This window comes from Emys orbicularis, chromosome 1, assembly GCF_028017835.1.
Source record: "Emys orbicularis isolate rEmyOrb1 chromosome 1, rEmyOrb1.hap1, whole genome shotgun sequence".
Classification (NCBI taxonomy): Eukaryota; Metazoa; Chordata; order Testudines; family Emydidae; genus Emys; species Emys orbicularis.
In genome coordinates this window covers 311718435-311862613 of record NC_088683.1, presented here as the reverse complement: position 1 = coordinate 311862613, position 144179 = coordinate 311718435, and the positions used below count along the sequence as shown (strand labels likewise).

At 44.0% G+C, this 144179-nt stretch overlaps 3 protein-coding genes across 3 annotated transcripts; 2 read left to right on the top strand and 1 right to left on the bottom strand.

Moving 5' to 3' along the window:
- The first annotated feature begins 23965 nt into the window (after positions 1-23965).
- On the top strand, positions 23966-108674 carry KPNA3 (karyopherin subunit alpha 3). The gene is made up of 17 exons (XM_065417402.1): positions 23966-24076; positions 46592-46636; positions 75402-75491; positions 75764-75793; positions 75884-75936; positions 76027-76122; positions 80159-80244; positions 85631-85717; positions 86104-86273; positions 87634-87678; positions 89556-89687; positions 93686-93814; positions 98601-98705; positions 98825-98896; positions 98989-99151; positions 100738-100832; positions 105886-108674. Exons 1-17 carry the CDS (start codon positions 23996-23998, stop codon positions 105982-105984), a joined length of 1578 nt encoding a protein of 525 aa, XP_065273474.1. The 5' UTR covers positions 23966-23995; the 3' UTR covers positions 105985-108674.
- Positions 108675-117045: 8371 nt separating this feature from the next.
- Positions 117046-132075, top strand: EBPL (EBP like). The gene is made up of 5 exons (XM_065397531.1): positions 117046-117231; positions 117823-117873; positions 127012-127081; positions 129600-129738; positions 131734-132075. Exons 1-5 carry the CDS (start codon positions 117046-117048, stop codon positions 131972-131974), a joined length of 687 nt encoding a protein of 228 aa, XP_065253603.1. The 3' UTR covers positions 131975-132075.
- Positions 132076-143159: 11084 nt separating this feature from the next.
- On the bottom strand, positions 143160-143732 carry ARL11 (ADP ribosylation factor like GTPase 11). The gene has a single exon (XM_065423337.1). It carries the CDS (start codon positions 143730-143732, stop codon positions 143160-143162), a length of 573 nt encoding a protein of 190 aa, XP_065279409.1.
- Positions 143733-144179: the final 447 nt, after the last annotated feature.

Sequence of the window (144179 nt, the reverse complement as noted above, 5' to 3'; positions counted from 1 at the left end):
CAAGCAGTTAAGTTTCCAGTAGGACAACCTGAATCTCTCACAAGCTACATCAGTGCCCGCTCTGTACCACAGATTCTAACATATGCAAAGTAACAAAAACATACCAGCAAACCACAATGGCTCTAGTACTTCTAACTGCCATCTTCTCCTGTTGCCCTCTCTAGTGTTCTCAAATATGTATAGCACCTACTTCGGCTCAGTAGCAGAGAAGGTCAAGAATTCTTTGATTAAACATTTTTTTGTCAGGAAATGCCAGTTTGTGACAACTGAAACTTTTTGCGTCAAAGGGTCTGTTTTAACGAAACTTTCATCCGGAAGGATTTCTCAGGTCCAGGAGAGAAGTTCTACTCAAATCAGGAGTGAGTGGGTGAGAGCACCCGCCAGCAGTTAAGGCGCACACCTGGGATGTGGGAGACCCAGGTTCAGGTCCCTGCTCCAAACCAGGTAGAGCGGAGACTTGGATCTCTGTCTCCCACATCCCAGGTGAGTGCCCTAACCACTGGGCTATTTGCTCTTCTGCGGTGTCTGTCTGTCTCACTCACATACACACTTTTCATTTTAAAAAATCTATTTCATTCCAATGTGCAAAGGGAAAGAATTCAAAAATTTTCCAGGGATAGGAAAACTGTTTTCCACCCAGCTCTACTCATTAGTTGGCATTAGGAATGATAGCGGCTGACCCACCTCCCTGGTACCATCAACTCCCCAAACCCCCCTGCACACATAGGCACAGCAGAGCCTCGTGTGTGAGGTCCATGCTAGAGGGAGCAGTGGGCAAGCCAAGGCCCTGTGGAATTTAGCGAGTTTTGTCAGCAGCCCCCCTAGAGTCTCAGGGCTCCTACAGTCAGGAGGGAGTCCCTAGTAGTTCAGCTCCAAAGGAGCAGCACTGACAGGGCCCGAGCCAGTGTGGGGTAGAGGGCCTTTGTGCAGTTGGCCCCCCTGGTCTCCCAGAGATCCTCCAGCATCTCCCAGTTTGGGAGCAGGCCCTGGACCCTTTTCCATGGGAGGGACTTGGGCAGGACAACATGAGGGAAATATTGCTGAGGTTTCTTCCCCAAAAGCTCTGTCCTGTGGTTTTTTACATGGTAGGGAGAGATCTGGCCCCTTGTCTTATTAGAACAGCTGGTGCACCATGGCATTCCTTTCCCTCTCTTCTGTAAGTTATCATTACCGCTGGAGCACCACCAGCATTCATGGCATCCTCTCATCCAGGGGTTCTCAAACTTCATTGCACCGTGACTCCCTTCTGATAACAAAAATTACTACATGATCCCAGAAGGGGGGAACCAAAGCCAAAGCCCAAAGGCTTCAGCCCCAGGTGGGAGGCCTGTAACCTGAGTCCCACCACCCAGGGCTGAAGCCCTCAGGCTTTGACTTCAGTTCTGGGCGGTGGGGCTCAGGCTTTGGCCCTGGGTGGTGCAGCTCAGGCTTCAGCTTCATCCCCAGCATGTTTAATGCCAGCCCTGGTGACCCCATTAAAACAGGGTCACAATCCACTTTGGGGGCCCGACCCACAGTTTGAAAACAGCTGATCTAACCGGTGAGGTGTGGCAAATACAAAGCAGGTCCCTGCCCAAGGAGCTGACATGCTAAAGACTCCAATAATATCTCTCCCCCACTTATATTTTTTAAATAAACCACTTTGTGCCTCAGAGTAAAAGAATGTACATTGCATGGAGCCCTCCAGCCGGCCACGCATACCCAAACCTGTCAAGTCTGAGGTTCATTGACTGTTAGAATATGTGGCAAAACCTTCTACTTCTCCTGCTGTGTTAGTCTCATCCGCACCCCTAAACTCCTCTGCAACTTTTGCCGCTGAAACCTCCACACAACATTTGCAAGAGGCATTGAAAGCTTCCCTCAAGGTGGATTAAAATGATGCAAGTCAGATCTTGCTTTCCCTTCCCCACACTGTGGGTTCTAAAAACTGTCAAACCCTTTTCACCCCAAACAAAAGGTGTGTTGTAGCACTTTGAAATGTATTAATAATCTAGACTGATAATTTAAAAAAAAATTAAAATATTTGAGTCACTCTTTTTAGCACAAATAAGATGTATTCCAGCCTGCCTCTTTGTGGCATAAGTGATGTGGTCTAGAATGTTCCTTAGAGTTCTGTTTTCTTTTCTCTAAAATAAGTTCTTTGGACCAGATCCCCTCAGCTACTGTAAACTGGTGTGGTGCCATTGACTTCAATGTAACGACACCAGTTTACAGCCTCTGAGCATCTGCCCCTCCAATTTTATTTTGGTTTCAGGTAAAGTTATCCATCCCCATCCTTACCTTGGCATGAAAACAGTGACTGCGTGATGTATTTTATCCCATATGTTAAAATAATTGTATTTATGTATAGGGCTATTGGCATGCATGCTGCATTTCAAAGAAGGTGGGAAGACAAATGACCACTTTCAGAATGGAGTCTAAGCCTGTCTACACTGCCACTTTCAGTGCTAAAACTTTAGTTGTTCGGGGGTGTGAAAAAACACACCCCTGTGCGACAAAAGTTTTAGCGCTGAAAAGCACCAGTATAGACAGCGCTTTATCACCGGGAGCTAAAGCTACCACCGCTTGTTTGGGGTGGGTTTTTTTTTTTTTAAATCGCCGGGACAGATCTCCCCGGCGATAAAGCGTGTCTACACTGCCCATGTCACAGTGCCACCACGACCGCGCTGTAACATAGGCCGTGTAGACATACCCTAAGATGGGGTAATTTAGATCTTCTTCTGACCTCTCAGCATCTAATTAACTCCTGTTTAGATTCCCTTAAACTCACAGCCACTTACCAACATAGAATTTATACCCCCTTCGCATCACTTCCAAATTTGGCCTATTAAGCTAGTGTAATTCACATGCTGAGGGGCCAGAAGAAAGAGGTGAAGCTGAAAAGCAAGCAACGGGACAGTAAAAAGGTACATATTAAAGTAGGCACAAATTACTTTTATGTACATCTTCTTCTGGGTCCTTAGCATGTCAAAATCAGAAAAGCTAAGGCACAAGATGGGTTACGCCTAGCAAAGGCAATAAGAAGAGGTTCTATAAATACATTAGATGCAAGAGAAAGACAAAGGGAAAAGTAAGGCCTCTACTTAGCGAGAAAGGAGAGCTAATAACAGATAACATCAGGAAAGCTGAGGTGTTCAACGCCTATTTTGCTTCAGTCTTCACTAAAAGGGTAAATTGTGACCAAATACTTACCACAATTAATATTAGCGAGGGGGTGGAGGGGGAGAGGAATGCAAGCCAACATAGGGGAAAAAACAGGTTAAAGAATATTTAGGTAAGTTAGATGTATTCAAGTCGGCAGGGCCTGATGAAATTCATCCTAGGGTACTTAAGGAACTAGCTGAAGCAATCTCATAATTGTTAGCAATTATCTTTGAGGACTCATGGAGGATGGGTAAGGTCCCAGAGGACTGGAGAAGTGAAAACATAGTACCTATCTTTAAAAAGGGGAACAAAGAGGACCTGGGGAATTATAGATTAATCAGCCTAACTTCAATACTGGGAAAGATACTGGAACAAATTATTATGAGATCAGTTTGTAAGCACCTAGAGGATAATAGGGTTATAAGGAATAGCTAGCATGTCTCAAGAACAAATCCATGCCAAACCAACCTAATTTCCTTCTTTGATAAGGTTACTGGCCTAGTGGATGGAGGAGGGGAACTGTACAAGTGAAATATCTTGATTTTAGGAAGGCTTTGGGGACAGAGCCAGATGACATTCTCATAAGCAAACTAAGAAAATGTGGCCTAGATGAAATTACTATACGGTGGATGCAAGACTGGTTGAAAGACTACTCAAAGAATAGTTATCAATGGTTTACTGTCAAACAGAGGATGTATCTAGTGGGGTTCCACAGGGGGTCTGTTCTGGGTCCAGTACTATGCAATATTTTCATTTAGGCCTTGGATAAATGGAATGGGGAGTATTTACATAAAGCTGGGAGGGGTTGCAAGTACTTTGGGGGACAAGATTAGCATTCAAAAGGACCTTTATAAATTGGAAGATTGGGCTGAATTCAACAAGATGAAATTCGGTAAAGACAAGTGCAAAATACCACCCTTAGGAAAGAAAAAAATCATATACTCAAATACAAAATGGAGAATAACTGGCTAGGCAGTAATACTACTGAAAAGGATCTGGGATTATAGTGAACCACTGATTCAATATAAGTCAACAATGTGATGCAGTTGCAAAAAAGACTAATATCATTTGGGGGATATTAATAGTGTCTTATGTATGACATGGCAGGTAATTGTTCTGCTCTACTCAATACTGTGAGGCCTCAGCTGGAGTAATATCCAAATCTGGGTGCCACTCTTTAAGAAAGATATGAACACACTGGAGAGAGTCCACAGGAGAGCAACAAAAGTGGACAAAGTTTTAGAAAACCTGACCTATTAAGAAAGGTTAAAAAACTGGGCATGTTTAGACTTGAGAAAAGAAGACTGATGGGTGGACCTGATAACAGTCTTCAAATACATTAAGGGCTGTTTTAAAGAGAACAGTGATCAATTGTTCTTCATGTCCACTGAAAGTAGGACAAGAAGTAATGGGTTTAATCTGCAGCAAGAGAGATTTAGGTTAGATATTAGGAAAAACTTTCTAACTATAAAGGTAGTTAAGGTCTGGAATAGGCTTTCAAGGGAGGTTGTGGAATCCCTATCTCTGGAGGTTTTTAAGAACACGTTGGACAAACGCCTGTCAGGGATGGTCTAGGTATACTTGCTCCTGCCTCAGCGCAAGGGACTGGACAAGATAACGTCTGCCGGCTGGAGCTGAGCCCTCGCCAGCTTCAGGACAGAGGAGGAGTGAGTCCGGGGCCTCAGGGTGGAGAGTGGGCCAGGCCATGGCCTGGGATAGGGGATGCGTAGCCTCCCCTGACCTTTGATACCCGCTGCCCATGTTAATAACATAGTAAAAGTGCCCTGACTGGTTAATAACTTAGATTCGTTATTAAATCACATGTTTTAATATGTGCTGCAAAGAGCTGCAGGAGACACATTAAAGAGCCAGGTGCATCTCAGGATCCTTAGTCTGAGTATCACTGATCTAGTCCAATAGCCTGCCTCTGACATTCATCAGAAGCATCTGGTGCTAACCAAAGTGCAAGACACCCTGCAATAGGCAGATGTGGGATAACTTACCTCTAGGGAATTTTCCTCCTAGTCCCCAATAATTAGTGCTTATGCCCTGAGGCAGGAGAATTTATTTCCGTTTCAAAACTCTTGTTGTTTTTAAATATATTACTGTTTTATCTGGGTATTCTTGTTATTCATAGAAATGTCGGATCCTTTTCTAAAATCTGCTAAGCTCTTGGTTTTAATGGCACATCTATTTGCATGTGTCAAGGTGGGCTTTTGAGGGGGGAATCAGATTTTGGTTAGAGCTGGAGTTTTGTGTTCTGCTGGCAGTTTAATTTAATGTAATTTATGGCAGGGGCACTTAGAGCCTTTGATAGATGTCCACTTCCACCACCACCCCTTTTTTAAAAAAGTCTAAATAAATCAATTTCCAGTGGCAATTAGTGTCACAGACTCCTTGTGTGTTGTGTGAAAGTGTATTTCTTTTCATCAGTTTTGAACTTGCCAGTTTCACTGAGTGTCCCCTTGTTATTGGATGATGAGACAGGATGAACAGAAGATCTGTCTACCTTGTCCAAAATGCAAGTGGCCACCTGGACCCTTCTCCATACTGGGCTCCAAGAGTAGCTACCACTTCTGCAGCTGGACCAATGAGTTTTTGAGCAAAAAGTCTAATGTAGATACCCTCTAAGCATCAGAGCCAGGACATAGAGCCATGAATTCCTGCTTCACAACACACTCATCCCATACCTCTCTGGTACCCCGGTGAGATAGACAAGATCCAAGGGCTCACTGGGGGAAAACTCTCACGCCAGAAGTACCTGCTTCAGTTTCTATACTAGAGCAAGCCCATATTGTACATGTAAATAATGGAGGTATATTTACAAGCCACTGGCAGTTGCACAGGAAGCCAGCTGTTTCTCCCAGGGGGTTTGCCAAGATCCCTATTGAATTCTAATTCTGATCAAGGTCCTAAATCTAGTATCGTGAATCCCAGGGACAGGAATACCTGAATGTGATTGGGCAGAAATTCCTTTCTCTCAGCTTCTTTGGACTGAGGGAAAGCAGCTGAACCATAATGGTGGCTCAGCAACTAAAGCCAGGTGGTTTCTTTAACCTTAAAATAAAACCCATGATGGGAATGCATAAGAGGTCTAGCTAGGTCAGAGAGGGAGTTGGTATGTCATGTTACAAAAGGTAACTGCTAATGAGAAGCAAAGACTGAGTGCTAGAAAAAATAGACTTTGCTATGGAACATGGGTTTGTTTAACTGCATGAGAGAAAACAGAGCTGGGGATCGTAGACTATATTTTAATTTTAAAAATGCTGCATCATGAAAAACTAAAAATAAAACCAGGAACATGAAAGGCTTTTTTAGCCTTGAACTTCTGCCAAATGAGTCTAGCCAGCTAGGCTGACCCCTGTCTTTCCTCCCAAACCTGCTAGTGTTAAGACAAACATTAGAACACCCAATAGTCAGAGAGGGAGGAAAACATAAGAAACAAAATAGCTGTCTTTTGCAGTTTCTGTTTTCTGAAGCATAAAGATATATTAACTAGAATGTCCTAAGTCTATACTTCCTCCCAAAGAGAGAAGCAATAAAGAAATGCTAACAAGTGTGTTGTAACTCCACTGAACATAGATTTGCCCTTTTCCAATTTCCCCCCATCTTTAACACCCATTGAGTTCTAAGTAGCTTCATATTTTCTGAAATTTCTGTGCACAGTCTGCAATTATGACTTGTCTGGCAATTAACTTCCCTTTACAGCTCATCATTAGTGGTGGTGAAGATTTGAATTCTCATACTGATTCATGTGGCATAAACTTAGATAAAAGAGTTTGGAATGATAAGCTGCCACTAATGGAAAGTACTAATACTGGCCCAAATAGAGGTAGGAGGCAACAGTAATTAATTGTCCCCTCAGGATTGCCCTACCTTGCACCCCATTTGCCATGGGCCCTTGCAGCAGCTGGATCCTAGGAAATCCTTGGCCAGACCTTCTCCCTCCACAGCACACCCTGAACATGTCCCTTGCACCGGGGCTTCTGTGAAGGGAGGGAAATTTAGAGCATGCAGCTCTCACTCTGTACCTGATGGAAACGGTTCTCTATCGGGAACTATAGAAGGAGCACTGTTGCTTCCCAACCACCCTCTTGAGTGTGGTGCTACTGTGGCTTGCCTCAGTTTCCCCCTCAACAAGGTAACAATGAGGTCACTTAAACAGCTGAGTCATGGAGAAGCAAGACATTTGACAGCAGTATATCTCCCTTTAGTTAAGCCTCCTGAAAAGAGCACTTATGCGTTGGTGGTTTAAAGGCTCTTATCTTAGAGCCCAGATAAAACAAATTCCAACAACAAAAGTCTCTGGGTTCCAACTTCAGCTTCTGCTGCTGTTAAGGCCTCAGGCTTCTCCACTGCCTGGAGAGCTCTGCAGTCTTCCCACTGCTTGTTCAGGATCATTCTCAGGCCTCCCTACCGATAGACCTTTGCAGTCCACTCAATATCCCTGCCCTAGAGCACAGCTTCTATCTACCTAGTTCAACCTTCCTGGCGCTCCCCTAGGGTGACCAGATAGCAAGTGTGAAAAATCGGGACGGGGTGGGGGGGGGGTAATAGGCGCCTATATAAGAAAAAGCCCCAAATATCAGGACTGTCCCTATAAAATCGGGACATCTGGTCACCCTACGCTCCCCTCCTCTAGAACTTCCTTTCTCCTCAGGAGCTTTTCCAACTGAGCTCTCCTAAGGGCAAGTTACACGTAAAACGCTGAATCATAGAAGATTAGGGTTGGAAGAGACCTCAGGACATAGGCACCAACTTCCCCTCTGCCCCATGGGTGCTCAACCCCCACCCCACCCCACCCCTGGCCCTGCCCCACCCCGCCCCAATTCCATCCCCTTCCCCCAAGTCCCCGCCCCTACCCCACCTCTTTACTACCTCCTCCCCAGAGTGTGCCATGTCCCCACTCCTCTCCCTCCCTCCCTGAAAGTCCTAAGCGCCACCAAACAGCTGTTAGGCAGTGGGCGGGAAGCGTTGGGAGGGGGAGGAGTGGGGACGCAGCATGCTCGGGGGCGGAGGGAGCTTGGCTGCCAGTGGATGCAGAGCACCTGCTAATTTTTCCCCATGGGTGCTCCAGCTCCGCAGCACGCATGGAGTTGGCGCCTCTGCCTTAGGAGGTCATCTAGTCCAACCCCCTGCTCAAAACAGGACCAACACTACCTAAATCATCCCAGCCAGGGCTTTGTCAAGCCGGGCCTTAAAAACCTCTAAGGATGGAGATTCCATCACCCCCCAGGTAACCCATTCCAGTGCTTCACCACCTTCCTAGTGAAATAGTGTTTCCTAATATCCAACCTAAACCTCCCCCACTGCAACTTTCATAGATTCATAGATACTAGGACTGGAAGGGACCTCGAGAGGTCATCGAGTCCAGTCCCCGGCCCTCATGGCAGGACCAAATACTGTCTAGACCAGGGGTAGGCAACCTACTGCACGCGTGCCGAAGGCGGCACGTGAGCTGATTTTCAGTGGCACTCTCACTGCCCGGGTGCTGACCGCCGGTCTGGGGGGCTCTGCATTTTAATTTAATTTTAAATGAAGCTTCTTAAACATTTTAATAACCTTATTTACTTTACATACAACAATAGTTTAGTTATATATTATAGACTTATAGAAAGAGACCTCCTAAAAACATTAAAATGTATTACTGGCACGCGAAACCTTAAATTGGAGTGAATAAATGAAGACTCGGCACACCACTTCTGAAAGGTTGCTGACCCCTGGTCTACACCATTCCTGATAGACATTTAGACTCATAGACTCATAGACTTTAAGGTCAGAAGGGACCAATATGGTCATCTAGTCTGACCCCCCGCATGATGCAGGCCACAAAAGCTGACCCACCCACAACAGAATCTTCCAGCCTGCGACCCCTGCCCTATGCTGCGGAGGAAGGCGAAAAACCTCCAGGGCCTCTGCCAATCTACCCTGGAGGAAAATTCCTTCCCGACCCCAAATATGGCGATCAGCAGAACCCCGAGCATACAGGCAAGATTCTACAGCCGGACCCTCATTTTACCCGCGATGGCACGTTAATGCCTAATTGACTAAAATCACGTTATCCCTTCAAACCATTCCCTCCATAAACTTATCAAGCCTAATCTTGAAGCCAGAAAGGTCTTTCGCCCCCACCATTTCCCTCGGAAGGCTGTTCCAAAATTTCACCCCTCTGACGGTTAGAAACCTTCTTCTAATTTCAAGCTTAAACTTCCCCACGGCCAGTTTATATCCATTCGTTCTCGTGTCCACATTACTACTGAGCTGAAATAATTCCTCTCCCTCCTTGGTATTAATCCCTTTGATATATTTAAAGAGAGCAATCATATCCCCCCTCAGCCTTCTTTTGGTTAGGCTAAACAAACCGAGCTCCTCGAGTCTCCTTTCATAGGAAAGGTTTTCCATTCCTCGGATCATCCTAGTGGCCCTTCTCTGTACCCGTTCCAGTTTGAGTTCATCCTTTTTAAACATAGGAGACCAGAACTGCACACAGTACTCCAAATGAGGTCTCACCAGCGCCTTGTATAACGGAAGCAGCACCTCCCTGTCCCTACTAGAAATACCTCGCCTAACGCATCCCAAAATCGCATTAGCTTTTTTCACAGCCACGTCACATTGCCGACTCATAGTCATCCTGCGATCAACCAGGACTCCGAGGTCCTTCTCCTCCTCCGTCACTTCCAACCTATGCGTCCCTAACTTATAACTAAAATTTTTATTAGTCATCCCTAAATGCATCACCTTACACTTCTCACTATTAAATCTCATCCTATTTATCTAACCTACTTTTAAATATCTCCAGAGATGGAAATTCCACAACCTCCCTAAGCAATTTATTCCAGTGTTTAACCACCCTGACAGTTAGGAACTTTTTCCTAATGTCCAACCGAAACCTCCCTTGCTGCAGTTTAAGCCTATTGCTTCTTGTTCTATCCTTAGAGGCTAAGGTGAACAAGTTTTCTCCCTCCTCCTTATGACACCCTTTTAGATACCTGAAAACTGCTATCATGTCCCCTCTCAGTCTTCTCTTTTCCAAACTAAATAAACCCAATTCTTTCAGCCTTCCTTCATAGGTCATGTTCTCAAGACCTTTAATCATTCTTGTTGCTCTTCTCTGGACCCTCTCCAATTTCTCCACATCGTTCTTGAAATGCGGTGCCCAGAACTGGACACAATACTCCAGTTGAGGCCTAACCAGCGCAGAGTAGAGTGGAAGAATGACTTCTCGTGTCTTGCGCACAACACACCTGTTAATGCATCACAGAATCATGTTTGCTTTCTTTGCAACAGCATCACACTGTTGATTCATATTTAGCTTGTGGTCCACTATAACCCCTAGATCTCTTTCTGCCGTACTCCTTCCTAGACAGTCTCTTCCCATTCTGTATGTGTGAAACTGATTGTTCCTTCCTAAGTGGAGCACTTTGCATTTGTCTTTGTTAAACTTCATTCTGTTTACCTCAGACCATTTCTCCAATTTGTCCAGATCATTTTGAATTATGACCCTATCCTCCAAAGCAGTTGCAGTCCCTCCCAGTTTGGTATCATCTGCAAACTTAATAAGCGTACTTTCTATGCCAATCCTTGTTCTGTTATTTGCTGCAACTGAGAACAGCCGAGCTCTATCCTCTATGGAACCCCCCCCTCCCCCTTCAGGCAGTTGAAGGCTGCTATCAAATCCCCCTCACTCTTCTCTTCTGCAGACTAAACAAGCCCAGTTCCCTCAGCCTCTCCTCGTAAGTCATGTGCCCCAGCCCCCTCATCATTTTCATTGCCCTCCGCTGGACTCTCTCCAATATGTCCACATCCTGTCTGTAGTGGGGGGCCCAAAACTGGACGCAATATTCCAGGTGTGGCCTCACCAGTGTCGAATAGAGAGGAATAATCACTTCCCTCGATCTGCTGCCAATGCTCCTACTAATGCAGCCTATAGCGGGGCAGTTGCCCGGCTCCTGAAAAAGGTAGGCTGATCGGTGTGGCTGCAGCTGTGGCCACTTTGCCAATCAGGCCACAGCTGATCTGATAAAAGGGCTGAGGGTGGTGCTGGGTCAGCATCTCTTTCTCTCTCTGGAGAGAGAAGGACCTAGCTGTCTGGGAGTACAGGAGGCTGGGGAAGGGCAAAGGAGCTGGGGAGCTCTAGCCTGGCAACTCCCAAGGCTTGGTTAAGCCTAAGAAGGTACTGGGGCTGCAGAGGGGCAGCCTAGGGATAGGCAGAGACAGCTGGTCCAACCCCCTTGCCAATTATGAGTGGCCATTATGGACTGCAGTTTGCCCCAGTGAGAGGGGGCTAGATGACAACTGGCAGTAGCCACTGAGGCAAGGTGGGGATAGAGGGTTGGGGTTTCCCAGGGAGGGGAGACCCAGAGTGGGGGTACTGCAGAGGGCAGAACCTTGAGGTAAAGGGCACCGGGGTCTGGGAGGGACATGGGGGTCCTAAGGGAGGTGAGATACTGGCCTGCAGAGGGCGCTCCGGGCTGGACAAGAGCTAATTCCCAAGACGACCAGCAGGTGCTGCACTGTTGAGTCTCGCTTTGCTACACAGCCCAATATGCCATTAGCCTTCTTGGTAACAAGGGCACACTGCTGACTCATATCCAGCTTCTCATCCGCTGTAATCCCCAGGTCCTTTTCTGCAGAACTGCTGCTTGGCCAGTCAGTCCCCAGCCTGTAGCGGTGCATGGAATTCTTCCGTCCTAAGTGCAGGACTCTGCACTTGTCCTTGTTGAATCTCATCAGATTTCTTTTGGCCCAATCCTCCAATTTGTCTAGGTCACTCTGGACCCTATCCCCACCCTCCAGTGTATCTACCTCTCCCCCCAGCTTAGTGTCATCTGCAAACTTGCTGAGCGTGCAATCCATCCCCTCATCCAGATCATTAATAAAGATGTTGAACAAAACCGGCCCCAGGACTGACCCTTGGGGCACTCTGCTTGATACCACTGCCAACTAGATATTGAGCCGTTGATCAATACCTGTTGAGCCAATGATCTAGCCAGCTTTCTATCCACTTTATAGTCCATTGATCCAATCCATACTTTAACTTGCTGGCAAGAATACTGTGGGAGACTGTATCAAAAGCTTTGCTAAAGTCAAGATATATCACATCCACTGCTTTCCCCATAGCCACAGAGCCAGTTATCTCATCATAGAAGGCAATCAGGTTAGTCAGGCATGACTTGCCCTTGGTGAAGCCATGTTGACTGTTCCTGATCACCTTCCTCTCCTCCAAGCACTTCAAAATGGATTCCTTGAGGACCTGCTCCATGATTTTTCCAGGGACTGAGGTGAGGCTGACCAGTCTGTAGTTCCCTGGGTTCTCCTTCCCTGCAGCTGTGCCGCAGTAAGCTTAAGCGAAGATGCTCCTATGCCAATGGGAGAGCTCTCCCGTCAAAATAGTTAATCCACCTCCATGAGCAGTAGTTATGTCAACAGGAGAAGCTCTCCTATCAATGTAGCACTGTCTACATGGGGAATTTTTCCACCCCCAGCAACACAGTATACCAATATAGGCCTGTAGTGTAGACCTGGCCTCAGCCTTTCATCAGGCCCAGCTGCTCCTTACTTAATTAGCTGCCTTCCAGCTAGTTAGGGAGTTAACTAGTAGGTCAGTGTTGGTTCATTCTCTTCAATGGAGCCTGTCTCCAGTAGACTGGGCATCTGATTCCCTGTAAAGGGCCAGCCCTGTGACAGACACAAATGAACTGGGGCCCATTATGGGTGGTCTTCTGAACTGAGTAGGTTGCAGAAGGTTCTGGATACTGGCTACGCAGCTGGGCAATCTGTTTATGAAACACACTGTCTTGCTGCAGAAAGGTATTCTAGCGAGTTGAAGAACTGCCAGGGTGGGAGAGGGTAAAGAGAACAGCTCATGCAAAAGAACTCCCTATGCCACCTACACCCCAGAACCTATATCTTGGACCTGTTTTACCCTCCCTCCCCAGCTACGTTGCCTTTAAGACTCCCACAATCCTAGGGATAAAGCAATCCCCTTGCACAGCCTACATTTTAACGCCCCATATTTCTGTATTTTTCTTGTAGCCAGAAAAGTGAGTTGAATATATTCTGGGTATCCATTAAGGTAAACCTCACATGGTTAACAGTGTATAACATAAAGACCAATGTATAACAATGGATTGTTTTAATTTCAGAATTTTCCCTCATTCTGCCTTATTTTCACTCCCAATATTTACTTTATTCCTGAAGATGTCAATATTGAGAGAGCCAAATAAAAGATCAAAATATGAATTAATAAATGCAAAACGACTGTAATTGCAAATACGATGAAAAAGGGAATAAATAGTGTTCTAGAAAATTATTTATAATAAAATGTATTTTGTAGGAAATAGGCAATTAAATTGATCGTTCTAATGGCAAAGAGATTATGTTGGTTGAAATTAGTATATCCAGATTCGAAAATATTTTCTTATCAAGTGAAATAAACTCACAATTTGCTGAGCAATGTGATGTTATCCAAACAGAGTTTGGCCGGAACAATGGTTTGACGATAACTATTTTCACACAAACAGTGCCATAAGAGTCTGAATTGGAACTTTTTGAATGAGTTATGTCATCCCTATTTTTAGTGATTTCTGTACTTAAAGTTCTTTTCACAAATCGAGAGGCGTTCTAACAAGATTTGACTGTGACATTATTTAAGCTTATGTTTTCAGATCATACACTGAGTCTTAGGCCAGGTCTACATACCAAATTACTGATGTAACCAAAAGCGTGTTTTGAACTCAGTTATACTGGTACTAAGTCCAGTGTGGACGCTCATAATTTGATTTAATCATGGCTTATATTGGTTTAGTTGAGGGCAATTCCTTACGGACATAAACTAAATACACACAATAGATATAAATGGAATTAAGGGGGCCCTCACAAGACTTTGCACCAGTTTAAATAAATTTAAAAACACTCCTTTAGTTAAACCACTGCAATGTCTACGTGAAGACCAGGCCTCCAGCCCCAGTCCTACAAACCGTTCAAGCAGCCAGGCCTTTTTGCCTGCATGGAGCAAGTGTAGGATCAAGGCCTTATTGAGGTGCACAAGGCTGTGTGGATGCTCTAATTTCAATTTAAATCAGTTTTATTTCTGTTTTGCTATGCTTACGCTACTGAGCCTATGTCGTCATAGCCCCTTAGTGTAGATGCATAGTACGCGGAGAGAAGGAGTTTTTCTGCAAGCTTAAGAGGAACATTTCGCTGAATGATGTTAGCTACGTTGACAGAAGTGCTCTTCTGTTAACATAACTGTGCCTACACTGGGGTTTTTGTCACCATAGCTGTGTTACTCGGGGGTGTCCTTTTTCATACCCATCACCCTGGGCGGCAGGTGAAGCTTCCCCTTGGGGAGACTAGCCCCTGCCCTGTCTCTTCTGACTGAAGCCCCACCCACTGCTCTCTGCCCCCCTCCCCATGGTCCTGGAGGGTGCGGACGCTGAGAGCTCAGCTCCAGCCAGGGTCAAGCTCTCAGCCCTGGGCCAGGACCATGGCAGAGCTCTCAGCCCTGGCCAGAGCTTCAAGCCCGGAGCCCCTCCCCAGTTCCACCCATGGCCCTGCCCCCATTCTGCCACCACTCCACCTCTTTCCCCTGAGGCCCTGCCCCCCATTTTCTCCTTTCTGCCCCCCACCCCCGCTGAGGCCCTGTAGTGAAGCAAGACTCAGTGGCATGGTGCCTCCTGCTGGTTGTCTTGAGAATTAGCTCTCCAGCATACAGAGCGCCTTTTTTCTAGGAACAGGGTAACTGCCCTGCTACAGGCCCCAGCACTGGAAAAGCTCTGGGCTACAGCGGAGAGTTAAAGCTCCTTCAGCCCCGGGGCCCCCAAATTGGCCAGGGCCCATGCAGTAATCTGCCACTGCACCCCCCCGCTTCCCCAGCAGCACAAGATTTGGGGGTCTTAGTCTCCCCCAGCCTCCATTATGCGCCGCCCATGCCCATCACCAACATAGCTATGCTAATATAAGTTTTAAATATGGACCGAGCCATAAGAACTGGTTTAAGCTAAACTGCAATAAGTCATTCCTAAACCAAAACTAGTGTCCACATAGGGGTTTGCTCTTATTTAAAATCATACTTTTGGTTAAAACAGTGCAAAGTTTTCATATAGGCAAGCTCTTAGTGCCTTATCCAGCCCTACTCTCTCCTGTCTGCTCCCACCCAGGGACATACCCCTCAATTAAAATGATCATAAGACTTTAGTTTATTTAAATTTATCAAAACACAATAAAGGTGCCTGTCCTAAGGTCCGGCCACATTTGACAATTAAACATAAAAATCTGCCAAGTAACCAATGACGAAACCTGCAGCAACTGACCAGCCCTTACAGCAAAGGGAAAAAATGTAGGGGGAAAATATCTCACCCTCCCAAAAAATTAACTCGCAAGCAACATCTTCCCAAATGACTACAGGTGTCAGATTGCCTTGGGATCCCTTGGCGATTTTATGAGATTACTAGTCAAGGATATATACACACTACAAAACTCTGAGCTAATAATAGATATATATGGGTGACTGCCAGATATGCAGACTCAGAGTTACAGAAAAGACAAGAGCTCCCAGATAAAACTGGGGATGTTTCAGAAGAATTTGGGACATACTCTAAGGTCCCAATCATGCATTGGGCTCCGTGTGGGCAGAGAGTTCTACCCATGCTGAGCTCATTGCAGGATTGGGCCTAAATGACTGACAGATGGCTTGAGATTGGACCAAGTGTGGCTACCTCATTTAGGATTTGAGAAAAGAGATAATTCAGATTCAACACAGAGACCAAAAGAACATACATTTCTCCTTATTATCGGTAAAGTCCAATTCTCAGTGTATACTAAAGATAAAAAATGACTTATTTAAGTTCAGTGGCTGGAATGTACTTACTTATGTACTACTTTTGTCTGTGATGATACTCTCTATACGGAAAAATTTAGAAGTATAATTCTTGATGATTTTGTATAACTTTGTCACTAACCAACCTAAAATAAACAAAAAAAAAATGCTTTTAGAAAGCTTATACCATTTCCTGTTCTTGTTACAACCATTTGCCACTTTTTGTCCGAGATCCACTGATGTTTTCTATGCACCAGAAGAGGTCATCATACTGCAATTTATTCCTTGGTAAATTCATCTAAACACAAACATTGTCAATAGTTCCCTACATCAGCCTCTAGGGGGAACTCAGTCTCCAAAGCCAGGCAAAATTGTGAAAGGATTTTGTCATGTAATTTAACAACTGCTATTGCATGCCTGTTCATTTAACCCTTATGTCCTATACTGCAGGAAGAAGGATGAACAAATTTAAGACATTGGCATTATGTACACTACAGCAATCTTCAAAGACACCCTCATCTCTTTACAAAAATTGAATAGATGATTCATGTCCAATAACGCTAAACCTTATATATGCTACTTTGTTCATTGAATCTACAACATATAAAAATTCATGGGCACTGACGTGTGTGCATATATATTAAAACATTAAAGTTAACAGGAGTACAATGAACCTATGTTCATTGCTCAAGGAGGATGACTTACAATGGTTAGGGGAAGCATACCTTTGAATTTCCTGCCTTTTCTGAGATTAAAAATCTCAGTTGTAGAGTTGCATAGTAGTCACTTACCTTGGACACCAGTCCTGAGCTTAAAGTAAAAATCTATTCAACTTTGTAGCATATCAAGAGCCTGCTAATTCTCTTGATGGTTGAAAGAAGGAAACGCTGCTGGTGGTGTCTGGAGTATCTTCACGCCTGTAAATGTGGCTTCTACTGTTTGGTAGCAAGGGAAGGCAACACTTGAGTCAAAAGGCAGAAGAAATCAACAATCAGAAGACTCCTGCTATAGAGAGCAGAGACCCCGTGTTACCCAAGGCCCACAGACAGCCAGGAGGAGGAAGGGAGACAAAGGCCTTCTCTACATGGGAAAATGCACCAGTTTAACTTAAATCAGTTTTTAAATATAGTTAAGCCAGTGCAAAAGATTGAGTAGACACTCTTTGAAGCCTTCCACTCACTGGCTTCTCCTTCTCTATAGCATCAAACATTCACTTTCAAGACTCTTCACAGTCAACCCCCACCCTACCTATCATCTTTTATTCTCTCTAGAGCTGTCGATACCCGCCTCCAACTGGCCTGTGATGCCAGTCTCAACTGCTCACTTGTTACATTTTCAAACATCTTCATGCTTTCTCCCAGGCTGCCCTTCACACCTGGGCGGTGCTCCCTGTAAAAATCTGCAAAGCTACTCACCTTCAAATCCCTCCTCAAAACTCTCCTCTGCCGGGATGCCTACCAAAAACTTGACAATGGTTAGGCTGCCAGTGTGCAAAGAACACTGGCTGTCACACTAAGCAGTGCTGTCTCATTGTTTCTTTGTAGTCTTCCGTCTGTCTGTACCCATCTGCTATCTCTTGTCTTATACTTAGATTGTAAGCTCCTTCGGGCAGGGACCTTCTTTGGGATGTGTTTGTACAGCACCTAGAACTATGGGGTCCTGGTCCATGATAATACAAATTATAAATAATAGCCATAATTTTTCAGTTTAATTTAAACCTGTTCCTGGTCAATGTAAGCTAAACCACTCTTATGCTGAAATAAGTTTCCACACAGGGGTTTCCACCTATTCTGCTCTATTGGTTTAAATTCACATCTTAGGTTATACCAGTGCAAATTTCCTGCTTAGATAAGACCACAGAAAAATCACTCTTCTGACCCCCAATAAGATCTGTATGAGTGATCTTAAAAAAATTCACAACTGATCTCACTGCGAAGAATCTAACTGTAATGAAATTGACAATATGTGCACTCCTAATATCTGGGCCAGTTATATCTTCTAAAATCCAGTAATCCAAATATGCCTTTTAAAATCTAACTACACAGACTTTAATTGGATTGTTTGTTTAGCTATCCTTCAATCTGTTAACTCCCTGCTGTCCAGAGAGCAGTTGGCAGGATTAGGGCCTAAATTAGATTTAAAACAGCATGGATGACAATATAAAAAGGACATGGTAAAACAAGGTAAACATGGAAGATCATGACATACTATTGTGTTTGGATGTATTCTGTTACGAGCACTTAAGTTTTAATTTAAAAAATTAATGCCTGGGACAGTGTCCAGAAAGAGGGCTGAGGTGGATTTAGCAATTATTTTGAAGGACAGATAAAAGACAATGCTTCATAAATGAGAAGACAGTAAAGACAGTTCAGCAGCTGACCTAGGTCTGAGAAAATCCCACCGCTGGCTCTTGGTTTTTTTAGCCTTAGGCATTTATTATTGTATCACTTCACACTAGATAGTGCTTTTCATGGGGGATCTCAGTGCATTCTTTTGCCATGTACCACACTGGCGTACCGAGTAGTTTTTGGTGCTGTGGACTAGTTCAAACCTACCATTCTGACAATTATTCAGATTGCTGTGTTGTTACATATGCCTACCACCATGGTATCTGTCACAGCTGTGAATGACCTTTGTGAAGCTTTCTTACCATTTAATCTTCTCTTTTACACATCTATGAGAAATACAACTGTATTTAGAATCCCCTTGGATTGTAATTCAGGAATTAAGGAGAGCCTGTGCCACGCATCTGCCATATAATTAATTGTTCCACAGCCTCTTGCATTCTTTTTGGGCATAAACTGAAATCCAGATACTAAACAATGTTACTACTATAAATGATTCTATACATATTTTTAATAATAATTAACTAATGAAATTACAAGCCCAAGGAGTGGAGGTATATGGAGGAAATAAATTAAATCTCAGATATTGACTTTTACTTATAAATATAACAATTAGAGCTCTATCAAATCTACAAAAAAAAAAGTTTGTATTTCACCAATTCCCTCTCTCTTGGGTATTTCTAAGGCACTGTGGTTTCTAATCACCTACATGGAGATGATTAATACTTTTGACATAGATGTCAAAGGTTAGATCTAAGAGGGGAATATGTCTTGAATAACATGTGGCCAGCCTTTAACTTCTAATAATCTAGGAGGAGTTCACTCCGACTTCAGTATCCCCAAATTATAGTTATGGTGATCTATACTAAAGTAGCAATATTGATACCGAAGGAAACCTACTAGAGTCTGAGACTAGAAATAAAAATCTTAGCTATCAAATATGAGACCTTTGTTGAAATTAAGTCTCAATCTTTTGAATATTTATAGTAAACAGAGGTGTTTTATAATGTAATTTTTTTTCTAGCAACCCATCAGGTTTATAGCCATCAGTCAACTCAGATTGTGCATACTGAGAGTAGAAAGATCTCCTGCATGACTGTCACAAATATAACCTTGCTGTTATCTTTTGAAGCCTAGATCATTGTTATCTCTTCAAATACAAGGAAGTCTTTTTCTCTTTACACTGATTGAACTGTACCAAAGATTTACCAGGTATTCTCTATACAGCTTTTAGATAAACATTTTTTTTATCTGTAGCATCCACACTATTTAACAAACTGTTACTTATTATCAGAGACAACAGAAAGGCTAATGGAATGTTGGCAAAGCCTGTGACAACTTTGTGCCAAATATGTGAAATTTATTTAAGTGGGGAGGCTGGATTTTCATTTTCTATTCTACTTGGCCTTACTCTTATTTTGAATTTCTGAATGCTGAAAATGTACCTGGTGCTGGACAGCCCAGAAGAGAGAAAGGAAGTTTAATATTTAAATGGACAAACAAAACGATACTCAAAAACAGTGGAGCAGGGTGAAAGTATAATGGTACCAGAATGTTTTTCTTAAAGGTGACCTGCAAAGGAATTTTTAAAGATGGAGCTTGTACCTCTGTTTGCTTCTTTCATGATATATAAAAATGGTATGAAAGATTTTTTTTTTTTACTGTTTTCCCTCCTCTGCTTGTTTTGTACTTTTGGAAATATCAGGAATATCAAATTTGGTCTTCTGTAGCTTTGCTGGACGACATCCCTGGGAAGTCTCGGGTGCATATTGTGATCTCTAACACCTTAGTTTATTGGGGTGAAGGTACTGAATCTTTGTGCAAAATGTTAGTCACTGAAGTTAAAAAGATGTTAACAAAAACAAACTTTAAAGACTCTAAGGGCTCTTCTACACATAGTTTTGTAATAGTTTAACTAAATTTGTATTTTAAAAAAACAATTTGAGTTAAATCAGTACAATCACCTATTGGGGACACTTTACAGTGGGGGTGGGTCACACCCAATTTAAATCAGTTGTTAATGCCAATTTTGTTAAGTAGAAAACTATGTGTAGATAAGACCTGAGGGGAGGGGGGAACCTCCTACCCCTACCCCCTCTCAGTTGCTCCATTCACACACTTGATTCTTGTAATGTCATAATTTCATTAGTTCTATGGACATAGTTTTCCAGCCTTGACACTGTGTTTCCTATTCTCATTATATTTGATCTTTTACTTAAAGCCCCAGCAGCTAGTGACAAGTCATGAAGTGAGAATCACAGCTTTCATTAAAAAAAAAAAGTTTCTAGCCTTCATGGTTGTGGAGAAAAGCTTAAAAATACAATCTGAGTGCACTCCAGAGGTACTAAAACAGGCAAGTTCTTATAATAAAAAGCAAATAGGGGACTCCCTTGAGCTGCTCAGGGCCCTATGCAATTGCTTAGTCTGCTTATGGTTAGCGCTGTCTGTGACTGCATCCTCACTGGTGCTGCACTTCCCAAGGGGTGTTGCTAGTATTACTAGGGGCATTACCCACAGTTCTTTGTACTGCAGTGAGATAAGCCACTTTATGATTCTTCCTCAGTGAATTGTGGGATAACTTGTCTGTCCTTCTGGGCACGTCGGAGGAATTGTGGGAAGGTGTAGCAGGATAACCAACAGGAAGTGGTTTAGCCTGCATCCTCACTGCAAAGGTTTTAGCCTGCAGCCTCAGATGATCCAGCTAGCCTGGGTTAAAAGCACCACTAAACTTGGGTTAGAGGTTGTGTGTGTGAATGGGAGGGGTTTGGAGCAACACCCAGTAAGACCCCGAGTTAACGCCACAGTGAAAATCTACTCTTAGATTACACTTTGCTAAGAAAACTAACATTTATAGAATTCATGGGGAAAGTGTATGAACCTAATAGCAGATATCATTAGAGAGTCGTTCAAAAGTATTAGTGCAGTCCTACTCCAAAAAGTGACTATGTACAATGGTATCACCTTGCTCAACAGATCGGACAATGTAGAACAGATCCCTGTGTGTGTTTAAAGAATAGCTGCATACCTTAGTGACTGAAATAAAACCCTGGTATTATAAGGACTTATGTATGTGCTTAACTCTATGCAAATGAGTACAGCCATTGTGTTCAGTCAGAATACCTATGTAGATAGGTGTTTGCGGATAAGGGCCTAAGATTTGACTCCTTTTGGAACTGCAGAACCAACACAGTTCATAAATTCAAATTACAATAGGTTTGAAAGTGAAGTGTCTTTTCTGCTGCTGGACCACATTTTGTGTGAACCCCACAAAACCCTGTGATTTGTGACTTCAGAATCCAACCCTTTTTGTCTGTCCAACTTTTTATAAACTGAAGTTGCTGAGACTAGGAAATGTTGTCCTCTATTAACAAACAAACAAAATCAGATGGAATATTTGATTATTTGCAAGTTTTAAATAGGCAGCATTGTTACCATGGAATGTCTTTTCAAGTGAGCTGAATGTTAGGATATGATAGCTATCTCAAGCTGTGCTTGACACATACTAGATATTTGTTACTTTAGACATAATTGGACTTGAGTTTACATCCCAATGAGATGCAAAAGGGGACGTGTGCCTTGTTCCAGATTCAAACAACACTGCATCAGTCATTCTCTTACAATTTTCTCTGCAACCAAAAAGGCTAGATTTATTCTTTTTAAAGCTTATTCTGGAGTAAACATTAAAACCTATTTGTAGAATGGAAGTTATAAGAATCTATCTTTATTTTTAACACACTTTTTGTGTAATCTTGTTAAGAGCTGTGCAGCTAAATGACCTCAGGCCATGTTATAGATTTCACAAGCCAAACAGGGTCAGGTGTTCAGGTCAATATTTGCATGGGAGAGCCACCAGGGGAAGTCCAGGATTTTTAGGAAGCTGTATTGATGATTTTGACCTTGTCCTCTCTACAAAAAGGTGTGTTTTTACTCAAGTTAAAATCCAAATGAAGGCAAGGAACTTGACCTGCTAAGTGCTAACTCATGTGAAAACTACAAATTGCTCTGTCTTTCTTCACTAGGATTGTACCTCAAGTTAGTTAACTCAAGGGAGCTAACTCCAGTTAAGAACACACCATTTTTCTATAGTGAAGATAAGGCCGTAGTGAGTAGCCCTCTCAATGGCTACACTAGGAAAAGAAGTGTGTCTTTAACATGTATTAAAATCCTAGCATGGACAAAGCAAGTTGTGATTTTAACAAGTTAGCTTATCAAACTTAGGGCTAACATCGTCCATTAATATGTGTTAAAACCGAAACTGGCCTTGCCTACACTAGACTTTTAACATGTGTCCTTTAATACATGTTAAAGTACACTTTTTCTCCTAATGTGAACATGACTAGTGAAGAATAGGCCACAGTTAGTTCTGAATGGATGTCTCAGCATGGTGTTGATTAGGGGGTTGGCAGCAGAAAAGCAGCACATGGTGCTTCTGGACATTGATTCAGTTTATGATGATCCTGAAAGTATAAAACTAGTTCAATACATACATATAGTCTGTTGTTTTGTTGCTTTTGTACTGAACAAATAAAACTTTGCTTTATGGAGGCTATTTTGTCATTGGTTCTCATTGTCATTACGCCCTGAGGGAATAAATTTAGAGGCAGCAGACCTAAATCAGACCGGCTGAGGTAATCAAAGCTGACACATACGGGATTGCAACCCCAGATCTGTTAGTGGTGGAAATGGATGATTCTACTTTGAGGCAGTGATGGCCTGAGACCCTGAGTGAATGGGTTACTTGAAACCAGGAAGTTGCCAATTAGCCAAGTAACCGACACAGATACATAGCCTGAGTCACAAGCAGTGTTCCCAACTCTCATGGTTTTATTAAGTCTTGCACGCACTATTTGGGGTTTGTCTTAAAGCCGCAGCGCCAGCACCTGGACTCAGGAATACAGGGCAAGCTCAGTTTTCATTTAAAAAATGTTTCCAGCTTCCACAACTGCAGAGAAAAGCCTGAAAAACGTGCCCCAAATGCCCCCAGAAGGAGAGAAATGCAGAGTCTAGGTTGAGGGAGCTAGAAAGGAGACATCTAGACTAGACATGCTGCCTGGATGCTGGAACTAGAAGTACCGGGGTACTGCCACACCCACTGGCTTGAAGTGGTTTCCATCATATACAGGATTTATAGTTTGGGTCAATGGCTCTCAGCACCCCCACTATACAAATTGTTCCAGCACCCCTGCAGCCTGCTGCACTTGCACATGCTATAAAAGCCTGGCATTGGCACGGGCAGCTGCAACTCCTCCACCTCCATAGGAGACCGCCACGCACAGCGCGCCCTGTGCGTTCCACCGGCAGAGTGGGCTGGGCGACCCATAGCGCGCCACAATGCGGCTCACAGAGACTACAAGACCCAGAGTGCAACGCGGCGTACAGTCGCATGCCGGAGCCTGTAGTCTCCGCCGCTCGCTACTGCAATGGATTCCGCGTTATGCAAATTAGGCGCCCCTCTAATTAGCATAAAGAAGGGACGGGAAGCAGCAGCAAAGCCGGGCCTGAAGCATAGGAGGCGTGTTCTACAGTGTCACGTGCCTCGCTCATCGTCACTTAGCAACGGCGCGTGCCCCTGCTTTCCATCCCCCCTCCTCGCGCTCGTCACGGAACGTCCTTTTCCCCCCGCCCTCTCCCCCCCTCCCCGCGAGCAGCCGCCTCGCAGTAGCTGGGAGCCGCCGCCGGAGCAGCCATGGCCGAGAACGCCGCCGCCGCCGCGGGCCTGGAGAACCACCGCATCAAGAGCTTCAAGAACAAGGGCCGCGACGTGGAGGTGAGTCCGGGCCGGGCCGGCGGGTCCCGCTCTCGCCGGGGCTGAGCTCGGCCGCCGCTGCCGCCTCCTCCTTCTCCTTCCCCCTCCTCCGCCCCGGGCGGGCTCGAGGGGAGGGGCCCGCACCCCGCTCCGAGCTGGGCGGCTGTCGGGCCCGGCGGGGGCAGTGGCCGCCGGGGGCTCGGCGGCGGCGCAAGGAAAATGCCTCCGGGTTTTTCTTCTCCGTCATGCGGGCGCGGCCTGGGGAGGGAGCAGGGAGCCCGGCAGGGGGTGCGCGGCCGGTCGCCTCCCATCGCCGCCCCGCCGTGGGCCTGCAGCCTCCCATGGCGGCCGCCGTCTCCTTGCCCCACGGCGGGGCTGAGCTAGGGGAAGGTGGGGGGCTGCCGGGCTGGGGGCTCGATCGCGCCGCTCCCCGCTCTGGCTAGTTCCACATGGGGCTGTGTGAGGGGCCGGGCCTGCCTGGGCAGGCGGCGGGATGCGCCAGTGTCCGTGTGGCTCCCTCCTCGCCCGGCTAACCAGCTGCCTCCTCATCTCCCTGCCTGATGCTCAAAGGGATCGGCGGCGCTTGCATGGGCTGGACAATGGGGCTGGCTGCTTTTTGTGCCACCTCTTCGGGTAGTAACACCCCTTTCCCCCAAACACCCAGCCGCAGGTCCCTCGCATGTCGGCGCTGGTGCTAAAGGCTGCCACCTATTTCTCTCTCAAATGTTGTAGGCCTGCCAGTGGCGAAACTGCAAGGGCCGCTCCCACACTCAGTTGAGCTTTTTTATCACACACATTGTGATGGTCGCTAGCTTTCACTCCCAATTCTTGCTTAAATCCCCCAGTCTTTAAAATGACACGAGAAGATTCTTGAAATGAAGGCAGTAGCTTAGCAATGTAGATCTGCTAAGAGTCTTCATCTACTTACAGCAGGCAGCGCAGAGGGATAGCCATAGCCTTCCTTAATCCACTCTCCAAATCTGAAATGCTGTCTCTTTTACGAAGGTAACTGAATCCCCGAGGGTATTGTTTAGGTATTTTGACTCCACTACCCTTCAGTACTGTGGGCACCTTTCATTGTAACCACTATGGAAAAGAGGAGAAATTCTGAGGGGCTGACACCTGTCATTTTCTAGCTAAAATAACGAGGAAAAAATCTCTCTGAAGTGAAAGCTAATCTAGGATGAAAAAGGGAATGGTGAGCCTAAATATACTGTCAATTATGTTTTGACTCCATTTGAGGGTGTTCCTCAATTATGTTGCTGTATTTGATGATGATAGCATTTAAATAATCTGAAATAGACTTTGAATTTACACTCTTTTAAGGTAAATTTTGAATTGGGGCAGAATTCACACCTTTACTACTATTGTTAGGGTGGAGACAGTTTGCAGACCTAGTTTAACAGGAATCATGTCTTTGTAAAGATGACATTCACAATGTAAGCTACTCTTATCTTAATTTCTTTTCAGGTTGGTGGTGGTAAATCTCCCTTGCACACAATGCTTTTTCTATGGAGAATGCAATCTTTTTACAGAAAGGTTTTCTCTCTCCATTTTTGGGAGACAATTTAACAATGATAATTAGATTAGCCAAAAATGTCCCACCCTTACACCAAGTAAATTGGCTTCTATCTTTGGTTTTTTCCTCTTCATTTTCAGTCTTGGGCTGTATTTTTTTGTTTGCCTCTCCCTCTGTCCTTTTCTTTCTCTCTCCCTGTTGCGAATACTGGCTTTGCTTCAGCAGTGCTGAACTTAAGCTTCTGCCTTCCCAACCACTGGCCTAACTGGTTGAAGAGCAAAGCAGGGGCAAACTGAGGGTCCCCACAAAGCATAATCTGATCTGTCCTCTAAACTGCCTGATATGCAGATGTGTTTGAAACTGGTGACTACTGAGCTGAGGGGATTTGAGGGCTTGTCTGTATGGGGAAATTGGCAGGCATAGGAATAGTTATACTGGAATAGCTATAGTGGAGTAACTCCCTCATGTGGACATTCTATTCTGGAATAATTACTCTGCTTTGGAGGCATAATTATTTCAAAATACAGTAAGGGGAGTTATACCAGAATAGCTGTTATGGAATAATTCTGCTATTTCTATGCTGAACACAATTCCCCTGTATAGACGAGCTCTGAAGCATCTTACTTTCCAAGATGCTTCTTGCATCTGAAGAAGTGAGGTTCTTACCCACGAAAGCTTATGCTCCCAATACTTCTGTTAGTCTTAAAGGTGCCACAGGACCCTCTGTTGCTTTTTACTTTCCAAGGTGATGGGTCACACTGCTTAGCACTTGTCAAGCCAAAGGGTGCATCTATGCTAAGAAAAAGGGTGCTTAGCTTAAACCTGGTAAGGAAACCTGTTTCAGCTCAGCATTGATGCCCAGACCTCAAATATTTTTCTTGAAAGGAAAAGTATAGACGTATATAAAAGTTGTACATTGACCCAATGAATTTAAGGTTAGAAGTGTGTTTTAAATGAAACGTAGAATCTGATGGAAAACAAAAAGAATCAAAATCATAGAATTTATGGCTTGTTTTTAATATCAGTAACTTTGGTGGTCATCCTTTTTCTGCCTATCCAGAGTACCCATCTTGAAGTAAATAGTAGCGGTATCCTTTTTAATAGCTTTACCTAGCTAGCTATTAGGCTGTCAGACTATCCAGGAGATTATTTTAGAAGAATAGTCCTTGTTTTGCCCCAAGACATTATGTACTTGCCATCTGGCGATGCTAATGGATTGAGCTGTTTCTGAATAAAAGGCACTGTTTTTTACAGGGGTATTCTATTGATTTAATAAAAAATATGGGCAAAACAATAGAGCTCTGTGTGGGACTAGTGTAGAGCCCTGCAGCAGGACTGGGGGGATATCCCGCAGGACCTGCTGTTATAGTGGGAAAGGGATTAAAAATAGTACCACAAAGGACTCTACAAAGCAGTTGCCTCCTATAAGATTGTGGATCTGGTAACTGATATGGTTGAGAATTATTTGTGCTTTGGCATTTGTACCACAACAGAGATGTCCTTCTATTATGGAAGATGCTTTAAAAAAATTTAATGTTCATTTCTGTAGATAACTTTAAGTAAAGAATATCTACTAAAAGCATGATCTAAACTGTTGACCAAAATGCTCCATAGCAATTTATCATCTGTTGTTTGATGACGGTTACTGACTTCTTTCTGCTAACCAGGCTTGAATTAATGTAGAGTATATTGTTTAAGTAACCATCTTCCTTTAGCTTCTATTCAACTAATATTATTGAATATTATAAAATCACTTTTGGTCAGGTACAAAATGTTCTGGCAAACCAATATACTTATTCTTTTCTTAAATTGTAATTAACATTGATATTTTCACGGTTGAGTCTGCTATTCTGTAACACCACCTTTTCTTGTTATAACCTGAGTGGTCCTTACATTTTTTTAAGGGAAGAATCCTTTTATATGCAAAAAGACTGGTTCTGTTGTACAGCAGGGCCAGGTCTTTGAAAGAGAGCACAGTGGGACTTTGCGGTATCTTATGTACCACAGAGCCAAGTTTTGCAGTGCCCCCTCTGTAGGAGAAAAGAAAGGGGTATCTTGGTGAGCAGTTGTGTGGCCAGTGGATTCATGAACTGTACAGTCCACTGACTGCAAAGGATGGGCCACTGGACTGCCCTGGTTCCGGACTTGAGGAAGAATTGTCTCCCTATCCCTGTGCTGGTTGCCTGCATACACAGCTAGCCAGTCTACTCAAGCTGTGCCCGTGGGATCAGAATTTCAACCTATGTGTAGTATTGTTAATATCTCAGAAGTGGTCCTAAAAAATGGAATAGTAATAGTCTAACACCAAATTGTAATCATGAAATTAGCTTGTTTTATAAACAATGAAAACCCTTAATTGTTACTTCACAGCTCAGTTTGTACTTTTTAAACATTCTTAGCAGTTTTAAAATCTATAGGAAAAGACTCAGATTTTCAGTTTCTCAATATATGAGCAAATGCATGGGCCCTGCCTGTGAGAGCTTACAGTTATGCAACACTTAATTGTGTAAGCCTTTTATGGAGTTTGTAAGTTTGCTATTTAAACTGGGTATGTCCTGTAAAGGCTCAAAACCACTTAGGGCATGTCTACACTACAAGCATTACAGATGCAGCACTGCAGCTACTCTGCTCTGGTGTAGACACATGTTACAGCAATGGAAGGAGTTTTTCTTCAGTCAGTACCAAGTTGAGTAATTGAGACCGCTGGTCAGGGAAATAACCCACTTCCTTCCCTGACAAACCAAGGGATGCACCCCACCCATGTACTTATTCGCTACACCAATACTGACGTGAACTCTAATACATTCTGTGTGTGAGCCCACTTATCCACCGATGTCTTAAAAACTCCCATGCCCCAATCTGGGTTTATGCTGGTTATGTACTATGTATGTATCTCGTGAACCTTGTAACGGATACTTGTAATCCATCATAAATAAAGCCTGTCCCCAGATGTACAGTACCTTCCCTCTTACCTTGTGTAAATTCGATTTTTAAATATTAACTTTAATAAAATTTTTATATCCACCCCCTTAAGAGGCAGTAGCTAGGTTGACAGAAGAATTCTTCCTTTGACCTAGCGGTTTTTATACTGGGGCTTACTTAAGTTGACCCAAGTTTTAGGTGTAGGCCAGGCCTTGTACTAACAAAGTAATAAATAAAGTACAAACTGTGTTGATATATTTTAAGTACAATCAAACCTTTTAATTTAGAAAAGCAGTTATAAAAAAATCAAGTTGATGCTGAAATTGCAACTAAACTGACTTTAAAAAAAATGCAATTTGATGTTGAGGTTTCTAGTTTGCTCTCTACCTGCAACCTCTGCACCTGTTCCCTCAACCCTATCCTGTCCCACCTGCTAACTTCCCTCACTCCTGTCACCCCTTTCCTGCCCTGCCTTGACTTCTTGCCTGGTTCTGGTCTGTTACTCTCATATTTTTGTTTAGAGCCATAAATAGCACCCATGCAGTGTCTCATGGTGTCCTGCCAGTTATTTAAAATTACAAATCACACGATTGCAGTCAGCTTACCCCTCTACCAACAAGCAGTCATAAATAAAAGAACCTACAAAAAAGAAAACCGTTAAAAGTAAGTTGTGTAGGTTGCAAAGTTTAAAAAAAAAAACAAAAAAAAAAAACCCAAAACAAGCCCTTCTACCCCAAAGTCAGGAAATGCATGATCTGCAAGCTTGCCCATTCACCCTTGTGTGTCCATCCTGCACACTGTATGTGAGGTGGGGGGGAAAGTATGTGATCATGTAATTAAAACTGTTACAAAGCATTACATAAGAGGCCAGAATTAAGGTTGTGTAGGCAACTATTTAAGGCATTTCCTAACTTTTGAGAGCTTGACTTTGCAACCTAAATTTGTGTAACTTTGGAGATTTTTAAAATGTCTCTGCCTTTCTCATACACAACTGTAACACCCCAAGTCATGAATCAGAAGCATTTGAACCCTGAACCTTCTGCTGTGCAGTACAGGTTTCTACCACTTGAGCTACATGACTGGCTACATTAGGTGGTAGCAGGAGATGGCTACTTTCCCAGGGAGGGGAATGAGCCACTGGTGTTTTGTCCTGAGTCTGGGGGTAGGAGTGAGCAGGAAGAGATTGGTATGGCTGCATTTGGGACTTACAGAGAGGAGCCCAGCTCAGCACTCTCTCCCCCCTACCTGGAGTTCAGGGAGTTCCTTTTTCATACAGTGGCCCCAAAAAGGGGCTGGATTCCAGGGGCATGGGAGTGTACCCTAGAGTAGTTAAGCACTGTAACAGGTTACCAAGGGAGGTTGTGGAATATCTCTCAAACCTGTTCTTAAAAACCTCCAGTGACCATCACTTGTCAGGGATGGTCTAGATCAGGGCTTCTCAACTTTTCTTTCTGAGCCAGTCTCTGCACTTGGAGCTGCTGGCTCCACCTCAGCAGGTGTTGGTCTGCTTCCCCCAGTTAATGTGGCTAGGGTTCTGGGATCACATGCCTATTCTTTCAGGACAAGTAAACTTTTCCAACCATTTTGAAACTTTTGATGCAAGTACAGTGTGGCTACTAAAATACAGCAAGCACAAAATACCACCTAAATGTTGCACAGACATTTGTATTACATGAGTCAAATTATTTGAGCATTTCTCATTGAATCAATCACCTTTCACTGAAAATTTATTTCCCCATATTCCATCACTTCTGTGGCTATTTTTGATAGCGACTTGAACTGCAATTCTGTGTCCATTCTTTTTTATGCTGGTGATTGTCAACCTACTGAACAAATGGTTCTCTGAGATTAAGGGTAGTGGTAACTTCCACCAATTGTTATGTTGCCGTCTGCACGCAGGCTTGGTTAGTATATAGACTGTCTTTGCAACAAGATCTCAAAGGTTATACTTTTAAAGAAAATATGGAAGCTTTGCAGTATGGATTTACTCAAAATTAATAAAAAATTCATTGTTGGGTTCCATATTCAGTAACTGATATATCATTGGGATTTGACAGAAAAAAATAATTTGAAAATCTCGTATATCTTCACCAGTAGTAATGTTTTCATGGTCCTGATTATGCCTTCAACACCTATGTAATCCTTTAGTCTGCAATGGGCATAATCTGAAGGCCAATGGAGATCAGAGATTACTGTGATACCATGGAAGAAGGCTGGCCTTGTGGTTAAGGTTGTGGACTGGGACTCTGGAGACCTAGGTTTCATTCCTGCTCTGCTATAAACATCCCTTGGACAATTCACAATCTTTCTGTGCCTCAGGTACCCATCTATAAAATGTTATAATAGTACTTCATAATGCCCCTATGAGGTATAGAGGATAAACACAGTAATAATTGTGAGGTTCTCAGATACTACAGTTCTGAGTGTCATACAAGTACCTAGATAGATGCCTAGTGTGGGATTGATGGGCGGCCTCTGAAGGCATAGTCTCAATACAGTAAGGGCTTGTCTACACTACCGCGCGGGGTCAATCTAAGATACACAACTTCAGCTATGTGAATAGCATAGTTGAAGTCGACATACTTCTATCTACTTACCGCAGTGAAGACACCGTGGTAAGTCTACAGCCGACGTTCTCCTGTTGACTCCACTTGCGCTCCTTGTTCTGGTGGAGTACCGGAGTTGACGGGAGAGCACTCAGTGGTCGATTTATCACGTCTGTACTAGATGCGATAAATCGACCCTCCACTGGATAGTATAGTATAGTATATCGATCCGGCGGGTAGTGTAGACAAGCCCTTAGATTGAATAAACAAATCTGTGGCCAGAATTTGGTATAATAAAATCTTTATTACTGGGGATCCATGAGATGGAAAAAATACAGCTTGACTGATGGAGCCTAGGATGAGTCAGTGGGGCTGGCAGTTAGAAAAACATCTGTTTGTTAGCAAATTGAAGGAATTTGATATGGAAATCCAGTGAGACAATGAATATGGAATCCTGTAATAACTCTTCTAGTCGCACTTAGAATAGACCCACCCTTTAAATTCTGCAGAGAACACTGGCTAGAAACTCTTTGGAGGGCATAGAAATTCCTTACCCATGCATTTCCCACATGAGTCTGTCAGGGTATGATACTTTCTGTTGTTTGACACATAATTTTTACTTTACTCTTAGTAATTATATGTAGTTAATATATTAAAGCTTTTAAGTGTGAATCAGCGTTTATACAATAAGTATTTAGATTTGTTACATAAAGACAGAAATTTCAAAGTTAGGTTGATATACAGATCTTATCAACACATGCCATATATAACCTCACTTGGTGTATATTAAAAAAGGTTATTTTTACTTCTCCATGTTCTCTTTACAGTTATGGCCGAAAGCTTTGGTGAAAGCATGCTATATTGGTTGCAAAGTGCAAGCACTCAGAAATGAGAAAATGTTTGATTTAAAGGTTTTGAAGGATATACAGTCATCACCAGTCAATAGAAGTGAACCTAGAAGTCGTGCTTTCCTGGTCCCCATTATTAAGTCTTTCTTTGCATTGGGGGTTCCTAAACCATCCTTTGGAGGGGTGGGGGCTCCTGGCCTTGGAGGAGGACAGTAGGCAGCTGGATCTGGGGAGTGGTTGGGGAAACCCAGCTCTACTTTCGCTCCACCACAGTGTGTGTGTAATGCCCTCAGAGGAGGCAAGGATGGTTCCATGGCCTGGAAATGGTCAGGGGAAGTGACCAGGCTCCCCAACCCTTGATGCTTCAACAGCAGGGACAATCTGGAGCCCTATGGAAGCCCTATGTAAAAGTGCTCTTATGACTCGAAATTGTCCAAAATGGTCTGCCAAGATTTCTCTCAGATCTAGGAGTGGAGCCATTGAACAGCAGTCCTATCTATCCCTAATAGGATTTGCCTGCAGGTAAACACCAGGAATCAACAGTGTTGAAAGGATCTGATAGATCTAACAATATCAGCATGGACTCCTGCTTTTTATCCTTCACTAAGATAGTTTAGCAAAGCAGCCAGTGGAGTCTCTGCTTGATCCTGGTCTGTACCTGGATTGACATGGGTCTTCCATTACACCACTCTTATACCTCCAGGCAATCTTCCTTTGTGTGATTATGAATCTTTTTTTCCCCCTGGACTATTCAGTCACCTTCCCCCTTTCCAACATAGAGGTTGGAAAGCTGGATCTGATTCAAGCAAGGGTATATAAAAAAGGCTGTCTTTATTTCTTCTTAATCCTATTGGGATTTTTGCCCCTTTGGAAAAGGCCAAGTGGTGGGGGATCTCAGTGGGTAGGAGAAAGGGTTAAATGTTAAGCGCTTGGGTGACTTAGGCTTGGTCTACACTGCATGGCTATGTCCGTGTACAAACTACAGCCTTGCTCCTGCCGATAAGTGCCCTACCACACCAACATCATAACCCCATCCTCATGGGAGGCGTAGGGATTGTGTCAGGGTAGTTAAGGTAATGCAGCATATGTGAAGATGCTACCTTACTTACATTGGCTGTTGGTTGTCATTCTTGTCAATCCATACTGGAGCTGTGAAATTGACCAGAAAGCCTGGAGTCAGCGGTGGGCTGTCCTCTTTCCTGGCTCCCCACTCCTACCCGGGTGGCTGCCCCCCTGCTCCTGGCAGGGAAGCAGGGAGCTGAGAAGCCCGGGCTGTAGGCACCCCACCCACCTTGTCCCTCTTCAGTCAGTGGAAGTGCTCCTGTTGGGGACATGCACCACTGACAGAAGAAGGGCAGTGTGGACGTGAACAACTGTAGTAATTACTGCGGTGGCTGTAAGCTGACCTAACATAGGTTGACTTAAGTTTATAGTGCAGATATGACTTTAGACTCCTAAGTCTCTTAAGTGCTTTTGAACATAGAACTGTAAGTATCCAACCCATCCCCCTTCTGCTTCAAAATCCACAATATAACCAACCACCCAACCCATACCACCATATTCACCTTCCATCCTAACTTTACCAACTAAGCACCTGAATCTGGCTCCTGCTCTGCTAGTGTGGCATCGGGAAAGAGGTTGAGTTTTAAGGGTTGCTTATTCTCTAGGTGTTGTAGTAGTTAGTGATGGGGGCAGGCTGGGCTGGCACAATGGTTACCATAGTCTCCAGTTCTGTTTATACTGCAGTGATGGGAGTCTCTCATTGCATTACAATTCAAGCTTCTTGGCCTTCTGGCTAAGAGAGGTGAAAACATTTCTAACCTAAGACTACACCTTGGCTTTGTATAATCTTGATCCCCCTTGCAAATGAAATGATGGGGAAAAAATTGTAGTTAAAAAGGAAACAAATTTTAGTTACTGCCAAATAAAACTTGATTTTATGGACAGAATTTAAATTCGATATTGAGCCACCTTTTTGTGTGCAATAAATGCAATTTTAATTTATTTAATAAAATAAAAAATTCCTTGAATCTTTACACCTCTTCTCTCTCAGAATGACTAATGAGGTAATATCTGAAGAAACAGTTGGTGGCTACTTTAGATACACTTAAAAAGCAAAACTTGTACTGTAGCCAAAGTGAAGGCAAGTGCATATTCCAGGGGCCTAGAATTCCTATTCTGTAGTCCCTTAAGCATAATCTTGTATGATTTAGTAAAGTGCACATGTAGGATAATCTAAAATGAATTTTTGAATATGAAGTTTGTGCCACTGCTGTTCACAAAGTATTCAAAAAACTTTCTGAATTTGATTCTACACTCAACTACAGTACATGGCACCAGGAATAGTTATCCTACACTAGTTTTAAATGGTGTTTGAAACTTATTCAAATAACTGTCCAAACAGTTTGGCTGGTCAGTGTGGATGGGGTCAAGCTTTTTGTATACGAAGTTGGTTTTGGAGCGGGAAGGGGTGTTGAGTTCTTTATTCTGTGCCAGGACATTGTTTCTAAACTTGATTCGGTCCTATCTCCAGTGACATACATATTCTATACAGGTCTGTTTCATCTTACGCGGGGGTTCCGTTCCGCGGTTAGTGTGTAAAGCGAAAACCGCGTATAGCCAAAATTCCATTGAGTTAAATGGCGGGCAAAATCGCCCGCACTACAGGTATAGTATTAAAATTGTTGTTTTTCTCTTTTTGTGAGTGTTTTTGCCCACCGTGTAAAGTTGAAATCGCGCATGTTAAATGCGCGTAAGATGCGACAGACCTGTACTACAAACTAGCATCTTCATTTTTAGATTTTTTTCTTGTCATAATTTCATCTCTAAAAATCTTATTCATTCATGTTTAAAGATTCAATAAATCTTAATTCTTATCCAAAACTTCAAAGCAATTTGTTTTCTGTGTAGGCCCAGTTCATAACAAACTTGCTTATTTTTTGGATCTAATGTTGTGAAGTAATTAGGAAATGCTGGTGTTGGAGACCTGGATTTAAAGCTGGTTTGACCTAAACAGGTTGTCAGAGTAGGATTGTTAGAGGTGACATTTGGTCTCAGCATTCATTCTAAGGACATCTTTTTTCCCCCACAAACCTCTGGCTAGGGTTTTGCTGATAGAAAACCTTTATATAGGGTTGCTTTGGGTGTTCATTAGAAAACCACAGACACGGTTGGTGAGCGCTTGTCCTTTGTAGCTGACCACTGCGGCTGAACATTACAGGAAAAAGTATAGGAGACTAAAGATGAAGCCACCTGGGAACAGCATCTTGCTGTTTTGATGCTTGCTGAAATAGTTGGTAGACCCTTCAGACTTGTATCCACTTGCAACTGTTGCTATTGTGGATACAAAGATAATGAGGGATATAAACCGATCACTAACTGAGGGGAAGTCAAGAAGAAATTTTCCTTATGAACAGGTTACTTCATAATTGTCCATTATGGGGTTCTTGTATTTCCCGCTGAAGTATTTGGTACTTGTCCACTGTTGGAGGCAGGATACTAGACTAGAAGGAACACTAATCTGATCCTGTATGACCGTTTCTATGTTTTTGTGTATATTCTCTGTGATGACCAACAAATGTCTGCTGAAGACTGCTTTGCCAGAGATTTTTAAACCTGATGTTTGAAGATTTATGTAGGACATTGTCTTGGAAAGGAAGTTTCATTTATTTTAAGGTCTAGTGAATTTCTTGACATACCATCCTGTGTGGCTTTTCTCATCTTAGCATTTTTTATTTTTAATAAGTATTTATTTAAATTTAATTTTCTTCCACTTGTTAGGTTTGACTTTAGTAGCCGTTACTGACCTTTTTTTCAGAGGAGGTGGGGAAGTGAGTCTGTTTTCGAAGGAGGTAATAAATGAACACACATTAGGGCTGTCAAAACAATGTAAACCTTTAGAGCCTACAAGTCCACTCAGTCCTACTTCTTGTTCAGCCAGTCATTAAGACCAATACATTTGTTTACATTTACAGGAGATAATGCTGCCCCCTTATTTACAATGTCACCTAAAAGTGAGAACGGGTTCGCGTGGCACTTTTGTCGCCGGTGTTGCAAGGTATTTATGTGCCAGATATGGTAAACATTTGTATTCCCCTTCATGCTTCGATCATCATTCCAGAGGACATGCTTGCATGCTGATGACACTCATTTAAAAAAGTGTTAATTAAACTTGTGGTTGAACTCCTTGGGGGAGAATTGTATGTCTCCTGCTCCATGGTTTTACCCACATTCTGCCATATATTTCGTGTTATGGCAGTCTCGGATGTCGACTCAGCATATGTTTGATTTAAGAATGCTTTCAGTGCAGATTTGGCAAAATGCAAAAAAGGTACCAATATGAGATTTCTAAAGATATCTTTAAGGTTGAAGAACCTGAAGTGCCTTCCAAAATCTGAGAGGGATAAGGTGTGGAACATGCTGGCGGAAGTCTTAAGAGCAACACTCCTATGCAGAAACTACAGAACTCGAACCACCAAAAAAGAAAACCAGCTTTCTGTTGGTGGCATCTGACTCAGATGATGAAAATGAAGGTGTCAGTGTGCACTGCTTTGGTTTGTTATCAAGCAGAACCCGCCTGTTCTCACTTTCAGGTGACATTGTAAATAAGAAGTGGGTAACATTCTCTCCTGTAAATGTAAACAAATGTATTGGTCTTAATGATTGGCTGAACAAGAAGTAGGACTGAGTGGACTTGTAAGCTCTAAAGGTTTACATTGTTTTATTTTTGAGTGCACTTATGTAAAAAAATAAAAAGTCTACATTTGTAAATCGTGGTTTCATGATCGAGATTGCACTACAGTTCTTGTATGAGGTGAATTGAAAAATACTATTTTTATTTACAGTGCAAATATTTGTAATAAAATATAATGTAAAGTGAGCACTGTACGCTTTGTATTTTATATTGTAGTTGAAATCGTTATATTTGAAAATGTTGCAAAAACCCGAAAATATTTATTATAAATTTAAATTGGTATTCTATTGTTTAACAGTGTGACTAAACCTGCAATTAATTGCTACTATTTTTTTAATCTCTCAATTAATTGCAATTATTTTTTTAATTGTTTGATAGCCTTAACATAAATATATTTATAGTGCAATCAGGAAGGTGTAAGGGATTCTCATGGAGATCTTCACATATAGTACTGGTAAATCCAGTATGACTTTTCAGTGAAGGTTAGCTTTTGTTGTGCTATGTGATGGAACTTTGACTAAACAAACAAAATTAGTGGAAATGGTAGGGAAGGACTTTTGTCAGGCATGTTTAATGTCAGGTTTTAAAGCATATCTAGAGATTGATTCCTGTCCTCCAAAAAACTAACCCAAAAAAAAAAAAAAAGTGTAAGCACACCAGATTTTTCTTTATCTCCATGCCTTCTTTCATTAAAGTTCCTTATCTTGCTGAAGAAAATGCTAAAGAAATAACTTAAGCAATGTTAATTTCAACATCTATTTTTAAGACTGCCTATTTCAGAGCTTGGCACCTCACTGTTAAAAAGTTTTCATATTAAATCTTAACATTTTTATAGGTAGTTTGTCCATCATAGATACTGAATCGGCAAAGGAAATCTTAATTCTTTGTAATATTATAAAATGTCATATGGACTTAACTACCAATTAAGTGCCAGTTCATTTAGGATGTCATCGCTGTGCTGTAACATTACTGTTAATTTAAATGTGCACTATTGTGCCATGATAGCACTTGGTGATTAGTTTTTTGCCTCTGTGTGCCTGAGGCAAGCAACTGTAGTATGATGCATTAGTACATGATGCCTTGTGCAGTGTGCTCAATTGAGAGACTCTGGGGGATATAACTTTGTTTGCATCACTGTCGCTATGCTGAATTTCCATCTCCGAAGGTGCAGGATCTAATTACTTTGCGCTTTCATACATTTTTAACTTGTCTTGGCAGTGGCTCTGATAAAATAGAACTATGACCTACTAATGAGTGGGAGAAAGTTAGTTGTAAAATAGATTGAGTTGAAAAATGAGCCACAATCAGTAATTTTTGGAAATCTGAGAATTGCAGCATCTGTTACAGGAGTACTTGGTCCCTAAGTTTCTAGTATGACCATGTATGCACCCACCCTGTAATCAACTGCTGTCCTCCCATCCTGGAAGCAGGGGATGTATGACTTCACCAAGAACCTGTCATAAGGACACCCCCTACCACTTCATGAATTGGTTCTTGAACTCCTCTGTTGATTGGGATGAGAAGAATGTCTTGTCTTAAGAAAAAGTTTATGGTAGGTATAGAACAAGTGTGTTAAATCATACCTCTGCTAAACTGACAGCACCTCTGCCTCTCCTTCTAACTTGTAGGTGTAGTGCTAGGAGTATGGTATTCAGACCATGGTACTATCATGATTCTAGCACCGAGAAGGAGGATCATATTAGTACTTTGAAAATAGTTACACATTAAATTACTTGCTTTAATATTTTTATTTATCCTGAATCTAGGACTTTTTAGGAAGCTGCTATTAACCCATTGAGTATTTCCAGTAATGTTAATTTGAAGCAAGCATAGATAAAATTTTTGTACAGATGTCCCCTTAAAAAATAGTGTCCTGGGACAAGAATAGGCAAAACAAGAATTAACCATACTGCTTTTAAAATCTGTTCACAGGAATAAACTGCAGACTTTTTCATTGACCTGTAGTTCAAACATTTGTATTTAAATTACACCTCTACCCCAATATAACGTGACCCGATATAACACTAATTCGGATATAATGCGGTAAAGCAGCGCTCCGGGAGGGGCCGGGGGCGGGGCTGCGCATTCCGGTGGATCAAAGCAAGTTTGATATAACACGGTTTTACCTATAACGCAGTAAGATTTTTTTTGGCTCCCGAAGATCGCGTTATATCGAGGTAGAGGTGTATATGTGGAGAGATCAAGGTTGGTTCAGTTGCAAATAAGTATGCCATTGATACATATTTGTTGCATTGTATATATATTTTTTAAAACTGTCAATTATTAAATTAGCTTAAATTACATTTTGTAATGAGCACTACATATGTTTGTATAATCAAATCTCCTTCTGGATACTTACCAAAGATACAATTGGTAATTCACTAAGTAAGCATGCATATGTTTAAATATTAAATCACATTCTTCATTTAATACACTAAAGCACAGTAAAGGAAAGACTTACTGAAAAAATACATTGTATAAAAAATTTATATTGTATATCCAGTTGTGCAATATGAGGAAAATATTTCAAATGCCAGTATTTCACATTTATTTTTTTTATTGTAAGTACTGTATGTTTAAAAGGAGCAGTATACCAATGTGGTGGTGAACAGAAGACTTCCAGCTCTTTGGAAAGGTCATCACAAATGACCTACTTTAAATGTGAAGTATGTTTTGCATTTTACTTTTTTTTTTTTAAACAGTGCAGGCCTCTTTCAAGGCTTTGGATAGCTTATTTCAAGAACTTGTATAATTTCTTGGAGTAGACTTCAAAATTTTGATGTAACTAGAAGTTTTAGAGACTGTCCACTGGCTAGACTTCTGTTTGATTTCTTATGACATGCCTGTCACAGTTAACTTCAGACTCCTAGTTTAGATTTTTAAGGTTTTCCTTCTTCTGTGGGAACTATTATGTTTGCTTTAAAAAAAATTAAAATGTAGTGAGTAAACTAATATTTAGGTGTAAATAATATCTATACAAGGTTCTAGGTCCCCTAACACACAATTAGTAGTATAACGAAATTCCTGCATCATTAAAATCATAATTCAGACAAGAACTCAGACAAAAAAAATCCTTTCCACACTATCTACAAAAAGTCTGTTTTTTAAAAAAGATCTCTTACAGCCTGCTTGGAAGATGGCCTGAATTTGGTGGTTTTTAATAAAAACGGTGGATCAGGGGCAGGGTGAGGACCAAGTTCCAGAGTCCTGGAGCTCTCATAGAGATCGCCTTGCCAGTAATCACTCTTCATTTAAAAAAAAAAAAAAAAAAAAAAGTGGTTCCAACTATGGGCATCTCAGCTGTAGCAGCACAGGAAGAAGGGCAGTACCTCAGTTAGAGAACATGCATTGTTTGTGGGAAACCAGGTCAAAGTGCATTTCATGTTGAATCAGAAAACGTTGAGGTTTGTGGTTGTATTTATTTATTGTTGGGGTTAGGTCATTAGTATTGGGCAAGCCTGTAAAAAGGCCTTGTCTTTCTGTGCACATGATGTTAATTCACTGTAGATAATTGTTACATGGATCCTGATGGTTGAGGCTTCCAAGAATGAGGTGGAGTTTTAGGTGTTGTGGGCAGAGACCATTTAGATCCTTGAAGATCAAGATCAAGAATTTGAAGGTGATGTCACTGTCAATAGAAAATGGAATGAGCAAAGTACACGGACTTTGTGCTCTTGGTTACCACGTGGCTGAGGAGGTACCCTGCTGCGTTCTGCACCAGTTGGTTTTTCGAAGTTGATGCTTTCAGATCCAAGTAAATTGTATTTCTGTAAAGTAATTAGAGGATGCAAGAGGCAATATGATCAAGGATCGGATGCAATCTCTAAGCCAGCTGGGATAATAGAATGTTTCTCAGAGATGTTGCTATGAGGGCCCAGTATCCGTGAGGAGTCTAAAAGGACCCTTAGGCCTGGTCTACACTACGAGTTTAGGTCGACTTTAGCTGCGTTAAGTCGACTTAAACCTGGACACGTTTACACGACGAAGCCCTTTCTTTCGACTTAAAGGGCCCTTTAAACCGGTTTCTTTACACCACCTCGGCGAGGGGATTAGCGATAAAATCGGCCTTATGGGGGTCGGAATTGGGTAGTGAGGACGGAATTCGACATTAGTGGCCTCCGGGAGCTATCCCACAGTGCTTCATTGTGACCGCTCTGGACAGCACTCTCATCTCAGATGCACTGGCCAGGTAGACAGGAAAAGCCCCGCGAACGTTTGAATTTCATTTCCTGTTTGCTCAGCGTGGAGAGCACAGGTGACCACGCAGAGCTCATCAGCACAGGTAACCGTGATGGAGTCCCAGTCCCAGGATCGCAAAAGAGCTCCAGCCTGGACCGAACGGGAGGTACGGGATCTGATCGCCATCTGGGGAGATGAAGCAGTGCTGGCCGAACTCCGAAACAGTAAAAGAAATGGCAGAACATTAGAAAAGATCTCCAAGGCCATGAAGGACAGAGGCCATAACAGGGACGCACAGCAGTGCTGCGTGAAAATTAAGGAGCTAAGGCAAGCCTACCACAAAGCCAGAGACGCAAACGGAAGGTCCGGGGCTGAGCCGCAAACATGCCGCTTCTACGCGGAGCTGCATGCCATGCTAGGGGGTGCAGCCACCACTACCCCAACCGTGTGCTTTGACTCCTTCAATGGAGAAACACACAGGGAAGCGGGTTCGGCGGACGAGGAAGATGAGGATGGAGAGAACATCATAGATAGCTCACAGCAGCAAGGAAGCGGAGAAACCAGTTTCCCCAACAGCCAGGATATGTTTGTCACCCTGGACCTGGAACCAGTAAACCCCGAACTCACCCAAGACCCTGTGGGCACACAGGGGACCTCTGGTGAGTGTACCTTTGTAAATATTACACATGGTTTAAAAACAAGCGTGATTAATGATTACTTTGCCCTGGCAATCGCGGCCAGTACAGCTACTGGAAAAGTCTGTTAACGTGTATGGGGATGGAGCGGAAATCCTCCAGGGACATCTCCAGAAAGCTCTCCTTCATGTACTCCCAAAGCCTTTGCAAAAGGTTTCTGGGGAGGGCTGCCTTATCCCGTCCGCCATGGTAGGACACTTTACCACGCCAGGCCAGTAGCACGTAGTCTGGAATCATTGCATAACAAAGCATGGCAGCGTATGGTCCCGGTGTTTGCTGGCATGCAGACAACATCCATTCCTTATCACTCTTTGTTATCCTCAGGAGAGTGATATCATTCACGGTCACCTGGTTGAAATGGGGCGATTTTATTAAGGGGACATTCAGAGGTGCCCCTTCCTGCTCTGCTGAACAGAAATATTCCCCGCTGCTAACCACGCGGTGGGGGGGAGGGGTGAAGTGACCATCCCAGAGAATTGGGTGTGTGGGGGAGGGGAGTTAGTTGGGTTTGTGCTGCATGTTAAACCTGAAACCGCAGCCCCTCCTTTTACATTGCAAACCCATTTTAAATGGCCAACCCAACGGGTGCTTGGTATGGTTAATGAGAGCAGTACTGTTTTAAACCATCCCCACTTGTTAACAAGGTTAAAAAAGCCAAAAGACTGTGTCTTACCATGGCTGCCTGCAAGCTGAAATCTGTGGCCTGGAACTGCGTGAGTGATCTCTCACACCAAACAGGCAGGCCCTCAATATAAGAGGAAAAATGCGACCTTGTAACGAAAGCACATGTGCTGTGTGATGCACGGCAAAATCTAAAGTGAAAGAGTGTACCCATTGTTCTCAAAAATGTATCTTTTTTTAAACAACTCTCCCTTCTCCTCCACCAGCTGCAAATGTTTCACCTTCACAGAGGCTAGTGAATATTCGAAGAAGGAAGCGAAGGACGCGTGACGAAATGTTCACTGAACTACAGACTGCCTCCCACGCTGACAGAGCACAGCAGAATGCGTGGAGGCAGTCAATGACTGATTTTAGAAAAGCCCAATATGAACGAGAGGAGAAGTGGCGAGCTGAATCGCTGGCTGAAGAGCAGAGGGTGCATGCTGAAACGCGGGCTGAAGAGGAGAAGTGGCGTCAGCTTGTACTCAGAAAGCAAGAGTCGATGCTCCGGCTGCTGGAGCATCAAACTGATATGCTCCTGCGTATGGTTGAGCTGCAGGAAAGGCAGCAGGAGCAGAGACCGCCGCTGCAGCCCCTCTGTAACCAACAGCAGGAGCAGAGACCGCCGCTACAGCCCCTCTGTAACCAACAGCAGGAGCAGAGACCGCCGCTACAGCCCCTCTGTAACCAACAGCAGGAGCAGAGACCGCCGCTACAGCCCCTCTGTAACTACCAGCCCTCCTCCCCAAGTCCCATTGCCTCCTCACCCAGACGCCCAAGAACACGGTGGGGGGGCCTCCGGCCACCCAATCACTCCTCCCTAGATGATTTCCACAGCAATAAGTTTTAAAGTTTTAAAGTGCAGTGTGTCCTTTTCCTTCCCTCCTCCCCCACCCATCCCGGGCTACCTTTGCAATTATCCCCCTAGTTGTGTGCTGCTTCCCTCCTCCCCCACCCATCCCGGGCTACCTTTGCAATTAGCCCCCTAGTTGTGTGCTGCTTCCCTCCTCCCCCACCCATTCCGGGCTACCTTTGCAATTAGCCCCCTAGTTGTGTGCTCAATTAATAAAGAATGCATGAATGTGAAGTAACAATGACTTTATTGCCTCTGCAAGTGGTGCTTGAAGAGGGGAGGGTAGGGGAGGTTGGGGTGCTTGGTTTACAGGGTAGTAGAGTTAACCGGGTGCGTGGGGGGGGGCTGCGATTTCATCAAGGAGAAACAAACAGAAGTTTCACACCATATCCTGCCCAGTCACAAAACTAGTTTTCAAAGCCTCTCTGATGCGCACCGTGCCCTGCTGTGCTGCTCTAACCGACCTGGTGTCTGGCTGCGCGTAATCAGCGGCCAGGCGATTTGCCTCTACCTCCCACCCCGCCATAAATGTCTCCCCCTTACTCTCACAGATATTGTGGAGCGCACAGCAAGTAGCAATAACAATGGGGATATTCTTTTCGCTGAGGTCACAGCGAGTCAGTAAGCTGCGCCAGCGCGCTTTTAAACGCCCAAATGCACATTCCACCACCATTCGGCACTTGCTCAGCCTGTAGTTGAACAGGTCCTGACTCCTGTCCAGGCTGCCGGTGTATGGCTTCATGAGCCATGGCATTAAGGGGTAGGCTGGGTCCCCAAGGATCACGATAGGCATTTCAACATCCCCAATGGTTATTTTCTGGTCCGGGAAGAAAGTCCCTTCCTCCAGCTTTCGAAACAGAAGAGAGTGCCTGAAGACGCGAGCATCATGTACCCTTCCCGGCCAGCCCACGTTGATGTCGGTGAAACGTCCCTTGTGATCCACCAGGGCTTGCAGCAGCATTGAAAAGTACCCCTGGCGGTTTATGTACTCGGTGGCTTGGTGCGCCGGTGCCAAGATAGGGATATGGGTTCCGTCTATCGCCCCACCACAGTTTGGGAATCCCATTGCAGCAAAGCCATCCACTATGTCCTGCACGTTTCCCAGAGTCACTACCCTTGATATCACCAGGTCTCTCATTGCCCTGGCAACTTGGATCACAGCAGCCCCCACAGTAGATTTGCCCACTCCAAATTGATTCCCGACTGACCGGTAGCTGTCTGGCGTTGCAAGCTTCCACAGGGCTATCGCCACTAGCTTCTCAACTGTGAGGGCTGCTCTCATCCTGGTATTCTGGCGCTTCAGGGCAGGGGAAAGCAAGTCACAAAGTTCCATGAAAGTGCCCTTTCGCATGCGAAAGTTTCGCAGCCACTGGGAATCGTCCCAGACCTGCAACACGATGCGGTCCCACCAGTCTGTGCTTGTTTCCCGGGCCCAGAATCGGCGTTCCATGGCATGAACCTGCCCCAGTAACACCATGATTTCCACATTGCTGGGGCCTGTGCCTTGTGAGAGGTCCATGTCAATTTCCTCATCACTATCGTCGCCGCGCTGCAATCGCCTCCTCCTCCTCAGCTGGTCCTCCTGGTTTTGCTTTGGCATGTCCAGGCTCTGCATATACTCCAGGACAATGCGCGTGGTGTTCATAGTGCTCATAATTGCCGCGGTGATCTGAGCGGGCTCCATGATCCCAGTGCTAGCTATGGCGTCTGGTCTGAAAAAAGGCGCGAAACTAGTATCTAAAGACCAGGGGAAGAAGGGAGGGAGGGGTGGGCGACTGACGACATGGCATACAGGTACAGGGAATTAAAATCAAGAAAGGTGGCTGTGCATCAGGGAGAAATACAAACAACTGTCACACAGAATGCCCCCCCCCCCCCTCAGAGATTGAACTCCTAAGCCTGGGTTTAGCGGGCCGTTGATTTGACGGAGGGAGGGGGGAAGGAAATGAATACAGAACAAATCTATTTTTTACATCTTAAGACGACAGTGCAGCATGACTGATAGCCCTCGGCATTTTCTGGGTGCTTGGCAGCAAATACTTGGCAGCAAATAGTATACTACGACTGGTAACCATCATTGTCCAACGAGGACGGTTAAAGGCAAGTATTGTCTGCCAGCACCCAGATCGCCCTCGGCCTTTTCTGGGTGCTTAGCAGACAATACTTGGCAGCAAATAGTATACTACGACTGGTAACCATCATTGTCCAACGAGGACATCTATGAGCATTTCAGGCAACCTGTAAATTTACTTGCTTTCAGACCTGAGGAAAGCTCTTCTTGCAGATCTGCTGAGCACCCAGATCGCCCTCGGCCTCTTCTGGATGCTCAGCAGACAATACTGACAGGACGGTTACCAGTCGTAATAAACCATCTACTGCCAAAAGGCAAGGGGCTGGTGCAATGCAGCCCTACGGCTGCCAGCCCCACAGCTACCAGCATCCCGAGCGCCGATGAAGGCTACTACTCATGCTGCACCGTCTACCGCCAAAAGGCAGTAATCTGCTGCTGCTGTTTAGCAATGCAGTCCCACGTTTGCCGGCACCCGGAAGACATATGGTGACGGTGAGCTGAGCTGAGCGGGCTCCATGCTTGGCGTGGTATGTTGTCTGCACAGGTAACCCAGGTAAAAAGGCGCGAATCTATTGTCTGCCGTTGCTGTGACGGCGGGGGAGGGGCGTGACGCAATGTACCCAGAACCCCCCGCGGCACTGCTTTGCATCATTCGGGCATTGCGATCTCAACCCATAATTCCAATGGGCGCCGGAGACTCCGGGAACTGTGGGATAGGTACCCATAGGCACCCATAGTGCAATGCGCCGGAAGTCGACGCTAGCCTCGGTACTGTGACGCGGTCCGCCGACTTCATGCACTTAGAGCATTTTATGTGGGGACACACACAGTCGGCTGCATAAAACCGGTTTCTATAAAACCGGCTTCTATAAATCCGACCTAATTTTGTAGTGTAGACAAGCCCTTAGATTGCAGTCTGTCTTGACGTTTACGGACATACATCCTCCATTGGCACTGTGGTAAGCTCTTCAAAGTGCTTCCCTCTACCTACAAGCATAACCTGTCTTAAGTGGGTTAAGCATCAGCCAGTTCTTCTTGTCCATGTGCTGATCTCAGGCAGATATTGGGATAACGTGGTTACAGGTTTACCTGTATATGGTTGACATTTGAACTCATGTAGTCAACTTTTTTCCTGGTGGTTACATGTAAATATTTATAAGACCAAAGAGAATTGAACCTTGTGGCCCTTCACAAGGGAGCACTATATTAAACTATTCAAAAAGCTTTCTATCCTTCAGTGTACTTGTTTTCTGCATTCATAATGAAGCTTTTACCATATTTGTGAGGTATTTTATCTTTTTCTTTAACCCTGTGGTTCCCAAGATCTGTGCTGTGAAAGATTCCAAAATTGATTAAAGCACTTCTCAGTTATAAACAAAATGTACACGAAACCCTCTTCTGTTGTAGTTTTCTGTGAGTGGCTTCATTTTAAGTGGCTTAGGAGAACACTGTTTACAAATCCTTGTATGCTGTTTTTCTATATATATATATATATATATATATATATAAAAAAAATTTAATCTGGATTCTTTTTTTTTTTTTCTTTTTAGACAATGAGAAGACACAGAAATGAAGTAACAATTGAACTGCGGAAGGTAATTTGATCTGCTTTTGCTTATCGGCTGTAAATTTTCTTAATTTTGACATTTTCTAGTGTCTTCATCTATTACTATTGTTGTGTTTCTACTACAAGCCTGTATTCAAGGCCCCATGTCCTATATAGAATGTTAGGCTTAAATTGTCTTGTGGACTCTAGAAGTATGAAGTATTTCTTCACTTCCCCACTCCCTCCTAGTCTTCTCGCCCCCATTGCCTACTTTTAGCTCAGCTTAGCTTAGTCAACATATAGCCGTTGCTATGTGTATTTAATTTGGAATAAAGTTCAGTTTAATACTCTGTGAGCTGAGGGGTGAAAACATTATTTACTCTGCCACCAAATTTTCAATGTACTACTACCTTTTGTATTGCAAAGCATTGTAGAAGCTGTCAAGAAGCTGGAAGCTTGAAATCTTGGAACGGAGCAGTTCTGTCACTTCAGAGGGTGTGGGAGGTCTTGTTTTTTGGTTCTCAGGCCTGATCTACAGTACTTAGTTAGGTTGACATAAGTTTCCGTGCATCGACCTATTTGTGCATGCGCCTACACTCAAATTTATCTCCAGGTGATGTAAGCACCCTGTCACACCGATACAGTGTATATAACCACCTCCCCAAATGGTATGGAACCATGGTTGACCTACTGAGGTCAATGCAGTGTGAGTGTAGACCCTGCATGACCTGTGTCAACCCTAACAGTCCTTCACCATCTGTCCCACAATACCCCATTCCCTGCGACAGTGACTACTCTGGCCACAACTGTAAACTCTGCTTCTCAGGAGTCAGAGACTGGAAGCCACCGTCCCCCCTCCCACCCATACCATTTAAGCTCCCCCATGTGTTTTTTTTTTTATGCCATTTTCTGATTGCACACCGTGGCAAGCACATCTAGCAGCTCACCCTTGTGTGCAACCGCCCAACTGACTGTGGTGGGTCCATGCACTAGATGCAGTGCTGCCTGCAGTAGACCGGAGGTATTGGAACTTCTGCCTGTGGGAAGAAGAGGTTTCAAGCACCGCTATAGACCAGTTGTAGAAACATGGACATCTATGAACAGATTGCATGTGGGATGCCGCCCAAGGGGTATGATGGGAATAAGCAACAGTGAAGCATGAAAGCAAAGGAACTTCAGTAGGAATATCACAAGGTCAGGGAGGCCAACAATAAATGAGACGGTGACCTTACAACAAGCTGCATACCATTCTTGTTGGAGACAAGTCAGCCCTGGGGCCGGTATGCTAGGCAGTAAAGCCAGCATAGAGGCCTGTACATATCGATGAGGCTCATTCACAGAGCCCAAATATTAGCTCCAAATGTGAAGAGAAGTCTGAGAAGGAGGAAACTAAACATCAGTCCTCAAAGAACAGCCTAAGGCCTTGTCCACACTACAGAGTTTTATCAACACACCTTAAGCAGACAGTAACAAACTGGTATAATTACATCACTTGTACATGTTCACACTAAGCTCCTTCTGTTGGCAGAGTGTGTACACACTTGGTGCTCTAGCATTGACAGTGAGAGCAATGCACTGTAGGTAGCTATCCCACTATGCTTCTATGCCACCTTCTAAAGCTAGGAGTTGTGGTAAGGCAGAATGAATCTTAGTGCATCATGGGTGTGGACTCAACGTCCCATGCAGTTCTTTCTGTCCCAACATTCCATGGGCTTCTGACTGCATTTCATGGCATTTTTCAATGGCCTCTGTTACTATGTGCCTGCTATCTGTCTGAAAGGATGGGTCCTCCACTGCACTTTACAGTTGTGACCACTGTTCTGAACACATCACAGATGGTCATGCAGTATATCATGAGCACACAGTCTGAACAGGAATCAGAGTTGCCTGACCTGCTATGTGCCATGGAAAGAAACAACACCAGATTACTTTTGTCATTCATGGAGCAGCTGAATACTGTGGACTGTCGCTTTTGGGCTCAGGAAACCAGCATTGAGTGGTGGGATCACATCATTATGCAGGTCTGGGATGACAAGCAGTGGTTGTAGAACTTTCGGCTGCGGAAAGCCACCTTCCTAACTGGCGGAGCGATAGATGGCACGCATATTCCAATTTTGGCCCTGGACCGTCTTGCGATGGAATACATCAATAAAGGGGGTACTTCTCTATGGTATTGCTGACACTTGTGGATCACCATGGGCGTTTCACTGACATCGTGGGGTGGTCCAGGAAGGTGCATAACACAAGCATCTTCAGAAACACTGGCCTGTACAGAAAGCTCCAAGCAGCGACTTCCTTTCCCGGCCAGAAGATTCCAGTTGGGGATGTTGAAATGCCCATAGTGATCCTGGGAGATCCAGCATACTCCTTACTCCCATGGCTCATGAAGCCTTACATGGGAAACCTGGACAGCAGCAAGGAGCACTTCAACCATAGGCTGAGCAGGTGCAGAATGACCATGGAATGTGCCTTTGGCAGATTAAAAGCACACTGGCGCTGCCTTTATGGCAGATTAGACCTAAATGAGAAAACATTCCCATGGTAATAGGAGCCTGCTGCAGCTCCATGATATTTGTGAGGCTAAAGGTGAAAAGAATTTCTCCCCCCTTCCCCCCCGCCCCAGGCTGGAGTGCGGAGGTGGATCGCCTGGCTGCTGAATTTGAGCAGCCAGATACCAGGGCTGTTAGAGGGTCACAAACGGAAGCTATTCGAATCGGGGAAGTTGCAAGGAATGTTTGGAAGGAGTTTGGGGAGGGCATGGAAAGCAGTTCTGTATTGGCTGCAGGAGGGGGCTGAGCACATGTTTCTATCTGGGGCATGATTAGGGTCTTCAACATCTGTTTGCTCCTCCATCACTTTTATCATTCGCTCCTAGCCTTTAACTATGCACTCCTCACACTCCTTTCTGTCCTGCAGGGTCTTTTTCCACTCTGTTCTCTTTTTTCAGCCTCCAGGTATTGGAGCATCTCTCGGAACATGTCCTCCTTGTTCCATCTTGGTCGCTTTCTTATCTGGTGGAGGCACTCGGCTGGAGTGTCGGGGGTTCCCCCGAAGGTCATATCTGCAGTAGCATAAGAAACAATACGCAGCAGCATGATTGTTAGTTCACGCACAGCATTGAATCATAGTGAAATACACCTCTTTTAACATACCAATCACTTTCTTGCTGTCCTTTGACAAGCAAACATCTTGGTGAACACCCTGAATATGGTGAGTTCGGCCTGGGCATTCAGGAAGGGCCAAAGGGTCTAGGTGGTTTTTAAGGGGATCAGTGCAGGTGACTAAGGACAATATTGTAAATTTTGTCACCATTTTCCACAGGCGGGGGTGATTGAAGCCGATACTTTGCTCCTGAATAAGCAAGGATGCATCTTCACAATTGCAGTTTCAGATCCGGTCCCTATGCTGCTCACCTGTGTGCCACTTTGGTCCCTGCACAAGTGATTGCTGAATGGTGCAGGAAAGTTTCCTACAGTGGGGGAAGGGACAAAGCAGCTCTGCCAAGGAACCTTCAGCAGAGGATTGGCGAGTACCTGGAGGAAAGTTTCCTGTAGATCTCTCTGGAGGTTTCCCATGAAATCTCGGTGTGTATCAACATGCTGTTCTGCCACACTGCTTAACTGCACAGGGGATATGGAGCACACAGAAACACAGCTAGTCTTGCACATTTCTATCCCTTCACCCACTTCTAGAATATGCAGAGCAAAGAACATCTCTATCTATCTCCTATAACCGAGCAGCATCAATGCAAAAATATCATTTACCCAGGACTCTCCTCTCTTACATCATGTGCACCAGAGACGGACTGCTGGGACTGGCCAGACCCTTCCGGAGTGGGAAAAGAGGTCCTGACTCACCATGCCACCAGACAGGTGTGACGTGTGCACCACCTCTTCATCTACAACTTCATCCTTGGGGTTGAGTCCAGTGTCTGCTGCCTGCCACCCCATCGAAGTATCCACTTGGCTTTTGGTGGTGGAGGTGGGGTTGCTGCTAAGATTGGTGTCCAGCTCCTTATAGAAGTGGCAGGTCTTTGGCACAACACCAAAGCAATGGTTTGCCTCCCTTGCCTTCTGGTAAGCCTGCCTCAGCTCTTCTATCTTCGTACGGCACTGCATCATGTCCCATTTGTGGCCCCTCTCCAACAAGCCATGAGAAATCTGCCTATAGGTATTGAAGTTCCTACGGCTGGAGTGGAGCTGGGACTGCACAGCCTCCTCTCCCCAGTGCCAGCAGATCCAACAACTCAGATGCGCTACAAGCGGGAGAGCATTTGTTGCGTGGAGTCGTCATGGTCAGCTGGGAAGATGTGATGTGAGCTCTCCATGCTATGCAAACAGGAAGTGGAATTTCAAAAATTCCTGAGCCTTTAAAGGAGGAGGGGCAGATGCCTGTGTACCTGGGTGCAGGGGGAGTTCGAACTGCTGACCAGAGTGGTCAGGATGGGCATTGTGGGATACCTCCTCGAGGCCATTTATAGCAACATAACCAACCGCAGTGTCTACACTGACATTTTGTTAATCTAACTTTGCCACAAAAAGCTCTACACCTCTTGTCGAGGTGGTTTTATTTTGTCGGTAAAGCAGGAGAGTTTTGTTGGCAGAAGTAGCATTGTAGTGTATACATCGCCACTGTTTTGTTGACAAAACATGACTTTTGTCAACAAAACTGTGTAGTGTAGACAAGGTCTAAGTCCTTGACCAGATAGGGAGTGAGACCCCCAGTGCCAGCCTTGGTACTGGTCTCTGCAGCTGAGCTCAGCAAGGGCCCAAGATACAATCTGGAGGATTTTGGATCACCTCCAGAGACCTTCACCATGCCAAAGAAATGACTGTCACTGATGCCATATCACCTTTACAGCACTGCCATTCAAAGAGGAGATACACTCTGTGCCATCCTTTTTGCCTGCATTGGACAGAGATCCTATTTCTGCTTTCATAGTGACCCGAAGGATGGCACTGGGGAGCCCTTATTCAGAGTCATGTCCCAGAATGGGGCAGGAGTGGCACTGAGGCAGCCACCCTGAACCAAGCCAGTATCCATGGACATGTCACCTTGCTCATGTTGGCCTTACTGGAATTGTTGTTATGCATCCAGGAGCAGATCCTTTTCCTATCTTTCTAGAAAGAGTAGATCATGTTCTCAATGGCATTATTAATTAAGCTGCCCACACAAGAACCACATATCGGCTCCCAAGAGCAAGAAGCAATGAAGGAATTAGAGCAACCCTTGTCTTTCTCCTCAGTGCATGAGGCAGTGACACCAGCCCCAGATCTAGCAATTGATTACTTTTAAAGCTTTTTAGGATCACCTGTCTTGCATTGCGGAGACCCTGCATATTGAAGCAGTATTTATATACTCTCAATTTATAGTCTCTCAATTTCTTTGATATTTTGACAACCATAATGCGAACCAGAATTGCCCTCCTTGTTAATGAATAGATCCTGCAACCAGCCAAAGGACTGTGGCAAATATCCCAGACACTCTTCCGTCCACTTGAAAAAGAGCAGAGAAGAGATGTCAGGTGCCCCAAAGGGCTTTGAACACTTTTATGCCTATCCAAACCCATGGTTGTCTTGGCAGGACAGGAAAAAACTGTTTCCACAAAAGGAACACTGAAGGACAGAGACCCCAGTGAGTTGTATCTTTTTTTTTTTTTTTTTTTTTTAAATGCAAGGCATATTCATCAGCCTCACTCCAGCTCCTGTTGGCAAATTACCAGGGCTTATTTGCCAAGTACAACTTTCTCACCTGGGAGAAGGCAAAATCAAGCAACAGAACAGGGATGAGGTAGGGAGGGTTGTGAGTTCAATCCTTGAGGGGGGCCATTTAGGGAACTGGGGTAAAAATCTGTCAGGGGATTGGTCCTGCTTTGAGCAGGGAGTTGGACTAGGTGACCTCCTGAGGTCCCTTCCAACCCTGATATTCTATGATTAAGGAAAGCGAGATGGTTGTGGGAATGTCACTACTGGCAGCCTCTGATACAGCTGCACAGTCCATGGCTGTCACTATGCCACAGACCTCATGGCTCTAGGAATCTGGCACACTACACAAGGTACAGGCCACTATAGAGGACCTGCCTTTCAGGGGAATGGAGCTCTTCAGACCAAAAACAGAATAATTATTCCACTCCCTTAAGGACTCATGGTTAACAGTATGGTTCTCAGGGATTTACATTTCAGCCCCACTATACTAAACATTGCCAGTACCATCCCTAACAGAGGACACTGTCCTACTCTTGGGGACACCAGAGTACCCAAAAAAAGGCAGCCTAGGTATTCCAGGGGATGGCCATCTTCCACCTCCTCTGCTAACCTGGCTCCTTCTGAGGCAGCAAATTTGACAGGAGCATTTAGTCACACTGGAGCCTGGACCCACTTTCAGGAACCATCTTGCACTTTCTTTTGGGCCTTGGTGGCCATCATAGCTGACAAATGGACCCTATATATTTCTACACTTTACTCCCTACCTGCCCCCTTCCCTGTTCTTTCAGGTACCCTTTTCGCAAGAGCCAATCGCAAACAGAAGTGAGCTTATTGCTTCATCTAGGAGCCAGAGAAGATACCCACTGAATACAAAGAAAGAGGCTTCTCCTCCTGTTTCTTATCCTGAAGAAAAAATAGGGACTTTCTTTTCTTCTAGACCTGAGGAGACTGAACAAATACATATGCTGCCTCAAGCTAAGTCTACACTAATAAGTTAGGTCATCCTAGCTACGTCGCTCAGGGGCGTGAAAAGTCCTTACCTCTGAGCCATGCAGTTAAGCTAACCTAAGTCCCAGTGTAGACCATGCTAGGTCAGTGGAAGAATTCTTTCATCAACCAGCTACCACCTCTTGGGGAGGTGGATTAACTACAGCGACAGGAGAACCTCTCCCATCACTGTAGTGAGTGTCTCTGCTTAAACCGCTACAATGGCACAGCTGTAACATTGAAATTGTGCCAGTGTAGCTGGTTAAGTATGCACATAGCCTCAGCTTCAGGATGGCACTGCTTACCTCAGTCATCACATCTCTTCAGGCTCGAGACTTGTAAGTTGAGAGCCATGAACCAGACACAGGCTTCCACATAGCCATCTATCTGGGTTACAGGAAATACCAAAGGTTCATAGTGGGGTCCAAATATTCCCAGTATAAGGTACTGCCATTTGGACTTTTCACAGCCCTGAGTTGTCAAAGTGCTTAGTGGTAGTAGGGGTCAATCTCAGAAGGAAGGCCATTCATATTTACCCTTACCTTGATTGATTGATTGCAGGCACATCCCAGGAGGAGACAGCTGCAAGCCTGTAATATGCCCTTTTGTTCTCTCACCTGGGTCTCCTGGTGAAATATGAAAATCCTTCTCTTATCCATCACAGACAGTAGTTCAGAGGAGCCTTGACCATGTCAACAAGAGCATACCTGCCTGAACATAGATTCCTGTCAATGCAATCACTGTTAGAATAGAAACATACTCGACTATGACAATGCTGATGTGTAGGGGGCTGTTCAGCTGTATGTTAGTATTACTTGTGGGGGAATTCTGCGCCACTGTGCATGCGCAGAATTTGTCCCCTGCAGAAAAATGACTTTCTGACAGGGAAGCCACACGAGCAGTCATGCGACCCTCCCAAGCAGTATGTTTCGGGTGCCTAGGACAGCTGGCAGAGAGGTAAATCACTGTGGGGCAGGAGGTGGGACTGGGGAAGACCTGGCTGGTGGCTCCTACCATACACCAGGCTCAGGTGCTAGTCCCGGCTGGGCTGGGGAAGACGGGACTTCCTCTTCCCCCATGGCATCTGGGGCTATGTCAGACCCACCCCCAGATTTCTCCCTTGGCTGTAGGAAGCTCTGCAAACTCCCTCACCCCCCCGTACTTCCTGCACCTATCTCTGCTCAGCTGCAGGGGGAGGGATCCCTGTACAGGGAGCTGCTCCCCCATCCTCCAGACCCCCTCATACCTAGACCCTCCCGCCCAGCTTTACCCCCCTGCACCCAGACACCCCTCTCTCCCTGAACCAGGACCACTCCAATGAGGCACCCGGATCCCTGCCCCACTACTCCAGTGTGTGGACCCCCTCACTATTTCCCCCACATCCAGACCCCCCTGCTGAGCCCAACCATCTTCACCTGGCCCCTGCTGCAGTGTCCCATTACCACTGCACCCAGAACCCCCCAACAAGCCCCTGTGCATCCAGATCCCCCCGCCCTTGCATCCCCCACTGAGCTGCCTGTACCCAGATTGCCCCACATAGAACCCTCTCAACCCACACCTGGATCTTCCCACACTAAGCTCCTCCACACTTGGATACAGCCTTGCTGAGCCTGCCTGCCCACACCTGATGCACCTGGCATGGAGGGGCAAGGCCCTAGGGTGTTTCTGGGGCAGGCCAGGTCCTTGTGCTGTGTCAGGGTTGGGTGCAGCCTCACCGCTGAGTCCATGTCCTGGGGGGAGCTGCACAGTGATTTCCCACCTTTGTGCAGCCAATGGCCTGTGCTCCTCACTGCCATGCTAGAACCTCCACATTTATTTGACAAATAAAATTTGCAGAATTTTAAAATATTGTGTGCATAATTTAATTTTTTTTGGTGCAGAATGCCCTCAGGAGTGTAGTATGCACATACATGATGCTGCTTTCCAGATTTCACCTGCAGTTGCACCAACTCTGTCTCAGATTGGTCTATTCCCCAGCAAAACACCAGCCAAGTAAAGATGCCGTGGTTCCGCTTCATGTCATCACAGAGCTGAGATCACAGAATCATGGAAATGTAGATCTGAAAAGGGACCTCAAGAGATCATTTAGTTCATCTGCCTTCTTCTCCTTCCCCCCCACTGAAGCAGAACCAAATATATAGTCTGGCAGCATAATGTAGTAAAATCTTATTCTGTGGGCAAGTTAGTGATAAAGGGTAGGGGAGGTGTCATTTGATTTGTAAAAATCTGCAGAATCATAATTTCAGTGCTGGTATCCTCTGGCATGGCAGGGGGCCTTGCTGCCCCTCTGACTCAACTCCAGGTCCTCCCAATTGATGAAAGTTTTGATAATTGTGTAATTGGAAATGAGACAAGTTGGGTATCATTCAAAAGCCCTTCCTCTCACAAACACAATGGTACCAAACATGACAAACCTAGAATAGTTAAATAGATATATATTTGAAAAATATGTTTAAAAAGCCACATTTTAAATTATACTTTAACATAGAGATCTATTGCTTACATAAAGAATTCACTGATCTTCGATAAGCCTAGGGAAACTAGCCTTGACAGGTATGACTGAAAACATTTGTTAATCAGTCTCATCACCGTCTAGGGCAGCACTGCCAGACACATTGTCACACTGATCCCTGTCCACCCTGCACTTGCTGGCTGCAAGCCAAACACTGCAGGGAGGTGAGTCTCTAGTCTTTGCACCCGAGCATTTGATTAGCTGAAGGATTGATTTAGGAGCACATGGTATTTCACACACAACTGGTGTGATCAGTCCATCCTTCAAGATCCATCCATGCTTGATAGGAGAGGATAGTTTTGATCTTTCCATTGCCTGAGGATTTGCCCTTTTTATAGCAGGTATAAGTGCACCTCTTGTCAGTGGGAATTTTCCTCCATTTGTCTGCTTTGTGGAAAACATCCACCAGCGTAGCTCTGCATGGTGTTATAATTTTGGTCTTTAAATGGTAAACTCTGCATAGGAACACCTCCTATTCAAATATGACCTCGTCAGTAACTGTCTGTTGTTCTGAGTACCTTCAGAGTGTGGAGTGTGACTTTGGAGGCTAAATCAAATGTCTTCCAGTAAAATAATTTGGTCTTTCCAGCAGTTATTTGAAGTGGTATATTACACGTATGTAGCACAGTTGTATGTGTTGGAAACCTGCCTTTCACTCAAGCCACTTGCACTTGAGGCTTTGCAATAAAATGACAGCCTTGTTCTATGTTTGAATACGGTCATATTTGCTGGTGATAAAGTCACCATGACCACCGATGCACTATTTAAAGTTGTAGTACAGGTCATGTGGAATTATTTTTTTCAAGTTTGGCATCAGCTATGAATCCCTGCAACTCCCATGTACTGCAGGACAAAATGCTTTTACATAAAAATTCAGCAGCTGCAAAGAGCCTTCATATTACTGTTGACATCAGCACTTTTTTTTTTTGATAGTGCCATGTCTTTTGCAGCTTTTAAGGACATGCATTGTGATTCATTTCTGCAGCTAGGATTGCTAAAAAGTACATCCATATCCCACAGTTCATCTTCAATAAGTGCTTTAAGAGCCTTTCTACTAAGCATTTGTTCCTCGTCAATCCTGTTCAAAGCACATATTTCTCTTAACTTCTGCTTCAGCCGTCACCACTACTTTCCCATCCATTAGAGCCTCTGTGAGGCAATTTATGAACTCCACAGTTTGCAGCAGTAAAATCAGTATTTGTTTCTGTTGCTTTTACCTGTTGACGTAACGCATTAGACATTGTTAGTGTATCACTCAATATATGTCATATGCTTCAAAATCTTTTGGGTCAATACAGCTACTTAATTTTAATTTCCATGAAACGTTCTCACTAAGAATGACTGTTTTCATACAGTTTCTCACTTGTCTCTTGTTGAAATTGTGCTTAATGGGTGCCTTCGGGATTCTGGCTTACTGTGGAAGAAGCAGCTGTTTGTCTCAAAATGCACGCTATGGGGCCTAGTATAAGGCGAGTCTTGCCCATGGCTGGCACTTATGCCAGCATCTTCAATTTTCTCCTGATGCTCATTAACCTTGCCAAATTCCCTTTCCGGGAGCACTTATAGCGTGTAAGGTGCCACAGAGCATTGTGTTTAACCAGGGCCTCTATGGCGATATTTGCCAAAGGTTCAGCTACTGTTGGTACTCTTCATCTCCCCATTGATGTGTAAAAATGAAGAAGACTAAAATAAAAACCAGGACTTTGTAATTATGGTACATGAAGTATGTTATGTAACTGTGCATAGCATTTGTAGTTGGAGTCCAGTAATTTCTGGCTGGATGCTGATGTATTAATCAGTGCCTCATAACTTCTTTTTGCATAATAAAGATAATCAGTACTGCTGAACCACTTCTTTTTGTTTTGCCAGTGATGGCAAATCAATTTGAAATACTCCTTTGATTTGTAGTATTCTGTAGCATTAAAAAACTTAATAAAGTATCCTTTTCTGAGCATTGACTGATAACACAGTATTGTCAGTTGAGGGCCAAAATTTAACTTTGTAAGGGCTGCATGTTTGATATGCCTGTGTTACAGTATAACTAAAATAGAACATAATTGTTCTAGATTTGTCATGTTTGGTACCATTGTATTTGTGGGAGAAAGGACTTTTGAATGATACCCAAGTCAACCCATTTCGGACTGCATTGTATTGTCAAAATTTCCACCAACGGAAGGATCTGGAGCTGTGAGCCAGAGGGGCAGCAAGTCCCTTGTGCCACACCCTGGAGGATGACACCATTGAATTTATGATTCTGTAGATTTTTACAAATCAAATGACAGAAAGGAAAGAGTTGTCATTAACTTGCTCACTCAATTACACATGCTCCCAGTCTACTACCCCGTGATGGGTTTGTCTAACCCAGTGTTTCTCAACCTGCGGGCTGCTTGCGGCCCAATCAGCACACAGCTGCGGCTCATGTGACATCCTTAGAGTAGTACAGGTAGTTTATATATTGTGTGGATACGGCCCACATAACGCAGAGAGCTGCATATGCAGCCCACAATGGTAAAAAGGTTGAGAACCACTGGTCTAACCTGTTCTTAATAACCTCCAGTGGCAGGGATTCCAAAATCTCTCTTGTTTAAACTATCCTAGAACTTAACATCCTAACTAAAAGGGTAGTTTTTCCTAATGTTCAACCTAAATCTCCCTTGCTGAAGACTAAGCTGATTGCTTCTTGTCCTGTCTTTATTGGACATAGAGAACAATTGGTCATATCCCCTTTATAACTGACCTTAACATACTTGAAAACTCTTATCGGGTCGCCTCTGTCTTCTCTTCTCAAGACTAAACATGCCCAGTTTTTTAATCTTTCCTCATAGGTCAGGTTTTCTAAAGCTTTTATCTTTTTTTTTGTTCTCATCTGGACTCTACCCACTTTGTCCACATCTTAAATTGTGGTGCCAAGAACTGGACACAGTATTCCAGCTGAGGCCTCATCAGTCCCAAGTAGAATGGAACATTTACTATTTCTTGAGAGTTGGTCCTAAATGTATTCCAGTTTAATGGGACTAAAACGGGGGGGGGGGGGGGGGGGGAGAGATAATCTCTACCCAAGGATATTAAAGGAACTGGCACATGAAATTGCAAGCCTAATAGCAAGGATTTTTAATGAATCTGTAAACTTGGGAGTTGTACCCCGTGACTGGAGAATTGCTAATATAGTTCCTATATTTAAGAAAGGAGAAAAGTATTCTGGGAAACTACCGGCCTGTTAGTTTAACCTCAATGTATGCTAGGTCTTGGAACAAATTTTGAAAGAGAAAGTAGTTAAGGACTAGAGGTAAACTGTAATTGAGATAAAATACAACATGGTTTTAGAAAAGGTAGATCATGCAAGACCAGCTGATCTCCTTTGAAAAGATAACTGATTTTTTTAGACAAAGGAAATGCATTTAATACATGGGACACTAGGTGGGGAGAGTTCTGGGGGCATGGCTACACTTGCAAACGTAGAGCGCTGAGAGTTAAACCAGCCCTTGTAGACCACAGCAGGGAAAGTGCTCCAGTGTGTTCACATTGTCAGCTGCAAGCGCACTGGCGTGGCTGCATTTGCAGCACTTGCAGCCGCATTGGGAGCGGTGTATTATGGCAGCTATCCCACAGAGCACGTCTTCCCATTCTGGCGCTGTGGCTTGTGGGAAGCAGGTGGAGGGTTGCAGGGTATTCTGGGTCCTGTCCCAACGCCCCGTGATGCATCGCTTCGCATCCCGGCAATCGCTGTGCTTCCATCCACATTTGGTGCCATCTTTCAACGTTTTTTGTACTGTGCGCTCTGGATTCCCTTTCGGTCTGCAGGAATGGATCCCGAACTGCTGAGGAATATGCTGATGGGTCTCACCAGCACGTCATGAATTGCAGTCGAGTTACTCCTTAAGTTAAAAACTGACAGTGAGGAGTCTATGTCGACTCGCATAACGGTTACGACACGGGATTGCTTGTGGCATTCACGGACATGCTCACCACAGTGGAATGCAGCTTTTGGGCTTGGGGAAACAAGCACTGAGTGGTGGGATCACATCGTCATGCAAGTCTGGGATGACGAGCAGTGGCTGCAGAACTTTTGCATGAGAAAAGCCACTTTCATGGGACTGTGTGCTGAGCTCTCCCCCACCCTGCGGCACAAGGACACGAGATTGAGAGCCGCCCTGCTGCTGGAGAAGCGGGTGGCTATTGGAATCTGGAATCTGGCAACTCCAGACCGCTACCGATCGGTTGCTAACCAGTGGAGGGGGAAAGTCGACCGTTGGAATCGTGTTGATGCAAGTTTTCAGGGCCATTAATCGCATCCTGCTGAGAAGAACCATGACTCTGGGTAACGTGCAAGACATTGTGGCTGGCTTTGCACAAATGGGTTTCCCTAACTGCGGAGGGGCGATAGGTGAAACTCGTATTCCAATTCTGGCACCAGCCCACCTAGCCTCCGAGTACATAAATCAGAAGGGGTATTTCTCTATGGTTCTCCAGGCGCTTGTGGATCACCGTGGGCGTTTCATTGACATTAATGCAGGCTGGTCCGGAAAGGTGCATGACGCACGCATCTTTCGGAACACAGGCCTGTTCAGGAAGCTGCAAGCCGGGACTTTCTTCCCAGACCAGAAGATCACTGTAGGGGAAGTCAAAATGCCCATTGTGATCCTTGGGGACGCTGCTTGCCCTTTAATGCCGTGGCTCATGAGACCCTACACAGAGAGCCTTGACAGCAGCAAGGAGCAGTTCAACAACAGGCTGAGTCGGTGCAGAATGACTGTGGAGTGTGCTTTTGGCCGTTTAAAGGGCCGCTGGCGCTGTCTGTATAGGAAGCTGGACCTGGCTGATGACAACATCCCCACGGTTATAGCCGTGTGCTGTACCCTCCATAACATTTGTGAAGGGAAGGGTGAAAGATTCACTCAGGCATGGACCTCGGAGGTTCAACACCTGGAGGCTGAATTTGAACAGCCAGAGAGCAGAGCTATTAGAGGGGCTCAGCGTGGGGTGCAAGGATTAGGGATGCCTTGAGGGAGCAATTTTGAGGTTGAAAGCCACCAGTAATGTTTGGTGCTCTGCACAGGAGTAAAGTGCAGTGGTTCCAATGTTAGTAGGAATCTGTGTTTGCTACGTATGATGCACTGACTTGCAATGCCTGTTGCTTTCCTGGGCTACGGTATCTTTTACTTAATGTAATAATAAAGAATGTTTTCAAAACCAAAAAATTCATTTATTGAAAAGAAACACAACTGCTTGGGAAACAGGGCATGACACATCTGTGCTGTTTGAGACGAAGGACGCTGGTTGGGGAACAGGACAATCACAGATTTGCGTATGTCCTGTTATCATACTCAGCCTTCCTGTCTGAAGTGCTGTGCAATGAGTGCTGCGCTTCAGGCTGGCTAAAATGCATGGTGATGGGGGTTGAGTGCAGTGGGTAAGGGTCATAGTTTGCAGGGCTGGGTGGTGAAGCTACAGGTGTTGGAGGCAACTGGTGTAGATAAGAACCCGGATGTTGGGGAAAGTGGGTTGGCGGTGACATGGGGGCACAAGGGAAAGAGTTTTGGGACAAGGGCTGTGCGGGGGCGGGGGGGCAGAAGTGCTCCACCTGCATTGCTACGAGCACCTGTATTGAGTCCGCTTGGCGCTCCATGATGCTCAGCAGCCGTTCTGTGCTTTGGTGCCGGCGATCTGCATTCTGCTGGCGGACCCTCCTTTCACTCTCCTGACACTCCTGCACTTTTTGATTTTCATTAAGGGACTGCTGTATGACTTCATGCAGCATGTCCTCTTTGCTTCTTCGTGGACGCTTCCTGATTCTTCAGAGTCTTTCGGTCGTTGATAACAAGGATGGCTGGATCTCAGGATTGCATCTGTAAAGCCAAAATGCAGCACTTAAGAGGCAGCATTGTTCACACCAGACAGAGCAATGATTCGGCCGTACTTAAAGACAAGCACAGTGTATACAATAGCAGAAATTGCCCATCCCAAAGTGAGTGCACATAACCCACAGGAGCCCCAAAATGGTGAGTAAGCCTAGGGGCAAGGGGGACTGATTGTTTCAGTACTGTCCTCTGGGGTTCTGTGCCTTGGGGAGAGCCAACAGCTGCAGAGGGCCCCTGTACTGAAAAGTGTCCCCACATTTTCCACAAGATGAGTTCGTCCTGGAAGATATCTCGCTGCTGAGGGTGACCTGGGAAGCAAGGGAGGGTCTTCTACTACAATGCAGCGTCTGCCCTGGCCCATATGCAGCTTGCCTTTGTGCATCAGTGGTCTCTCTTCCCACCCCCAGCCAGTCACGGCACGGTGGCGCGGACCTGTTAGCCTTACTGGGACAAGGAGCACAGTAGCTCTGCCAAGGAACCTGCGCAAGCGGATTGCCCAGCTTCTGCATGAGACCTTTGCAGAGATCACTGAGGCCGATTACTGTGATGTGAGAGAGCACACCATGCCCTATTCCGCATCTAGGCATGCATGCAGCCCTAACTCTCCTTGTCCCAAGAGCCCGCACCAAACAACTTCCTTCCCAAAATAAAAGTCGCTTACTGGGCACCTCCTCTGATGTTTGTTCTTCCCCAAGCACCATCCGCTGCTACTGGCTATCTTCCTCCTGGCTTGAAAACAGCTCCTGGCTGTATGCAGTTAGGGATGCCGGGCTGTCTCCCTCCTCCTCAGCACCCTTGCTCCCGCTTTCCTCCTCCTCCTGCCTTGTTGAACGGGGCTCTGAAGTGAACATGGTGGTCTTCGGAGTGGAGGTGGGGTCACCCCCAAGTATTGCATCCAGCTCTTTGTAGAAACAGCAGGTCGCGGGGGCAGCCTTGCAGGCTTTGTGGTAGGCATTCCACGGCTCCTTCACTTTAACCCTGCACTGCAGTGCGTCCCGGTCATGGGCCCCTTTCCATCATGTCCCTTGATATCTGCCCGAAAGTATCATAATTCCTATGGCTGGAGCGCAGCTGCGACTGGACAGCTTCTTCCCCCCAAACACTGATGAGGTCCAGCACCTCGCCATTGCTCCATACTGGGGATCGCCTGGCATGTGGAGGCATGGTCACCTGGAAAGATTTGCTGAGGGCACTCCACGCCTTGCTGAGCAAACAGGAAGGGGATTTTCAAAATCCCCAGAGAATTTAAAGGGCGGGTCTGATGGTTGGTCACCTGAGGGCAGGGCAGTAGAGTTCAAAGTGATGACCAGAGTGGCTAGAACAGGCATTGTGGGACACTTCTGGAGGCCGATCCCCTCGTGCTCCTGAATGAGGGTATAAGGGTGGTGCGGCTCGACACCACTCCAGTTCTCCCTTACAGGCTTGGCTCCACTCGATCTACAGGCTGACCAGGGACCATATTGACTCCAGAGTTATCGTGTCTTCAAAAGTTCTTGCCTTTCTTACTTGGTGGTCCAGTGTGTCCAAGGTCTTGGTGAGAACACCCTTCCCAAACTGAGGGCCACCATTGTGACTTATGTCTCCCTTACATGATGGGGTGCCCACCTGGACCACCACACACCCCAGGGTACATGGACACCATGAGAAGCCAGACTGCACATAAATTTGCTGGAGCTTGAAGCAGTCCACCTAGCCTGCAAGTCTTTCCCCAGTGGAGGGATGCTGTATCTTCATGCACCCGAAGACAGTATGGTTTATGAAAGGCTTGATCAGAACCTTCCCACTGGTCATCAAACCCACGCTCTGCTGGGACTTTAACCTCATCCTGTGAACTCTCATAGGCCTGCCCTTCGAACCTATGGCAACGTATGCCATGACCTACCTCTCCATGAAAGTGGCATTCATAGTAGCCATCGGTTTGGCCAGAAGGGTCAGTGAGCTACTGGCCATTATGACAGACTCTCCTCACACAGTATTCCACAAAGAGAAGGTCTCCCTGCTGCTACACCCCAGATTCCTCCCGAAGGTTGTGTCCAAATTCCATATCAACCAGTCAATTCACTTACCTGTGTCTTTTCTGAAACCCCATGCCTCTCTTGAGAACAAGAAACTACACTTCCTTGACCTCAGATGTGACCTGGAGTTCTACCTGCAAAGAACCAAGACCATTAGAAAGTCTCCAAGGCTCTTTGCTTCCATAGCAGAAAGAGCAGAGGGCTAAGCTATAGCCTTACAGGGAATTACTAAGTGGGTCTTGGGATGCATATTGGAATGCGGTAAAATAGCAAAACTTACCCCTCCCAGGGGTCTTACAGTGCGCTCCATGCGAGCGCAAGCAGCCTCTACGGCATCTTTATCGGACGTCCCATTTCAGGACATTTGCAAAGCTGCAACTTGGCGATGTATCCACACGTTTATGGCACGCTACACCCTGATTCAAGCGTCCGCTGTGGATGCAGCAGGAGGAAAGTCTGTATTACAAACTACTCTGCTACCAGCCTCCTTGCACCAACCTCCACACTGATCACTGCTTGCAAGTCACCCAGGTGTAGAATATACACTCGAAGGAGAAGAGGTTACTTACTGTAACTGGAGTGATGCACGGTCCCTATGTGTATTCCACTATTCACCCTCTTTTTCCTCTTCTTTGGCCTTGATAACATTGCAGTAAGAGGAGGAACTGGAGTGGTGTCAACCTGCACTACCCCTTATACTCTTGGTTGCTAGCACGGGGGGAGACACTGTGCATGGGTTGGTCAAAGGATACTGCTTGGAGAAAACTTCTGGACTCAAGCATGTAGCATGCATGTGCACCCACAGGTGGAATACAGGTAGGGACCACACCTCTCCAAGAACCTCCAGTTACAGTAAGTAACCTCCTCTTCCATGTCTTACATACTATTCCCCAAAATAGTAGCCTATTTTTGCAAGGACATCACATTGTTGGCTCATATTCAATTTGTGGTTCACTATAACCCCCAGATCCTTTTCTGCACTAGTACTGCCTAACCAGTTACTCCTCATGTTAGTGGAAGGATCCCAAGAATGTTTGGGGAGGGATGCAGTTCTCACCCTCCACTGTGAAGACTTTAATGGTTGGAGAGCCCACATGGACAGTCTTCATATGCAAATGACTTGGTCAGGAGAAGATTTGGGGCTCCAAATCAATGTCCTGGAGTGCAGGACTATCAGGCTAGTCTGCATTATTTTCTTCCTGTTCAAAATTCTACAGGAAGAATCTACAGGTAGATCGTGATGGAAAACATCTCTGTGATGCACTACTACATCACCAAGCGGGGGAGACACGCCTGTCTGATTCTGTCAGGAGGCCATCAACTCTGGACATGGTGCTACTGACCTGGGATAACCAGGTAGTTCATCTCGTGGAAGTCCGCAACAAACAAACATGAAGAGATCCTCAGCACACTGTCTGTAGCCAATCACAAGTGGTCCCTATGAAATTCTATGATACAGCCCAGACTTCATCATAGAGGGGTTCCCCTGATAGACCTGTTTGCCACCCAGGATAATGCCAAGTGTCAGTTTGTTACATAGGGGGCATGAGCCTGGGATCATTGCCAGATGCCTTCTTTCTGCAGTGGAGTCCTGGATGCCTTTATGCCTTTCCGTCTATTTCCCCTGATAACCTTGGTAACTTCCAAAATCAAGAAACAAAGCCACTATTATTCTCATGGCTCCATCCTAGTTGAGGCAGTTTTGGCTGATAGACCTGCTGCAGATGTCCATTTAACTGCTGATCCTGCTCCCAGACTGTCCGGACCTGATCTCTCAGTACCACAGTCATATATTCCTGGCACTTGACAGCCTGGATGTTGGTTGGTTGAGTGCCAGACATGGACTGCTCCAGACATGTCCAGGAGATCCTGATACAGAGCAGGAAGACCACCACCAGAAACTTATTAATCAAAATGGAAGAGCAACTGATTTGGGCAAGTCAGCAGCTCCTGAACCCTATGCAAGCTTCAGTACCGCAGTTCTCTGACTACTTGCTGCATTTGTAATGTTCCAGCCTGTTCAGTTCTATTGATTCATCTCACAGTGAACTTGGCTTGCCATCTGCCTGTACAGTTGTTCTGACTCTTTCATCCAATGGCATCAAACTTCCTCAAGGCCCTGTTAAATGTTTACTCACCAGAGACGCTGCAGCTGCCTGGGACATCAGCATCATTCTCTTGACGTATGGGCCACCCTTAAAGCCCATTTTTAGAGTGCTCCTAACTTATTTTTACTCTGAAGACTCTTCCTAGCTGTGGTTGTTTTAGCCAGGAGAAAGGGTGACTGCCGAATGCTTATGGCTGTGACCCTCCATCCACGACACTTCATAGGGATAAGGTGGTGCTCAAATTTGGCGTGAGGTTTATCACAAGGTGGTCTCTGAATCTGATGGAATTCCATCAACTTGTCTGTTTTCTTTTTGAAACCCGACTCTTGGTCAGGGGAAAAGTAGTTACTGCTGACACCCAGTGTTGTATGTATGTTACATTAATACATTGACAGAACCAAACCATTCTGTCTCCCATTTTATTTCTGGCTGTAGCCGGCTGTTTGGAGGGCCAGGCCATCTGATCACAAATAATATTTAAGTGGATAACACAGTGTATCTTGCTGGGTTACCACTTGACTGGTGTACCTCTTTCACTGAACATCAAGACTCACTCCACCAGAGTTCAGGTGATATCCTTGTTCTGCTTCAGGAATATACCAATTGAGATCTGCAAAGTGGCAATGTGGAGTAACCAACTGACTTATCAAGCTTTAGGCCTTGGACTTAGCTACCAAAGCAGATGTCAAGTGTGGGAGTGGTATGACAATCTTTCTAATAAAAAGCAACAGAGGGTCCTGTGGCACCTTTAAGACTAACAGAAGTAACTAACAGATTAGTTAGGCTTGCATCTGAAGAAGTGAGGTTCTTACCCACGAAAGCTTATGCTCCCAATACTTCTGTTAGTCTTAAAGGTGCCACAGGACCCTCTGTTGCTTTTTACAGATTCAGACTAACACGGCTACCCCTCTGATACTTGACAATCTTTCTAATGGAGCTGATACTCCCCATGCCACCATCCAGGAAGGGTGCTGCTTGCCAGTCCCCAACAGTGGAATGTAAACTGACAGATACTCAAAAGAAGAACACGGTTGGTTACCCTATAGTAGCTGAGGCTATTCAAACGGTTGTAATCACTGTGGATCCCACAATCCATCTTCACTTTAGGAGTTCTCAGCTACCATGGCATTGAATTGCAAGGGAACTGAGGGATTATCCTGGGTGCTCCTCCTTTATGGCCTTGCACAGGACCATGAGGTGTCACAGGGCACTTTCATGGCCTCAGTGGACATTGCTGTTCAAAATAATCTGATCTCGTGCATGAGATTCACACTAACAACATCTGGAAGAACCACAGCTAGTGCAGGGTATGTAACTGTTGTTTTCACATCCAAAAAACAACTATGCACCCTACAAATAAAAAAGTGATTCCCATCACCAGTCCTGTTTTTTGCAGGCTAGAAAATAGATGTCTCTGCTTCCATTAAATTTAGATACTCCATTTTCACTAAATTCTTCAGCTGTTTCTAGTCTGGTCCTCTTAGTTTTTCTTTGGCAACACTTGGAGAAAATTAGATCCAATTTTCTCTTAAATATATAATTTTCTTTAAACAGTTGAATGCACTCCTCATTCCCAAATTAATAAAACTAATTAATGTAAACACTGTTGGGGAGACTTTCACCCAAGTTTTGAGTTGGGTCCTGAGACATGGAGAGCGTTAGAAATATAGCTTTAACCACTTTTGTATCTCCATTACAGCCCAGAATTTGGAGAGCAGCCCAGAGTAGCCAGAGCACACTGCACTGTGCAGCCATGTTCCCTTCTTTCCCAGGGGGCACAGCTACACTGGGGGCTGTGTGGGAGGGTGGCATAGGGCTCTGTGTCAGCCCTGAGCTGGTGGGGTAAGCCCTGAACATCATGAGATTCCCTGGTGAGGAAACCTGTCACTGGAGTGGCATAAAGGAGACAGATCCAAGCCTAACAATCCACAGCTTGAGTTTTGAAGGATCAATTTTACAATAAAACAGAATCTGTTACCTGGTTTTCCCTTTCAGTAAACTTAATACAAATATGTTCTTAATAGTGTTTTCTGAATTCTCAGATTTTAGTTTATAATTTCTTGAATCAAAGAACCCAAAAGAAATCAGTATCTAAAGAAAATTCTAAAGTTGTCTCCCAATTCTTACTTCCTTTACATTTTCCTGCATATAGGTTATGAAACAAAACACCTACTTAAGTGCCATTGAAATCAACTGAGGGCTGGTTTTGAGAACAGATGCCTACTTTTCATCCCCATCATGTGCCTTTTGCTTAACGTCCTCCAATTCAGCAAAGCATTGTGACTATATTGGGATATTGGGGCCTTAAACTGGAGGCACACAGCGGGGATGAAAAGTAGTGCTATTTTCTTTACGATATTCCTGTATATATTAAAAAAAAAAAAAGGTTTTCAAATATATAAAGGAAAAAGTTTCCGTTGCTGAGTCTGTGGTTCCTTTTCTGTGATAACTGGCAGCAGAACTAAATAAAGATTAGAATATTGGGGCCCCTTATAGTTTGTCCTCATCTCTTTGCATCTTCTGACAAGGACAATCACGGCAGAAGTTGGCCGGAAAACGTTTGGAATGTTGGGTCTTAGTGTAGCCTACTTTTCTGCCTTGAGGTAAAGCTTGTTACAGCTTCACTGCTTATGTTTCTTGTAGTCTAAATGCACTTGGACCTTCCTGAGATGGGTGTTATGGTTGAGTGTACAGAAATAGGAATTCTTGTTTGTTTTGCCTTTTAATAAAATATATAATACAATAAAATTCCACTAAATGGTATTACCTCGTCCACCTTGTCTCTCTTAATATCTTGGGACCAATAAGGCTACAATAACACTGCATTCTACATTTCAGTCACAATGGCCTTGTTTACACTGCTAGTAGTTGCTCTCTTGTAGGCTAAGAACATAAGAATGGCCATACTGGGTCAGACCAAAGGTCCATCCAGCCCAGTATCCCGTCTACTGACAGTGACCAATGCCAGGTGTCCCAGAGGGAGTGAACTTAACAGGTAATGATCAAGTGATCTCTCTCCTGCCATCCATCTCCACCCTCTGACAAACAGAGGCTAGGGACACCATTCCTTACCCATCCTGGCTAATAGCCATTAATGGACTTAACCTCCATGCATTTATCTAGTTCTCCCATAGTTGTTGACATAGGTGAAGCTGTATCAGTACTGACAACAGTAGGGAATTTTTGCAAACTTTCTCTACTGTAGATAGGGCCAGTAAAGGCTTTCCCCATGAGTTTTTATGTGTGAGGTATAGAGTAATCCATTTTATGTTGCAATGGTCGGGGGGGGGGGGAGGCTAAAATTAATGTGTTTATAATATAGCAGGATCTCACCTATGGAAGCTTTAGTTTAGTTTCAGGAAATACTATGAAAGAGCTACAATTAGCACCAAAATTTAAGCTTTGCTTGGAAGGCCTTGCTGCATGTCAGTTTTCACAGAAAAGGATCACTGTCACTGGAATTGTAGTCTCTGAAACAGAAAAGAATTACTGGTATGAATTGATTTTCCCCCCGTACCTGCCTCTACTTCCATTGCCTCCTATCTTCACTTGCTGTTTTTGCTTTTGTTAAAGTTGATATCTGTCCCTCTGACCCAGCTTCCTCAGTGAGTTTATTTTACTTTCCTGGAACTCAGGGAAGTTGCCTCTTTTGTGTAGGAGTAGCTCATGGTGTTACCAATCAAAAGTTCAAAAATCACAAGCCAGACCTCCCCCCAAAATCATGATTTTTTCCCCCCAAAGATTATATTGTGGGTCTTTTTATAATTCCCCTTGCTCAACTTCAGTGTGAATGTTGCCCCCCTCCCAAATTTATAAAATCTTATTCTGGTCCCCCCCGAAGGAACTCTTGTGTTTGCCTGATGGTGTGGAGCTTCCAGCTTCTTCCCCAAATTCAAAATTAATTCTGTGATTTGCCCCACAGCTGGCTCTTGCCCTTCAGTGCACATCTGGTCTTGCATGGTCAGGGGTTCTTGATCCCCTTCTCCCATGCCTGGGAGGGTAACTGCAATTGGGTTCTCTTCTCTTCCTCCCTAGGCCTTGTGGGGCAACATCAGGTTATTCATCCCCCTCTTCTCTCTCTTCCCAGGTCTGAGGGAGGACAGCTCCATGGGTTCTTCATCCTCTTTCACTTTCCAATCCTGCTGTTGCACAGAGGGGGAGGGGAGGAGCAGAGGGCATACTGACCCATTTTTCACAGGCAAGGGGAGGAGCAGAGCTGCATTGAGCTTTCTGCAGCTTCCTCCTCCTGCCCCTCTTATGAGCATGGTGTTAGCTGCTCCCTCTTCCCTCAGGAGCTAAGGAGTTTGGGGGTAGGAGAATGGCCTGTCTGCCTCAGGCTGCAGCCCTGATTGGATTGCCCTTTCCTAGGAAGTGAGGAAAGCAGCCAGTCAGAAGGGTTTTTTTTCTTCTTCTCTCTCTCTCTTCCTCCCCCCCATGTGGCTGGAAACCACATGAAGGTCAGAGCTGCTTGTGTCCTCATGGGACTGGCTCCAGCAGGAGCCAAAATTTCATTATTAATTATGAAATTGTGAGAGTTGGCAACACAGTTCAGGTGCAGTTCTCTGCTGCTGAGGATGCAAAAGGGAGGTGGCCTAGTAATCTCATGGTAGTACACCAGAGTTCAACAGCAAGCTTGATCCTTTGGTCCCCATGAAGACAGAAACTAAGAACAGTGTGGCTTCAACTCCTAGCCACTCTAGTGCCTGTCTGAAGCAGGTTGAAGGAGCAACATAGGACTATGGAGAGAATTCTAGAACTGTCCCACCCCATAGAGCTTATTCTTATGCAAGCTCTTTAGGATAGGGAGAAAGGACACCTGAGAAGCCTACCACCCCCCCTAAATGATCTGTACTTGCCACTGAGCAGGGGAAACAGCCTTCCCAAATCAGGTCTTTCATGCTGCTCATGATTCACGCAAGCAGTAGGAAAGACAGTTACATTTACACAACTCAAGAATTGCCAAGGCTGAAACCAAGTCAGCGTAGTATTAGTATTTGCTTAAAAGGATATAAGCAAATACTTTGTCAAAAACTAACTCAGCCAAAGAACAGCACCGTAGTCATCTGTTGTTTGCCTAGTCTAGAAACGTTTGACACAAGCCTGTACGTTGACTCCGTCCTTTAGTTTGTGCCTAAAATGGCTTGTGTGCACAATGCCCATTTTTAACATTTTCACAATTAAACCTCACAAAGAAATTTAAAACACTCAGGGCCTGTCTGCACTATAAGAACCACCATGCTTTTGATTGTCTCTCATTATAGGGCCCTTTGCTGTGGCAGACAATTTTGCTAGTTGGATGGTTCTTGTAATGCAGATAAAACCTGACTGCTAAATTGGGGGTTTTAACCCTGAATTATAGCCTGGAGAGAAATTAAACTGTTAGTATGTTTGTGAAAACTGTCCTGGGCCTCCTGATTTGTGTTTGGCATGTATACAGGTTATGCTTTCCAAAGCACAACTAGCCTGGTTCTTGAAGTAGAATATGGGCCTTCTAGCAGTAGTGTCACATAAACTGCAAAGGAAAATAGATGCCTTTTACTAAACCTCTGTGATGGATAAAGGTGGGTTTTTTCATTCCTGGGGCTTGTTTCATTCCCTGGTTGGAAAAGCCTTAACATACTGTTATTCCCCCATCCCAGTTGAGGAGTGGGAAAGCTGTTCTGTTCATGTACAACTTATGATGTTGTTCAACTTGAGTTGTCTAAAGAATCCTTCAACCAAAGAAAGGGAAATAATGGCATGATTTTTCTAACGTAAAAATCAAAGACAGAAAACATCTAAATAAAATCAAGCCTGAACTGTCTTTATGCATCATAAATAGGCAATAAGGGCATAGTCACCATATCCAGTAAGGTGTGTAAAACTGTGACGGGATCCATAGGGTACAACCTCAAACTGTGGGACTTCTGTTCCCTCTTAATCTCCTAGTCTAGGCTGGCTCTCACAATGCTTTGCTCTAGTGACAAGCAGCAAACACCTCGAGGCGCAGTTATCACTCAGTCACCAGCATGCAGTAGCTCACCCAGCTACATTGCATGAACACTCTCCAAGCCACTCATGAACTATACGCCGGGAAACACTAGTAAGTCTCCCAAGCCCCCAGCCTTGCACCAGAAATACACCATCGTGCACTGCTCAAGACCTTCTTTTGAACAGTGCAAACTTATTAATTAGTTCACCACTTTGTCAAAGGAAAATGGACATGAATCAGTCTTTGTAAACAGAATAGATTTCCCACGCACTTTCGATAAACTCACTGGTAAGGATAAAACATTAAAATAAGTTTGACTACAGAAAGATAGATTTTAAGTGGTAAGCATGAAAGGTCAGAGTTAGTTACCAAAGAAAATAAAAAGTAAACATGCAGTCTAAATCCTAAAACTAAGCAGTATTTGCATCAAGAAGTTTTTCTCACCCCACTGGATGTTGCAGGTAGGTTACAGCCCTTAATACGCAGGCTTTCCCTTTAAGTCTCCTCAGTTCTAGTCTCTGTCTTCCCAGCATTCTTGTTGCCTTCAGTATAAATGGGGGAGGAGAAAGGTAATTGCATGATGCAATTGTCTCTTATTTTATACCCTCAGTCCATATGCCTGGAAAATACTAGCCCAGGCATGTCCTGGTGGGCCTTGCTAAATCAGGATATGTCTGTACTGGCAAGTTTCTGCACAACAAGTTATACCACTTTTATTAAAATGCTGGAATTAAACCGCTGTTGCGTGTCCACACTGTGCTCCTTGTGATAGTGGAGTGCATCCACATTAGAAGCTCTTGCAAGGGCAAAGAGAGCAGTGCATTGTGGTAGCTAGCCTGCTGTGCAACTGGCCGCAGGGTGCTTTGGGAAGGGTTTGCAATGCCTCATGGGGCAGGCACAGTGTCACATGATGCAGGTTCTTCCATTGTTCCATGGGCATCCTACTACATTGCCAGCTGCTTTTCAACTGAAGGGGGGGTGGGGGCAGAGTGTGTAACAGAGAGTGTGTGTGTGTGTATGCGGGGGGGAGACTGTTTTGGGGGACAGAGAGTGTGTGCATGCTGTCTTGTAAGTTCAAACTGCAACAGGAAGCAACCAGTCCTGAGGCAGGAGGGGGAAACCACAGCCTCCGTCCCCAGCTCTCTGTACAGCAATCTCTCTCTCTCTCTCTCTCTCTCACACACACCTCTCTCTCTCTCTCTCTCATTCTCTCTCTCTCTCTCTGTGTTCAACAGTAGGAGCATGCCACATTAATGGTTTGCTTTGTGTCCGAGAGCAGATCAGCACAGCATGCAATGGCTGTCAGAAACTGAGCTTTGAAAGGGGAGGGGAGCATGTCTCTGGGGCAGCCCAGTTCAAAACAAGAGCACAGTGGCCACTTGAGGGATTATGGAGGCCAGTTGATTGCTCTCTGCGCTGTAATGTGTTTACATTGCCAATATAGTGCTGGAGCCTCTGCACTTTAAGACTTACCACTCTCATCAAGGTGTTTTGTTTTGTTTTTGCAACACTGCAACTGAGGAGTTTCTGCACACTAAGGGCTTGGCTACACTTGTGAGTTACAGCGCATTAAAGGAGCCCTGGGCGCACTAGCTCACTACCCGTCCACACTGGCAAGGCACGTAGAGCGCTCTGACTCCACGGCTAGAGCGCTCCTGGTACTCCACCTCGGCGAGTAGAATAATGTTTGATGCGCCCCCACTGGAGCGCCCCAGTGTCAGTGTGAACGAGGTGTTGCATTACTGCGCTCTGATCGGCCTCCGGAAAGGTCCCATAATCCCCGTAAGTCAAGTGGCCACTCTTGTAATTGTGTTGGATATGCCCTTTGAAAGCTCTGTTTGGCAGCCGGCATGCTTATCTGCTCTGAGACAAAGCAACCATTACTGTGGAATGCTGTGTGTGAGAGAGAGAGCGGCAGGGGGAGAGGGGGAGGTCTGCTGCTTTCTGAACTTACAAGACAGCATGCTGACACGCTCTCAGACCCCCCAAAACCCACTCTTTCTCCCCCCACATACACACAATACACTCCACTCCACCCCCCCATTTGAAAAGCACATTGCAGCCACTTGCATGCTGGGATAGCTACCACAATGCACTGCTCTCTGTGGACGTTGCAAGAGCTGCTAATGTGGCCATGCCAGTGTGCTGTCAGTGTGGACAGATTGCAGCGCTTTCCTTACTGCGCTCTACGAAGGCTGGTTTAACTCAAAGTGCTCTACATCTGCAAATGTAGCCATGCCCTAAGCGGCGTGGTAGTGTGTACACCTTGGGAGTTACGCCACAGAAAGCTGCTTTACTGCACAGTAACTTGCCAGTGTAGACAAGGCCTCATAGAGTTGAGCAATCCCCATTGTGTGATGCTTGTGCAACTCTCTTACAGAATTGTATATCTCTTGTTTACAACTCCCTTGCTGATTAATGGTAATTTAACGCCCACCTGGGTGTGGGTCACCTCCTTTGTTGTCACTGGAGAACTAGCAGTGGGTGACTCCCAAAGTCACAACATATTTCAATAACAACCATACAGCAGAATCTCATAATTTCTTACACACTAATGATATGCATATTTTGACAGAACAGTGGGTTTCAGCACATCATGACCTTTCGTATGATATCTTATAAGGCATGCTTTGTATGAAATATCACAGTCATAGATGAATGATGAATATGGGGGTTACAGGGTGCTCTTTTGAGATATAGTGTGACACCATAGCAGATGATAGTTTGGAGGGGAGAAAGTGTCTTTCTTTAATTGCTTGCATAATGGAGAATCAGAGTTTTTGGAATTAAGACAGTGTAGTTCGCTTTTTAAATATTTAACCCAAAATGAAGATGGAAATATAGTACAGTTGCAGGAAACTATGCACAGAACAAAAGATAGACCATGTCTAAAATGTGGAAGAGAGAGTTTTTTCTGGTGAATAAACTTGGAATAAAAATCTCAAAACTACAAATAAAACATGTTCGTTTGGCATAGTCGAAACCTTTATTTGAGTTTTTTCCTCTTATAAAGGTAGAAAACTTAGAATATAAAATGTAGTAAGCAAGCTGATTAAGCAGACTGTGAACATTTTGTGGATGCTTTAACATTGACAATGCAGCTTAGTCTGAGTAGTTACTAAACAAAGCACTAAGTTGCAGGGTACTGTGTTATACGTAGAAACTGTTGTTAATGCTACAGTGACCAGGGTCTATCAGTGCCAGTGTGTTGGAGCATGTTTGTTTACACCTAGGATTAAAATAGATGTAATCAGGATATCTGAGCAGCTTGTAATAGTCTTATTTACAAACTAATTTTAGTCTTATTTGACTAGGACATCATCATTATTCATTTCTAATTTAAGTGACTGTTGAGGCAGAGCTATATGTCCTATAAACTCCATGTAAAATATTGACGCTTTTTAACTGAAAGGTTTTAACTATCTATTTTATGCAACGGACTGTAGTATTTTGTCATGGTTCACAAGATACATGCTTATATATAGATTCAAATCTATTTTAGCGTAAGACAAAATGAGTGACTTACCGCTGCCCTACTGTAAAATCAGTCTGGAGTTCCAAATCTCTTTATGTAAACAATCTTATGTAAATTATTTTTAAGTGCCTCTGTTTGACTAGTCAGTATTGATAAGCATTAAAGTGTCTTTAATATCTTTAGAACAAAAGAGATGAACATCTTTTGAAAAAAAGAAATGTCCCTCAAGAAGAAAGTTTAGAAGACTCGGATGTTGATGCTGACTTCAAAGCAGTAAGTTGCTTGATTCTGAATCTGCTTCTAAAACTTAGTTTCTTTGGTAGTGGCTAGAAGACTTTTGTTCTGTTATTCACTTGAGTTTGAGTCTTATCTTCATTTTTAAATTGCCTGTAGATGGACAGAAAAGGCAAATCCGAGCAGTTACAACTCCAATGAAGTAGTGGAGTGGCACTGCTCACCATTGCTCAAATGTTTAGTCTAGAATGTTTCAGCATTAAATGTAATTTTAGTAATTTGTTGCTAAATGATCTCTCTTTCTTTTCAAGCAAAATGTAACACTAGAAGCTATATTGCAGGTATGTTAAACTTAATATCTTCAGTTTCTTGAATTCAGAATTTAAGGCTCCTTTGATGGATTTCTGAATTTGTTTCTTTTTGTATTGCAGAATGCCACAAGTGATAACCCTGTGATCCAGTTGAGTGCTGTCCAAGCTGCAAGGTAAAAAAAACCCAGCAACGTGCACACAGTTGCTACAGAAATTTTCCTTGATGATGTTATTTACTCATCTTTCTTACTTTAATTTTACAGAAAACTGTTATCCAGTGACCGAAATCCACCTATTGATGACTTAATAAAATCTGGAATTTTACCAATTCTGGTCAACTGTCTAGAAAGGGATGATAAGTAAGTATACATTTTTTTTCTTTTCCCCCTTTCCTTAAGTTTTATGATTAAAAGGCAGCACTATTTCAGATGCAAACTTGTGACCATGGCCATGTATACTGTGGCACAGTGGGACCAAATTCCACAGCATCATTGATCTTGGTTGCTGCACTCTTCCCCAGGCTGCCTGTTTCACCAGCCTACACTTCTGGCTCCCTTCGCTCTTTCTGCAAGGTGGACTTCAGCTCTGGCTCCACTGAACAGTACAGGGAGCATTGTGCTGCTATCTAACTTCTCTTTGAAGGGAAAGCTGGAGAACAAAAGACAGCTGCAGGCAAGTCCCAGCAGGGCAGAGTTCAGAGGGATATGGTGAATTCCTTGGCACACCTTAGAAAAATGCCAAATTCCACAATCACAGAATCATGGAGTCCATGGCTCTGATTGGGGAGTTGGGGCAGTTCATAAACCCTCAGCTATCGTTTCAGACTCTCTTCACTCTCAGGCAGGCATCACTGCATTTGTTTACACTCACTTTGAGTTTTCAAGGTTACTTCTGCAACCATAAATTAGAAACATTTTTAAATGCAAACAGATTTTGGAGTGCCGTTCTGCAGCTGCAGAATCATAGAATACACAAGGCCCTGCTTGTGACTTGCTCAGCAAACCAGCTATTATGGAAATGCCTGGTAACAATTTCATAATTAGGGTTGCATTATAAAATGGGCTATAAGCGCCCATTTTTCTGCAAAAGTAGATGTCCAACTCGTGTGACATTTCACACAGTTGATTTTTGTCCATTTTCTGTGTCGTTTTTTATGGCTTCTTTGTAAATTTGTAGTAGGGAGTCTTTGAAATTGGGATCTGGATGAAATTTTTCCTGGGCAGTTCTTTTATTATGATCCATATCTTTTAAAATATTGTCTACAAAATTTGAGTAGGGATATAGATCTGATGCAGTAGGTAGTTAAAAACTTAAGTTGGAGTTAGGGTCATTTTTAGCTGCTCTTCATGTTATAATTGAAAGTTTATGCACTGTACATACAAACCTGACTGATGGGGACAATGGGGAACTGAGTGCACAGAAGCCTGATTGATGGAGGTTGGGTGCATGTAAAACCTCCACTAGAAGCCATGATTTACTGTCACTTTCTCGTACAACAGAAGCGATTTATGCACAGCTATTGTCTGTTAGCAGATGCTCTTTTAACCTTTTTGTGTCCACAATACCCATTCCTTTCCTACACCACCTCGAATTAAGAATGAACATATCTAGGAAGCTATTTCACAAAAAGCTCCAAGAAGCAGTTAGGGTTGCTACCTGTGCAACATACCTGAAACAAATCAGTGAAAGCAAGGAAATGAAAAGTTAAGTCATCTAATAATACATACCCTGTACTCCTCCAACCACAGGCACACATCTTACGATTATCACAACTACCATACCGTGCACTGCAACCTTAATTCTGCCCCCTTGTATAAATGCTAGCCCTCCATCACTCCCTTTAACCATAGTCTACACACAACTCTTTACCAAACTACTACTGTGTATTTGGCTAGGCACATGTCAGATGCAACATGCGTGGTCTCAGGGAAAATAAATACTCTATATACACTCATATTCCTAACTGATCCACAGAGCTTCTTTAACAGGCTATATTCCCCTGCTCTTGTTGGTGGAAGTGTGATGACATTTTACTGGCAATCAGTGATATGGGACAGACCAGTTCTGTGATGCTTTTGCATTACAATGCTCCTGTGACAAATTTGTTCTGAACTTTGTCCTTTCATTGATCTCAACAAATAGGGTCTGTTGTAGGAGTCCGTCCCTCCCCCCCACCCTCTGAAATGCTCTGTTCAGTGCCATATCCTCTAACACACCACATGCTAACGGTCTTCCATCTCACCACTTCTTGGGTCAGCCTCTTTTTCCTTCAGTCTTGATATTTTGGACTCTTCTTACCACATAGTTGCCAGGACTGTGCTTTATATGACCAGACCATCTGTTTGGTCCAGTTATTCTGTAATTTAGTGAGCATAAATGCGCTGTTTATCTTAGGCCATCCAAAGTAGTCCATCTAGAGATGGTTATTTCTAAAAATAAGTCAAAGTTGAAACTGTGCTATGTTTTTTTCTTCCTTTCAGATTTCTTCTTTTTGAAAATAAGAAATATGCAAATGTCAAAAATGAATATAATATATATCTAATACCTTCTAGATCAGTGGTTCTCAAACTTTAGCAACCCGCATTTTGATTTAAGGACCCGCATTTTGATTTAAAATTTTTCATAGACCCCCAAGCCGGCTTTTAATTTTCCACAGGGGTGCTCAACCCCCGCTCAGGCCCTGCCCCCACTCCACCCCTTTTCCCAAGGCCTCACCCCCGCCCTCACCCCTCTTCCCCAACTCTTTCCGCCCTTCCCCGAGTGCTCCCCATCCCCGCTCCTCCCACCCCCCTCCCAGCGCCTCCTGCACGCCGCTGAACAGCTATTCTGTGGTGTGCAGAAGACACTGGGAGGGAGGGTGAGGAGTTGATCAGTGGAGCCGGTGGCCCTGGACATGACTCATGGACCCCTTGGAGCCGGACAGGACTCACAAACCCCCTGGAGTACCCTCGTGGACCCTCAGGGGTCTACGGACCCCAGTTAGAGAACCGCTGTTCTAGATACTTATGATATTTTACAGTGAAATTACCAACACCATGTTAGCCAATGCAACTAATGTTTCCTCTACCACTTATAGAAAAAACCAGACCAAACCCCACAATCCCCACTGAAAATGTGGCAAAACCAAGGACCCTTGCATCTTGCTTTCAAACATTCACTCTGTTGCACAAAGAGATTATGGGCATTCCATAATGGGTGTTCTGCTGAGAACAGCCTGCTTCTGTTTCCTCACCCCACTCTACAGGACAAACACATTGAGCTGACCAGCCCTAAAAGACTTCAGTTGCCAGGTTAAAACCTGAAATGGTCTGTATGATAATTTAAGATGTTACATGACAGTTATTTTCTCCCCTGTATTGTCAGTATCTGCTTTAACTGTGTACAAACGCCTGTTTTTGAGCCACCCCCCCCCCCTTCCAAAAAACCAACAACGTAGGACTGAATTTCTGTAGTGATTTCAACAAGGGCAGGGGGAATTGGAAGAAGTTTGGTTATATTTCTGGTATTTGCTCTCTGGGCCCTGTCATGGGCTACAAACATTGCAGAGGCAGCACACTCATCCCTTGGGGAAAGATAATGGACTTCTCCAACTAATTAAGGAGTGACATGGCAGTGGATGGAATCCCTGGCTAGAAATATGGTGGTCAATACAATAAGTATAGCATGTGTGGTGTGGAGGAGTGTTGCAGATCTTAAAGATATGTAAGACAAATGTTTGCAGGTTTTGGAAATGGCAAGTACAGGCCCATACTTCCGCACGCTTGTCACTCTCTTGTCCGACCCCTATCAGCTCCACAGGCCAATCAGAGCTGCTTCATGTGATTAACAACTGGTCCCATAGCATGTGGAGCAACTAGTGCTCCCTTCCACTTCACTGGAATGCATGGGGTTAGAGCATGCAAAGTCAGAGCAGGCTGTGGAGTAGCAGCTCCTGCCCCTCCACTCCCCACCCAGTGAAGATCCCCCAATGATGTTACCTTCCCCCCAGGCCTCAGAGGGGGACAAAGATCCCCCAGTGCTGGTCTCTCCTCCCTCCCAAAGCTTAGGGGAAGGGGTATTTGTATCAGCTGTGTGTGGGGCAGGCTCCGCAGTGTGTGGATCTGTCAAATATGGGGAGGGCCTCAGTTGTGGGAGGGACAGAATCAATTGGCTTGTTTTCAGTGGTGATGAGTAGTAGCTGAGGCTTTAGCAAGTATAATTTTTTTTCCCATTCCCTTAAACTTCTCAATTCTTCTGAAATGTCTAGTCTTTTTTTTTAAACTACACAATACAGTATTAAATTCTGCAATTTCTATATATAGACACAGCTAGTAGCTGTAGAGGGCAACCATATAATAGCCTAACGAGCACATTTCAAATTACTGCTTGACTTAATTTTTTTTTTTTTTTAAACAGTCCCTCATTACAATTTGAAGCTGCGTGGGCACTGACTAACATAGCATCGGGCACTTCTGCACAGACCCAAGCTGTGGTACAGTCAAGTAAGTGCTAAAAGTTGCTCATTTTTGGGATATGTGGATGTTGCTGGGTAAAGGTGAAAAGTGTCTTCCATTTGGAATTTTTATATTAAAACCATGAAAAAGAAATTAGCAGAAAGGTGCTAGAAATAATAGTCGTGCTTTTGCTTGTAACCCTTGAGGTATTTGCCAACAATGATTAGCATTAGGAAATTGAGGCCTGAGTATGGAAGTTTGAAGAGTCATCTTATGAGCATCACAGAAAATGTTAATTCTTCGTCACTCTTGAAAAGATATTTCCTGAAATTAAGTGCTATTACTCTCCACAGGACTAGAACCAGAAGGCTTAATGAATAATTCTTCCTACTTTAAAAAGATGTTACAGTTTTAAAAATGCTATTAAATACAGATAACTGCGTTAGGGTGGCACAGTTGAAGTTAGTCAGGAAATGCAATCGTTGAAGATTTTAATAGCAGCTTTAACATGAGCACACTGTTCAGTTTATCTAGAATTCTTGTGCTCATCATGACATCTTTGTGTTATGTCATAAGCAGTGATATATGAAGTTGTGTATTTAAGCAGAGTAATAAGAATAGGAAATCCATACACATGACACAGCCTAATTAATGATTTAATATAACTGACCACTGAGAGGCATGAGGGGAACATGTCCTCTCCCAAAATCTGGCTGGATGTCCTGCTCAGTTAATACCTGGCAGGGAAAATGCAAGGGTAGGATCAGTCCAGGTGTCTACTGCACTTTTAATGGGAGTGGAAGGGAAAGTGACTCAGGTGTCAATAGCTGTATTTTGTTTCAGGAGAGCAAATGAGAATGAAAAGTGCAATGGCTGGAGCTTCTGCTGTTTCCACAGGAAGAAAGGGGGACTAAGAAGCAAAACAGCCTCTGAGCTGCTGCTCTTTTAAGAGGGATGGGGAGTGAGGGAACAAAGGGTGCCTTGCTGCTGTTGTAGAAGGAAAGAGGCTCTGCTTTTATCTTGCTCTAGCTTTGGTACAGAAGGAGCTAGGAGGCTAAAGGCTGTTGGCAATCAGAAGAGAACACCAGAAAAGGGGCAGTAGCATTAGCGGCCTCACAAAAAGAGATGGGGACTGATTATTTTAAAGAGGTGAAAACAGGGATGATTTTATTGATTTTTAGAGAGGCAGATAATGCATGCAGTGTAATTTGGAAGACAGCATTAATTTTGTTTAGGAGAAGAGGAGAGTTGATTTTTGAGAGGAGATGCATTAACTGGCTTGGTGGGAGAATAAATTTTGTGGGGGAAATTGGTGTGGAGAGATTAATTGAGCTAGAATTTATTTATTTAGGGGGCAAAGATGTGGAGGGAATAGCTGATTAGATGTGACTGAAGGTGAGGTTGAGGGAGGATGGGAATTGAAGGATTTGAATTACTTTCCTGCAGTTTGGCCTGTACCTTCCAGAGGAAAGGAGGGAAGGAAGGGGTAAAAATGGTAACTGTAAGCTGCCCCTCCCTGCCTATCTCCCATGAGCCCAGCTACCCTTTCTGCTGCACTTGTGTCTCAGCAGCCATGTTCATTTCTTTCTTTGCATTTCGGCGCGGGGCGAGAGTAAGAGGGTGGTAGCTATATTAGTCTCATAATTAGATATTTTCAACAGACGGTGGTGGTTTAGCCACAAGCTGCAGCTGAAAGGCCAGCCAGGCTTGTGGCAGACAGGATGTAGAAACTAAGTCCAAGGAGGAGTTGTTGTTTTTTTGTTTTTTGTTGTGTTTTTTTTTTTTTAAGTTAACAAATATATTCAGAATATCAAAGAAAAGGTGTTTTTAACTTTCCCTTGTCCTTCCACTAGGAACTGCTTTTCATAGTCAAAAGGTACATTGCATAAATCCCCCAATCAGTTTTGAACTGTTTTTAATATTAAACTAATGAGAAAAAAAGGAAAGGAACATAAACTCTGGCAAGTCAAGTGTAAAAGTATATTTAGACGGGCAAAAAAAGAATTTGAAGAGCAACTAGCAAAAAACACACAAACTAACAGCAAAAACATTTAAGTACATCAGAAGCAGGAAGCCTGCCAATCAGTGAGGACAGTGGATGATCAAGGTGCTAAAGGATCGCTCAAGGAAGACAAGGTTGTTGCAGAGAAGCTAAATGAATTCTTTGCATTGGTCTTCATTGTAGAGGATGTGAGGGAGATTACCACACCTGAGTCATTCTTTTTGGATGATAAATCTGAGGTACTATCCCAGATTGAGGTATCAGTAAAGGAGGTTTTGGAACAAATAGATAAATTAAACAGTAATAAGCCACCAGGACCAGATGTTATTCACTCCAGAGTTCTGAAGGAACTCAAATATGAAATTGCAGAACTACTAACTGGGTATGTAACCTATCATTTAAATCAGGGGTGGGCAAACTTTTTGGCCTGAGGGCCGCATCGGGTTTCAGAAATTGTATGGAGGGCCGGTTAGGGGAGGCTGTGCCTCCCCAAACAGCCAGGTGTGGCCCGGCCCCCGACCCCTATCCGACCCCCCCGCTTCTCGCTCCGTGACGCCCCCCGCTCTGTCCCCTGACTGCCCCCTCGGGACCCCTGCTCCATCCACCCCCACTGCTCCCTGACCGCCCCTGGAACTCCTGCTCCTGACTGACTGCCCCCCGCCGCCCCATCCAAGCCCCCCCTCTCCTTCCTGACCACCCCCCCCCCCCCCCGCACCCCTGCCCCATCTAACCACCCCCTTCTCCCTGACCGGATGTGGCCCGCGGGCCGTAGTTTGCCCACCTCTGATTTAAATCAACTTCTGTTACCAGATGACTGGAGAATAGCTGATGTGACACCAATTTTTTTTAAAGGCTCCAGAGGCAATCCTGACGACTACAGGCTGGTAAACCTAACTCCAGAACCAGGCAAATTGGTTGAAACTATAGTAAAGAACAGAATTATCAGAGATCTAGATTAACACAATTTGGGGAAGAGTCAGCACTGCTTTTGTAAATGGAAATCATGCCTCACCAGTCTATTAGACTTCTTTGATAGAGTCAACAAACATGCGACACGGTTGAGCCAGTGGATATAGTGTACTTGGACTTTCAAAAAGCCTTTGACAAGGTCCCTCATGAAATTCTCTTAAGCAAAGTAAGCAGTCATGGGATAAGAGGAATCAGTAACTGGTTAACAGATAGGAAACAAAGGGTTGCGATAAATGATCAGTTTTCACAATGGAGAGAGGTAAATAGTGGTGTCCTCCAGGGATCTGTACTGGGACCAGTCCTATTCAACATATTCAAAAATGATTTGGAAAAGGGGTAAACAGTGATGTGGCAAAGTTTGCAGACGATACAAAAATAGTCAAGATAGTGAAGTGCAAAGCTGACTTTGAAGAGCTACAAATGGATCTCACAAAACTGGGTGACTGGGCAACAAAAGGGCAGATAAATTCAGTGCTGATAAATGCAAAGTAATGCACATTGAAAAACATAATCCCATCTATGCATATAAAATGATGGGGTCTAAATTAGCTGTTACAACTCAAGAAAGAGATCTTGGCGTCATTGGGATAGTTCTCTGGAAACATCTGTTCAATGTACAGCAGTAGTCAAAAAAGCTAACAATGTTAGGAACCATTAGGAAAGGAATAGATAAGACAGAAAATATAATGCCACTATATAAATCCATGGTATGCCCATACCTTGAATAATGCTTGCAGTTCTGGTCTCTCCATCTCAAAAAAGATATATATTAGAATTGGAACAGGTACAGAGATGGGCAACAAAAATGATTAAGGGTATGGAACAGCTTCCATGTGAGGAGAGATGAAAAAGACAGGGACTCTTCAGCTTGGAAAAGAGAAATGCAAGTTTAGAATTTGCAGTGTTGTCAAAAGTGCAGAGAAACCATAAAATCCCAGGATCGCACCTGCAGTTTTTCTCATGTCTCAATGCTAAAGCAGCTTTTTCAAGGATTTTGATACTATTCAGTAAGACAGTTCTCATGCAAATTATCCGAACAGGCTGTTTTCTGTCAGGCTAGACAGAGTATATGCAGTGATTTTACAAAAGGTGCAAGACTTAGATGCCAACTGTGTGCGCTCAGTGATTTTTCAGTTACTACTTCTTCAATTGTCTTTTTCCAAATCTAGTAATGTCTGTAGTCCTCAGAGTTATTTCCATTCCGGGTGTCAAACTTGAGCTATTTTTGCTCCAGCGCCGTTGAAAAGAAAGTATAGTTAAACTTTACACTTTTTTGGGGGGGAGGGGAACCCTCTAATTTTGTTCTCTAATTACTTAAACAGATTTTTGCAAAAATTCACCTTGTGTTGGAGGGCAGATGTGAAACATTTCATCCCACTTCTAAAAACACAAAAGTTGTGCTATCGAAAGAAATAACACTTACTTGATCCTCCCCAATCCAGACATGCTGGCTCCGTGTTCCAGCAGAGTTCTTTGGTTGAGCCATTGATTGTAAAGAAAGACAGGCAAGAATATTCCATTAAAGTAGGACCTTGTGATCCAGGTAGGATTGAATGTCACAGCACCCGAGGGAAGTGAAGTTTTTAGGTGTCAGTGTGTTGGATGTCCCTCATATCTGTTGAGTACTGTTACTAATCTTGAGGCAACTTGAACAAATTCCTTTGCAGTTTGTCTTAACTGCATGGAATTTTTCCATAGATTTTGTTTATTAATCTGTTCAAATTTTTCGGCTTACTACTACCTCATGTTAAATTATCAAAAATAAAACAATTGTGTCCACTTGGAATTTTTTTATATTGCAAATTTTCTATTTAAAAACACACTTTAATTTTCTTAGCTCTTAATATTTTAATGTTTGTAGTATTTTCTCTTGTGAGTGCTAACTCATTCACCAGCATATTAATCAGTTTTAGTTTGCCCGACGGGTCTACATGATAAAGTATGATAGTGTGCAAATGAAAAGTTTACCATTAAGACTCCTCATGCTTTCAAGGAATGGGTTATGTAAGGGGAAATGGATGGCTCAGGGGGAATAGTACCAATATGAATTCTTAAAGAGGTGGTTTTTCCAGGTCATGGTGTTGAAGCACATTGTCAAGGCAGCATGGGAAGCTTGTGTTTCTGCTCTGGTTATGCACCTGGTTTGTGGGTAAATAGAAGATCTCAATTTCCAGGACACTGGACTTTGTACCTTTAACTTAAAATTTTGTTTAAATGTATTGACTCCCACCTTTTGGGAGGGAAGGAGAGGGGAGCTTAGGTGCGGGGACCATTGTTTAACATTTGGTTGTTTTCTGAAAGGAAACATTTTTGAGAATTTATGTATATTTCTAACTTAAACTGTAAGGTCTTAATGTCAGGCAAAGTTATGGAATTATATAAATTTTAATAATAATAGACTAAAATATTATGTACAGTTTCTTCTATGTTCCACTAACAGGGTCGAATCTTTTCATTTTATAGATGCAGTACCCCTCTTTTTGAGACTGCTTCACTCACCACATCAGAATGTTTGTGAGCAAGCTGTTTGGGCTCTTGGAAATATTATAGGTAAGTCCTAACTGTCTTTTTAAAAGTACTTGAAATTAAATCAGGGGACACATAGGAATTTTAGATTCTGACTTTTGAACATTGGCATTACCATATGAGACTATGTTTCCTCTATATTCTCTGGTTTCATATAATTTTCCACATGGCAAGAATCCATATGTATATACTAATTATTAAGTTTGGAGAGTTAGTGACTTCATTTGCTATAAGAAATTTTAATATAAATTTTATGCCTCCTAAAATATTTTTATTGAACAGCAGCTTTTGGTACTAAACTTCTGGTGAGGAAACATAGAATATCAGTATCCCAACATAAGTCATTGCATACATTTCAAGGTTTTCCATCTTTAATGTAATTTTTTTTAAAACAATTTTCATTTCTGTAGGTGATGGTCCTCAGTGTAGAGATTATGTCATATCACTGGGAGTTGTCAAACCTCTTCTGTCCTTCATCAATCCCTCCATTCCCATCACCTTCCTTCGGAACGTCACATGGGTCATTGTAAATCTCTGCAGGAATAAGGACCCCCCACCGCCAATGGAGACAGTTCAGGAGGTAAATAATTATAATAGGACTGATTTTTACACCTTATCTCTGGGCTACAGGACAGTTTTTTTTATGCTGCTGTATGTGCTACAAATTAATGCATGTTTTATGATACTGCCTGGTATTAATTACCAGTTAATAGAAGTCTCAAAGTGGTCTATTTATGTAATCTAATTGGAGGTTATAACTAAGCTAATTATACCATTTGAGAGGGTGAATACTGACTAATTAGTCTTTGGAAAATATGTTGAAATAGACTGTCAAAAAGTGAAGACTGTAGAAAGTGTTAACTTGAAGAGTTAGTTTAATTTGCAGCGTTTCATACTTTCACCAAACAAGAGACTACTACATACAAATAGCTATTCAAATGAAATTACTTTTAATTATGTGAAATGTAAGTAAATAATTAAGTGGGTGTGTCATTTTAATATATATTTAAGTTTTGAGTACTTATCAAAATATATAGTGTCAGTGATATGTCCCCATTTTAAAACTGAAGCACCTGAAAATACTTGACTGCCCAGATATTAAAAAAAATGCAGACTTGAAGACCGTTTCGGCCAATCGTAAAAAGAGGGATGCTGTTTTACTGTGGGTTATACTACCAACCTATTTAAAGCTCTACTTTGTTCAAAAATATATTCTGATGTCTATAGTCTTTTTGAAGCAGTTTGAAGTATCATTTTAGTGCAAAATGAAGTATGATGGAACTTCAGAATTGAGAGACTGTATAAGCAGAACACTTTTGTTTAAAAGTGAGAATTTACCAAACATGAGTTTATGTATTGTAGTAAGAGTGACTTTGCTTTGGCTCTACACAAATGCATGTAAAAAAACATTTTATTTTGATCTAAGTAACTTCCCAAACAAGTGGAGGTTTTGTTATGCTTACATTTTTACTATACCTGGTAATTTTAAACACAAGCTTTCATAAGTAGTATAGGTGCTGGAACTAGGGGTGCTGCCGCATCCCCTGGCTTGAAATGGTTTCCATCAAATACAGGGTTTACATTTTGGTTCAGTGGCTCACAGCACCCCTGATAAGTAGCTGGGAAAATCACTAAAATTTATCTTTGCTCTTAAGTTTGCTTATATTCCCTGAAATTGTTCTCTTCTCTCTCACTACTCCTTTAAAGTATAGCATTGCTGCAACTTTATTTTGCATTTGTACAAAATTCCTGCAAAATATTTAATTTTTTATGACGTTTGAGTGAATGCCATCTGTTAGGAAACATAGGTGTATTAATACATGAATAAATCCTCAAACCATACTGTTCTACATGTTCTACTTTAACTTGCTTTTACACAGCTGATGTTACTTTGTGATGGACAGGTGCCACTATAATTATTGATAGTTTATTTTTTTCAGATTTTGCCAGCATTGTGTGTTCTTATATACCATACAGATATAAACGTAAGTAAAAACAAGACAAATACCTTAAAATTTTGAGGTTTTGGATATTTTTTCTTTGTTTCTCTAGAGACAAAAATGTTTGTGTATTGTATTTAAATGGTAAACTTGTTTTGTACGTTAGCCTTAGTATAATTAAGTAAACACACTACTGTCAGTATTTTCATAATGATAGATTCCGGTCATCAGGAGAGTAAAGGGGGAAGCACAAACACCATTTCTAAAATTTAGAAACCTTTTTACCCTTTACATAGTAACTATATACACAAAAGTTAGCTATTTAGGTTGAAATTTGTGAGATGCCAGATTTACATTTGCCTGTGCTCCCTTAATTCTGCCTCTTGATTGTCCTGTTTATGAAATGTATTTTAATGTGTGTATTGGAGGGGGTCAGTCCAAGGCTTCCCCTCCTAAGGTCAACCCCTGAGGGAGAGGGGGGCAGAGGGCCCCGCGCCTCCCTCGCCTGTGGGTACCTCCCCCGAAGCTCCCATTGGCCGCGGTTCCCCGTTCCCGGCCAATGGGAGCTGTGGGGGGCGGTGCCTGCAGGCGAGGGCAGCGCGCGGAGCCCTCCCCTCCCCCAGAGGTCGCAGGGATGTGGTGCTGGGCGCTTCCAGGAACGGCGCAGGGCCTGCACCGCCACGGGGGTGGCAATCCCGCGGGCCAGATCCAAAGTCCCGACCAGCCGGATCCAGCCCGCGAGTTGTAGTTTGCCCACCCCTGGTGGTTCAGCAGTCACCTGCACAGTGTGATGTGGAGGTGCTGCTACTGTTTTGATAATGGACCTGGCTCTTTTGAATGTTCGTTTTCAGTTAATGTTTTAGCATGTTGTCAACATTTCTATGGAACACAAGTGAGAGATGGGAAATTGTGACTTCACAGTTTATAACTTAACCAAACCTAAACAGAAATTCATGGGTCAAAGAAAAAACACCTTTCTAGTTCTGTAAGATTTCTCAGCCAATTTTCAAAGGTCATCTGCAAGCACTGGAGAGGTGAGAGCTTCTAAAAACAAAAGTTTGCAAGAATCTCTTTAATGGAAAGTATTAGCCACCCTAAATAATAGAGATCACTACCAGCTCCAGCTATAATATAAATAATCTCTTATCCAGAATAAACCCAGTGTATTAATATGTATGCATATATATTCATGCATCCTTCAAGATTAGGATTAAAGTCTCTGTGTGTTTACTACATTCACTTATTACTGCAGTGTAGCAATCTCAAATAGACTGCAGTAGCTGTTTAAAAGCACCAAGTAGCATTGCACAACAGTTTAGAACAGGACGTGAATAAGACCTCTTCTAACTAAAATTGCAGTTAGAATTTTAGATAGGAATTAGACTAGTTCTCCGACTCAGTGCTCAACTCTTAAAACCAACACATGGTCTCTCTTAATATGACCATAAGGCAACTTCTGTCTTAATCAACAGATAGTAACTCCAGCAGTAATCCTCGTAAAGTGCCGGTATTGGTTCAGTACTGTCTCAAGGGAAGAGAGATCCACCTGCAGAATCACTACGGCCACTTCATCACCTAGGATTTAGGATTTCCTTGATTGTCTTCCATTGAAATACTGACCAGGCCCAACTGTACCCAAAAAGTGTTTTGGTTTTTTTAATTAACACCCCCACCTCAAAGTTTGTGAAGAGAACATGTGACGCATTTGAACTGTTGATGGAACAAATGACCATCTATTTAACCATTGTAGTTGCCATCATAACATTCTAGCTAACTGTTTCTCCTGGTAGCATTTCTGAGCTCTCCCTATTGCTAAATTGCATGCTCTTTCTTTAAAAAGACTTGTGGAGTGTTGATCACACAATTCAGATGCAGTCTTACGCTCAGTATATAAGCTGTCTGTTCTTTTCTGCTTCCTGCAGATTCTTGTGGACACTGTTTGGGCTTTGTCCTACCTAACAGATGGTGGTAATGAACAGATACAGATGGTCATTGATTCAGGCGTTGTACCTTTCCTAGTTCCCCTTCTGAGCCATCAGGAGGTTAAAGTTCAAGTAAGTCTGTTTTTTTATTTCATTGATAATAATTAAACAGGTATGTTAGCAACAAGAAGAAGGTCAAGGAAAGTGTGGGCCCCTTACTGAATGGGGGAGGCAACCTAGTGACCGAGGATGTGGAAAAAGCTAATGTACTCAATGCTTTTTTTGCCTCTGTCTTCACGAACAAGGTCAGCTCCAGACTACTGCACTGGGCAGCACAGTATGGGGAGGAGGTGACCAGCCCTCTGTGGGGAAAGAAGTTGTTCAGGACTATTTAGAAAAGCTGCACTGCATCCGAGGGTGCTAAAGGAGTTGGCAAATGTGATTGAAGAGCCATTGGCCATTATCTTTGAAAACTCATGGCGCTTGGGGGAGGTCCTGGATGACTGGAAAAAGGCTAATGTAGTGCCCATCTTTAAAAAAGGGAAGGAGGAGGATCCAGGGAACTACAGGCCAGTCAGCCGCACCTCAGTCCCTGGAAAAATCATGGAGCAGGTCCTCAAGGAATCAATTTTGAAGCACTTAGAGGAGAGAAAAGTGATCAGGAAAGTGACCAGCAGGAATTCACCAAGGACAAGTCATGCCTGACTAGCCTAATTGCCTTCTATGATGAGATAACTGGCTCTGTGGATGAAGGGAAAGCAGTGGACGTGTTATTCCTTGACTTTAGCAAAGCTTTTGATACAGTCTCCCACAGTATTCTCGCCAGCAAGTTAAAGAAGTATGGGCTGGATGAATGGACTATAAAGTGGATAGAAAGTTGGCTAGATCATCGGGCTCAACGGGTAGTGAGCAATCTCTCCATGTCTAGTTGGTAGCCGGTATCAAGTGGAGTGCCCCAAGGGTCGGTCCTGGGGCCGGTTTTGTTTAATATCTTCATTAATGATCTGGAGGATGGCGTGGATTGCACCCTCAGCAAGTTTGCAGATGGGAGGAGTGGTAGATACACTGGAGGGTAGGGATAGGATACAGAGGGACCTAGACAAATTAGAGGATTGGGTCAAAAGAAATCTGATGGACAAGTGCAGAGTCCTACACTTAGAATGGAAGAATCCCATGCACTGCTACAGACTAGGGACTGAGTGGCTAGGCAGCAGTTCTGTAGAAAAGAACCTAAGGGTTACAGTGGACGAGAAGCTGGATATGAGTCAACAGTGTGCCCTTGTTGCCAAAAAGGCTAACAGCATTTTGGGCTGTATAAGTAGGGACATTGCCAGCAGATCGAGGGATGTTATCATTCCCCTCTATTTGGCATTGGTGAGGCCTCATCTGGAGTACTGTATCCAGTTTTGGGCCCCACACTACAAGAAGGATGTGGAAAAATTGGAAAGAGTCCAGCGGAGGGCAACAAAAATTATTAGGCGGTTGGAGCACATGTCTTAAGAGGAGAGGCTGAGGGAACTGGGATTATTTAGTCTACAAAAGAGAAGAATGAGGGGAGATTTGATAGCTGCTTTCAACTACCTGAAAGGGGGTTCCAAAGAGGATGGATCTAGACTGTTCTCAGTGGTACCAGATGACAGAACAAGGAGTAATGGTTTCAAGTTGCAGTGGAGGAGGTTTAGGTTGGATATTAGGGAAAAAAATTTCACTAGGAGGGTGGTGAAGCACTGGAATGGGTTACCTAGGGAGGTGGTGGAATCTCCTTCCTTAGAGGTTTTTAAGGTCAGGCTTGACAAAGCCCTGGCTGGGATGATTAGGTGGGGATTGGTCCTGCTTTGAGCAGGGGGTTGGACTAGATGACCTCCTGAGGTCCCTTCCAACCTGATATTCTTTGATTCTATGAATACTTTTAGTAAGTTATTTGCCATGTGTCCTGGAAAAAAAAAAGTTGTGGTGAGACTAGCATTTACAATCATGTTAGTTAATTAGATTTAAAACTGGATCCCAAAGACAGTGTCCCTACTAGGAAAAAAGGTATGTTTTTGAAATGTGTTACTATCCTTGTGTAGATGGGGAAGCTTGTATTTTAATGTGTGTATTGGAGGGGATCAGTCCAAGGCTTCCCCTCCTAAGGTCAACCCCTGCTAGCTAATACAAATTGCCATGTCTACACTACGCAAAGCTAAAGTGGGAGGAGGTGATGGTAAGTAGTGAACTGGGGATGTAGTGAGGGTGAGAAGTGATGTTGGGGGATTGGGCCCTGCTACATTAATCCAAGGTTTTTGGTATAGAAATAGGTCTGTGCAGGTCACTAAGGTCTTGTTGAAAATCTGTCAGGCCCTAGTTTAGTTGTAGGAAACTCTTCAGATTAAATTGTTTTCTAATATGTAGATATTTTTAATAGAATTTCCATAGCCTTCTATTGAAGGTATATGTACAATCTCCTGGTGTGATCTTTGTGTAAAAAAATGAATACAAGTTGTGCAAGAATTATACCCATTAAAATGTCTTCCATTGAGTGGTTGTCAACTTCACATTCCTTTTTAAAAGTATAATGAGACTTGTGGTACCAAAATATTTTTTGATCAATCAGTATTTTTATGTTTCGTCTTCTATAATCTGTAATGCATTTTTATCCAGTCTAATCTCCTTTACTCTTGCCTTATCCCTAAAATTTCAGTTTGTTTTGTACAGTGATGTCCTGAGACTCTTAGCTTCTTATCGGTTCTGCTGCTCTCGTACTTGTGTTGATTCTTCTTTTGAGCTTTCAAATCCCAGACACCTTTTTAATTTTTTTTAAATTATTAAAAATATTAAATTATAACAAAACAGATCTTCAGATAGCCACATTGTTAAGTCTTACAAATGTTCTATGGTAGAAAAAAATTCAAGTTGATGAGAACTGAAGAAAATAAAAGTAAAACTTGAACATGTTAGGTATATATGATATGACATATAGTATTCAAACATTAATTTACCATAAGGAATATATAATGAACAATCCCTAAACTTCACTCTAATCTACAAAGGTTTGATAGATAATTTAGTAGGGCATCAGAAAGAGATTACCTAAAGGGTCATTTCTCCCCCCCGCCCCACCCCCAATCTATTTAACTTTGAGACTGTTTATAGCCATTGTTCTTGCAAGGGCGAAAACCTTCAAGTTTTCCTGAATTTTAATCCTCTGTTATTTGGTGCATGTGTTACCTTGGGTATAGGAAGAAGAGTGGGTGCTGTATATGCTGATACCTAATCCTGGAGATAAGAATGGTTATTTTGGGACCTTTGAGTGCCAAAATAAACTCAGATGCTATAATTCTCTTTAGTAAGGAAAATTGGTATTTCCCTGTAGAAGGTAGGGACCCAATCTAGTTTAGCCAGGTCGAAAATGTGATGAAATGAGAGGAACTTTAAGATAAAATTTTCACCTTTAAAAATTTTAGTACTATGAAGCCATGGTGCAAAATAGGGCCTTTTTGTGGTATCTGTATGCTTGTCATGTTTCTTAGTTCTTATTTCCTTTGACTGTCCTGAATTTTTTACTTAAAAAAAATGAATATTTTGAATATATTGTCAGTTGTAAAACATTAATTACTTGACTAATGAATAAAGATCTAGAGCCTACTGAGAGCAATTTGAGAGTCAGTACTTAGTAGGAAGGGGAAAAATGGGGAGTTCTTGTAATGTTACTGTAGCACAGATCTGAGTTGAATAGCTGTCTGGGGAGATACAGAAAAAGCATAGGAACATTAAATGTAACTCAAATCAGACCTCTTAATTAATTGGTCTTCTCAGTCATCTTCTTCTCTTTCAGTTTCAAGTTCCTTAATCTTTCTTTTTAATAACTTTGAAATCTCGCACTCTCCTTGACTTCTGATGGAACTTTTTCACTCAAGAAAATATTTGTACTCTGCCTTTTCACTTTGCGGAGAGGTGGTGCAAGAACTCCACCCTGTTCACTCTCAGCATATTGCTGAGCCTGGTTTTGAAGATACAATGTTAAATTATATTTCGGGAAATGACTGGCTTAAAGGAACACTGTCATGGTTTTTTTTAGTGGTCCTTGTTTTACCACAAGTAGTTACAATGCATGCAGTAATGTCTTATTACTTTCTTTTCTTCAAATGTAGACAGCAGCACTGAGAGCAGTAGGCAACATAGTAACTGGTACTGATGAACAAACACAAGTTGTTCTCAACTGTGACGTTCTCTCTCACTTCCCAAATCTCCTGACGCATCCAAAAGAGAAGATAAACAAGGTATATTTTGGTTTTATTTTCATTTTTGTTTTGTTTCTAGGTTCACCTTTTAGGTTGACAAAACAAAATATCTCTCCTTTTGTAGCACGTGGCAAGCAGAATTCCCAACTACTTTTTATTTATTTTATTCTTTTTAACTTTAGGGAACAGTTTAAAACAGTTTAAAGCCTTCCATTAATAACCATGTCTGCATAGTGGCCACAAACTATTCTCTTCGAGATATGATTGGCAATCCCACTTAAAGGGACTACTTTAATAAGAGTGGAAAATATTGTCTTTTCAGATAAAAATGTTGCTTCTGTAAAATTTTACAGCATATAAATACCAAAGGTGAGTACATGTAGGAGAGATGTGGTTGGAACTCCTCTGCTTCAGACCAACAGTGAAAGCAATATTGAAACCTACACACTTTTTTTTTTTTTTTTTTTTTTTTTCAGTTTTCACTCCTGGCAGACTTATTTATATAGTGCCAGAGGTGTGCACAGATTTAATAAGACTGTGTGAGCTGGTGGTCTGATCCACCAACTGAGGAAAATTATACTCACTCAAACCAGCTGCACAGATCTAGTTCCTTTTTCAGGGCTTTCTTTATTAATTTAGAAACAAATGTAAAGCAACCCAAAACAGATTTACTTCCCAACAGGGCACAGTAAAAAGATTAAAAAGCTATCTCCAGAGCTTCACAGCCCTCCTCAACAGAGGCTTCCCGTTGTGTGCTCTTGCTCGCTCTTCGTGGTCCCCTCCCCGGCCTTCTGCCTGACACATGGAAAGGCATCTCCTAGCTCAGAGGTGGGCAAACTACGGCCCGCGGGCCACATCCGGCCTGTGGGACCGGCCTGTGGGACCGTCCTGCCCGGCCCTGGAGCTCCCGGCTGGGGAGGCTGTCCCCCCTCCCTCGCAGCTTCAGCTCCCCGTGCCGCCAGTGCTCTGGCTGGCTCCGGCCGGGCTCTGAGCGGCATGGTAAGGGGGCAGGTAGTGGGGGGGGAGAGGGGGGGTTGGATAAGGGGCAGAGGGTCCTGGGGGGCAGTCACGGGACAGGGAGCAGGGGGCAGTTGGATTAGGGGGTGGAGTCCTAGGGGGGAGGTTAGGGGCGGGGGGTCCCGGGAGGGGGCGGTCAGGGGATAAGGAGCTGGGGGGGTTGGATGGGTCGGAGGTTTTGAGGGGGGCAGTCAGGGGGCGGGAAGTGGGAGGGGGCAGATAAGGGGCGGGGGCCAGGCTGTTTGGGGAGGCACAGCCTTCCCTACCCGGCCCTCCATACAGTTTGGGAACCCGATGGTGCTCTCAGGCCAAAAAGTTTGCCCACCCCTCTCCTAGCTCCTTGGGAGAGGCTGGGTCTCTCCTATTTGCTCTTCTGTTTAAGAGGCAGGAAGCCTTATATCCAGTTACCTCTAGGGCACATGACTAGGAACAAGCATGTGACCTGAAACTACTGCTTCCAGGTGTAAGGGCCCAAGGGCTGTAACAGGCATACAGGGACACACACATTGGCTCCAGTGCCCTATTGTACATCGTATCTGTTTCAAGGAACCTGTGATCTAAAGATACCTATCCTAAGTGTAATCTTAGCATTGAAATACAATACCTTGTATCACTATATGAGAATTGTGAGTCATCTGCATTGCAGTTAATATTCATAAATAAGTATTATCACTTTCAGTTGAGCCCACAGGAAAAGCAAATGTGCCCTTCAAAATATTATAATTACTAGCGTATCACTCATCCAGCACTATAATATTTGCTCCCCCACCTTCCCAGTTTTGGCTCTCTGGAAAGTTTTTACCTATGCTTATTTTTGGCGAGTTAAAGGCAGCTACTGTTTATGAGTAGAATCTCTGTTAGTTCTGCTAAGATGGTTTTCTGAGCCTCACTTGAAGAAAGGGAAGGCCATTGTTAGTAATTGCCCAACATAAGTGTCATTTTAAAGGGAAGATGGAGTTTTCCTTTTTTGTGGGGGAGGAGATGGAGGTAGAGGGATTTTTGTTAAAGGGAGAAGAGAGCTAAATGCCTTCTAGAAGCCCCATTTTTATACCAGGAATAAATCATACCCTCTACTGCGGCATCTGAGGAGCATCCTGAGGCTTCTGACAGCAACTGGCATCCTACCAGCTTCCATTGCAGGATGTGTAGAGCAGAGGGAACCCTAAATGTTGACTACTAGTGCCTACCAAACCATTAAAACGTCTCCATATTGCTTAAATAGTCTTCATGGAGAATGGAGAAAGTGCCTCTGCTAGGATGGGAGCAGTTAGTTTTCTGCCGATCAAACATCCTGTCTGACGTTACTCAGTATGCAAATTATCTTCTTCATGGGAACGGTCACTCGGGCTCTGAAATCCTATTCCCTCCCACTGAGACAGACAAGGTCACTCCAGCTTCTTCACTTCATGTAGCAGAGCACTCTTGTGAAGCGCCACCTGGAGGAGAGCAGACCTATTGCCTTCTGCCCTTTTCCTGTCACCGCCTTTGGTGCCTTCAGGCGGATATGGATTCCTCTGCTTTGAAGAGAAGGGGAAAGACAGCCTGTGCTTCCTTTCCTCTCTCCTTCCAGCTTTATGTCAGTGGGCTTCCCTGTTGTGTGTGCAGGAAGTGGAGAAGTTTGGGAGTTAATGGGAGGAAGTACTCAGAGCCTTTCCTCTGCTATGGTTACTTGTGTTTGTTTAGGCGTGGGGGGGGGGGCAGTTTGTGTTCAGTAAGCCCTGCCTCACCCCTCTTTGATTCCCCCTCCACCAAAAAGACAGATGAATGGAGAAAAAGCTTCCTATCTTTCAGGATACATACACTTACTCCCTCCCCTGTGTTATCTGCAGAGGAGGTCCCCTGGTGACTGCCCTCTGCTCCCCCAGCCCCTGCCAGTTGCTAGGAGCCCTGAAGGAGTTCTCTCTGACATATAGCTGCAGTTGCTGGGCTGTATCCTACCAACTTCTTGCTGCTCCCAGGAAGGGACTCTAGGAGCTGCTTCTTAGATGTCATGACAAGAAGTGGGGCTTATTTCTGGGTTTATTTAAAGGGGGTCATAACCCCCTGTTTAAAAAAACGAACAGCCTACATTTGGACGCTAGTAACCCTGAAGAGAGTGAGGCTCAGGATACAGCTGCTCCCAGGAAAGAACCATATGAGCTCGTTATTTTGAGCTTTGAATTATTTTTCCTTTTACAAAAGGACTGTCTGGTAGTGTTCTCTGAATCTGCTATGGGAATTCTTGGTAACTCTTCCTATATAGCCCTTTTCTTTTTAACAAAGAACTGTGTGATTTCCTTGAGACTTGGTTCTGCTGCTGAATCACCTGGAAAAGAGAACTGAGCAACATGAGGATTACCTGTCTGCCCAGTGGAGGGCCTTGAATGAATTGCATCAACACCACTCCCTGGTCCAAGAAGACAATGGAAATAGGAACTGAACCCAGGTCTTTTTTTGTGCCAGTGCAGAAGACCACCACTGACTAAACTATTGGTTATTTCATTTTCTTAGGATGAGGGTCTTCTATTCATTTCTAGTTTTATATGCAAAAATCAGAGATTAAAACTTCTCACATCTGAGTTTCAATAAACACTATAAGCAAACTCCTCTCCTCCCCCCCACCTCCCAAGTAATTCAAAGCATATTTGAGCTAAAATCTGCAGTCAGGCTTCTGGATTCCCTGACTCAATATAGTTTTATTTAACTAAATATGACAATAAATACAGAAGGTCAGATCCTTAATTATACTAACTCTAGCAGTGCAGAGTTGTCAGAAAGTGGGTTCAAATATAACTGCAAAATGTACTGGGGGGCCTTAGTGTAAATGAGACTGGTCCAGTGGATAATGTACTAAATGTATATTTAAAGTCCCATTAAACTTTATTTTATATTGACCCCTATGTCTTTAGCTTTCACTGTGTTGCAGAATTTTGTATTGGAAACACATGATTGCATTATAGAAGCTGTCTGGGGGAGAGCTGGAAGTTCTAGCACATGGGATAAGACAGACAGAGGGCCACGGGTGTAAGTCTGGCTTTTTGGTACCTAAGTGTGTCATTTGAAGGCCTATATAGTGATTCTCAAACTTTTGTACTGGTGACCCCTTTCACATAGCCTCTGAGTGTAACCCCCCGCCCCTTATAAATTAAAAATATGTTTTTATATATTTAACACCATTATAAATGCTGGAGGCAAAGCGGGGTTTGGGGTGGAGGCTGATAGCTCGTGTCCCACCACATAATAACCTCCCGACCCCCTGAGGGGTCCTGACCCCCAGTTTGAGAACCCCTGGCCTATATAGTTTGCCAAATTGAAACTGCAGTCACAGAAGCCAGATTTACTCTAAAGCTCACTGAATGTCTCTGAGGGCTTGTCATTACTACTTGGACCTAAGTCATAACGTAACTGGTCAATGTAGCTTAGGTCAACTTACCTGGTGTCTTCACTGCGCTGCGTTGATGGGAGACGCTCTCCGTCAGCTTCCCTTACTCTTCTCTGAGAGGTGGAGGACCAGGGTCTACCGGAGATGGCTCTGATGTCCATTTAGCGGGTCTTCACTAGACCTGCTAAATCTACCCCAACTGCATCGATTGCAGCAGCATCTATCTCCCTGTAGTGAAGACCATCCTTGATTTTTTTTTTTTTTTTTCAGGGAATAAGTGTTTCTAGGACAAGGAACACATGGTGGAACAGATTGATGAAGAATTGCTGGACTTATTTAATGCTTTATTTTTGTGTCATTGCAATTCATATGTAATGCTTTTTAGCCGTGTATAAAGACTTAAATTATTTCTAAAGAAAGGTGGTTTCTCATTTTGTCTGATTGTAGGAAGCAGTTTGGTTCCTTTCCAATATCACAGCAGGAAACCAGCAACAAGTTCAAGCTGTAATAGATGCTGGACTAATCCCTATGATCATACACCAGCTGGCTAAGGTCAGTCAAGCAAGTTTGTCATCATCTTTTTATAAGTCTGACACAGGGAATATTTGAGTTAATAAGCTTTACAGATGTATGCTTGCTAATTTTAATGAACTATCAATTTTACCCTTCAGGGGGACTTTGGAACACAAAAGGAAGCTGCATGGGCAATTAGCAACTTGACGATAAGTGGAAGAAAAGATCAGGTGTGTGTGGCTGACTTTCAGGTTGTTGTTAAAATGTAGTGTATTGTAAGATTAATCGTATATAATTCTGAAGGCATTTTCCCCATATTTAGGTTGAATATCTTGTACAACAGAACGTAATACCACCATTCTGTAATTTACTGTCAGTAAAAGACTCTCAGGTGGTCCAGGTGGTCCTGGATGGGCTGAAAAACATTCTGATAATGGCTGGTGATGAGGCTAGCACAATAGCTGAAATTATAGAAGAATGTGGAGGTAAGATTTTATTTGTTAGGCTTTTTTAAACTTTTATTTGCTATGGATCACTTTGTCTTCCTTCTTCAGAACCAGTGCAGTACTTAAGGCAGTGTTTCTAAAATGTGGCCACTGTGACCACATGTGGCCCCCACTGGATTTTTTTGCTGCCACGACAACCTCCTAGGCAGTGATTTTGGGTGTGTGTGTGGGGGGGGGGGGGGGGGGCAAAGCAGCGGCTCCTCCCTGCAGTGCCCAGTGTTGCTCCTGGATGTGTTGCCTTGGTGTTTGCTGGCACTGCCAACAGGATCAGCACATTGCACCGCAGTCTCCTCAGGGGATCTGGGCAGCGCCTCTGGAGACACATGGGGCCGGTGTGCATGGCACCGGAGGAACCTGGGACTTTGCAGGCAACCACTGAATTCCTGACCCACTTTTCCGGGGGCAGCGAGGCTCAGGCCTTAGCCCCAGGGCTGTGGCAAGAGGTGGTGGCTGAACTGAGGCCACCAAAAAATTTGTTGTAAGAACCCCTGACTTACGGCCATTGGCACATGCCACACAACACCAGCAATTGATCCTTATGTGGTATTTAAATAAGTGGATGAAACTGTCAGAAAGGGAAAAAATACATTACCTTGTAGCCATTGTGGCTTTTTTCTATTTAGTGAAACTTATTTAGAGGGATTTTCACATTGGCGGACACTTGGTGGCAGGGTGGGGTGAGGACATACTTCCACAGACCAGTGTATTTCAGTAGTAGCTTTCTGTATCTTTTTCAGATTTGTTTTAAAGAGAGCGTTATTTCCACCCAACTTCTGCCTGTGCTTGATCCTGCAGTAAAACTCATGGTTTTGCATCACTCCATTGCAGTGGGAATGAATGTCAGTATTTTGACTTCCCTGCAGAATAAAATAGGAAGAGAAGTTGGGCTTGAGGTAGCAAGTCCCTGTTAAATCACACATCAGCAATTTAGATATGATGGCAAGTTAATTTTTCAAAAGCAAGTTAGAGATAAATAAATGTCTTAAAAAAGGTTTTTCCCAAGTACATAAATTTCTTGCTCAAAACTGAAGTTATGATTTTAAACAACTGTAGCTATGTTCTTCTGTCACCTTGTTTGCATTTCACTCTTGGTATGCTACTCTAATGTGGAACCACTTTTAGCCTGCCAAGATGTACAATGTCTGTATGGGACAAAGGATACATGCTATACAGCAGAAATGCACAAACTTTGCTTAACTGAGTGCTTCACCTAACTTACATAAAAGGGAATGGATTGCAGCAGCCCTGGAGGCTTTTAAGTACAGGTTTGACTCCGCATCATCATTAAGGTGGGTGGCCCATGGAAACGGGCTGTGCTGAGACCTGTAGATTCCACAAGCCACACCTCTGTCTTAAAGATGAAAATGGCAACTTTGAAAGAACATTCTGGGTCATGTTTGGAAACTAGGCTCCATCGTGACCATCCTTGTTCTCCAGTATGTCTTGAGGTACTAATGTAACTAAAGGCAGTATTTTGTTATGTCTAAAATGCTAACCTAAAGTAGCTACTAACAAACTTCATTTTAACCTGTTGAACGCTTTTATTCCTGCTGTCATTTGGCCAGGTTTAGAGAAAATTGAAGCCTTGCAACAGCACGAGAATGAGGACATCTATAAACTAGCATTTGAAATCATAGATCAGTATTTCTCTGGTGATGATGTAAGTACATTAAAGAATGCTCTGTGTGTGGTTATGGATGTATGAAATGTTTGGTGTGAATGCTTTTGTACTCCATATTTTAATTTAGTAACTACATTGTCAGCGTTACTTCAGTCATCCCCCTTTATGGACATGGGTTGTTCAGAGGATATTTTCCTACCTTTTTCTGTACAGCTTGTCTTAATTAAAAGATTAAGATACTTTCTCAATCTTCCATTCTCCCTCTGTGGTTTCCTTCCCTTCTGTGACTTCTTTGACCTGTTCCTGCTCCTACTCCATCTTTTTCATTCCTTTCTTGCACCAAGAAACTGCCTCAAACAGACATTGACTAAGACGGGCAATTCATTTTTTGCCTAATAAACCAGTAAAAGCTAGCCCACACTACAACACCTTCTAAAGTTGAACAGTTTATCATTAGAAGAAAATATACTTGCAAATCAAGTTTTATATACTTTATAGAAAAATAGATTTATATCAGATATTATGATTAACCCTGCACTGTCCTTAAAAATTGTTTGATGCCAGCAGTTCTCCTTCAGATTACCACTCCAGGCCTCACATGTCCTGTGTAGAAGCCATGAAACCATTCAGAACAGTAAAACTGTTAAGGGGTGCATGTATAATCCTAGAATTCAGTGCCAAGGAAAAGAGGTCCCTTCCCCATTACTCCCTCAGTTCCACTCTTCTTATTGGGTTTGGTTCTGTGACCACAAATCTGTTTTCACTGTGCAGGAATAGTTGGCACAGATTGAATCAATAGTTTTTATGGTGATTAACATTTTCGTCCTGAGTGGTATTTTGTTATAATTGCAGGTATAGCAACAATTGACTGCTTGGTGATCTTGTTCCTCCAAAATATTAGTTTCCAACAATCCGATCACCATGAAATGTTAGCTCAAGATATGTTTACTCAAATGACTTTGAGGCTTCTTTAGAAGGTCCACTGTGGGATGAAGTCCGTCCTGTTGGAGTGCTTGGTGGAGTGAGGAGCTTTCTCCTGGAGATTTGAGTGGATTGCGTCTACAGTCTAAAGTATCTGAGTTGGAGGCCTTAGGACCAGACAAAGGATCCAAGACTTTTGGGTCCATCCTCTGGATGTAAACTGTTACAAGGAGGAGGGTGAAAATTTTTTCTCAATCTCTGAGGATAGGACAAGAAGCAATGGGCTTAAATTGAAGCAAGGGAGGTTTAGGCTGGACCCTAGGAAGAACTTCTTATCTGTCATGGTAGTTAAACACCAGAACAAATTGCCTATGGAGGTCATAGAATCTCCATCATTGGAAGTTTTTAAGAGCAGGTTAGACAAACACCTGTCAGTAATGGTCTAGTAGTTACTACTTAGTCCTGCCTTGAGTGCAGGGGACTGGACTAGATGACCTATTGAGGTCCCTTTCAGTCCTACACTTCTGATTCTGTGATTTTATGCACCTCAGATTATAGGGAATCCTGAGTCACTGTCCAGAGTTTCTAAAAAGTGTGTAAAAGTTCAAGGGATTTGCATGAAAAAAGGCACCAGGATATAAGTCAGTCGTATCCAAAGGTTGGTTCAGGTCCAGCCCTGCCTAGTTGCACGCATTTCTTCAAATCCTGGGATGTCAAAAGCAGTTAGGTTCCTCAGATGCTGGGTGTCTGGATCCTGCACTCCTTGGGCTTTGCAATGGGATTTATTAGTCAGGTTGGATCTGTCTTCTAACTTATCCTCTTTATTTTCTCATAGGAACAGTCTTTCCTATGTTGGCATCCTTTCTTACTGAGAAATCACCATCTCAGAGAGGTCTAATCAGTCATGGTTTCTGTGGGGAGAAGGAGCAGCCACTAAAGAACAGAGCTGAAGGCTCTGAAGCTGTATTTCTGGCAGTGTTATTCCTGCATCTAGATACCTTTTTGTCACTCTGGCCATCTGCTGCTGCCCGAGGGAGTCAATTGTTTCAGAATAAGATGTATATCCACCTTCTTGTCTTTTGTCCTCCTTGGGAGTTTTGACCCTCATGGGCTCCAGCTCTTCCTGATTCAGGCTCTTTTGGAGAGTTGGTTCCAGCAAAAAGGGTGAAGGAAAACTGATATCTAGGTTGTCTCCCCCAAAATATTCCAGACCTTTAGCAGAGTGCTGTCAGGATGAGAATTTCCATTTCTGTCCTGAAGGATTTGATATCAGAGCAACAGGCTGGGTGTCATTCATCAGAAGTATTCCTCCCCCCCCATCTTTGTCACCTGATGCTTCTGTCCTTTCCTCAGAGGGACCTGAAGGCATTTAGGATCTAGTAGAAAGGATGGCAGTGTCTGACATTCCTCTTGTTTCAGTCCATAGTAAATCATGTGATATTTGACCTTCTGGTGTTGAAGGAGACAGGTAGTTGTTCCCACAAACAAAGGGCTTCTAGAAGCTGTAGAAGGTTTGCTTTGGAATCACCTAGCTGTGGTGCTGTCTGTTTCAAGGAAACTTGACTCTTGGTGCCAGGTAATTAGGGGGTTAAACTACGGCTGTCGATTAATCACAGTTAACTCACGCGATTAACTCAAAAAATTAATCATGATTTTAAAAATTAATTGTGATTTAATCGCACTGTTAAACAATTGAATACCAATTGAATGGATGCAGGAGATAAGGCTTGGCAGGGTGGGGGTTCTGCATTGCTCGAAATGACACACCTGCACTGCTGGGGAGGGGCACGTGACTGCTCTTGCAGCTTACCTTTGCTTCCCTGTCAGTCATTTTTCTGCAGGGAAGCAAAGAAATCTGTGGGGGACATGAATTCTGCAGAATTCCCCCAGGAGTAAATAGGACACTGAGTCAGTGGATTTGTTGTTTTGTTTTTGGGGCAGCTCTGTTATAACTTTACTGGATTTTCAGTGTCAGTATGTCTTAGGGTCCTATGTAGAGCCACAAAATAAAGCTAGACAACACTCTTCGGGTGGTTATTTATAACAAGTAACTATCAAACCCAAAATAGTATTCTGTCCCTTTTAAGGACTAAGGCAAACAAACCAAGCCCTTTAACAGGATTACACAAATGAGGGGAAAATAAGCTATATTTACCTCACCTGCCTGACAGTACTATGGCTCCCAGCCCAGAAGCATATTTTTTTTCTTTTTCTTTCCCCACCCCCTGTGGAATGTCTTCTCCTCCCTTTTTGGAGGAGACTGGAGGCCACTGATTCTCTCTGTGCCACTAACTCTACATTATTCCCTTGTAGTTCACTGCAATAGGGCATGCAGGTGTGGTCCTTTTCTTCAGAAACCAGACTAACCCTCTCCTGACTTCCTAAGGGATGATAGTACCCTTGTACTAAAGAAGTATCAACCTTGGTGTGCTGCTTTGTAATGTCTTTGTAGAAGAAGACAGTCCTGCTAGTTGTAGTTCAGTCACACTTAACAAAGCATTGTATCAACTCTAAATCCAGATTGGATCCTCAGTTTGGGAAAGTGCTCTTGTTCTTCTTAATTAGCACTCAGCTTTTCTGCTGAGGATTGTCGCTGCCTCTGCAGAGCTTCACTGGCATCCATTTAGAGTAATAAGCATTGTCATGAAGGAGAAAAGTTATTTGCCAGTAACTTGTTCTCCAGATGTATTGCTCAGCAGATCTACAGACTTTCCTCCTCCCCTCTCTTTAGGAGTTAATGAGTTTCCTGAAGTAGAGAGGGACTGAAGGATTTTAGGGGTCAGCACTCCAAAATCCTAAAGCCTTGTCTATGCTACACAGTTTTGTCAACAAAAGTCAGCTTTTGTCAATAAAAGAGTGGAGGTATACATGCTGAAATGCTCCTCCCGCCAGTGTAACTCCCCTGCTATGTCGACATAATAAAACCAGAGTTGTTGGGCTTATGTTGGTGGTGTTAGGGTGGCGCAGTGTCTGTGTCGATGCTGTGAGCCGGGGCAAGAATGGACGCCGTTCTTGGCTGGGAGCCCCGGGTGGCTTCCCCTCCTCTCCCAACAGGGCAGATGGGCTCCCGGCAGGGAGCTGCCAACAGAGCTGAGAGACCAGGCTCTCAGCTCCCCACACTCCCCCTCTTAGATCGGTGGAAGCGCTCATGGTGAGGACGCACACCATTGACCCAAGGAAGGTAGTGCGGACATCAGTCACCACAGTAATTAATCCAGTGGCTTTAAGTCAACCTAATATAGGTCGACTTATCTTTGTAGTGTTTCAGAATACTGGATCTCAGTGTGTAAACAGCATATGCACCCTCAGATGGCCTTACTGCTTTTAATGGTTCAGTAACTCATGCGACATGGCATGTGGCTCCTGAAGTCTGATTTTCAGAGCCAATACATTCAGAACAAATATCAGCAAGTAACCTTTTCCTAGCATGCTCAATGCTGCTGCCAGTGGACTGTATGCTGGAAATCAGGTGTACATATTGTAATGCTATTGATAATTTTAGCCTTCACTAGAAACAAAATGTTACCTGTGTGCCTAACTTCTAAAACTCTGAGAGGGGAAATTGAATCATGGTTCTTCTATATTAATGGCTTGCATGCTACACCAATAAGACAGTTTAATTTGTTTCTTTTGTAAAATAATATAGTATATTCAACTTGGAATTTTAGAAGTTTAAAAAATAAATCACTCTGAAATAACTTAAGTTAGAATCTTCAGAATCAAAGAGGAAATACTGATTACCAAAAAAAAAAAAAAAAAAAAAGACGAATTCCTATCAGCTATAGATAAAAATCAATTTAAAACAATAGGTAACCCTGAGAAAAGCACAAAACTAGTTTTTAGATTTCACTAGTATTGATTAGATGATATAGTAGAAAGCTAAAATTTCAATCTTAATTTTGTAGTTAAGAGTCTTTGCTGTAATTAAGTGGTAACACAATCAATAAGGATTTGATGCATCTATTTCCTTAATGGCATTAGAACAAAGCATGATTTTTCTTTTTTAAAAAAAAGTTATATTGAATTGGCTAAAATTATTAACATTTCACTTTTTAGTAACAAAATATTTCAGTTGGCCAATATTTATGAAATATTTATGCATCCCTGTATGTTAAATGACTTGTACAAGGTGTTGGGTTTGTATGGATTACTTTTTATTATATCTTTATAGATTGATGAAGATCCCAGCCTCATTCCTGAAGCCACTCAAGGAGGTACTTACAACTTTGACCCAACAGCCAATCTTCAAACAAAAGAATTTAATTTTTAAGTTCAATACAGTGCAGCTTCTCTGTCCCACACCAATACGAAGCACCACCAAATGGCTACCAAGTGAAAAAAAAAGGCTCCAAGACACACATGCCTCCTCGTTTTGATGCTTCTAAAGCAAGCCATGTATCGGTCACTTTGCAGTTGCCAAAAGTCACTATCACGTGGACTGTAAATGCATATGCATGATCTCTTAAACTGTTTTACAATTCTTTTTAACAGTCCCAATTACCTTCTTTTTTTGCCTTTTTCCCTGGTGCCACATGCTGACAACCGCAATCTGCAGTTTTGTTAAGAAAATTTCATAGTGGTGGCACATCTGCTTTCCACGGAAAAGTAACTTCTTTGGAAAATGGTGCGCTGTGGATCAAGACACTTTGGTATGATGCATACATTTTGGAAGACTTTACAGGGGCACAGTTTGGTCTGAGCCTCCATCGTCCTCCACAAACATATTTTCATATACTTTATGTGGAAGAATAGATTCAAAAATGCAAGCCAAATGAATTTCATTGGTGAAACTGAAATAAAAGTAACTTACACTTGGCAATTGATTAAACAGTTAAGTTTAAAAAACAAACTACTTCATCTATCAGTAATTGATGTGTGTTCATTAACTGCCTCAGAAACCAGGGTTGGAGAATGAACTGTAGATTTGGACTGGTAAAGCTTTTGCCGTTATACCTAATTTTTGAGAACAGCGAGCCCTATTTGACCACTCACTTCAGCCTGTGTGTTCCTGCTGTTTTGAAGTAATCAGATGCTGTGCATGGTATTTTACCTGAGCTACAACCTGTTATGGACTTGAACTTCTGTTTAAGCTGAAAGCAAGAGTCCTTGACTAGAAAAAAAATCTGTCCAAAACCACGCATTGGTTAAAAAGAATCTTGCTTTCAACTTCCAGTAGTCAGTATATTTCATTTTAAATTGATAATTGGATAAGGTTGATTTATATTGGGTTTAAACTGTGGAGCTTTCATGTTTACTGTAATTTAGTCTTAAACTATTTTTTACTTAGTAACCAGTGCTTATGATGATGTGGTTGGCAACAAACCAGCAGCTATTTAGAAGCATCATAAAAGCTTCATTCTTGGAGTATTGGAAGAGTAATTCAGAAATGAGTCTAAAACCATATTCACGTGATTTAAAAAAATTACAAGCCAGTTGATGTGTGAGGCTGTTTAGAAGCTGCAGTGTTTCAGCATAAGCCTGATATGCAGCACACATTACCAGCTTATATAAAGTTATTTAATATGAGAGGTCATTGCTTTCGGAAAGTCGTCTGGCCCAGTTATTTTCAAAGGGATTTGCTTTTGGTGGGGTGAAGATGAATATTGAAACTCTGTAAGCTATCACACAAGCTGGTTTTGTTGCCGTTGTTTACTGGGTGTAATTTCCCAATGCATTGATGTGAAGGGATAGAAAAATCTAAACTAATTTAGTTATTGGATGTGGGTTGTATTTACTGTGATGAAGATAAGGACAGATGCCATCAGAGCTTTGTGGATCAGCTGTTTTTTTTCCACGGATGAACAACACATAGCAGGTGTGCATTCATTAAATATATATCTGCCAAGGTGGAGCCACTTTAAAGAGCGAGTTGTCTTGTATCTTAAATAGATACAAGCGTATGTTTAAAATGCAAGATTTTTACTTGCTAGATAATCTGTTTTAATATAGTGGTTTGGCCTCTGATTATTTATAGGTTTTATAAATTTTAGAATCAATTTCTCTTTAAGGTGGCTCAGATTTTTCAACTCTTGTGCACATAAAATTGAGTTGAAGTTCATTGTGCCTTTTTTTCTTTTCCCAAAAGTTGAGTTGAAGCTTCATATGGTAACTGCATCCTAGTCACATACTATAGTCTAAAATCTTTAAACTGTGTGGTGTTTGCTAAAACTAAACAATATAAAGTCAAAGTTAGTAAGGTCACAAAGTTTTGTGAAATTAGAGTTCCAGCTGATGATGATGTGAACAAATCTTCCCCCTCTTTATTCTCAATTTAGTTCTCTATATGCCATATAGACTGACAGTTACCCTTTTCAGCCTGCACTCGCGATTTTCCTAGAGATTACATACAAATTGAGATTACATTCATGATTTTCCACAACTGTGAAGATCTAATTTTTTTTCTTGCACTCAGTGCATCACATTAAAAGTGAACATCGGAGAACTGAGTAAAGCACTACAAAGCATTTGCTCATTTCTTTCTGTTGTGACCTTATCAGCTTTTGATTGGGATTGCACCATTTCATAGTTAATAAAGGAAACCAAGTATATTGCTGCACTTTTAAGTTTTCAGAAGTGTTTAAAAATTGCATTGTTTTTATTATTTTTTTAAACTATCAGTTAAAATAGACTAAAACGTTCTTTCAAAAGAGGCATCTAAATGTGTTCCTAATTTTGTATATGGGCTTAGGTTTTGTAACCAATAAAAAGCTGCTATCAAATACTATAAAACATGCAAAAAACTTATTTTGAAAACTATCAAACTGTCTTTTCAAATTGATTTAAGGTTTTTTCTGTCTTTGACCAAATTTTAGCTAGTAGAACTCCACATCAAAGTTTGAAGTATGTTACTTAAACACAATAAGCTAATGCAGTGATCTTTGAAACTTTGAATACTGTTCTAATGTGGAGTTTTATATTTGCTATAGAGTTGACCATCCAGTGGAGGAAGGTTGTGTTACACTCATAGTAAGTGGTGTGAAGGCAAAAGTGGTGCTTTTCAGACTGCCAATTTCTAGCAGTTTTGTAGTTACAAAGGAAAAAAATTGCAGTAAAGCTAAAGGCCAATTTATTCTGTCAGTTGTCTGAGTCAAATGGCATGTGTACATGATATACATATGTGCTAAATTAGGGAATAAATTACAAGTAATTCAAATTGGGAAGCAAGCAGACTTTTTCATAACACATTTTTTTTTAACACTGTAGCCTGCTAGAACTTCCAGAAGACTTCCTTTCCAGGTTGCAGGTATTTATGTTCTACCTGCTTATTCACCATTGTCTTTTAAAGATTTAATAGCACAAAATGTATAGGCACTATCTTATCTTATTCTTTGCATGTTAGGCTCTTCTGTAAATTTCTCCCTTTGGCTTACTTGCTTAGTTCAGACAAAAGCTAAGTCCCATTTTCAAAAGTGATTTAGGTACTGGGGACCCTCCTATTCACTTTGATTTTTGACAATGTGACCTAGGCTATTAAGTCATTTAGGTGCTTTTGAAAATTTTACCCTATAAACTGTTAACCATACAGCTGGTCCTACTTACGAACATTTTGAGAGCTACTAGGTTAGAATTTGTTGTGCAATGTTTTTTTTAAAGAAAATGTCTTGTATCTTTTACAAAGCATCTTACAAGAATGTCTTCCTTATCTTTTTCAAGGTGACCTAGCTCTTCAGTTTTGCTTTATGGATCTGTTAAGCAATGGATGTGTGAGGAGATGCATTGACCGACATGGTTTTTTTTTTCTAAATCTCAAAGGAGTTTGTCAAGTGTTCAGGTCCCAGATTTGACCTACTTATTCTAATCTGATGCAGAATATTTAAAATAGATATTAATTCCATTAAAAAGCTTTCTACCTAAATAGCCTAGTTCAGTTGGGTTCCTCTGTTAGTTTTGCAGTAGAAGTGAACCTTTTTCTGAGATACTGATTGTACTTATGCTCACAAACATAAATAGGAAAAAAATGATGTATTCAACTGGAAATGGAAATATTTGCAAGATGAAAGTGTAAAATTATTAGGATGGGAGTATATTATCCAAGTTTCTAAAACAGTATGAAATCACTAGAGGTTGTATTTTAACATTCTTTACTTTTGAGAGGCAGTTGGCAAATAGAGATCATCAGATATACAAAATATTTTGGATTGTCTTGTCTTTGTAAAACTAGTTTACATTTATAGTTGCTTTGGGTTTGCTTTTTGATGAAGCTTTACCATAAACTGTTTGGTGATATACTTAAGTGCAGTAGTTGAAGTAAATATATGCTACACTCCAGAAACTTTATTAGAAGAATTTTAAGGTTGCAATGTCAAATAATGAGAATTTAGGTTGGGTGTGCAAACTTTAATTCTTCTCCCTTGTCCATATGCATTAGGATACAGTCTTTAACTACATGGTCACATACTGTATTTTTCCACAATGCCTCATTTAGTGAATTGATAAACGATTCAGTGTTTCTCTTTATCCTCCACGTTCAATGTGTGGCCCCATGCTTTATTTATTGCATGCCATACAAACCCTGCACTGATTACATTAATTTCTTTATGGATGTTTCCGTGGTACTCTCAGCCATAGTATCTGCATGCTTCACAAACATTAACTTAATCTTCACAACACCCCAGTGAGATTAGGTGGTGGTGGTGGAATCTCCATTTTACAGCTGGGGAACTAAGGCACAGAAAAAGGCTAAACTTCTTTAGCCTTTAGACTTCTTTCTAAATCACTAATTTTGGATGCCCAGCTTGAAACACCTAGGGCCTGATTTTTCAGAGTGCTTAGCATTTATATAGCACTTTATATATTCAAAGCACTGCTCCAGTCAACTTCAGTTGCAGCTGTGAGCACTCAATACTTTAACAAATCTGGCCCCGGGTGTGTCATGTTGGGCACCCAGAAAAAGGGGAATACACAGTGACCACCTGTGAAAAGTTTGGTTTAAGTGACTTGACCAGCATCACAGAGAAACTCTGGCAAAGGCAGGGATAGAATACAGTATCCAGGGCAACATTCAGTTGCCTTAACCATGAGACTATCCTTTCTCTTCCAGCAATCCCTTGCCTCATTAACTACACATCTTCTGACTTCTGCACCAAATGAAGCAGGAGTCCTACTGACAACCGCTTCTTACACCACCCTGATTTATTCCCAGAGCACCTCTGTGCCTACCCATCCCTGACTTCTGCAACTGTCTATTCTCAGTCTTCCCCTAATATATGTCATCCCTCTACATTCCAGTATAGCAGCCTTCTCGGCTGCCTTGATGTCAGCAAAAACAAAGCAAAGCAAAAAGTGTCTCTGCTATTGGTTCCAGTGCCTCTGTGGCTGCCGGGCCACTGTGAGAAGTAATTGCAGGGAAAAAAGTCCTGTTCAGTCTCTGCAGTCTTGGGATAGAGCATGCTCAATTGCTCTGTGGGAATGGCAGGTGTAAGTCTGGCCTGGAGGAACTTTGGGGATGGAGCATGCTCAGTGTATCTGGAATCTTGGAGAATTTATCTACCAATCTTTCACAAGACTCATCTTTACTGAACATAGACAAACAGATTTTTCAGAGGCTTATAGCTTGATCAAATGTTGGCAGTTTTTTATGGGCACCGAAAAAGGCACATCCCTGTCACCAGAGTCACCTCCTGCCAAACTTTGTGCTTTGGAACAGGGACTTGGAGCCCCGCTAGAGCTGCTGAATGTAATGGCTGTAAGAATTTGTTTTTACGTGGGCAAAACAATGTTTTCCCCATAACCATTTTTAGTCAAAACATTTTAATTTTTCCTACAGTTATATGAGAATCTCAGTTTTCATATTTTTAAAGTTTTTTGGTCTTTATGATTGCAGAGAGAAACTTGAAAACAGTAACCCTAAAAGCTCAAACTGCAAGACAGACAAATCCCCCAAATGTATTATTTTTAAAATCTCATTACTTTTCATAAATCTCAGGGGGAGTGGGGGAGGGTTGGAACCTGCTTCATGATTTTTTGTAGATTTGGGGTTGATGATATTGTTTAATCCTATCCAAGCCAAAAAAGTGATCTCTCCATTTCTGCAGTCTGATACACTTTACCTGGAATTCTGGATCACTTGCTCATAGGTGAGTGGGAGGCAGTAGGCACTGAAGATTTTGGCACTAAGGATTCCTGGTATCTCCTGCTTTTCCTTGTTCTCATTCAGAGCTGGTCAAAAGAACAAGCTGCTGGAATGTGACTAAACAGTTTCAAAACTCAGTCTGAGCATAGAAACGAAGGTGGTGATGGAAGGGGCAAAAAGTCTCAACATTTCTGACTGCTGCTAGTCTCTGTCCTGAGGACTGGTCTACACATGGAGTTGTTCCTGATAAAACTCCATGTGTGGACGCTTACTATGGAATAAGAGTGTCCATACATGGAGTTAATCAAGAACAACTCCATGTGTAGACAAGCCCACAGCTGTCCCCGGGACTCTTAACTGTAAACTGAGGAAGTCTGTTACATTTGTTAACAAAGGACTTTCAATGCCAACTAACACCGTGGACAAGCCAGTACAGTAACCTACAAAAGATGTAACTCTTCTATTTAATTTTTCAGCAGATGGGTAATTTCTGCTGGCCATCGAGTGGTCCTCTACTGTCAGGCCAAACCTGGTAAAGGCTTTTGAGATCAGAGGATAAGCTGGTGCCCTCAGCCAACCCACCTCCACCTAAGCAGTGCTAATCTCAAGCTACAATCACTGCTGCTCTGCCTCCCAAGTGTATTCCTTCTACATTTTACAGAACCATTTAAAAATGAGTGGGAAAAGTTTAATCAGCTATTCACCAAGGACAAGATCTCTAGAGACAAGATGGGTGAGGTGAAGTATCTTTTATTGGATCAACTTCTAATACAAAGATATTCTAATTTTTATCTTCTAATAAAAGAACCTTGTCTTTAATATCCTGGGACCAACATGGCTACAACACAGCAACCAAGATCTCTTGTCTGACAATCTATTCCTCTCCCACTCTGCTAGCTGGAATCCCTCAAACCTTGGTGAGTATGAGTCTGTTTTTTTGTTTGGTTTTCCAGAAAATGAGGACCCAGACTCTCCTATCCAAGGAGTTTTTAATTGTTTTGGCTTGAAACCCACAGAGTGGCAGTCGTCTCATGATCCACCATATTCTAGGATTTGGGTCCCTGGAATGACTGGGAAGTTTTCTGGGTGCTGTAGGATGTAGGGGCTGGGTGTAGGGCTGCTGGTATTGCTAGGATTGGGTGTGGGGGTTGAAATTAGGATTGTGGATGAGATATTTTCCTCCTCCCTCCCATCCCTGCACCATGCTCAGCTCTGTGGCTGCACTATTTACAGAGGTTGTGAAGTACTCAGCAATCTCAAACAGCACAGGTTTGCTTGCCTCACAATTGAGTGTTCTGCGGGAGGTTGGAGGAAAGATGGGGGAAGAGCTCCATGGTGATTGGATTAAAGGGGGGGAGGCAGTGGGATGGCAATGAGCTAGTTTTTACCTCAGGAGATGAGGGGAGTAGCAGCCAGCAGGGGTAGGAAAAAGCTGTGACTGCTGAGGAGCACCTAGCTTATGTATGAAATACTAGGGATAGGAGCACTGACGCACTGAGAGGGTGGACTAATAGTGTGCCCACACTGCAGCTGGGAGGTGTAATTCCTAGCTCTGGTAGCTGTACATGCTAGTTTGGATCAAGCTACTGCCTAAAACTAGTAGTGTGGCTGTTGTACAGGTAGTGGCTGGGGTAGTTGCCTGAGTACATACCCAGGGGTTGGACAGGATTGTAGGTGGGTGGCTTGCCTGGGCTGCCACCCATGTAACTGTTGCTACAGTATATTATCTTCCCACTTATCCTACAGTAAGCTTCCCATATTTCCACAAAACTAATTATGATCATAGCCCATTTATGAAAACGAGGAAGTATTAGTCATACTTTGGGGGTGACCTACAGAGGATCCTCTCTTCTGAGAGTACTGATGGTAATTAAGTATCAGAGGGATAGCCGTGTTAGTCTGAATCTGTAAAAAGCAACAGAGGGTCCTGTGGCACCTTTAAGACTAACAAGTATTGGGAGCATAAGCTTTCGTGGGTAAGAACCTCACTTCTTCAGATGCAAGACTGAAGAAGTGAGGTTCTTGCATCTGAAGAAGTGAGGTTCTTACCCACGAAAGCTTATGCTCCCAATACTTCTGTTAGTCTTAAAGGTGCCACAGGACCCTCTGTTGCTTTTTACTGATGGTAATTGTGTATGCTAGCAGCCTTTCACCATAGCTGGCTTTTGTTGACCATCCTCCACAGAACATAGCTAAGTTGGGAGTCTGCTTCTTGACAATGAGAGCAGTCTGACTCTGAGAGTAGCAAAGATTAAACCTGTATGGCTCTAGTGCCAGCCTTGTCCAATTGGGGCTTGAGCTATTGGAGTTCCTGGCGTTGAGGTAGTGTTCTAGGTTTGTCACTCTACACACCTTTCTAAAGAACTCAAGAGTCGAGGCATCTTTAGTGCCAAGTAAATCTATCTGGTTCCCTCCATGGGAAAGACTTTTTGGGTAGGGGGGTGGGCCACGGGCATGCAATTGGTTGGTCTCTCAAAACCTGCCAACCACATGGTAACCACACAACCAGTCTGCTGGGATGAAGGTATGAGATACATTGCAACAAGCTGGAACTCAGGTATTGAGATTAGTGTTCAGGGATTTCCTGATCTGCAAAGCAGTTTTAGTCTGGCCAATACCCCAGTTGGTGGATTAGCTGAAGAAATATTGATGTGAACTGAATCAATCCATAGTTTAGAGATTCCTGGATTCGTTGCTGATATTAGCCTCTCACCGCTACCTGAGAGTTTAGTGCTTCCTCTCATCTCTGGCTGGCTAAGAAACTCCATCCTATCATGGACAATAAACAGCCCCAGTTATTCAGGTTCTTGTCTCCTCCCAGTTGGACTACAGCAGTGCAACGTACCTGGACATGAAGTCATCAGCCTTAGAAAACTCCAAGTGGCACAAAAAAACTACTACATCTTTCCTCACCAACCCAGGCTTATCACAAGCCCATCAAACCTTTCTGTCACTCTTAACATTGGCTTCCTATGAAATAGCAGGTCAAGTTCAAGGTCTTGTTTCTTATCTTTAAGCTGCTCCGTGGTGCGGAGCCAAGTACCTGTGAGATTGCTTAGCTCTGGGATGAAGAATTGTGGTTGTCAAGTCTGCTTCTCAGGCACAAGGGAACTTTAACCATATGGGTAAAGCTCATCTAGGTCGGAGACTTTTCTCAGGGGTTGGTCTGAGACACTGGAATGAACTCTAACCCCTACATAACTGTGTGTATATTAAAAAAAAAAAAAAAAAACTGCCAAAGCAAAACCGCACTGTGCCGCACTTACAGCCTTCCCCATGCAGAAAGGATGAGAATGACCCTTGTGTGACAGATATTAATTGTGATCCTAGTTACACTACTGTAACGTGCTCAATGAAAGTGGTATATCAAATGATATAGAATAGAACTATGGTACAGCAAATCACCCTGCATGTAGTCTGAGCTGCTACACAGTTCTCCCAAGGGAGTTCCCCTTTGCTTGCTGATCCTGGTCCTGACATCCAGCTGGAGACATCCCTCTTCAGGCCTAGTTGGTATCCATGTTGAATGCCAGATGCTTCAGGTTTTTGCAATAGCTATAGTAGTACATAGGGGACTAAAGTCTGGAACCATGGTCAACTTGTACATATTTTCCCACCAGCCCATTCCTTTACACTAGGATTTACAAGACTTAAGCAGATAAGGCCAACTCTACAGTCTGCACTACTGTTTGGTCCTTTGTGCCTTCTGTTTCCACATCCAAGTTAGTAGACAAATATGGTTCCTTCTAATTTAATTGCAGGGCCAGGTCCTCTATCTTGATGAAGGCATGGTGTGAGAAATTAACTAATGGGATTTTAACTCCAGGATTAATGACACCTCATAAGATTTCTATACTGTACTCTTACATTTGGAAAACTGCTTTTGATGGCAGTGTAACTCCTTTAGGACCACCCTCTGCTCTCTAAATTTGTCTCCTACTAAAATGGCTTGAAAGGGCTTGGGTACCCTGAGAGGCAAGGCCTCTGCCCTCAGTGACACTAGGGAAAAGTCTCTCAAATCACCTTATTTACTTAATGTTAATGCCCGCTATGTGAAAGGAGCTTTCTAAACTCTCATAGACTCTGCTCTGAGGAGCTCACAATCTAAGGACAGACACAGAGAGAGGGAGGTTGGGGGAAGGGGAACAAAACCAGGCAAATTAGATTCACTTTAAGCAGTATGGCAGGAGTGGGTCTTTAACAAGGACTTACAAGTGGACAAGGTAAGGATGCTACAGATGAACTCAGGAGCAGCAGTAGCCAAGTGAAAAAAATAACTTTAACAATTAAATGGCAATGTATCAAATGGAAAAATTAGAGTATTTTCCTGCACTAAAATAAATATTGGGCCCTAAGCCTAAAGCATTTATATTACTCTATTGGTCTACCACAAGCTGAACTGGAGTACCTAGTTAACATGCAATCACATTCTTTCTATTTGGTTAACAGAAAATAGAAGCATAAGTTGATAGCAAATGTCTGTACAAGTAATTAGGTACAGATGAAGAGCTAGTAGGATTATGACACAGTAGGTACCTATAAAATGAAACTTGCCCTGAGGTGAAGTGAGTTTTGTTCACTTGAAAACATCTGGTACTGCTGGAGATAGGATATGGACTAAACAGACTGGGTGTGATCGAGTGTGGAAATTCCTCTGTTTAATTAGAGTGGCTATCCTAAAAGAAATGTACTAGCTCAGTCACAAGATACTGGGCTCAAAGCAGGAATGGCTGGAGGAAATTCTAGGGCCTGTATGCCCTGTGCAATTTCTGGGCAGAGACAAGCTCAGGCTAAAGCTTGTATTCCAGACAGTAGGACAAGAGGCCTTTCAGCCTCAGATTGTCAGGATAGCAGCCTCAGTTAGGGACGGCCACAGTGTCAGTCTCTATCACCACACATTGTCCTTTTTCAACTCCCCAGATATAACACTACATTCTAGGACCCCTGTGACTTTTTTTCTTTACGCTTGAATTTGATATTACCAAACCCAATCTGTATGAGCCTTTCTGCAGACAGTTAGTGACACCCCATAGCCACCTTCCCACCCTCCTGCCCAAGGCAGCTGGTGGGTGCCCATAACCCTAACAGCCCCCCCATCTCTCTCTGTGGCCAGGGCTGCCGCAGGCTGGCAGTGTCTTCCCCCCGTGCCCGGAGCTGCCGCAGGGTGGCCGGGACCCGCCCCCTGTCCCTGGCGGTGCCCGCCCTGGGGCTGTGCTGCGGGGGCGGGAGTCGCTGCCGTGGCCACCAGGTGAGCGCGGTATGGCCGGACGCGGGGCCGCAGCTCCCCCGCTGCTCACCGCGGCGGCGGCGGGCTCGTTGGCGGTGTGCGCAGTGCAGCTGGGCCTGGCCTGGGCGCTGGGCCGGAGGCTGGGCGGGCGCTGCGCCCCGGCGGATCGCTGGGTGCTGGGCTGGCTCTGCTACGACGTGCTGGTGCATTGCACGCTGGTGAGTGCGGGCCCGGGGCGGGGGCAGCCCGCGCTGGGTAAGGCTCAGGGAGGGAGGGAATGGCCGGGCCCATAGTGGGGTAGCGGGAGAGGAAAGGGGGTTGTTCTGGGGTTTGGGGCTGGTGAGAAAAGGGGGCGCTGCAGTGAGGAATGGGGGGGGGGCGCGGCTTCCCTACCGCAGCCCAACACAGGCGGGTATGAACCAGACCCAGCCTGAGGCATTTTGCCAGAAGTACTTCCCCCCACCCCCCAACAAACAAAACACCGCTGCCCTCCGCGTGGTAAATACACCCCCATGTCTCCGCTTCATTGGCAAACTACTCTCCTGGCACAGACGCTGCCTCCCACTATTACACCTCAGTACTGGCTGTTCAATATTTCAGCCGCCCGCAGACACAGGCAGTAACTCCAGCTGTCAGAGGGCCGGTTCCTACTTTATTAATGGCCATGGCCCTATAAATCTGACTACCCTGGGCAAGAGTTTGGAGATACCATGGTTTGCTGCTGGTCTTACAAGTCCTCAGTCTCTTCAGTCACTAGGCTTCCGGTAGGATTTGATCAGTTTTACATTTTAAAATACTTCATTCTGCAGAATCCAAGTCAATGCGCCCACTCAACAAGCTGCACCCACCATACCGGACAGGTGTGGGGGGGAAAACTTGCTGCAATCTTTTCTTCACAAGAAAATTAAAAACACCTAGTGGTGGTTGAACTGGTAGGCTGTGTCATCTTCTTAGGGCTTTGTAGTTGCTCTGTCAGTTTCAAGTCAAAAGTCAGAATGATTTGTTTAAGGGATGGATAGCTCAGTGGTTAGCTTGTTTAAGGGAGAGATAGCTCAGAGGTTTGAGCATTGGCCTGCTAAACCCAGGGTTGTGAGTTCAATCTTTGAGGGGGCCACTTCAGGATCTGGGGCAAAATCAGTACTTGGTCCTGCTAGTAAAGGCAGGGGGCTGGATTCAATGACCTTTCAGGGTCCCTTCCAGTTCTATGAGATAGGTATATCTCCATATATTAATTGATTAGACAAACTTACTGAGAACTCTGTTGTTCTTCCACAGAAAGTTTACTGCTTCACTTGATATTACAGATAAATCCTAACTCTTGCTGAAATTTAGAGGGTAGCTGAAAACACTCAAGTGAGACTAGTTCTTGTATCCAGCCAAGCACTGGAAAAATCACTGTGTGTTTGAGATTTGTACCACGTATGTCTTTTGTAATCAAACAGCCTTTCACTTTTCACTTGTCTCAGGAAATCAAAATGTTATATTCAGCTCTTTTATAGTGTCTGAGACATCAACCAATCAGTTTCTCTCTGCTTCTGTGATAGCTTCTGTAGCACATCATGACTTGCATCACTAAGTCCTGAGACAGACCCATGAATCCAAGCACTGTGCAATATCTTACGGGTAATGGGTCACTTCAACAAATGCGTCTTGCCCATAGCACATAATTATGTCCTGATTTTCAAAAGTCTCGCTGACTTCAGTGGGAGCTGAAGTTGCTCATTACCTTTGAAAATCAGGCTGTGAACGTGCAGGGCAACACTCCATTTAATACTGTGGACAGATTTTTATGAGAGTTCAGACTTGGTTGATATCAATATTTTACACATCTTTAACAAAGCATCCAGAAAACTTTTCAGCTGATAGTCAGTTGCTTTCACAGAACTCCACCTGCCATCCTACTAGTTCCAGAAAGTGGCTTTGATCTCATGGCAACACGCTCCTTTAAGATTTGCTAGTGACATGGTGAGGAAATGCACAGATTGTAATGATTGAGCAATTTCCAAGGAATGTTATCCATCACTGTCAACTAAGTTCAAATTATGAGCAGGCACATGGGACATAAACATCTGAAGAATGTTTATGTAAGCCCGCACTGCATCTTTCAGTGCTCCCCTACAGCCTGTACTGGGGGCCATGAGATTGGGCACTGCTTTGCTCCTCTCCTTTCTTCCCCACAGCCTGATGATGTTAGCTCCCATCCCTTCCTGCCTTTTGCTCAGGGCTGAACTACTGCATGGAAGAGGTAGTAAGGGGAAGCCGGCAGTCTTCTCTGAGTTCCACCTACCCTGTTCTAGGCTATGTTTTCTAGGTATCTGAGTGCCTTCCACATTAATTGGATTGGCAATAACATAGTCCCTAGTGGACTTCATAGAATCTCTTTCTCTCTCTCCTTTTTTGGGGTTATAGAAATTTCTGCTTGTGGAGGCAGTTGTTCTGAATATAGATTCAGAGATTCCAAGGCCAGAAGGGACCATGGTGATCATCTAGTCTGACCTCCTGTATAACACAGGCTATAAAATTTTCCCAAAATAAACCCTAGAGCATATCTTTTAGAAGAACATACATTTAAAAATGGTCAGTTATGGAGAATCCACCCTGATATTTGGTAAATGGTTCATGTGGTTAATTACTCTCACCATTAAAAATGTATGCCTTATTTCTAGTCTGAATTTGTCTATCTTAAACTTACAGCCATTGGATCATGTTATACCTTCCCCTGATAGATTGAAGGGCCCATTATTATATATTTGTTCCCCATGAAGATACTTACAGTCACCCCTTAACCATCTCTTTGTTAACCTAAACAGATTTGAGTCTATCGCTATAAGGCATGTTTTGTAATCCTTCTTGTGGCTCTTCTCTGAACCCTCTCCAATTTATCAGCATCCTTCTTGAATTGTGGGCACCAGAACTGGACACGCTATTCCAGCAGCAGTTGCACCAGTGCTAAATACAGAGGTAAAATAATCTCTCTACTCCTACTTGAGATTTCCCTGTTTATGCATCCCAGGATCGCATTATGTCACCTACAGAAACTCTTTTCTATCCCTTCATTGTCTAGGAAGCATATCTTCAGCCCTCTCAAAAACCCCAGTCAAACAGATGTCTCTTGCTGTATGACCAAAAAGTCATCAAATTTGGGCTTCTTTGGACCAAGGTGAGGAGCAAGTTCCAGAGTCCTGGAGCCCTCACAGAGAATGCCCTGCCAGCCTCCCCCACTGTTATAACAAAGGAGATCTCAGCTTGAGCACCTCTCCTGACAGCAGCTGTGATGGCATGGCACAGGGAGAGAGGCGATCCCTCGGATAGGCCAGTCCCACTACTTAGAGCTTTATGGGTCATAACCAACATCTTAAACTTCAATCAGAGGCCAGTTGGCAGCCAACACAGATCCTGGAGCACTGGTGTCATGCTCCCAGTGTGAATTCCCATTCAGTGAGTGAGCTGCTGTGTTTTGAACCTGTTTCGGTCTCCAAATGGTTTTCAAGTGTAGCTTCACGTAGAGCACAATGCAATAGTCTAATCTTGAGGTAGCAAAATCCTGGATAACAGTTACAAAGTCTTCATCCAAAAGGACAGGTCAGACCCTCCTAGCAAGTCACAGATGGCAAAAAGCTGCCTGGGTTACTGCTGTAATGCTGTTGACATACAGCAGCTTGGGGGTGTCTAAAAGCATCCCTAAACTGTGGACCCTATTCCCTAAAAGGACCGTTTTTATGTGTGCAAAAGTTTTCATGCTCATTCAGTGCTTGGCACCTCTGGTGAAGGTGTAATTTGTGATGTTTTTTGGGTTAGGTAACAGATTAAGGTTCCTTGCTCATTCCCTGTAGACCTCCACACAGCAAACTGATTTGTAATAAACTTTCAGTTCCTTGCTGACCTGGGTTAGAGTCAAACCAAAGGCCTACAGGTGAAAGGTTCCCTATTTCATTAGTAATCCCTTGAATCGTCTCATTCCCTTCCCCTCATTCCTCTTTCTTGTGCCCTCAGAGCCTTTCCACCTTCTTGGACTGTTTCATCAGCTGCCAATAGGGGTTGAGCTTATCAACATTCAAATAAAAACCTAAAGATAAATATGAAAGATTAGATCTTCATAAAAAGAACGAGGAGTACTTGTGGCACCTTAGAGACTAACAAATTTATTTGGGCATAAGCTTTCGTGAGATAAAACCCACTTCATCAGATGCATGGAGTGGAAAATACAGTAGGAAGATATATATATATATATATATATATATATATATACACAGAGAACATGAAAAGATGGGGGTTGCCATACCAACTCTAATGAGACTAATCAATTAAGGTGGGATATTATCAGCAGGAGGGAAAAAAACGTTTGTAGTGATAATCAGGATGGCCCATTTCAAACAGTTGACAAGAAGGTGTGAGTAACAGTAGGGGGGAAAATTAGCCTGGGGAAATAGTTTTTAACCTCAGCCGTGCAGAACACAATGCCATCCACAGCCTCAGGAACAACTCTGACATCATAATCAAAAAGGCTGACTATCGCTGACAAAGGAGGTGATGATACAGACTAACACAGCTACCACTCCTAGATCTTCATAGTGATCGCTGCTTCTCAGCTCAGTGCTGTCACATAGTGGCCGTCCTTAAGAGCTGCATCAAATTAAGTCTTTGGATGGCACACAATTAACATCCTTGCCCATTTTGTCTGAATGAAGATGGTACTGTGTGAGATGCATTGGCAGGAATGGTAAGTAAACTATTTGATATATATGGCCTGGATCCTGGCTGATCTGATGCTAAAGCACACTGCTGCTATGAGAAGCCACCTGTCTTCTTGTATGGTATGTCTGTCTGTCATGTCCAACGATGATGTCCTGGCATCTTGTGTCTTCTTGTATGGTAGCTCAGGCCCTGAATTCCTTCCCTCATCTCTCCCAACAGAAAATCAGTCTGTTCACTAGGGTCGTGCATTTAAAATGCAGGTCATATTTCAGTGTTACTAGAAGTTTAATATTGAGATCAGGTGTTTTTTCATTGCTTTTGTTTCACAAAGAGTACCAGTTGCAGCATATAAATAAAATAAACCACAAGTGAAATGGCTAGATCTGTTTTAATGAGGTCTGATGACAAAGTGGGCAATGGGTTGACATTGTTGTGTTGGGGTATATACACCATCCTGCCTCTGAAGGGATTAATGTGGGCCTGAAAGGCCAATTAACCCACCTTGTTGCACCTAGAGAGTGGGCCAGGGTTAATTAAAGCCCAGCTGAAGGAGGAGTTGGGTGATGACTATAAAGAAAGGGAGTCTGGAGCAGAAGGGAGCTGTAGGGAGAAACTCTCTGGAACTAGAGAGTGGAGAGGTTAGGCGGGCAGAGGAGGAAGCCCAGGGAGAAAGTTGGCCCTGGGATCCTTCCCTAAGTAGAGAAGTCTGGCAGGAGAGACACAGAGCAGTACGGGAGGTGGAGCAGGCTGCAGTGGTGTGCCACCCTGATAAAAGGGCAAGGTGTGGCAGGTGAGAGAGACCTGGCAGGTGTTCGATGGAGGAACAGAGCAAGGAGAATTTGAGACATGAAAGGCCAAGACTGAGGAGGGCAGAAGTTGGTTTAAGTTTGTACTTTTGGAGTGAGATTTATTAGGGGATTCCGGGGAGACCCTTGCGAGTCCCGGCTCTGAAAAAAGGGTGAACTTAGAGCGGCTGTGGAAGAGACCTGCTGACAGGCTACGGTAGGAGGAACTCCAGGGAGGCAGCAGAAGGGAGTCGCTCGACAGAGCAGACTTTGGCTGGAATCCACTGTAGCAGGGCGGCTGGGGTTCCCCTACCAGCCACTGGTGAGGTGATAGGAAGCCCCTGAGATGGGGATAAGCTCAACTGAGAACCCTGAGAGGAGGGTGTGAGGACCCTGGGGCTGAAGACCTTTTGTAAGGATTATTGTTGGATTCTCTATAACCCCAGAAGGGGTAGAACTAAAATGTGAACTGGCCAGAGGCCCAAGTTGCGAGAAGAGGCAGATCGCCACAGGACTGGAGCAGCCATCAACAGGAAATCCTAGAGGTGAAAGAGCAGCTACGCTATGCCCAGTCACAAGGGAATGCACCAGCAGTGAGCCAACCATTCTACTATTGTCCTTTTCCATTCTAATAATTTTATTACTGCTTGAGTTTTGGAATGTGACTTAGCAATACTAAAATGTCACTGACATATAATTAGAAAAAATATTTAGCCATGTGGGTTTTAAAAATATTAGAAGGGCAGGGATATAGCTTACTAATATATGCACAAGGGACTAATAATGCTTAATTTTAAGTAGAACAGTTTGCTTGATCGGTTTTCGTAATTGGCCCAATATCTGCTTTAAAACATTTACAAGAGTATCCCTCTGTTTTTCTGGATTCCTTTTTCAAAATACAGTTTATTCTGTGTTCTTGTTCAGTTTTACTAATGAAGGTGCAGCTGCTGCACAGAATTGTATTTAAGGAACAGGGGCCCCTGAGAATAGGAACCTCAGGTTCGGGGGGCGCTTTATCATGTCATCAGAAATTAAAGTGAACTTTACTGACAGGATTTCTAAACTAAACAATCTAATCTAGGAATTTATATGGCCTCCATCACTGTAGTACCTGAGCACCTCATCTGAGAGTCAATCAAAAACATACTTAATGATAGATTTGAAATATAATCAAATTATGCACAAAAACCCTCCTGTGTTAAAGCTGGGAGTGGAATGAGGAGAGTGTTGTGCATTTACAACAATAGTAATTCAGCCATATTGTAAATGTTGTGTTTTTGTCTTTGCTGTTGGGTACACGGGTTTCCCTTTGCTGCTTTCCTACTTGTTATGTTCAATATGGATGGACAGAAGACTGGCCATGGAGAGTCAGAGAGTGCTGCTTTGCCTTAGATTTGGTGACTTCCTGTTCTTTTGCCAGCCCCTGTGACTTTCTCTTCCTGCCTTTCCCTCTCTGCAGCAGGTGTATGAAGAACAGTTGCTGATGCAGTTGTGCATGCATTTCCCCGGACATGTCTGGCTTTTGGGTCTTTAAATAGCTGTCTGGGGGGAATTTGTAAAAAGCTAAAAATGTCCGGGATTTCCCCCCGGACGGCTATTTAAAGACCCAAAGGCGGCTGACAGGGCAGCCGCGCTGGCGGAAAGCGGTACCGGGAGCAGCATGGAGCGACCGCGAGAGGTGGGTGCAGGCGGCCCGGCTCCCCCTGCCTGGGGCTCCCCTCGCCCACCGCAGGGCTGGGGCTCTCCCGGGGCTCTGCCCTGCACGCGCCCAGCACCCCTGGGGCTGCTCCTGCCTCCCCGGTCTAGCCCTAGATCCCCTCCCCCGGGGGTTTGGGGTCCTGCTGCGGCTTGCGCCCCTCTGCCTCCTCCGCGGGGCAGGCAGCCCCAGGGGGTTTAGGCCGTGCCACCCCTTCCTCAGCTTCCCCCTCCAGCAGCCCCCGCACCGCCCTGCCGGGCCTGTTCAGCCCTCGGCGCCACCGGGTCCTGTCCTGCCTCAAGCAACCCGCCACTACCATGGGGCAGCCCGGCTCTGGGGGAATGGGGGAGCCACAGCAAAGCCCCGCCCGGAGCTGGTGCAGGAGACGAGCGGGGCTCTCAGCCCAGGCTCCGGCATCAGCCTGCAGCGGGGAGCGGAGCCACCCCCCGCCGGCTTGGCTCAGCCAGGCCCCGCTCTTAAAGGGACACGGACCCGGGCTCGGCCCGGCCCGGGGCACGTGGGGGTGTCACCTCACCCCCCGCCGGGGGGGCCCGGCGCGGGGGGTGCTCGGCACCATAGCTCCCCCCGCAACCTCCATAGTCAGCTTCTCTGCAGGCAAAGCTTGGACTATAGAAAGCATATGGGAGGAGAGCCTGCGATCCAGGGCTTCAGGAGCTGCAGCTGAGGCAGTGAGGAACAGCCCGGAGCCACCAGGGCCAGAGCCTCTCGGCCAGCCCCCAGAGGGAGCCGCTCAGCCGGGGGGGCCGGACTGGGCCGCGCCTCCTCGCGGCCCCCCCCCGCCGCCGCCACTGCAGCCCCAGCTTACCTGCTGCCTGCCTGCCTGTTTCAGGCTTCCCGCGAACATTTGATTCGTGGGAAGCAGGGGAGGGGGAGGAGCAGGGGGAGGAGCGTTCAGGGGAGGGGGCAGAGTTGGGGCGGGGACTTGGGAGAAGGGGCGGAGTTGGGGGCGGGGCTCCTTGGAGTGTCCTCTTTTTCCAGGACTGCAATATGGTCCCCTGCTCCCCCCAGCGCCGGACCGGGCCGGCCGCCCAAACCCCCGCCCCCCCGGATCGCCGGGCCACACCACCGAAGCAAAAAAAAAAACCCTCGAGCGCCGCCCCGCCGAACAAAAACATCGCGAGCGCCCCCCGCCACCCCAACATTGGCCACCCCTTATAAGGTACCGCCCCAAGCACGTGCTTGGTCAGCTGGTGCCTAGAGCCGGCCCTGCCCCTTACCGCGCTGCCTGGAGCACTGGTGGCTAGCAGCGCTACAGCCATGCACTGCGCAGCACATAGCACTGGGTCAGGCCGGGCTCTGCAGAGGAGCTCGCAGCCCCACCGCGCAGAGCATTGTGCTGCCGGTGGGGCAAGCTGAGGCTGCGGGGGAGGGGGAACAGCGAGGGAGGGGCAGGCAGGCCAGCCTCCCAGGGCAGGAGCTCAGGGGCCAAGCAGGAGGGTCCCGCGGGCCGGATGTGGCCCGCAGGCCGTAGTTTGCCCACCTCTGATGTAGAATGAACTGGTGGTCTCACTGCAGTTCCTAGTGGACAGATATCACAAAAATCAACACCTCATCAGAGAATTGAAGATAAATGAATTATCCTATGCTATCTAGAGGTGATCCCTCCAGAACAGGGATGCAGCGTGCTGGTACAGCTCTGCAATAAAGCCTGCTCATCTGGTGCCTGGGCTGTACTGCTCTGGGCAGAAATAGACACCTTCATCCTGCAGGGCTGCCAACCTGGAACTTTGCCCAGTGCTACATTTGACAGAACAGTTCCCTCTTGTCTCTTATTGGTGTTCTCTCCAGAGGGGCTGACATGGCGTTCCCTGTTCTTGTAGTCATTGGTGTGATCCCCGCAACTCCAGAGCTTTTTATATAAATACATTGGTACTAGTCCTAGCCACTGGACTTAGCCCTCACCAGAACTGATTATTTTTAGAATTTACTCATGGGTAACCTTTTTTTAAATTTTAACTAGAGTGAGGTCAGGCAGTAGTTCATACCCTTCATGCTGTTAGTGCAAGGATAGAATTGAAAACAACTTTATATTTTCAGGGAGATTTCACAGGCTGTTTGTCTTTCTTTGCTATCACAGTCTTTGATTCTCATGCATTCTTATGCTCTGTAACTTTCCTTTCTCCAATTCCCTTTCACTTCCCTATCACTGTTCTTCTCACAAGCTTTTCCTGGCTTACTATGAAACATTCCTGGCTAACAGTTAACCATCTCTCCTCCTTTTGGTGCCACTGCACTCCTGTCAGAACTCTTTTCCTTCCCTCACCAACTGAATGCTTATGGAATACTTTGATGTTTTCTGACTGAAGGTGTGATATAAGTGCAAGATTATATTATAGTTGACTCTGGATCTTGGGAAAGTGGGTTTTGTAGCCTGTTCAAATTTGCAAGTTTAAATGTCTTGGTTCTGATGTCAAATTTGTTGCATATCCACAATGTGTTTGCATAGGGGGCTTATGCGTATGAGGGAAATGGAAAAGAAGTGTGGAGAGTAGACATAAAATAATACAGTTGACACTTTACAGCTCAAAATAGTCATATTTTTTTAAACAGAGGGGTCTCAGGCACTACAAGATTACTTGAATGCATGCTGGTTGATTATTGTATAAAATGCATTGAAAGGCATGTCCAGTATGTGGCACTGCTGAGGTGTTTACACATGGGATTTCTATATTTATTAATAGTTTCCTTATCTAATCTATGACATTCCTAGAATGTCCTACACCATATTCTGAGTGCTAATATGGATGTTGTCTTGCTTCAGTGAAATTAGAACATATTTCTGCTTTGTTTTCCCCCCTTAGGAAGGCCCCTTTGTGTACCTGTCTTTAATAGGAACAGTAGCAGAGTCAGACAACATATTTGCCTCTCTGTGTAAGTATCATTTTCATTTTATGACGGCTGGAGTACTTGTCAGGTGTAGGGGGATTGGGTGTGGTGGCACAAGGAACCACAGGGCGCATATGCAGCCCCAACAGACACTGGTAGCCAAAGAATCCAGTTTCATGTGCATGGGGTGTATGCACACTAAGAGTGGAATTCATGTGGACAGTCACTCAAAGAAGAAGAGTTGTTCATTTTTATGTATAGGAAAAGCTTTGAGGAACCAGAGTCTCCTGGTAGTTTATATCCAACCATTTGATTTACTTTATCCCCCGATGGCGGTCTGGGGGAATGTCCCCTTTAGTCCAAATCATCTGTTTCCAAAAACAAAACCCAGCAACCACTCTGCCTTTGAGAAAGTAAGGAGGAAAAACCAGCATTAGTAAGGTTTAATATGATGATACAATAGCCTGTGAGTTTCCTCTGCAGTAAGTTTATGCTGCTTTTGATGACGTGTGAGTGGCTAAAAACGCACTGCTGGAGCAGCATCTTTGAAAAGACTAATGTTTAGGCTATTATTTAGGCTAATGCATTGCTTGTTAATTTAATGAAGAGAGCGACATAATTCTGATTTCATATCCCCTCCCTCCATGATGAAGTCTAAAGCTGACATTTTGGGAACTTAATGCATCTAATTTTCTTGATATTTGTTCTTACTGTAAAGAAGTCTTGTTAGTTAACATGCAGCATCTGTGACCCTTCTATCATAATAGGGCTACAGAACAAAATGACAACTTCAGTTTTTAATCTTTTGTTTGTTTTGATAAAGGGCCTGATCGTGTCATCTTTGTGCACCCAAAATGCATTGCTTAGAATGGGAGTCCTGGGTGCACAGAGAGTGCAGGATTGAGCTTATATGCAGGGTGAGACAGACAGGACTATGACCATTTTCTTTTCAAAACCCTTTACGCTTGGGGCATCTGTACTGTACTTCAAAACAATCCCAAATATGGTTGTGTCTTTGCAATGCTATTTTTGCAGACACCAGTCCACATTGTTAATAAACATACTATAGCATGAACTGATAAAACTGAATAATTGTCTTTGCGCTGCAGAAACGAACACAAACCTGTACATCAAACAGCATTAGTGAACTGTTCTGTCATTCTAACTCAATACAGACTGTCACTTAAGGCCAGCTTGACTTACTTGACTTTTGTTTCTTTAAAGATTGTTCTCTTCCTTCCATGATGCCAGAGTGTGTTATGTCATTAAATATTGAATCCTATTTATTGAATATCTTTTCCATTAGGACAGTTTTTTATTAGAAACTTCTGCATCTATCCACCTAGGTATTTCTGTGGCCTTCATCACCATAGTATAAGAGAATCTGCCCCTTCAACTCTAGAGGAAATTATTTCTCTTGTCAATTATGGCAACTGGCTCTATAGACAAATGTGTGCAGTCCATTTGCAATTATTGCCTTATTTAAATAGGGTGACCAGACGTCCCAATAAAATCGGGACTGTCCCGATATTTAGGCGTTTGTACCGCGTCCCGACCAATGTTTGGTTGGGACGCAATTTGTCCCGATATTTCGTGGCACTCTGGGTTTTTTTGGTTTTTTTTGCTCCGCCAGCGGCACTCCCCCCCCCCCCTTTTTTTTTTTTTGCTCCGCCAGTGACACCCCTCCCCCCCCATGTGTCTTGATATTTTCTTCCTCTCATCTGGTCACCCTATATTTAAATGTTGATTCCTTGTGGACGTAAACTAGAAAACGAGTCCAATTCTTCCCTCATTTAATATAGCTAGTAGGGCTGCGGATGTAACTGAGATCAGAATTTGGCTGTCCTTAGCCTGGAGCACTGTAAAATATAAGACTAATTTTAAGGTGTTGGGGGGGGGGAAATAGCTGAGTTCTAGAAACAAATCTCCAGGATTTGTCTAACCACCATTATCCCCAGCGATTAACAAGCTTTTTCATTTTCCTCATGTGTACTTTAGGAATAAAGACAGCACAGGTAAAGTCTTTTTCTAGATTTGTGGGGGTTTTCTCTATAGAAGTTATTTGATGAACATGGACGCCTACATTCAGGGAAAAATTTCCTTTGAAAGAAATAGAAAATCTATACACCTCTACCCCGATATAACGCTGTCCTCGGTAGCCAAAAAATCTTACCGCGTTATAGGTGAAACTGCGTTATATTGAACTTGCTTTGATCTGCCAGAGTGCACAGCCCCGCCCCCCGGAGTGCTGCTTTACCGCGTTATATCCGAATTCGTGTTCTATCGGGTCGTGTTATATCGGGGTAGAGGTGTATAATCCGTCACTTTAGCAAACAAACAGTGGTAATCTTATTTCTGAAGCACTTGGATGCTCACCTCAAACATCCTTTCATAAAGTAAAATTTTTAGTCACCTAAGTCCATTGGGTGCTTTTGAAAATGTTACGCATAATCTTCCATCAGTGCAGGGGAGCAGTATTGTCTGTTCTCCCACCCACTAAGGAGTTATCTTCTTGAATTGATTATACCAGTAGTGGAATTAACTGTTATGTTTAATTTTTTAGGGAAAGAATATGGAAGAGCAGATGCAAGGTGGCTTTATTCTGATCCAACCATTGTGTCTCTGGAAATACTAACTGTTGTTTTGGATGGCCTTCTAGCACTGATCCTCATTTATGCTATTATCAAAGATAAGTACTACAGGTAAGTCCTGTTAGAATTCCAACAATTACTTGGTGCAAAGTACATGAATAGAATAGGTTCTTGCATCAGTATTTTGGGTGGGAAAAATTGTGTGTTGTAGAAAACTATGATCTGAAGTAACACTTGGGCTGTTGGGCTGCCTTCAAGCTACAGAAGACACAGGAGAATATTATGAGAGATGACATTTGACTATACAGCTTTGTGCGCTGTGCAAGTTGCTTAATCTGTTTCCAGCGAGTATTTCAAGGACAATTGTAACAGTGGGCAACCATGTCCTACTAACTTTAAGGTCACTTTATATAACCTGAGCCTCCACTCCAATGCTGTAGCACCTGCAAGGGTAGAGCCTGCAGCCCCTAGATGAGTCCCTTTTGCTGATTTGAGATGATTGCAGGACAGCTACCTCCACCTGATACCTCCTTGAGAGCAGAGGATCTTTCACTCCTTGGAACATGCAGGCAGCAATTGTAACTCCCTGATCAACAAAGAGATCCTAATTATAGTGTCATTTAAACAATGTTCTGTCTTAAAAAAGAAGGCATTTACTTTTAGTCCCATGTGGACACAGCTAGAGGAAGGTATCGAAACTTAAGCTACAAAGGTGAAGGATGCGTGGTTATGTTTTTACTTGCTATTATCAGTGTCTCCATTCATAGCTGTTCCTTGGAGCTACCTACTAATAGTAGCCTGAAAGTCAATGATCCTTGTTCTAAGAGGAGATTATCTGCTTTTTGAAGGGAAACCCAGGCCTGTGGTCTTTCCAAATATTATCCCCTCCTGCATGGGTACCTAGGTCTATTAGTTTCACTATACTTTGGTTTGGGGTATGTGCAGTCTTGTTTTTCTTAGTTTCCCTTGTTGGGGTCTTCTGGTGGATTTTCTTCGAGTGCTGGTCCCTGTGTGTATTCCACATGTGGGTACACATGCACTCCATGCTCCTGAGACTGGAGAATTGGCAATTAGTGTCCGTTGGTCCACTCCTATGCCCTGGCGTTCCTCGTGCTCAGTACCCAGGGTGTAAGGTGAGGTGTGGCCTGACGGCTTCCCCAGTTCCTTCTGACCACTACATGGCCTGAGTCGGAGTTTAATGTAAATGTTGCTTGTAAAGATTAGCAGACCAAAAATTAGCTGGTTAAGTTGTACAGGTTAAAAAGAATATTAGTGCTTTGACTGACTCTGTCTGGCAAACAGAAGGATTGCAATAATCACCCACACATGGACTATGCATAGGGACGAGCACTCGAAGAAGAAATGGAGGTTAGTTACCTGTAACTGGAGGTTCTTTGAGATATTTGGTCCCTATCTCTATAAAAAGCAACAGAGGGTCCTGTGGCACCTTTAAGACTAACAGAAGTATTGGAGCATAAGCTTTCGTGGGTGAATGCCCACTTCATCAGACACGTCTGATGAAGTGGGCATTCACCCACGAAAGCTTATGCTCCAATACTTCTGTTAGTCTTAAAGGTGCCACAGGACCCTCTGTTGCTTTTTACAGATTCAGACTAACATGGCTACCCCTCTGATACTATCTCTATAATGTGAAGCATTATATAAGTGCTAGCATAAAGTGGCCAAAAGTTTGTTGACAACTTTTTTTCTGTTTGAAAAATGCTGTTTTGTTGAAACCAAAATATTTCTTGGAAAAATATAGGGTTTGACAAAAAATTCATAAAGAATATTTCTCAGATCTTGGATGGAATTTTTGGTGAAAACTGGGGAGAGACACCCCAGAAAAAGATACTCACCTGAGATGAGACCCAGGTTCATGTCCCTGCTCTACCTATTCACCAGATTATTGGCTATTCTGGGCTGGGTTTCATGATTGGTTTTTTTTTTGGGGGGGGGGGGGGGAACTTCAAAGGTCTCGTTTTTGTTCTGCATCAGAACTAAAATAAATTTCAAAACCTTGAAAATTGTGTGAAACAGAATAGTTTTCTGGACAACACTAATTTTTATTGCAGTTGGCTAATTGTTTTTTCTTCTTCCTCTTTACAGGCATTTCATACAGATTACATTGTGTGTTTGTGAATTATATGGTGGGTGGATGACATTCTGCCCAGACTGGCTCATTGGAAGTCCTAACCTAAACACCAGTAACTGGCTTTACCTGTGGGTCTACCTGGTATTTTTTAATGGCATATGGGTAGTGTTACCTGGACTTTTATTGTGGCAGTCCTGGTTAGGACTTAAGCAAATGCATCATGAAAAATCAAATACTAGAAAGAAGATTAGATGAAGATAAGCCCACTTCATTAACCCCATTAATTGAGAGATTTTAAATTGAGAGTGTAAGCAGCATTATTGTTTTTGCAGAGACGCAATCAACTGTTCATCTTTGTAGCTCACATGTAAATTTTGTTGTAGGACATTGTATTTCAGGCTGATCCTTTCTTAAGAGGAGGAAAATAATGTACATCATCAATGAAGTATATAAAAGTACTCAAACCAATTGCCATATTACTACACTGCATACAATAATAAACAATATATTTTATAACAAAGTGGCGTGCAGATATTTTTCTTTTCTTCCCCCCTCAAAAGAAAAATGTTCTTATCCCACCGGAATCCTTGAACCGCCTGAAGCAAGCAAGCAGTGAAATACTCAAGTTGGCTTTACGTCCTGATTCCACAGCCCTGTTCACCCTTCAATCTCCAAGTATCATCAAAGTCCAGAGTTTCATTTATATCTGAAGCAGATTGTTTCTCAAATGTCAAGACTCTTAGCAACAAATTTTGACTTATATAGAAAAGTATTAGTAAAGCAATCTGTCTACTTAAGGTATTAAATCTGAATGAGAACTTGCTGCTTTATCTGTGCCTCAGGAGAGGGTTATGATAAACGCCCTCCACCTTTCCTTCCCTGCTCTCCCCATACCTCTAAAAATGTCCATTTCACTATTGAAACAGACCTGACTGGCTCCAGGGATGTATTTGCTTCTGAGTGTTGAGGCTGCATATATGACTTTACATTGGATTAAACATTTCAGGTGCTGGTGAAATTTTACCTACAGTAAATTCCTAAAATGTTTCCTCTATTTGATTTCATCCGTTTCATGTTCACGGATTAATTCACAAACTGTGGAGACTAGGTAAGCAGCAGCAGGCTTTGATACAACTAACAGCTTATAACAAACAAATGAGTTATTTATTTTGTTCAGAAAAATCTGTATGCTTTACAGAGGGTATATGATAGAGTTTTACCTACTTTTCTTTTTCCTTATCAGGGAAGGAAATAAAGTGTGTGATAGCTATACATTGGTTAATATGGGTCACTCTTTACAGGAGAATAATAGAGGGCTTTGCCATGAGCCCCATGGAAAGGGAAGCATATTATTCCAGTGCTCCACAATGTACCTGGGAAGCTGAGGCAGGACAGTGTATCACCCCAAGTGCAGCTGTTCTGCCTGGCTTATAGGGAGACGGAGCCAAGGCTCAGTCCACTCCCAACCCTTGCGAGCCCACCTGCATTGGTGGTGCAGTGGCTCTGCTGAGGCTGCTTCCCCGGTCATGCAATGCAGGTAGACAATGCAGTGGAGTAAAGGGGCACCGTACTTCCCCGCGCAGGCCTGCAGAATGGGTTACCATCTAGCCCCAGATAAAGAAAAATCAATCCACTGAGCATTCTTTGTTACAATAATTTTTAAATTAGGTGGTGGGGTTTTGTCAGGTTAACTTGCGCTGTCCAGAAAAGGATAATTTTTCTAAGTCCAGGCCCTATTTTAAGTGCATGTAATGACACTGCCACCACAAAACATTTGCTGCTAAGTTCTTTGGTCAAGTACTACTGTCCCAGTAACCGGGCTAACTGCCTCTCTGACCTCTCCTGCTCTCCCCGCAGTGGGCCCCCATCAGGTCCTCCAACCGCTGGCCATCACCTCTCTCAGGGTGGACTCATGTGATTCTCCCACTCTTGGACCAGGCCTTGGGCTGCTAAGCCCTGGTACTAGCTCTGATTTCCTCAGCAGGTCTGACTTATGTTTAGTGCCTGCAGTTCTGCTCCTCGGGAGCTATGACCAGTAATACCCGATGACCAAACAGCCTTCTCAAAGCACTGTATTGTTTATTTAGGATCAAAGCATTTCAGAGAAAAACATCTTAAAATGATAGCCAGTCTGTAGGCATGCCTGCCTTTGCCTAAGGCTCACCACCTCCTGGAAGCTGCAGAAGGGCCCATCTCCTTCAGACATTGCTGCAGGACCTGTCTCTGTGTCCATGTTAGTCTGTTCCCCACACAAACAACTCCCCCTCCCTCTCTCCAGAAAGTCTTTGTAACTGTGTTGTGATCTTTTGATTTCTCAGTTCCCAGCCTTGGCAAAAAGGCTGTGTGTCTTTGGGCTGGAGCCTGGAAGTGGCATCTTCCCTGCTAATAGCTTGACATTTGTCTTGTAATTGCCCCCTAAGTGTGTGTTTGGGAGGCTGCTTATCTAGACCCATTTTGTGACTTTCCTGGGGGGGAAGGGGGAGGTTCCAACAGCCCCCTCTTAAGTCCTGTAACTCAATATAGCTATACAGTGACTCTCTCATTAATACCATAGGTACCTGGTCAGTAAAGTTATTATACATTAGTATTCCTAAATTACATCTACCACTGCCCCTCTCAGAGAAGAGTAAAAATACTCTATGATGCTCGGTTAGAAATAATTCTCTATAGTCGAAACTCATGGATTAATTGATGTGAGGTATAGACATCGCTGAGTAATAAAGTGAAGGATAGATTGTCTCTTAGTTTAGTGGTTTTAGTTTTGTTTGGTTTTAGCTTATCGTAGTCTCTGGGAGATGGTGGGAAATTGCTTGTTTAAAAAATAATCTGATCTGTGTTGCATTCAAGAAAATAGTTTATTAAAGTTTTGCTTTTTTCAAACAAAAAAAGTAACTAAAATAGCTTAAACTATTCCTAAGGGGGGTGGGGGAGAATAAAAATCAAATCCGTGTATACACTGGAAAATGTACACACTGTCCCTTATAAGCAGCATTACAAAATCCTTTATGGTGTCTCAAAGGAAAAACAAACAAAGGGATTTTTAAAGTGAGAGGTCCTAGCCTCTGTTTGCCAGAAGCTGGGAATGGGTGACAGGATGGATCACTTGATGATTACCTGTTCTGTTCATTCCTTCTGGGGCACCTGGCATTGGCCACTGTCGGTAGACAGGATACTGGGCTAGATGGGCCATTGGTCTGACCCAGTATGGCCGTTCTTATGTTCTTATCCTGCTCCATTTGAAATCAGTAGGCGTTTGGACAATGAGGCCCTGAGATGGCTTAGGCATGGGCATGGTAAAACAGTCAGCAGAAGCAGGATATGACATTTAATACACTTTTCCATTGCAAGGGAAAATGCATCAGGAAAAAAAGCAAAGTATACGTTGCCACTTGCGCATGTTATGAACCAACACAATGCAGATAAATTCAAGGAGTGCTGCAAATCAGCTCAACAATATGAATAAGTCTCAAGAAAAATCCCTACCCCAGAAAATGAAGCTGGTGATAAGTCTCAGGACATCCTCTGAGACAGGAGACACTGTCAAGTCACTGCCTAGAGGGAAGTGAGAGTTTTTTTGTAAGCAGGATGTTGATAAGTCAGCTTAAGGTCCCTATGCTGGGAAAAGAAATCTGCCTCCTACATGTGGATTTACATATTTAACCAATACGCCTTATTAAAAATCCGTTCCTGCTTCCATTGGCTTCAGCACAAGCAGATTTGGCGACCTTAGCTGGGTTTTTAAACATTCATCTAATGGGAACTTTTGTTTTTTCTTTAGTCACCAAAGAAAAGAAAAGAAAAGAAAAAGTAATTATGTAAAGTTGTATTTAATGTGCATAACAAAAGCCAGTGACTCTGTCCTTGCGCTGCTGTCAGTCAGTCAGTCTGTAATTCACAATGTTGAGTCTAAATAATGCAGAGGTCTGAGCCTAGTCATGATAGTGCATTGCATGCAATGAGTGCTGCAATATCCAAGTGCCAGCAGGTGAATTAAGGGTGGTGTTTTGGCTTGATAAGGAGATACAGAGTCTTTTATTGTACCTCTAGAACATTAATTCAAACACAGCCTACATCAGTACCTGGAAAGATAAATCACTACTGTTCAATGGCTGTTTGGTGGCTTATATGAATTGAGCTTGGTGATCTCAGTCTAGTTGCCAGTGTGTGTGTGTCATCCTCATAAAAACCACCACCAAAGTACTCCAGTAAAGGTCAAGGACCCATTGTGCTAGGTCCGTAGAGTTGATTCCTGAAGGTGTGTAGTTGTAGTACACTGGCAAGGCAGCATGGGGGAGCCTGCACTTTTCCTGCCAGTAAGCAAGGCCGCCCGGGGCAGGGGGGGGGAAGTGGGGCAATTTGCCCCAGGCCCCGGGCTCCGTAGGGGCCCCCACGAGAATGGCTGAGGCTCCCGACCCCGCCTCCGCCCCTTTCCCGGAGCCTCAGCGCATCCAGGAGCGTCCCTGGCTTCGGCGGGGCCTGAGCTCCTCCCCGCTCAGAGCTGCGTGGTAAGGGGGCGGGGCTGCGAGCTCTGGGCCAAGCGGCGGGAGCTCAGGCCCTGCTGGAGCTCGCAGCCCCGCCCCCTTACCATGCAGCTCTGAGCGGGGAGGAGCTCAGGCCCCACCGGAGCCACGCTGCAGCGCTGTCCAGGGATGCGGCGCGCTGAGGCTCTGGGTGAGGGGGGAGCCGGGGGTAAGGGGCCGGGGGGGTTGGATAAGGGGCAGGGAGGGGGCAGAGGTTGGGGGGGGCGGTCAGGGGACAGGGAACGGGGGGGTTGGATCGTGGGCGTTCCGGGGGTCTGTCGCGACTTAGCGGGGGGGGGGGGGTGCATAGGGATCGGGGCAGTCGGGACAGGGAGCAGGGGGGGGTTGGTGGGGGTGGGGTCCCGGGGTGGTGGTTGGGGAGGTCTCTGGGGGACGGTGAGGGGGCAAGGAGCAGGATGGGTTGGGGATTCTGAGGGGAGCGGGCAGTTGGGGGGCAGGAAGTGGGTGGGGGTCAGATAGGGGGCAGGGCCAGGCTGTTTGGGAGGCACAGCCTTCCCTACCCTAAAGCTCATTCAGCAGTTTGAGGCTTGCAGAAGAGCCAAGCTGTTAGTTTTTCCATTAGGGCTGCTGTCCCTTTCACTTCTCAAATGCCAAATTATAGTCTATATTTAATTTCAGTGCCATAGGGAGATTCATGTCAGGGGAGGGTAGCTTCATTTAAAATTAGCCACTGGGGGAGGGATCACATGAGAAGAGCAATATCCTACACCACCTACCTCCTTCCCAACCCTACCAAGGGAGACCCCCCCTCCCCTGCATTCCCCGAGGCTCCAGAGGGGTTAATTCACTGGTTCTCAAACTTTTGTACTGGTGACCCCTTTCACATAGCGAACCTCTGAGTGCGACCCCCCCCCTTATAAATTAAAAACACTTTTTAATATATTTAACACTATTATAAATGCTGGAGGCAAAGCGGGGTTTGAGGTGGAGGCTGACAGCTCGCGACCCCCAGTTTGAGAACCCCTGGGTTATTTTAGTTTTAGCACCCTGTGTCCATTCACATGCATGTGCTATTTTGAGCATTTCAGTTTTCACAACATAGGCTCATCCCAGATTCTGGAACAAGCTCAAATGCTCAGTTCGTGGAGTATGTACATACGCTATACTAAAGACAAACCCACAGTAACTGTCTCCAGTTTGTGAGGGACCCCATGGAGCCAGTGTCTAGGAAACAGATAAATGCATGGAGGTTAAATCCATTAATGGCTATTAGCCAGGATGGGTAAGGAATGGTGTCCCTAGCCTCTGTTTGTCAGAGGGTGGAGATGGATGGCAGGAGAGACATCACTTGATCATTACCTGTTAGGTTCACTCCCTCTGGGGCACTTGGCATTGGCCATTGTCGGTAGACAGGATACTGGGCTGGATGGACCTTTGGTCTGAGCCACTATGGCTGTTCTTATGTTCTAACCTAAATTAACCCAAAGTTATGGAGACAGATATGAGTCAAGGAAGCCAGCAGAGTATCAGAAACCTGGAAACATCTCGGACTGGATGGGCTCAGGCGTTTGGTCACAAGCTGAGGTGGTTCAAAAGTGTTGGATTTTTTTTAAGCAGAATTTTTGTATTGTTTCTTTAAACAATCAAACACAGCAAGCAGCAAATATTTGGCCACACACTTCTGAAACCCCAAACCATGTTCAGGTTTTGGCAGACTAATTTCAGCTTTTCAATTAAAAAAACCACAACAAATTTTGAAGGAAAGCAGACATTGTCCGTGATTTTTTCTACTTTTTAAAAACCCCTAGTTTTCGATCCAAAAAAAGTTTTGACGGAAAAATATTTGTCCAACCCTTTTAATGAGCCTTAGTGCCTTTTAGCACTAGCTGATGCTGAGAACCAGTAATACCTTGTAAAGAAGTTTTCTCAAAACTGGATTTGTGCCGAGATGTGGAAGGTTTATTTTTCCCAGGGCCACCCGTGGGGGGGAAGGGAGGGGGAGCAAGTGGGGCAATTTGCCCCGGGCCCCACAACAGCCCCCACGAGAATATAGTATTGCAATTTTTTTTTTTATGGAAGGGACCCTGAAATTGCTTTGCCCCAGGCCCCCTGAATCCTCTGGGCGGCCCTGCCAGTAAGGCCCCTTGTATATGGATAAATGGAGGATTTCAGTCTCAGGCTAATGTCTTTCACAAGCACAAAGAGGAGATTCACTTGGTTTAACCAGTGAAGTTTCAGCTTTACCTGTGAAGTTCTGTGCTCCTATTTTTTTGTCACAACCCCCAATGGGAAGAAGGCCAGCTTCTGAAACAGCAGCACCTAACTCCTGCAGTGCTGAGGAATCCCTTTCCAGCCAAGTGCTAGTTGTGATATATGTAGCTACATAATTGTTAGGATTTTGTTCTCTGTCTTGCAGTTTTAAATGTCTAGGGCCATGTCTACACTGACAAGCTGTACCGATACAACTGTGCCGCTGTAAGATCGCTCGTGTAGCCGCGTTATGCCGACGGCAGAGCGCTCTCCCATCGACATAATAAAACCAGCTCAATGAGCGGCGGTAGCTGTGTTGCCGGGAGAGCGTCGTGCACACGAGTGCTTATGTCGGCAAAACTTTTGTTGCTTGGATGGGGGCGTTTTTTCACACCCCTGAGCAACAAAAGTTTTGCCGACATAAGTGCTAGTGTAGACATGGCCTAGGAGTCTGCTGGAAGCAGCTGCAATTTCGTGTTCAGTCCAGCTACAGCTTACTGTGCTCTAATGGAAACTACGTTTGTTTTATGCTAAAATAAAATGAGTGTTTTAAACGGACAGTGTGTGGCTGCTCAGTGTGAATGGAAAGCGCGTACTTCCCTGGTGAAATCTGATAGGATCAGACCATGCAGTAACTCAGATGCAAGAATTATAGTTTTTTTATTCTTTTTAAATACTTACTCCTCGGAAGGCCTTCAAATACTAATAACTGCCCTGTATTTTCTCCAAGTGTCTTTTCAGTTAGTTCCATAAAATTGTTTATCTGGTACTTGATTTGTATTTTCGCGTGCTGGGAGTACAAGGGAGAATCCGTGTGGTTTTTTGTTTTTAGGAAAAGTCATGAACACAGAACACACTGTATAATAAAGAGGGAATAAAGGCACCACAGAGCATAGTGTGTGAACATTCAGTAGCTGTTATTGTGTCAGCATCAGTTGTGTGCTTGGCACTATACAGCCTACAAAAGCAAAGCCAGTCTCTTCCCCGAAGAGCTTACAGTTGAGAAGCCAAGACACGCTTTGAGATAGTTGTCTGCATATGAGAGCTTCCCCTCCTTCCAGATCAATTTTTTAATTTACCGCTATTGGGTGAGCTGCTGGGCTGGGTTTCTAAGAGGTGCAGTACCGGAGGGGGGCAGGCTCAGGGGGCTTTAAGGTACCTTTGCACTCTCCCAACAACAAGCTGCTCCCAGGGTCAGAGTGGCCCTGCCAAAATTTAAACAGCCCAGCCTAAGGCTTGTCTACACAGGGAAAACGGCCAGCAGAAATAAAGCTATACTGAGAGTCACTTTTGTTCCAGAACAGAGAATCTACATGGAGAGTTACTTTGGCATAGATATAGTCCTAGAATTATACTGCTATCGTTCTGCCAGTCAATTTCTCCATGTAGATAGGGTTACAGCGGCTTGTCCCTGGCTGCCTATGTGCAGCAGCCCTTTATGATATGGCCCCAGGCCTGAAACATCCTTTCAGCTACACACCTCTTCAGCCATGCCCCTTACAGCAGAGCTTGGAAAGGGGCCCTCAAAAGGACCACCTGAGGCCATCAGTCTCAGTTCTTGCTCTAAGAGAATTCTCTCCCAGCTTGACCTACAGCTGTAAAGCCCCTTCCACCCTTTTACCTGGTGTTAAGAGGCTGGAGCGGGGAGTGAGAATCTGACCCATTGCGTTCAGATGCCTGGGCAAGGACATTGTGAAAAAGCCACAGCGACAAGTGGAAGCTAAAATGATTCAGTTCGTATGTGAGGTCTCAGTGATCTCTTCAGTTTATTGGAATCTTGCATTTACAACCAACAATGGGAAAATCAACCCATTTACAGCAACTGCAGTTTCAAACTGTTCTTACGACCGTATCCTTCAAATGATCGTGTGTGTGTTTGTAACATAAAGCTACAGCCTTGCCTAGAACACAGGTTCACTATGCATTTCAGTGCAAGTCTAGTATATGGCACTCTTACTGATAGCAACAATCATTTATGCCAAATCAAAACTGGGCCATTTATTTACTTTCACAACATAGCACATACTATTCCTTATATAGTTTGGCTGAAAATTCTGGCATGTCTCATTAGGAAGGATTTCTTTTAGGGGGAATTTCCCATCAATAATCCTGTGGCTAGAGCATAGCACTTGGAGTCAGGTGGCTTCAGTTCTATTGCTACCCTGCCACGTGCTTCTTGTCACGTTATTTAACCTGACCCCAGTTTCACCTTCTGTAAAATAAGGCAGATAATACTGCCTTACTTCCCAGTAATGTTTTGAGGCTTAAATCATTAGTGTCTGTAAAATGCATTGAGGTGATCAGAAGAAAAGTGCATGTTTCTTTTTGGTTTTGCATCATGGGTACATTCCTCTTTGAAACTTGCTGACTCCAGCTGCTTAATATTCTTGGGTTGGGTCCCCCCCCCCCCCTTTCCATTGATAGCATAATAATCTAGTACAAGCTAACAAACATAGTAAGGTTTTTCATCTTAATCAATGTGGTTTTGGTTTGGTTTAAATTTCCAAGTTTAACAAAAGGTTCCATGTTGTTTGTATGTGCCCTCCCTACAGGAGTGGCTTCACAGGGCCACTCTTCAGTGTAAAGTATCAGAGGGGTAGCCGTGTTAGTCTGAATCTGGAAAAAGCAACAGAGAGTCCTGTGGCACCTTTAAGGCTAACAGATGTATTGCAGCATAAGCTTTCGTGGGTGAATACCCACTTCGTCAGATGCATGTGTAAAAGTACTCTTTAGGGTGACCAGACGTCCCGATTTTATCGGGACGGTCCTGATATTTGCTTGTTTGTCCCGCGTCCCGACCGAACATCGGACAAACAAGCAATTTTGCCCTCCGCTCCGGCGCACAGGTGGAGCCCGGAGGGGCTCTCACCCCCCCCCCCGGCCCCCAGCCCCCTCCTTCTCCCATTGGATCCCTCCCCAAATCCCTGCCCTGGCCCCGCCCCCAGCCCCGCCCCCTCACTGCCCCATTGGATCCCTCCCCAAATCCCCGCCCGGGCCCCGCCTCTTCCCCAAGCACGCCGCATTCCTCCTCCCTCCCAGGCTTGTGCTGATCAGCTGTATGGCGGCGCAAGTCTGGAGGGAGGGGGTGGCCCCCAGCACTCACCCTGCGAACTGCTCCAGTCCAGCTTCTCCAGGAAGGTGAGCACGGCCCGGCAGAGATCCCGCAGCGGCTCCCTCCGCCCGAGGCCCCAGTAGAAGGCGAAGCAGGCCTGGGCCTCCTGCACCGCGCCCATGGCTCACGGAGTGGCCCGACCTGGCCCTGGCGGGGAGGGTGGCCGGGAAGCGAGCCAGGCTGCCCCGGGAATTTAGCGCAGCATGTGGGCTTGGCAGCTCCAGGCCGGGGCGGGCTCAGCTGTTGCGGCCACCATAGAGAGTCGGGTGGAGATGGGGCTGTGCCGCCTGGCGGCGGCGGTGGCAGCAGCAGGGGGGTGCTCCGGCAGGTTTTTTTTTCCTCTGCCGGCCTCCCCTCCCCCCCCCCCGTCCCGATATTTCATCTTTGTCGTCTGGTCACCCTAGTACTCTTCGGTGTAAGAGTCAATGGAATCAAATAGAGACTTTCACTACATAGCAGGGGCCTGATCCTGAAATGTGCCCAGCACTACCTGACAGCTGCTGAGTACTTCAACTCCAACTGAAAACAGCAGAAGTTAAGGTCCTCTAGTCTAGACTGTCACCCTGCCTTTTCTACAGTGCATTTTTAGTGTTTTATCTAGTCTAATTTTAAAACACCCAATAGACAGGTCTCCTAGCACTCCTCTTGCCAGACTAGTCCACCATCTAATAGATTTCAGCATCAGGATATTTTGAGACAGATTAGAGCTCTGGTGTGCATACATCTGTTCCTAGCATTTAAAACTCATCATGGTGCTCATTCCTGTTTGATTTCCTCAGGTTTTAAATTAACCCAAGGACAAATGTTTATCATTTATTGTCTTGTTTCAATAAAAATGGAGCATGTCTAAATACATGTCAAAAATTATACAAAACAGGATACGCACAAATCCACACATACGTTCTAAAAACATAACACACAACCTAATCCTGATCACGCTTCAGTGGCCCAGCATGATGCTCACAAAGGACACTGCTAAAACCGATTGCCAATTAGTTGTTTAAATTCTTGTGCTTAATTTCTTCTGTTCAGCCATTCTCTTTCCATTCTGCTCTGTTTCAGATCAACAAACTTCTGCTATAAATTGTAAGAGAAGTGGAACTGAGGTCATTCAAATATATCCCTTCGGGGACTGTTACTCTGTACTGAGTGCATCTGAGCTTAGAGGAATAAAAATAAAGACTGACATCCAGCAATATCTTCTTCATCAGGTCAAAACCTGTATCCAGAACGCATAGAGTAAGACATTTAACATGAACAAAATAATAAATGTCACCCGAGTAATACCTGTAGTGAGAGCCGAGTTTACTGGTACAGCAGATTAGGAAAAACTGGCAAGGTCAAGAACATTGCTGTCCACAAATGCAGCTTTGCTAAGGGGGTTTTCTGATGTGATTTCATGGTGCAGTAGAACTATGGGATATTTTGGAATATTACACATGCCATATGGAGTTCCGTTAACCATACCAGGAGCAGAGGAGGTATTTCTGAGATGAACAGAGTGCTGAGGGATTACTAGTGGAGGAAGTTACCTGATTTTCCAGTTTCATGCTCAAGTTGCCCCCCCTAGTCACGTCCGAGCTTAAAGATGTCCTCATCACTGCAGTGGCGCACAGACACATTCAGGGGAATTCTTATCCCGGCTCTTAAGAAGTCCTGCCAGGGCCATTAAGGCTTCCCTCAACCCCTCGCCAGTGTGAGCACTGCACCCTCTCAGCTCCCAGCTTCGGCCACTGAACCATTCCAGATTCAGCTTCTCCTGCAGCTCTGAGAGAGAGAGGGACTTTGGCAGCTCCTGCTTGTTGGCCAGAAGCAAGACTGGAACCCCAGTCATGTGTACATTGTTCAGAACTTTCTCCAATTCAGCCATTGCCTCTGGCAGCCGGGTTTTGTCGGCACTGTCCAGCACAAAGATGAGAGCGTCCGTATCTTCCAGATAGTCCTTCCAGCTAGCGCGGAGCTTGTCTTGACCACCCACATCCCAGAGAGTCAAGGGTAGATGACATGGGGTTTTCAGGGACTCCACATTGAAGCCCACTGTCGGGAAAGTCTCCACAAGCTCGTTGCTCTTCAGTTTAGACAAGATGGTGGATTTGCCCGCAAAATCCAGTCCCAGCATCACCACCCGGGCGTCTCTTTTGTACCAAACCTTGGAGCTCAGGGTCCCCATTGTGCTGCTGAAATCTTGTTGAAAAATTGTAAATAAAAAATTATTCCTTTCCAAAGAGAAACATTCTTACTGCATCTAATAATGGCGCTGTCTGGTAGAGTGACTAAAACTTTTGAAAAGGGGGGGGGGTCCAGTTGGCCCCCAGCCCCTCGGTCTGAGAGAACACTTTGGATTCACGTGTTAATATTTGCTGCAGAAAGAAACAATCAGCTTCCGTCCTTTCCTTTGTAGCTAAAACAAGGTGAGTGAGATTATTTATGAGGGGTGCAGCAGAGCCAATAAATGTGGCTTGAAATAACAAATGGCCTCTGTGTTCCTGCTTTGCTGTCTCTAAATTCCATGTTCATCTGCAACCCAAAACTGCCCAGGGTTAGGGGGGAAACAGACCTTTTAAGGAGAGGTGAAGGGACTGTGTAATCAGTTTCCTCCTCATGTTGCCCAGAAACA

What these genes read in the sequence shown, in the direction of transcription:
- ARL11 (XM_065423337.1), bottom strand. Translation starts at nt 143,732, where the DNA reads ATGGGGACCCTGAGCTCCAAGGTTTGGTACAAAAGAGACGCCCGGGTG.
- KPNA3 (XM_065417402.1), top strand. Translation starts at nt 23,996, where the DNA reads ATGGCCGAGAACGCCGCCGCCGCCGCGGGCCTGGAGAACCACCGCATC. An exon ending in TTGATGCTGACTTCAAAGCA is followed by an intron (nt 75,492 to 75,763) that starts GTAAGTTGCTTG and finishes TTTCTTTTCAAG; the next exon opens with CAAAATGTAACACTAGAAGC. An exon ending in TATACCATACAGATATAAAC is followed by an intron (nt 87,679 to 89,555) that starts GTAAGTAAAAAC and finishes TGCTTCCTGCAG; the next exon opens with ATTCTTGTGGACACTGTTTG.
- EBPL (XM_065397531.1), top strand. Translation starts at nt 117,046, where the DNA reads ATGGCCGGACGCGGGGCCGCAGCTCCCCCGCTGCTCACCGCGGCGGCG. An exon ending in TGCTGGTGCATTGCACGCTG is followed by an intron (nt 117,232 to 117,822) that starts GTGAGTGCGGGC and finishes TTCATTCTGCAG; the next exon opens with AATCCAAGTCAATGCGCCCA. An exon ending in GCACCCACCATACCGGACAG is followed by an intron (nt 117,874 to 127,011) that starts GTGTGGGGGGGA and finishes TTCCCCCCTTAG; the next exon opens with GAAGGCCCCTTTGTGTACCT.